Below are 138925 nucleotides of genomic sequence, written 5' to 3' on the forward strand. Positions count from 1 at the left end.
GTCCGGCGGCCGCTGTCTACATTTGTTTAAACAACTAAGCGCCAAATGAGTACTAATTGAAGGTTGTACGGTGATGATTTTCGCGCGCGCACCCGCAAATGTCAGATTGAACATGTTTCGAAAGGGACGAGCAACTCGCCGCGTGTCGTGGGACGAGGAACTTGGACCCGCGCACGCCGCACGGCGCACGGCGGCCTTTCCCAAGCCCTAGACTAGCGTCCGCCGGGAGGATTAGCCAACCGAGCGAGCGAGTTCAGGGCCGCGTTTTAGGTTCACGAAATCATGACCGCCTAGGACGAGGTGCAATAATTACTCTTTATGGGACTCCATATATCACCTCCAGGGTCTGGGCTGTGAGCTGTTCCGTGGACCGTTTTCCGTAACAATCGACGCCAGGGGTTGGGAGTCAGGCTCACACACTCGACTTCAGCGGACCGGGCGCCGATTAGCATGCAGATTAAGACCTGCCAGACCTGGCTGCCTGGTTGCACTTTTATCGTTCATTCACCGTCACGCGACACAGCCACGGTTCATTCACAAAACCGCCAACCACGGCGAAGATGGTCATCATGTTTCGGTGATTAAGACACGGCACACGGCTTTAATCGATCCACGGCACGAACTTCGTGTTGGGGACGCTCAATTCGAGCTATAATTGTGGTAATTAATTTAACTGCTCGTACGAATCGGGGGTTGACGGAATTGGGAGAGAAAACCCCCTTAACATAACCTTAATTGGGAGAGTTTGGAGGATTCAGTGAGTGACGCTTTTCTTTTGTGGAATCTGATTTAAATTCGACTTCACGGTTCGGTTTACTTCAATTCCTGCAGAAGAGTATCCTTTTTAAATTGTATTTTCTATCGGTGCTCATTTCTATGGTAATAGATGTTCTTGGCATCGTTGGGAATTCATTAACATTATGCACAATTGGACTAAAGTTATCTACTGGCCCACTGCAATATTCTTGGAGTGACCCAATGAGCTTTGTTACATCAACAACGATCATTTGTCAAATATTTTAAGTTAAAAAAAGGAAGAGAGAAAAACAGATTAAACATACATACATTATGTAGTTGTACATAATAAAACTAAACTGTATTAGTCCCAATGAAAAAAGAACAAAAGACTAAATGAAGGAGAATTAGTAATTAGAATGAATAACGAAAATATTTGGTCTACATGTAACGAACACTGAGATGCTTGAAAGGAAAAAGGCACAGTAAATTATAGAAAGAATCAAACACAATGCTGAAAATAAAACAAATATTGACAAACAGTATTAGATCGATTCATTACGCAGCATAACAAAGGCGACAACGAAAAAGAAGACCCATAAGCACCTAGGCCACTAAAGCAGCATCGAGGACACCAACGGAGGAGGCCGCAGAAAGGAACAACAAAAAAGGCACATTTACATCCCACTTCAGCGTGATGATCGTGACATTTAAACTGTCCTCCCCCATCAGCAATTATCGTGCATCGCTTACCTTGCACTGGTCGCCCGAAAAAAAACCCTCGGACCATTCCATTCAAATTCGAAACATTCCGTTTCACTAATCGGGAGCAATTTGCATCGCACCCACCAAGTGACCACTCGGTTCTTTGGACCTCGCTAGAGAGCGATGGCAGCGTGGTGCTTCGGGCGCTGCCTAAGAAAACTCTAAAAATACCATCGAATTTCCGTTCACCGGCGCGCAGCTTTAAGAAACGGCGAACAGGGCCGGCCGGTGTGGTCGGTTTAATGAAAATGCATGAAGAGCCGTTCACTGGCCAGCGATGCGCTCATTTAGTTGTTGTGCTAATAGTGCCTTAAAATTTTGCACTATTTCCAGTGTCCGCCGCCAGATGGATTGTTAGAGATTTTACGACTACTCTTTCTACACCCACGTGGGAGTGAAGCGCTTGCGTTTGATCTTGCCACCGGCCACAAGCGGGCTTTCCCGATCCCGAGCTCGTGAGCTTGCGCGAAGCGACCCCTCATCCACGCCCGGGCTCTGCAGACGTTCTCTGCGGCTGCCCAGATGGAAGCATCCTTCAAAGTATCATTATGTGGCTCAATCAGATTAATGATTTGGACAAGCGTGTTGCAGTCGGCCGCCGTCGGCGGCTCACTATCGCGATCCTGCAACGAGGTCTCGTCAGGCACACAAAGCTCCGCAACGGCACCGAGCTCTGACATTGGTCGCGCTGCGTGGCCTGCGATTGCGACGGGGCTCCACATACTCCAGATTCTGCAAGCCATTTCTGGGGCTCGCGCGAGCCGCGCTGCCCAATCGGAAGATCTTGATCGCAGAAGATCGAAAGATCCCCTATCGAAAGGATGATGCTTGCACGGGCGGCCGTTCGTATGTCACATCACTCTTACCACCCCTGTGGGGCTGTGGCTCGTGTTTGGCTCGCGTGCATCCAGATGATGGATAATGGAGCACCGGGAGACCCGTCCGTGGAACCTGGGGCTGATCAGATTAGCATATTTGTCCAGTGTCGCGCGATCGCTCCCCGGCTCTCCGGTGGTTCCTACACAAAAAATGGGTTCTTTTGTTTTGTCGCGAGTTGTCACGTCGCCATCGCCGCAAATTTCGTCACCGACGGATAAGACCTTGATTGAGGTAAAAATGAAAGTACATGAGCCATCTTTTCGACCATCGCAGCCCTTGGGAAAAATGATTCATTGACGGGGTTAGCACCGAGCCGTCGCGGCAAGCTGTTAAGTCTGAATAAGGCGAGCGAAAGGAATGTGCAAGCGATGTAATTACATCCGTAGGAATGTGACAAATGTTCCAAGCCAAGTGCCAAGGATGCCTAGGATTAGCTCTGTGGAGCTGCATTACTACTTCTGGACTTGAGAAATATCCTTTTTACGGTTTGTAAATCAATTCATAACAAGTTATGGCGTTCCATTCCCGTCAAGACCTTGAGTTAGTCTTCGCCTCAAAACGTGATTCCAGTGAGTGTATTATAACCGAATCTTAATATCTTAAATCGATGCGGTTTTCATTTGGGCGATTGATTGAGCTTCCCTACGTTGCTAAAAACACGTTTCCTGAAGATGTAAATACTTCGAAGGGTGTACTCGGTAGCGGCCAACTCTTTCACCACGTTTTCACGAAGAAGGTCAGGTGCGGGGTTTTCGCACGATTCGGCCAGGAAGCTGATCGGCCTATTATTAGCGGATCGATTGATCTGATCAACCGCAACCCGATCACCCGTACGCCTACGCCACAGCCACATGCCCGTGCCAGACCCTTAAATTAGCCGTGCCACTCCGTGCCCGGTGCCGAGCCAGCTGGTGAGGATCGGTTACAATTAGCTCACGAGCCAGACCAGAAACCAGCCAAAAAGCGTCGTGTCTGACGCGCTCGCTTCAACCGTCCAGGAAGTACCACTTAACGCTCTGGCGTCTCGCTGACTCCAACGAAGTCCGACTTTTTGTAACCAGAGCATCAGAGCGACACCGACCAGTGAGGCCCCTTCGTGGAGGCGAAGAAAATCAAGGGACTTCGGTGCTTCGGGCTGATGCTAATTAATGGTGTTTAAAGACGCCGAGTTCGCCGAGGTCGCCCTCAGGCAACCTTCGATTCTTCAGCTGAACGATGGACTCTGCTCTGCTGCAAGTACAGGAAGTAAACGGACGCGCGAAGGTAAAGGACACCGGCCCCTAGGAGAAGGAGAAGGCAGACCAAAACGGGGGCCATTCGAACATCATATCTGAGTTCCTCAAGTTGTACGAGAAACAAAAGCTGCCGTCACTCCTCAATATCTTGAGAAATGTAGGTTTTTTCGTTTTGACATATCGTTATTTGACATTAAGTTACGATATTAGCATTGCAAAGTGAGAGAACGGGAACGGGCAAGGCTGTCAAAATGAGGATGAGGATCCAACTTGTGTGTCTCCGTTGCCGATTCCGTTCCACTGCGAGATCCGCAATGAGGTCGCACGCCACAATATTGGACCCATCGGACAGAAAAGGTACTCGACGCCGCGCGTCCCGCGTCCCATTAACAGACCGAATCATCCGAATGGTATAAATTTATGTGGCTTGGCCTATCATACCTTTTTTCCGCCCTCTCTCTCTCGACTTCTCTTGTGACTGGGAAGGTTACGATCAGCCAGCAGACCCAGAGAGCTGTGGATTCCGTCCGCCTAATAATTGAACCCGACCCGAGCTGGAGACGTTCCAGCCGGACTTTGCCGTATCGATACGGTTGGATTGACCGTCGGCTGGCCTCATGCCAGGCGTACGAAGATTGTTTTACACAATTAGACCTGCCAAAGCCATAAGTTTGGTGTTTTTATGTGCGACTGCGTGATTGGGAGCTGCCATTTAATATCCCCCACGGCGGACAGGGCGTCTGGCGCTTCTCGTGCGGTGGCTGGCGGTCGGGTTAAGGAAAGGTCGCAAGGGTAGGCGGCTACCCCCTACCAGAAAGGTCAGATTCGGACGAAATTTTTCGGCTGCCATCGCGAAAAAGAATCCTCCCGTAACCTATCGAAACAATACACTTTAATTGCGTAATCGCGCCACACAATGGGTGGTAGAATTATAGTCCCAATTATTGTGCCATTAGCAAGCCGTGATCGTGATGACTTAGCGTACGTCTGGGTCTTGTTCTACTTTCGTTGGGCATCTTCTACATATCCGCGTGGCTCTGGCCGAGATACTCACCTTACTTGCGCGGACCGCAACCGGATGTACCGATCGTGGATCCATTGAAGGAGCCCTCTCGGGAGTCATTGATGGGCGCGATGTTGGCGATCGACTTGACTTTCGTTTCACGGTTGATTGCCCATAAGTTGTTAATTGCTGTGACGGGCCCGAAGAGCAGCGTCCCATCCGGAGCCACTCGAACACTTGATCAGCGCACCTCAAGAAACAGCACCTCTTGAAGAAAGTACCTTCACGTAGCACACTCCTGAGCAGTTGTTGGCGCTTCTTCGTTGGAGGTATAACAGGCGTCTTCAGGCAGGCGGCTTCGCCAGTCCGCACGCTAACGATCACAATCGCAACCATCAGCTGCACCAATCAAATCAATAATCCCCGTGATTATCAGGGACCGCACACGAAAAAATTCGCAGAATATGCCACGGCGAAGGCTTACGAATGACAAACCGGGGTCTCCATTAGTTGCCAATTAGCGATTAGTTTTGCCCTAGGCGCCTTTTATAGTTTGGACCTCTGGACGCCGTTTGGCTAGTTTAATTTACGGACCATGACCGGAACGTCACGAAGCACGACGAGCAATCGGCCAGTTGATTGCCTAGAATTGCCTGGTCAGTGACACCTGGGAAGCGATATTCGGAGGTACTCTTCTCCAACTCTTCCTTGGACCCAATAGTCTCAGAAATAGACGTTGCCGTAGCCTTCTTCGTAGAGGTCCACAAAGACATTCCTAGTACAACGAGCGAATTCTTCGTCTGGCGTAGGCAAACATAACCTTAACAAAACCCCATGAAAACGCAGACGATCTTCGCCAAAACCAACGCACAAACTACAACAAACAACCGCGCGAACCGAGAAACACTTCGGAAGGAAATTTGTCAAAGGTTTATCGATCCCTCTGCATCACGCGCGCACGTTCGTGTCATCGTGACGAGCGACATCCTCCGGTCCCGAAAAGGCACAGTGCAACGTGTGAACTTGATGTCACTTCGGCCGTAAACGATCCAATCGGGCTTTGATCTACATCCGTCGCTTCGAATGCCGCCAGGTCAGAGTAGCCTAGAGTAAGTAAAAGGAGCCGTGTTTACACGCGCCACTTAACACTTACCGCTCACCCCCAGGAGACCCCCACGGCACATTGGGCGATTAGCGATCTTCGGCGCCAAGGCACGATCGGTTCAAGTTCACCAGTCTCACCAGTCTTCCACAGACGGCGACCGAGGCCAGCACGTTCTACGCCAGAGCCAAGTTCCCCTGAGGTCTTCGGTCTGGGTCTTTTCCAAGAGCGGCAAACATGTGGTCACATGATGCCGTGCAGCCCACACCATCCTTGCGCAGCGGCAGCGCGACAAAACTCGCTGCTGCTTTGATTAATCGATTTGATCGCGCCAAACCGCGCGCGCGCCAATCGTCAGCAACCGCGGCGAAACCTGGCTGCCGTGGTCCCGATCGTCCGGCACACTGAACGCGATCCACATGTGACTCAATGAGGCCCTGAACGGTCCATCCCGCCAAGTACGCGCCTTTGTCGCCGATCTCCCGGAGGGCCCATCGAGTGCCATTCACAAACGATGCTCTTCCGTTGAGCCCCGAGGTGGGTTGTGGGAGGAAAGGTTGCCAAATCGGCACTGGCACACACACACACACACACAGATCGGAGAGCACCTAACAGGGGCATGAGTTGAGAAGGTAGAAGAATTTGAAACAATCACTAATTGTTACTGGCAGAGTGCTGCCCAAGGCTGCGCGCCATTCGTCACCACTCGGGAGAGGACGAGCCGCCGCCGCCGCCGCCGCCGCCGCCACCGAGTGATGGGTAGGATCGACCCTTCAAACCCCGAAGGATGCTGACGTGGCTCAACGATGCGGGTTCAGACGTTGAGTACAGCATTTGCCTTAGGGAACCGTTTTTCGCGGGTCTCTTAGCGTCTGGCTCCAAAATCCGAACCACAGTCTGTTGATCCATATCAAACACAACGTTGATGAACCCTTTTTCGCAAGATGCGTCGCGACCTCCGTCGCTCTGAAGCCACTGATACAGATTTGCACTGCTCTATGCTCCGGGTTTAGTACACCTCGGACCGATGACGAGAGGGAGTTCGAGTTGCACAATCCATTCTTTGGCCGGCTTATGTCACGACGACTCAGAGTTATGGTTCGCCGATCAGCCGAAGATTGACGAGCGCTAAACGTCCCCCCGCGGGAACGGTGCAGATGATGGACGATCCGGACGGGGACGGAGATGAAAGCAGCGATTGGACACAGCGCTGCTATGCAGGACACAGGCAGACGTTCTAACCTGCACACTGCTTTCATCGCATAGACTTTCATGGTATCTTCTTCTTGTTAAATAAACTACAACATATGAAGAAATTAGCTTTAAAATTAAATAAATAAAACGAAACGACTTAAACAAACTACGGCTGTACTTTGTTCCAAACGGATTAACTCAGTTCCTCAAAAGGCCGTCAGAATCCCAGATCGTTTATGACCCATTCCAAGCGCAACCTGGATAACGAACAAAACATAAGTGGCACCCAAGTTCTCACGACCCACAAGTCGACAGGGCACGAACGACAGGGCAACGATTGTTTGAAGAATCATTATGCTCTGACAGACGTCTTTTAACGCTTCAACTGATTGTTTCGAACCGACTTCGTTTTGGACGCCGGAACCCCAATCGGAATCGCTTATTTGGTGTTTGAAGCAATAAACCGAAACGAGTTAATTTATCCGTAGCATCAACTTTATAAATAATGATTATTTATTTATTTATTACAACAAAATACAGTTAACGGGCAAAATGTAACCTTGATGACAATAGACAACTTAACATAATTTAGAACTAGAACTAACACTAACTCTAAAGACAACTGGCGAAACGAACGCGGAACCGATGTTAACGTACACGAATTAAAGAATAGATCATGACACTAAAAACCACGACGTAAAAAACATAACAACCTAAATAAAACCAATTTAACTATGACTGCTTCATAAATTACTATACGACATGGAATAGGTCTGCTATCTAAGGAACTGATAAAAATCATTTTTAATTTGTTTTCACTTCACTTCACTTCACATTCATCATATCGAGGGATCATTTGGTCTTACATTCACATTTATTTCATCGTTTTATACCCAAATCCTTGAGCTTTGCCTTGGGTTGTGTTCCCAGGAGTTTTGCACATCTTCGCTACTTATTTCGAATTTTTATTTATTTTCTTTCGATTTTCTAACGTTTTGCTTCCGGGTTTGGACCAATATCTCTCAAACACACGTCAATACGCTGTTAAGCATTCTCCCCAACTTCTGAGCTTCGTTAAATCAGAACAACAATGAATATTTGTACTTTTAGATAAAATGCAGTCCTCGTTCTTGTAGAGATTCTTAAACGAAAAGTTAATGAGTCTTCCGGTCCTGCCATATTCTATAACCTATTCGTAGTGTAATATTTATAAATTAGAAAACAATTCGTGAAGATGGTACGGTACGGTACGGTACGAGCGGTACGAGCGGTAGTCCGCCAATCCGTTCCAATACGGCCGACCTTCGGTGTCGTACACTGTTTTCGAAGGTCTGCCCAACATCGCCCAGATATCCTCCGACATCCGATGCCCTTGAGTGTAATCAACCCGCTCGTACCGTTCATCTCTCACGCAGCCACAGCAACATCTATCGCGTACGATCGGTGCGCATCATTACCAAATAAGCAGCGGTACTGATTTTGTTTCACGCACGCGCACATCCGATTAGCTACACCCCGTCACATTGGGCAGTAATTAATGGCGTCTAAACTGGAGCAGCGTGCGCCGGATCGTCCCGAGGTCCCATCTTCGCCCTGGTGATCGATTGGTGTCCCTGGGACCCGTTCTGCCGGCCGCCGAGTTTTGACCGATTGCCGGACGCGAAGACGGACCAACCTATCGGACGGCCAGTCAGGGTCAGAATTCCTTAAATAGTGGTGGCATTTGTTCCGAAAGGCCCCGGTCTCCGGTCCGGAGTCTTACTCGAAATGAAAGTACCACTCGAGCACGGCACGTCACGGCGGTTCGCCCAGACGAAAGTCCCCCATTTTCACCTCGACCATCAGAATTAGCCACACGCCGCCATCGGCGTTCGTTGTTTTTGCGAAACGCTCACGCAATGCTGCCGCCTGTCCCCCAATCGGCTCCATCGTAACCTTGAGCGGCCATCCCGAAAGTCGGCACTCGGCGCATCCGGCCCGGCCCGTGCTCGACAGTGACCTACTCGATCGTCGGAGCTCGGAGCCGGACCCCTAGCCGGTGCCGATCGGGCCATTTTCGGGAGCGCAACAACAGCATCGCGCGCGCGGCACTTAAAGCACCCAATTAAGAGGTCGCGGTGGTGAACGGTGTGTGGCGCGGGTCGCACCCCGTCGGGGGGCCGCGCTACCGGAACGTGGTGGTCGTAAAATTAAAACGGTTTACCAGCCCCGCTTTTATAAGTGATGAATTGTTTCTCTTTCGCTGGCTGGCCATTTGCGTCGCAAAACGCGCATTCTCATCGAAGTGCATTCCGCGCATTCGCGACTACCAGGCGCGAAACGTCCGCAAACCCTTCGATAGGTCATCGAAGTCACTCTCCATCGAGCCAGGCAGCGAGAGGCCATCATGGTGGACGGCCGTTCGATCGCGCGATCGATCGATCGCTCGCCGTAATGGTTATGATATTTTCAACAATTTTATTTTTAGTTTGTTCATTTTCAATTTGTTTAATGGTATCATAACGCTGACCCCCATTCGCAGCCGTCCGGGTTGCCCAACGGAGTGCCAACGGGTGGCGCAATGTAGCGTCTTCACGTCTAGCGGGAGGAATCGGCTGTTGGCAGTAGTAGCCTCTCCTCGATCTCCGATCGTTTCGGAGGCCAATCAACTAGTGGCAACGCGCTACGGTGCAAAATCCAGAGCGCTTCTTCGACCGTTAGACGTCCACCGAGGGCATCTTGGGGCCCTTGGGGCCTTCAGCCGGGAAGAAGTGTGCGAATTAGTGGGGTCCACTGGGGTCTGGAGGACGGCCCGCGAGTCGCGCAGTGCCAAATTAATTCCCCATTCTTTGACAACGAACCGACGACCGGGAGGGTCTACACTTGGCGCAACCTCCAGCGCAGCGCTCTGGGAAGCTTGCTTGCGGTTGAGAAATTATGATCTCGTTCCCTGTTAATGGTGTGGCACGTGTGATGTGATGGCCGCAGCGCTGCACTGGTCCATCTTCCAACACCTTCAGGTTCTTCAGGCAGGACGCCAAATGGCCATTTAGATCGGCCCACTGTGTGTGTGTGTGTTGCCGAGTGGCTTAATTGCGTTTTGCCGCTATCTAGATGCGTTTGTTGTTGCGACGGGACGGTGTTGGTCGGTTGGTTTATGTTTCGGTCGCACCGTTTGCATCATCGGCCAGGCCGCTTTTCGCAGCGCCGACGAGCAGTGCAGATAGCCGCGTAGGGAGATGAGCACATTCGGAGCGGAGCACACAGGCCAAAAGCCCTTCCGTGGTGCGAAAAATGGACGCCGAAAGCGAAGACGATTTGTTTATTGGATGCACCTTGCCGGCTAATTAGCGCGGCGGTATGCAAATAGTATTACTAGAGGATCGATGATTCGAAATCACTGCAAGTTTTAGCGAGTGCTCGTTTCGCTGGGATGTGCTCTAGACTGGACGCTGCAAGAAACCACTTCAAAGCTTCATGCATCTTGTGGACCAATCAGAGTGGATTAGAGAGACTGTGAAGTAAGGAACCGAACGCCGTCTCGACAAGAATTTTAAAAAATCGTTATGTTATAAAGTATAAAGAAAATATTACCGATATCGATCATTTCTGTCATGAAAATATCCTGAAAGAACTAACTCGAATACATTACCACATCAGGCATCAGCCATCAAGTTACAAGCCCAACAAATAATTAAGTATAGTAAAATAAATACAATACTGTGACTAAATAGTAAGGGGAATTTTGACTTTGAACTAGTTTTTGATTCCGATTCCGAACAAATGTTTTCATTTCTAAGTTGTAAAACACTTTTTCTAAGTAAACCACTAATTAGTGTTTGCGATACGGGTCCTTTTGTAAACAGTAACTAAATGGCTAAAGGGCCTCGGTGAGCAAGCTCTGTCGAAAACAAGAGTTTAAAAATGCTGTAAAGCGTTAAAGACGAGGCACGCGTACCATCATCATCAACTGCTGAGCTACAACATCAATAAAATCAAAGAATTGGTGCTCCAATTGGTTGAAACCTTGGCCTTGGTTGAACCTTGTTGAAATGTCGAAAGGATCAGTGGAAACTATTTTGTGTGATTATTTCGGTCTCAGAAAAGTTAATTGTGGTGCCAAAAACGTGATGGTTTTGCATCACAGTTTCGGGATCATTTCGTCACAAACTCGACCCATATCGTTCTGGTATCCACCGTATTCGCCTGACCTACCACCATGAGCATTAACAAGACTTTAGTCAACGTTTTTGGGAGTAGGTAGAGGACAACTAAGAAATGTAGATCTATTTATGATGTCTACTAGGTACACTTTCCGGAAATCAGTAGTCGATTGATTGAACGGTGGTTGAGTCAGTTAAATGATTTCCGCGACTGGCACCAATTTTGTGGCCATTTGTTTTACTCGATAATTTTCGAAACCTGGACTAAAAGTGAAGAGATGTCGTGACTGCATAACTCTTCGAGGAGACTACGTCGATTTTGCCTATAACCAGCCTTGAAATCGATCGATGCTTTTTATGTTTGTGGTTTGAGTTACCTTTACGCGCCAACAGTATGTAGCCTCGCTAACGAAGCCAATGAGCAGTAACTTGCCCTGCTGTTCTGCCCATGGTACGCACAACCTTTGGCGCTTTTGCGTGGTCCCCATAACAGCTTGTCTCGTGGAGATCGGAAAATCTTTGATTTCCAAATCGATCTTCAACTCCGTGGTAAAATGCCACAACGCATCGCTCCTAAATAGTTCGCTCAACAGGTTCATGCCCCGGCGGTCAAGTGTGAGAACACTTGTCAAAATAATAAAAACACCACAAAGGACACAAACCCTCATGCCTGGCCACGGTTTCGTCGCCCGCCACCTGCTTCCAGAGCTTCCCAGCCGCAGTGCGATCGCGGGACGCCGATCGATAGCATCGGCGCGTCCGGAGCATTTCGTGAGCATTCCTTGTTGCACCACTTTTGATTGGCAGCTGGGAGCAAGTAATCCTGACCTAGGTTCAGGCCGCGCGCCCCATCATCTCGCCCGGGCGTCGTGCTGGTGGCGGCCGCGCGCGCAGTCAGCTGACCAGCCAGCGAACCCATCGTCTGGTCCAGTTTCCTAACGCAACTTTCCATAAATCAAGCCCCGAAAAACCAACACGCGGCGCCGGCGCCGGCAGAAAGGTCAACTGTAAAACTCGTGAGTTGGACCTGGCTGTTGGTATTGTTAACCGTTTGGGAATTTATGGCTCATGCGCGCATCATTCTCGAGAATTCCAAGTCTATTTTGAAAATTCAATAAGGCAACTAATTAGGGGAAGGTATTGCAGTATTGCAGGTATTGTTGAAACTAAACCATCCTTGCCTTTGGCCATCCAAATTTATCCATCCTGTTTTGAGCTACAATTTGAAGTTCGTATTTCTACTGGAATGCGTGTTTTAAGTCACTATCCGCCCTGTTGGAATATACAATAAAACCAAGTTTACACATTTTTCACACTGCTCTATATTATCCACTTTCGGAATGGCCCATCTTAAGTTGCAAGCGCCCTGCCAAAGTGAAAACCGAAATCAATTGCTGCACTTTCACGATGCTGCACCGCCGGTCGGCACGTACTGCATTTTCCATCGGCCACCTGCTTTTCTTTCGCAATCCGGCCCTTCTCCACGGGGGGAGGACCGTGCCTGCGAAGACCTGACTCAGCTGCGACTCGGGCGCGGACTCGGAGTGCCGCGTGCCGAGCTAATCTATCATAAGCATTTCATAATCGGCGTGCAAATTACAAACGAGGAAGCCACGGACCGATGCAGTTTTTCCTCAATTTAGCGGACTTTATCTTTCTTTCTCTCGAACGCTCAGGCCTCAGTCCGAACGAAACCTCCGTACGCCACCGTGTGTGGGAGGCTGTGGGATCTTCGCCCAAGCCAGTATGTCATTGGAAGACCGCCAGAGGCTCGGGGGCCACGCAGAGAAAGAGAAGCCCCACGGTGACCGATGTTTTGCGACGATACCGTAAATCATGACAAGCGCAGGGCAACATCAGAAGACACCACTCCTCGCGCTCGGGCGCGTGGTGCTTGGATACGCGAAGGAAATGATTCGAAGATGAAGGCACACGGTCCCCGGGGATCCAGTTTTCGCTGCAGCGACCACACCGACACGACCCAGATTGCGAGAACGGGCAATCCCGGTCCGAGTGTTTTTCTCTCCTGCAGATGCATAATAGAATGGTTGGTTAGAAAGGCGTTGCTGGTGCTGGCTCAACGGGGAAAGCAACGTGTATGCTAGTGAACGGCGAGGGCGTCACCCGTTCCTTCAGAGCCGGGTTCAAGCACGCTACGTGGAGTGCTCTTCGAGCCGACGAAGCGTTCTTCAATGGGGGGCCAGCGATCTTCTCGTGCACCGATGGTACACTTATAATAGCTTCGTGATGTCGAAAGGCCCTTCGTAACTCGGATTTGCAATGATATTACTAATCTGCGAGCCGCGCGATGACAAGCGGAGCGTTATTCTTAACTCATTACAGATTTTACACAACATTTTACAGTGCCTTCAGTCGAATCCTCATTCTTTTTGCCTAGTTTTTTATACTCTCGAGTTTTATTACTCTCTTTTGAGTGAAACATTCGGCTACAATTTCTATGTTTTAGCTATTTTGTGAAACGATATTACAAAGTATGCTTGTTCATTTCAAATGTTTTTTTCCTAGTCTGATGTCTGGTATTTTCTCTCCTCGACATTCATTAAGTCATCTGCCCACCGATCAATATTATGTTCAGAGTTTATTTTAGTTATTCAGTTTGTATTAAGACCCAATTCCCAATTGCAAATCATTTTGAATTAATTTTTAGTTGTTTACTCTTGTGTATCACTTTTTATGCATTTTATACGCCTTATTCTTAACTTCTTTCAATGTCTTGATGCGATTGAATATGACTCCAAACCAATCTGTCTCCTCGCATCAGGGATCAAGGATTTTCTGCTTTTTCTCCTCCAGTCGTCCAGGCCAGTGACAGGATATGATTGAGTTCTCGTGTAAACGGCGATTTATCGTAATGTTTACATTATGTTAATGATTTTATTTTCACGCCACACACACAACCCACACCGTAAGTATTTATATTTAACGGCCCGTGCCCACTTACCCATTAACCACACATAATGCGGCTCGCGCATCCTTGAGTGACAACAACGTCATCACCCCGGCTGCCAATCCGTCAACGGCCGCCGCCGCCGCCGTCGCGACCGTTACTTCGACGGCTGGTGGCCTTCGCTGCGCGGTAAGCGTCTGTCCCTTGAGCATGGAACGCCACGGAATGTGTCATCGTTTGGCGCACTGCAATCACCCGTCGATTGCCGCAGCCACGGCGAACCGAAGCAAAAATATTAATTTGACCCGGCAATTAGCGAGCCTCCTAGGGCCCCTAGGACGTGGACCACTTTCGGGCCAGCACTTTTGGAGCAGCATCATGGCGATTGATCACGCGAATCTTCGCCATCTCCTGGGTCCGGTCCGATGGGGCATCCCTTCGAGCAGGTTAGCAGCTGCTCAAGGGACGATGCAACTGCAGTCAAACGATGATATGCGCCGTGCTCGCCATCCTGCAGCGATTCCGTCGCATCATAAGCATGTGTTATTACGGATTCTCTCTGCTTCTTCGACGTTCGTTTTTTTTTTTTCGTCGCTAATTATGTGCAATCTCTTCTACTGCCCCCGATGCGAAGAGGAGAATGCTGGGGGCTGGCTGGGCTGCGTGGTCGCACCGCGAAACGTTCGTGACGCTTCGCCAAGTCCGAGACGACGATGTCGTCAGAGAGACGGTCGCCGGGTGCTACCTGTTACCGGCCACTCGCAGATCACAAGCCCCCATCCGATCCTATCACTCTCCCATGGCTACCGGCTGTGGGCCGCAGCACCGAATCTTCCCGCAAATCTGACCTCCTTCGTCAAACGAGCGGCCAAAGTGAATTGAATCGCGTTAATTATGTTTTACGCCCACCCCTCCCCCGAGAAAAGGTATCATCTTCTCCTCCGTAACGAGATGCATTTTTCAGCGCTTCTACTGGCCAACAGCCACGACGGCGGCGATATCAGCAGCAGCCGATTGCGGTGACAAACCGTGTTAGACCAAACAGTACGCAATTTTCGGGTGCGGAATTCACTGCGGAGAGCGCCTAGATTGGGATGAGAACCGGTGAAAGGCATCAGCCGTATCAGCTGACCGGTGCGTAATCGAGCCGATGTCGTGGTACAACCGTAAACGGCAACGAGCAACATTCCAAACGATCAACTAAATCCGAAAGAAAATTACACCCAATTTGTTAGCCCAGCGGTCAACCGTGAGATAAGAAGGGCAGTCGTTGTCACGATGTTGCTGGTTGTTGAAAACCTGCCACTGACCATCGGCAACGGGCACCAAAAAGCGCATATGAAGTGAAAAATGCTGCAGAACGAATTGTGTAGGAAAAATAAAGAGAATTGGAAGAGAAATAGTTGAGAAAAACCAATATTGTATATTCAGTAATATTGTAAAACACTAGATTGGTGGTCCATCTAGTGATTGTCGATCATATTGTCGATATTGATCGACATTGAACGTCGTCCAATTTATCAGCTTCAATTTCGCCGAAGAACCAATCAGTCAACATTTCTCGGTAGCGTACGCCAACATCGACGATAACAGCGGCTCCTTTTTTATTTTCGAAGAAAAATGGGCCGATGATGCCGCCAGACCACCAAATCCGCACCACTCGTCCACCAAACAGTCACTCGTTGTCGATGCATTGGCTTCTCTTGTACGACGTGTTTATTTTCCGAGCCCAAAAAACGACAAATCTGCTTATTAACGTAAGAACCGAGGAGAAAAAGTGCTTAAATGAAATGAACTTTGAAAATGTCGTACACTTTGAGTTGAAGACTTGCCACTTTGGAACTAAGTTTTTCATATTTTCCAAGTTTCTGCAAGCAAATTTCACAACTGTCAATGTTTTTACTAAATGTTTCACTAAATTTCCATAATGAAGTTTGACGTTTTAAAAGTCAAGTAATCGATAGTTTAAAATCCAAACACTTGGTGGATCACCCTATGGAAACTGAAATAATAATAATCTATATATATAAAATTCAAGTTCTGTCTGTATGTCTCAAGTAAACTCCGAAACTACCGGACCGATTGACTCGAAATTTGGTATACAGGGGTTTTAGGGGCCGGGGAGTGTCGTTATCATGGTTAGAAACCCCTCACCCCCCTCTTTCTTTGCCCTCCCATACAACTAACTGTTAAAAACATCAATTACTCCACAAGTTATGAATCGAATTTCATCAAAATTTGCACAATAGTTGATGGTCACCTGAGAAACCATGTGACAAAATTTGGTACTTGCAGGGCGAGGGGAAGGGGGGGTCCCCATACAACCCCAATCCTTAACATACGTCCTACGGCAATATGGGTATCGTTTCTTAGGTTTTGGTGGTCTGTAAATCGACTGGTTTCACTTAAAAGCCTTTTCCTTCCTTCTTCCACCTATCACCACCCCTCATTCCATCCATCTTGAAGTAGTGTGATGTTTGGGGGGAACTGCGTAGTTTGCGTTTAATTTTGAAAGAAGGTGAGAAAGAGAGGAAGAGAGTGATAGAGAGGGAAAGAGAGATAGAAAGAGAGAGGGGGAGAGAGGGAGATGGAGAGGGAGAGAGAGAGAGGGAGATGGAGAGAGAGAGAGAGATAGAGAGAGAGAAAGAGAGAGAGAGAGGGAGAGAGAGGGAGATGGAGAGAGATGGAGAGAGAGGTAGAAAGAGATAGATAAATAGATAGAGGGAGAAAGAGAGAGATAGCAACGTACTGCTACAGCCTTCTAGATTGCAATTAGGATCATATAGTAGAAAAAGTACATTTCACACCTCCCGGGAGAGGGGCTCCCATACAAACATAACATAAAATTCAGCATAATTCGGGTTATTTTCGAACAAATCGAACCAAATTCTGCAGGTGGGAGTTTTTGGGAAGGGGAAATGTTCTGGTGAATGTTTGAAACCTCTCGCCACTTTACAAAGGGTGGCTCCCATACAAAATTTTGGTAAATTTTAATCAAAACTCGAAAAGTGTTCAAACAATTTGAGTCAAATTTAGCTGGTGCGAGTTTTGCCATATATCCACCGGGAAGCGGGAAGGAAAGCCAATCGAATACATCACAGGGAAGCCCTATCATTCGGAACAGAGTAACGGGAGGAGGAAAGGGAAACTGAACAAATACGTCACCGGGAAGCCCAATCGTCTGAAAAGTAGAGGTAATGGGAAATGCAAAGGGAAGCTGATCGGATACGCCACCAGGAAGTCCTTTGAAACGTCGGATAATCGAGAAATGAGGATGAAATGAGGCGTGGCAACGCGCGCCGGGATCAGCTAGTACGTTATAAAACCGTAGGAATAATTCTATGAAAGTAAAACAGAACATTGTTGTGTACATCAAACCAACTTCCATTGCTCGAAACCACATAACCAACTTGTTACACTTTTACCCAAATAAACAAACAAACAAAGAAACAAACAAACAAACAAACAAACAAACAAACAAACAAACAAACAAACAAATGTTAATGGTGCATTGCTCATTGTAAGCCAAAATTGGAATACTCAAAGTTGTTAATAAAAAATAAACGAACACGCAATAACTACAGTAAAAAAAAGAAATTCTGAACTAAAATAAAGAAACACGTTGTATCAGAATTTAACATTAAAAGACTAACCAAAATAGTAAAATCGAATACTAAACTAAACAGAAAAAAAGCTACATAAATAAAAACTATATGCTTTGAATGGTGAAGAATGAAAACATGACACATCTACCTGTTACACTTTTAACGTCTAAAACCCTCCCACGGCACGAACATGCTGGTCACAGTTGCGGGCTTACGTTTTAATGTTTGCATCTTTCTTAACACATCCTTTCTAATTTTATGCAAAACTGGCGAAAATGAACCGACATGACATTCTCACATAAATATCATCAAGCCCGCGTTTGGCTAATTCCGAAAGTTGTTCAATCAAAGACCAGACAGTTTATCAGTGAAACCAATTGCTGATGTTAGAGCTGCGAGTTTACGCTTCGATATTTGGCATCTTGCCCAACGGGGATCTCGGAGCGGCTTATCGGTTTTTATGGCTTTTGCACATCGTTACACTATTATTATTATTAGTGCTTTGCTCAAACATTCACCACCGGAGTGCCGAGCGGCTGAATGAGCGATAATGAAGAAGCTCCAACACCGGGGGCATATCTAATCGACTTAATCATCGCCAGCCTAGCAGAGGTATGCAAATGAAGCTGGCCGACTGGCCCCGGTGAGACCCAGCTACTACTACCCATCCATCCCTGATCTCGGGCGGTAGCATGGCAGCGTGAAAATCGCCTCATGCCAAACCGCATAATCTGCATTCGTTCCAGAGTGCAGCATAATGGCCGCCATTGCAGCGCCAACGGTAGAACAAACGCTGGCCGGTAAACGGTACCAGCGCGCCGTGGTGGCCGGTGACAGGCGCGAAGGCGCGTGAAAATGAAACGAACCCGACAGCGAAGCTTCTGCCGCCCAGACTTGCAACAGACGTCCGGGCCAGACGTCCGGAGGGCGCCGTGCGTTGAGAATGTGCTGCGAAAGGTGTGACGTGCGCGAGCGCCGCGGACGGGTTGAGATCTTCCCGTTTACTTTTGGTCTTTTTATGGCGCTTTTCTAACCGCACCGCCAGCGAACAGCGGTTACAAAGTAGTTGTCAAGTAGTGGGCCTCCCCTGCGGCCCCGAGGCTCGAGTATGTGAACCAATTTTTTTTTCCCTGCCCTCGTCGGCATACCGTGAACGGCGCTCCGTTTCACTTTCCGTTCGAAGCTGGGGAGTTGAGTTGGAGAGGATGGTACCGCTCTGTCGGTGTTCTGTCAGAATGCGGTGGCCCCGCGGCACTAGACGTCTACGGCGGGCGGCTTTCGGCCCGAACTCGGGCTCCCTTCCCAAGCGCCACACCGAGGGCTCCCTTCCTTTGGCGGCGAAGAAGCGTCCGCCGGGCGATGGCCCATTCTCTTTCGATCTTCTTTACTTCCCCGAGCACCGCCGCCGCCACCGATCTCGTTCTCCTAGCACGGCGCCTCCAAAAGATGCGTCTCGGACGGACAGACCCGATGCTCGGTGGTTCGAGGCTCTCCTACTCACGGAGCTCATCATCAGATTTGGGAGCCTTTCGCTCGCAGACGCAGCCTCCACAGACAATGCCGACCGAAGGCGGCTGCCTGACCCCTGGCGTTGGCGAACAAGAGATGGCACCAGGTGCGTTGGCTCTTCTTAGTATATTCTCTCGGCCGAGCGACCCACCGACCCGACCCGACCGAAGGTACTAGCTCTGCCTAGTATCTGGCCCGCCGACTCCGGAGCCCGCCAGCCGTGGAGCTTCGTGTATAAATACCGCCGACATGATTGTATCAAATCATAAACAAATTAACCATCATCAGGAGTACAAAGCCGTTGGCGCAGCGCAATCCAGTTGCAGTTACACGGTACTACTGCGGGTTTCGCGGGTTTTCGCGCTCTGTGGATTCCGTGTCCGTGGATGTTCTAGTTCAGTTGCTCGGTTTTCTGCACAGCTCTAGTTCTCTAGTTCGCTTCTCCAAGCGCCCGTTCTATAGCATTCTACTTCTATATTTTTCAGTGTGAAGTGAAGTTCTTTCTTCAGTGGTGCAGCCCGCTTAGGTAGTGATTGTCCGTTGTCCGTGTACCAAAAGTCTCAACATCTTTACCAAAATGAAGGTACGCGAGTTTTAAGTCAATACTTTTAGCTCTAAGCGAACAACTAACAGTGTACGGAGTGGTTCGAGAACTGGAACATTTGCTAGTACAGAATGAAGAACGAAGAATGCCGGATTCTTGGGCCGGATTCTATTGCATCCGTGAGTGGTACTTGCTGTGGCTACAAACAAGAACGCGGATTTAATTGTAAACTTCATAGTAATATTAACAGTAACAGTTCAATAGTAATACAAAATAATATAACACATTCATTTAGAAACTAAAAAGCTTCAATAAGAAGACAAGCAGGAAAGCAACAGCAAAGTGACTGTTAGAAAACAGTATTCTAATGCAATGGTTTTTTAGAGTAAAACCATGCGCATTCAGCAGAATTGAAAACCTTTGCTAGCATACAACCGAAAGGCATTTTTTAATGGTTTAATTAAAGCAATTTGAAAGTGGATTCAATTTTGGTAACGGTCCAAAAACACCCCAACAAGCAATCTAGCGTTGCTACTTCGCGATTACTGTGTCTCTCTAACTTCCATCATCTTTTGGGGGCTCTACCACTTTCACTTGGCATTCTGGACGCTGCGGGTCTTGAGCAGAGTCTTGTGGGTCTCCATATCCATATCCAGGATCTCCATATCGTATGCAAATTGCAACGTAATTATCCAGTAGACCCGACCACCCTTTCACCACAGAAGGCTAAACGTTGGCGACGTATTCGGCATTAGTACATCGATCAACACACGTGCTGCTGCTGTTGATTGATTGTTTCATTCGCTAACCACGTTGGGCAACCACGTTGCGTGCGAAGCTCCCAAAATGCGGCGTTTTGCTCTAGCCCTCGACACAACCCTGTCACAGCTGAAGCGAGCGTTCCGAAGCGCGACGTTGGTTCGGCGCTGACGTAAATCGTCCAAATATTGGATCGCAACAAAAACGGAAAACACCTAACACAACGACAACGACAAAAGATAGGCCCGGGTAAAAAATAAGCGACGCAACAAGATCTTCCGCCAAGCGAACCTCACCGAAGCGTAAAGTAAATCTCAGCGCGCGCGTAACGAGCCACTCGAAGGTGACCCGTCAGTTCGATTTCGACTGCACATTAGCTCGCAGCCATCCTCCGACGGGGAAGTTGTTGTGCTTTGGTGTTCGGAGGTCTCGTCCGGAGAATTGAAAGCGCTTCCAGAGCTCCAGCGTAGGGTACGATTTTGGTGTCACCCGTTCTTGACGGCGATTGCCAATTGCAGGTCTTCGCCGCCGTCGCCGTCCTCCTGCTGGTCGCCCTGGCCACGGCCGAACCGCCGGCCCCACGGAACGGGTTCTCCGCCCCGTCGAGCAACTACCTGCCCCCGAACCAGTCGTTCAACAATGGGAATAACGGTTACAACTATAACGCAAACGACAATGGTTACAACTACCCCTCGGGCTCCAACGGCAACGGAGGAGGCAACTACCCGGCGGCCGCCCCGCCGCAGCAGCAGTACGGACCGCCGTCCGGAAACGGGGGCAACGGTGGAGGGTACAACTACGAGGACGCTAACGCTCAACCGGCCAAGTACTCGTTCGAGTACAACGTGCAGGACTTTGCCTCCGGCAACGACTTCGGCCACATGGAGTCCCGCGACGGAGACCGAACGGTGGGACGCTACTACGTTCTGCTTCCCGACGGTCGCAAGCAAGTGCGTTTTGGTTGCAAGGGGTGTGGAACGGGGCCTAGCCCAGTGTCCGATGAGTGCGTAACGAGATTTCATGTTCCGTCCCCACAGGTTGTGAACTATGAAGCCGACCAGAACGGATACCGTCCGACGATCACGTACGAGGACGTCGGCACTGGCAACGGTGCTAACGGTGGCAACAACGGTGGTGGCTACCCCGGAAACGGCCAGTTCAACGGATACCAGTAGGAGAGGTCCATCTCCATCCGGAACTGACGATTGGCGATTTCAGCGAGGTATCAGCGCCCGATCGGGCGGGGCGCAATATCCCATTATCCCAAGCGCTAGTGTATCGTTACTCTCCTAATGCCCCGTATCACCTTAGCCACCACCCCCCCTTAGTATACCCCGTAAGCATTCGGCGGGCTCCCCATTTGGGCTCCAGTCACGCCCGTCCGAGACCGCTCCACTTCAGGGCCAGTAACAAAACCGCCGCAACCGATTCGATCTGACCTCTGCCACGGACTAAAGGACAGTTCTTCGATTTTACGCACAACCGAACTTAGTATGGTAAGGAAACGAGAAGTAGCCCCCAGGATACCGCGCACCGAACGCTCGGCTGCATTTCTCCGATCGAATGCAGTGGCACAGTACAGCGTGACGGTGCCGGCGGCGCAGGGAACAAACAGTACGTTTAGTACGGAGTGCAGCAAGAAGTAGTAGTAGTAGTGGTAGAAGGAGCAAACACCTTATTAATGTTAATCGCAAAATAAGCAACTGCTTAGCAAAAATACCCCCTTTTTGTGAGGAAAAGAGGAAAACGATGAAAACACGCACTGCCATAGGGAAGCCGAGGACAGCAGTCGAAGAGCGCGCGCCAGCGTCGGGTACACTTCTTGCCCACGACCAGCAGAAGGGAACCGAAGTCCTAGTTTTGTTTTTTTTGTTTCTTTATGTAAATGATGTAAATGATGTTCTATACTATTGTTATCGCATCGCTCGTTGCCGGCGGTCGTAGAATCGTAGAGTCTGTTGAAACGTTGAAGGAAACACGTGTAATGAGTTGCGTATGTTCAAATAAAGTTTCCGAAACAGTCCCAGAGCAGCCCGCCGCAGGCAAGCGGATCGGGCCTTTGTGGATTGTTTTTGAAAATTCAAACTTCATGGTTCCGCAAGCGGTCACAGTATATCACACAAGGGCATCTCTATTTAGGGGCGACGGTTCTGTCCTTTGAACCATAAAGTAGGCCTAGGTTAACTGATCTAAAACTGATCTACCAACACTTTTCCACATAATCTACAAACTTTTCTCGATTTTTCACATCCTCTCGAAACAAACCGCTTCGGCCATCGATTCGTAAAGTAGTAGACCATTCGCGTTCGGTAGCCCCGGAATCGGAACCCGCGAATTAGAGCACTTCCCCTAACCGGATCTATTAAATTAAGTTGTTTCCAGCACCATTAGCGGGAAATGTATTTTTACGTGGTGCGCGCATCTGACCTTACCCGGCCGGTGGTTGAGTAAATTATCCGAGACCGAGCGTTCCACTCCGCTCGTGTCGGCGCTTTCCGTCGGAGTCGGAAATCATTGAACAGTGGTGATCGTGCGGTAACTTCCTCGAAGACCCGCCATTCACTTACGCTGCGCGGACCAGGTCGTCGAAACAACCCACTGTTAGCGGCCATATTTTGCAGTCGGGGATCGAGCATCGCGATGGTTCGACGCAAAATATCATAATTAGGCCGTTTTCATCCTCCCCCGAGATGCCCGGGTGACATACGGACGGGCGATAAATCACGGTCCGATGGTTTACGATTGGAAAGCGCCTCTTAGTAAATATCACAGCAGGAGCCTAAGGCCAACGGTCGCATCTCTGACGAGCCGATTCCTTGCTGAAGTGCTTTTGGGAAGCTTCCTGCCGCAACAATCGCAGCGCAGTTATTCTAATACCGATCTGCTTACCCGATGCGCGGTCCAACCGCTAACCGGTCACCTGGTGGCAAACCGAAAACAAAGTACGAATTCGGTTACTTTCGCGGGCTGCACCGTCACCGTCGATTGTTGGGTTAATGGTGCCGAATGGGTGACTCAGAAGCGAATGGTAAACGTTTCCGTCCAAGTCACACCAGTTTGTGCAAAGCTCCTTCCAACCCACTCACGTGCGCCGCGGAACGATGATCGGCACAAAAATCGATCTAAAACAATCGACTCTCGTGAGGAAGTTGCGAGGAGCGAAGGAAAATTAGCCGCTTTTGGGCCCGAGTTCGGGTTCTTTCAAGGACTTTCAGCAGCGGCGCGATGGCACCGTCAAACGGCGCTGTACCGAAATTACAACCAAGCTCAGTCACCACCAAGTGCCACTGTCAGTCAATCGATTTGTGCAACGATCGTGATTTATCTATTTCGATACAGTGAACGGGGTGTAATGAAGCGCCATTCGTTTTCGCGCAACAATCATGCCGCATTTGTTTCAATTAGAAACACTTTTCTTCTACCGTTTCCAGTACCGTCGAAATACCGCTACATTCGATCAATGTTTCGATATTCCCGTCAATTTGTTTCCAATTTTTGTTCTGTAAACATGCAGAAAGGACATAATGCAAGAATAACAAATCAAAGACTTGTAATCGGTCATGAAGCATTCGTTAAGCAAGTTAATGTTGTTGCCAATTCGATACGATCGAAATCATAAACTAAATCATAAAACGAAACAAGCGCATAATCATATTCTTCAACGAAACTACACCGAAATACTACTCCCAATTGAATTTTTTTTATTTAATTCATTGTTTGTGACTTCTGTATAAACTTTTATTCGTTAAAATGTTACTCAAGGATTTTAAATTTAACCATTGTTTCCGTTAATGTTAATAGCAAAACGAAACAAATAACGAAATACCTGGCGAGTAGAACAAGAAATGCACAGTTTAGAACAACACTGTTTAGTACTACGCATCCAAGTTGCGAACCTCCGTTGGATCTGCTCCATCTGTTGGACGATTGTGGCAACACGTTTATAGCACATTATGGCAAACGACCGTTCCGCAATCGAGTTGACTGTTTGCGTTGGGTATTGTTAATTTCTAGTTTTCTTTCTGAAATCTACAGCTGAAATATGAATTATCATTTTACCCTAATTTTAAATTTCTATTACACACGTGTTTTGCATTTTTGTGTGTTTGAAAGTTAACGGTAATCTAACAGCGCATCAGCTGCTTTACGTTTGTGAGGCTTCGGCTTCACTTACATCAATCCACTCCAACCACTCCGGCCACTTCCTTCCATCCTAAAGAAAAGCGCTCAGCATGTACTCTCTCTCTCTCTCTTTCTCTTTCTCTCTCTCTAGCTCTGTTGTGAAAGCAGCTATTCGGTAGCCGTAGGATGGCCTCTCTCTCTCTCGCTCTGAATCCCGACCATTCTCAATCGATTTTCCCACGGAATTATGGCACCCGGAATGATGCAGTGATTCGGAGCCGCCGAACCGGAAACCTTCGAGGGTCCGCTGCTTGTGACAGACTCTCGCTGTTTTCATACATGGCATGTTCACCTCGCGCAAATACTGCAAACTGACGTTCCGCCTGGCCGTTGTAAGTGCCGCCGCGTCGTAACCGCCAAATCTAGCTCCCGGTAGTAGCTGGCAGCTCTCTCACGCCCGCCCGTTATCCCTTTTCTCACCGACGACAGAGCGGGAGAGAGAGCGTGGTCGCAAGGAGAGAGTTTCCTGCGCTCACAGCAGAGGCAACAAACCGGACCGACAACACGGCCGAGGTGACAGGCTGGCCTCGAAGCGCTCACACTTTTCACCATCGTCGCACAGTGAAAAGTGCGACAAACGCCAGAGCGCCAGAGCGCTGGTCGTGGCCGTGGTCGTCGTCGTCGTTGTGCACCGGAAGTCCTCCAGTATCCTTAGTGTCAGGTGCCGTCGGATCGAGGTGTTCGCAGCAGGTTTTCGCGCAGTGAACAGAGGTTGGGAATTCGTCGGGAGCCTGGCCATTGGTTCCGGGAATGGTGTCCTCGCCGAGTGTGTGTTCTCCGCGTGACCTCCGCTTGGGCTGGCCTGTCAGAACGGTCCGCTTTTTTCCCCGGGGGCCATCTTCTAGTCAGCTGCTGCTGTAACGTACCCACGTACTCGCTCGATATCCTACACACGAGTCGTTCTAGAGTGGATTGAAAGGAAGTTTGGGGGATTTCAGCACTCCACCAGGATGTAGTAGGATTACTGGTGGGCAGTTGAGTACGGTCACCGTTCGTGCTGCGGTGACAGGTTGTGTGTTGTTTGGGTGCAAATCATCGAAGAATCTCAAAGTGTCCAAGGCGCTGCAAGTTAACATAAAATGTTATTATCATTCTCTTCTTTGCTTTTGTTGATGTGAAAAGAGGTGACAAAATTGCTGTGTATCGACTAGTAATGTAGACGAGAAATCGTCAGTGTTGCGTTCAGTTTGGATCTGCTGGTGCAGCAGCGACAACAACTGCATGTGCAACCGATGGCACACCGCACACCACAGGTGCACCGTGAGTGTTTGTGAGAGGTGCCATGTGCAAGATTGTCGTGGTCGTCGTTGCGCCCCGGAAGGATCTCTGTGCGACAGCAGCGCGGCCACCGCGCTGAACGAGTGTTGGCGTTCGTGCGCGCCACCAGCACCACTACAGGCAACCCCGTACTACTACGGCACGCGTCGATACTAGCCGCACACGGAGGCGGCGTCGAATGTGCAATTATGTGGGTTAATGGAAAGGGCTGCAGTAATCATAATTATAGCCTCGTACAACCGGCCGCCGCTGTCGTCGTCGAGCATTCAAATCAGCGCTAACTGCTACGCGGGCCTTAACCAGCCAGCCAGCCAGCCCGTCGCCAGGCATCACCGTGACTCACTTGCCAGCGAATCAATATGCCCGAGCGCGGTGAACGGTGAAAACCCGCAACAGTCCGGCAGCAGGTAAGCAGACCGACGAGCAGGCCACTCGCCGAAGGGCCAGTCCCTCAGAGCCGCAGTTCACATCGCTTCTTAAGTGCCAACACTTGGAGCACCAGTGTGCCCGGGCCTATAGTAATGCTGCGTGCATTGAGTGCGACGGTGTACGGCGGTGAAGTGAAGTATTTTGCATTCGACGCTCTATGATTTTATGGTTCACTCGCACGCTTCGGAAAGGAGCTGCTTCAACCATCTTACGCGTTGCGTATAGTAAGGATTTGACAAATGAACGGTAGAACGCTAGAGGATTCAGAAGCCGCATCCAGCTTTGAGTAACTAAGGGACAATCGATAAATGTGCCATCAATTCTTCTTTATTACCATTTTGTCCTTTTTAATTAAACTCCTTAACAGTGCTCGAAAAATGCATCACATTTTATGTTGAATAATAATCTGCAACTTTGTTTTGCTGTTTCAAATGGTTCATGGGGTTGGAAAGCAAGGCAACCGCCTTGACTGGGCGGTGTTACTGTCGTGTCCCTTTTCATTGCTCACTTTGTTTAGATTTGCACATCAATCCATCCGGAAACGGTGAATCAATATTCGATTTCCAACCACGCTCCGCTTTCCACGTGGCCATTGTTCGGTATGTAACCACCGGAGCGTGACGGGGACGGCCACAATTTACAGTGCGTCCCGAGCAGAACCGATGTGAGACCGAGTATCGCACGACGGGCGGAGCATAAATAGAAGATTATGCATGACTCGACTTTATTCTGCCTGGCCGCGTACGCGTTATCAATGGCGACAAAGATGAGGATCGATTTATATCGGTTCGAACGGTTTCGTTCTTTTCTTTCACTTCTTTCATTCGTCTACAGGGACACTATAACTGTCAAGCAGTTGACATTTCTCTAGATTGTAGGAGAAATTTACGGTAAAAAGGCGAATCATTACGATGTGCAAAAACTTCGCGCCTTTGAATGGCCAGAAGAAGCACGGTAATGACTTGGCGATGACCTTAATTCTTCTAGCACCGTTGTATGTAAACTGTGAATAAATTATAATCTGCCTTGATGACTAAATTTAATACCAATAAAAACTAGACAACAAAACGAGGGAACCATGCCCGTTGGGGTTCGTGTAACCAAGTGAATCGTTCAGTCACTCGTAAACCTCCTATGGAACTTCGATGCCTAATGTTCTCGAAACAGACTAGACTTGTAGTTAAATCGATACGATTTATCGAAACGATCGATAGTGCCACCAAGCGTTCATGATTATGTTTCAAACGCGCGGAATTGCAGCTGAATAAAAAATGAGGCATCTTTAGCTAGTCACTAATGACGGCCACAGTCATGTGTGTAAAAAATAGTTTATTAGTTCCGTAAATAAATTTAAAAAAGGCAAAAATAGAAAATAATCAGATTGACCTGAATTAATGGATAATTCTTCTCATAGTTAAATTTAGATCTTTTAGACCGGAATAATTTACGACTAACATACACCATTCAACATATCGTTGTTTGTTACGTTTTGAAGCAGTTTAAAAATATATACATTAAATTATTATTATCATAACCGGACGCAGCACCAAGCGCTATGGTTTAATTTATTGGCTTTCTGCTAGATGTTTGGAAGGTACAGGCATATTGTCGTATCACCGCACATCCATACAGGTTGCGGTACACCGAGCAGGAGCCAGTATCATTTGACTCATTTTGGCACCACTTCCGGCATCGGCGAACCCAAAGCACATGCATTAGCTGGCAGGACACATTCCGCACAGACTAACGCAACATTTTTCGATCATAAATTATAAAAAGTCCACCCAGTGATCGGTACAACAGACCGACGCGGCCCGTAAAGCATTGCCCCATCGGGTCGGGTCGGGCAAAAAGCCGGAATGTGTTTGACCCATAAAACGTGAGAAAAGGGCTGATAGTCAGCAAAGCGTATCGGTGGCCCCTGCTGCAAGCCTGCAGTTTCCGCCCACATCGCGGGTGTTGTTGTTTGGCAGCCACCGGCTGCCGAGTATCAGATTTGGCTAGCCATCGGCCGCGGGCTACGTCGATTTCGACTTTCGGCAGACAATAGATAAAAATCGTTCGCTTGTTTGAAGATTTTTATGTTTTAATAACAACAACAACATTGCGGCTCGGCCATAAGCTTTCGAACCGGTTTCGAATGTGGTCCATCCCAGCGGGGTGTTCTGCTGACAATGCGGTACTATACTTGCCAAACACCACCGGGCGGCTCCATCAAAAGGGGCGGTCACCGGGCACCATGCGTCTCCATTTGGGTATCCTTTTTGTGTTTAATCGCCACTGTCGAATAATCACGATAATCATCGACGGAACAGTCTATAAATTTAAGGTTATAAAACCAGGTGCGGCGAAATTAATAGCGTGTTTTTTTTTGTTTTTCCTAATTTGCTGCAACTGTTACCAAATGGGAAAGCGATCATCCAAAGGTGTGATTAGAAAAATCAATACAAAAGTTGCTTTAACGCAACCCCGTTCGGCGGCCCGCTCCGAAATAATGATTAATGTGCATTCGGGCGAGGCCCATTCATCATCGGAGGTAGTTGACAGAACATGGCGTTCTCGGTGGACAGATTGACCCACTCATTAGTCAAGCTAGCTAATTTTAAGCACACTTTTTCTGCAATTTGGATAGACAGCCGGTAGCCGGTGTGTCGGTCGACGTCGGAACGAAAGAGTGTCGCGTGTAGGAAAAACAGCATAAAGAATACACTCTCTCACTCTCTGTCCGTCGAAGTACGTTCTTTATGAACATGTCGCCCCCCTTGTGTTGTTATTGTGTTGCCAGCAGCAGCTGTCTTGAAGGGAATTTGCATTTTATTTGCACAACTATGCCCCGCTCAACTGTTATCGATCTTCCGCTTTTTGGCGGCGGACTGCTTTGCCAACCCCAGTCCGACTTTCAAGCTTCACTTTCGCGATGGGCAAATGTCCGACCTACGGCTACGGCAAGGGACATTTGTCGTGCCGGCTCTAGCAGCACTGCCTCGTGAGCCCTCGTTGTGGAGCACCGCACGGAACCAAAACAGGTTAGCATTTGTGAGCAACACTTTTTGCTGCCGCAATTATTTTAAAGGTCACCCTAAAGTGCAGTTGAAGGCAAATACTTTTGAGTTTGATTCTGAGTTGTAACAGTAACGATGTTTTTGGTTTTCGGACGTTAACTAGGCTAACCGATGTATTATAAAATGTCTTGCCCGGCGAACGACTGTTAGGTGAACGGACAAGACCACAATTCGGCTACTTTAGTGGCTGCACGCGACACACGACACATTCATTCACAGCTCCTGCTGGCTGTCACGTGTTTGGGCGGCGTAATTACTACTGTTACTATCATTCTTGGCTATTGGTCTGGCATTTACTTGATGATCCATTGATAACCACAGGATTCCTCCACGCCGTCGAATACTGTGCTTTACGGATATCGATTTTTAGTAACACTTGCTGTCGTTCACACTGTTAGGTCATCGTGGTTATTACGGATCGCGGACATCATTAATTGGCCGCAGCTCTACTTGAATGTTTACTGAAACGATCATTTTCTTTGTGGCACTCTAAGAAAGTCCAGCAAAAGCCGTCTAGCGACCGAGTAAATAAATTGTGTTGACTGTTTATTGTACTCATAACGGCGGAATCTAGCGACTTCCCAGAGCTCGGAGTGGCGCAAATATACAACGACAAAACAGAGTTGACCAAACAAATCTCTGGGAAACCAAAATAGACTCCGGCTTTGAACGCGGCGGCCAAGTTTGATTTGAAGGCCTCTCTTACTGCTTTGAATGGCTTTCCGCAACGCCAACACTGGGAGGGGCCATGGGAGCCATCCAAGTGTCTTTGAGAACGGCGGCAGGCAGTAGGGCTGCCGGATGGAGCACACACTTCAAAATACGATGCCCTTTCCGAGCCGATCGAGCAAACAATGTCGCGCTGCCTCCGTCGGAGCGCACAGATCGTTTGTGTTTTTTGTGTGTGTGTCTTCGAAGGAGCAACCAACTCCTTCGAAGTTCGCCTGCCGTACAAACGCGCCACGCCGCTGAAGACGTCAAAGTTCAAACGCACAACACACACACACACATCTACACGACCGGTTCTCGGCGGAGAGCGAGAGAGTGTCGGCCGTGGACACGTGGGCACTGAACACACGCGACACGTGCTACCGGTCGTCCCGACCTGTCAGGTGTCTAGTTCACTTGACCTGTTTGTCGTAAAAAAAAATCCCTAATAAGCTTCATTAGATCTCTAAAGCCCTGGGTCCCAGCTGACCTCCAGCTGTGACATGGTGGAGACAAGTACATGGAAGTAAAAGATGGGATTTGAAGGAAGCACACCGACCAAATGGTTACCACAAGATTATAAATGTTTTTACTACCATCTTTGGGGCTTACTTGAATACTAATGGCTCAGCACTAAACGCGAGTATCGTGCTGAAAGCTTTCTGAGATACTAGGACTTTGAATTAATTCATTCGGTTTTAGAATAGATGGCATTACTTATTAAATGTCGCAATTTTTTATGAAGTATGTGTTTTTGTCAGCTACTGTCATTACGCATCTAACGCAGTATAAGGTTTTGGGTTATTGTGTAAACAACACCCTTTTTAAGCATCTGAAAATGTCGGGTTTTGTTTCTTATAAAGTGTTTTTACGGGAAGCACTTCTTCATTACTTCAATATGAACAAAAGTGCTACCGAAAGTCATCGTATTTTAATGGATGTTATGGTTTACGACCAGAATGTAATAAGAGACATAATAAACTGATTTTTCAACATGAGAACGGCTGACCACACATCGTGAAACCGGTTCAAACCTATCCCGAAAATGTCGGGTGGGAACTGTTACCTCACCCGCCGTATTCACCAGATCAGCTCCTTCGGACTACTACTTTTTCCGTTGCATGAGTAACAGCGGTTCACTTCTTATAAAAATATTGAAAAATAGGTCTCTAATTGGATCGCTTCTAAAGACTATGAATTCTATCGCCACGAAACCCGTTAATTACCTGAAAGATGGGAGAAAGTAACAACGACAGAGAGGGAGACGACATACAATACTTTCATTAAAGACCATTATTTTGATTTACTAAATTAATTTCCATTAGTTAGAAACTTTCGCAGGCATTCGCAGTAGTTTGGTCCCCAGAACTTTTTGTATAGTAAATTGTTGATCTTTCACTGAGACCATTTCCTGATGCTTCCTGTTGTCTGGTGTTGGTTCAAGTCCTTCTTACTACTCTATTGGGCCCTTCAAAGGACGGCAACATTGTGTCATTGTTTCAGACCTAGAACCATCACACAATTCTGCTCTGCTCTCCGCTGGTTCGCGTTGTTCCAACACTTTGCCCCGTCGGCTGACACTGTTATTCTGACTCACGCCGCGTGCTGACGAAGACGGACTTCTTTTGGGTCATGTCGCCGAGATGACGACTGCCGGTTTCGAAGAGGGTCGAGGAGTCACATTTTCCACACACTACAACCAAGCACACCCGGTTGGTCTTTGTTACAGCCGCGCCACAAAAAACTGTGTCACACTTTGTGCGCTGCGCTGGAACGGCGGCGTTATAAATGAACAAGGAAGAGCTTCCCAATGTCCAGGTTTCCAGGGCCAGGTGGATAAATTATTGAAACCTGGAAGACCTCACACCCTGGCTGTACATCTGGCCGTGTGACACCCTCGAAACGCAGCTCAAGTACCGCAGAAGGCGGAGCCGGAAGAGGCAACGTTATTTACCACACCAAATCCTGCCCGCTTCAGTAACGAAACGCCCGCCGTGACGTATGCACGCATCGAGAGTGCCGCCGCTCGGGATCTACTGTGAACTACTGCGTTGGCCACCGCGATTACCAGGTCACGGCCACACGCGTGTAATACTGCTACGTAGATTATACTGGCAAATTGTAGTGCCGCGATTCTGCGCCTCTCGTAATCGCACCAGACCAGACTGCAAACCTGATTCGCTTGGTAATCATCTTTGTTTGGCGACGTACGATGGCGACGTGCCTAGGGTTAGCAGTGATCGGCGTGGGTCAGTCCGAAGCAAACGGATGTGTATCATCGTCTTCTAGTACGAGTTTACTCTTTCTCCGTCGGCGTCGTGAGCGTCATATCTGTAGAGATTAGCGACGAGTTTGAAACAGGTCAAAGTCAGTCTTCGATAGTTCTAAATCACAGCCACACCGGCAGCGGATACGGTTCCTATGCCAGAAAGAAAGAAGGCCTTCTCATTTTGCTTACCGAAGGGTTACGGTTGCTGTGGTGTAGAGTGGTGAAGTGGATTTTTTGCGATTGAAGTACGTGTACTTAAGGTAATGTTCTCCTTTAGGGCGCATCGGAGGCCTGAAGATCCGTAACACTTCAAGTGCATTTTTACTAGGTTTTGGAGAATGATGGAAACATCGGCAATATTACGAGAGTGTCGATGCTTATCGGAGGTTGATAATCAGTCTGTACTGTGCAACGACCCACTATCACTTGGGTTAAGAAGTAGTGAAACTGTGCTAAAACATTTGGAAGTTATTAGTTATGCTCGTATTTTTTATGGTGGTGCCTTATCAAGAACACGAGTAACAAAAAGGGTATAAAGTGGACGAAGTGTCGAGGTCGGGTCGAGAAAAGGATGTAGTCACAGAGTGTCATGGACGACCAACCTCCAGCAACCGCTGGGCAACTAATGAAAGAATCAGTGCCCGGAAATCGACCATTGATTGCTAGAGATCTTACTAGTTTTGTTAGGCAGTCAGCTATGAGAATTTTTTGAGTCAAGAACTAATTCCCGGTTTAGGTTGTAGAGATATTGGATATCATCTAAACATAAAATTGTAACTATATTTTAGTGCTGCCTCAGAGCAAACACTACATGATTGTGAAGATCCTAACAAAGGTTCGAGGTTTGAAACTACATACGCCTGGATTGTACTGCTATAGAAAAAAGGTAACATGTACGTATAGCTTTATTTTATACCTTGTTCAAGGGTCTGATGAATGACATGTTACTTTAGTTACTTTATTCAATTAATTATTCTATTGATATTGTGGAATTTTCTTCAGATCAAAATAGGAATTTCACTTTGTGTTTTGCCTTTCTCAACTATATGTTCATTTGCACTGCAAACATAGTAAGAAGGATGCATAATTGGCAACAAATAACTTCCGCCATCGTGCTATTGTGTTGTTAGAGATAAAAATAGGACTATAAATCGAATTTTACAGTGTGAGATAATTCATGTTCATGACAGTTCCCTGCATTTACTTCTCTGATAGTTTTCTGATAATACCTTTTAGTATATCCTGTTTCAAATACGCTCCAAGCCTTATGCGAAACTCTAAACCATTCTCCCGAAATTCATCGACAAACTAAACACCAGCTCGTAGTACTTTTGCTGTCACAGAATGCAACTATAAATTACGAAAGGTTGTACAGTATGCACGGCCACCGGATAAAGGGCCAGCATGGTTGCCTATCGGCCCACGACCAATTTTGTAGCGTTTACTCATGTGGCTTCACAACATTACTTCACAAACCTTTACCGAGGGCTGATGCTCTGATGCGGAGTGACACACATTCTCCAGGTGTGGCGGCAATAATCGATACTAATCTAATTTGTACCGAAACGCCCCGGTTGCGGTCGGCCGAACATGCCCCCGGGGGCGGCACATCTAATTCAATTTTACGACTTGCACTTGATATCCCGACAAATTCTGACCCGAGGTGTGTTGACGTTCTTCTCGTTTGGCTTCCGCAGACGCCAGAAGTGCCGTAGCCAGCAGCAGTAGTAACCAACCAGTAGCAAGTGCGCCAATTTGCCATCGACAGTGTCGGCCGTGTCTCCGGCCGAGAACTAAATCCCGCCCGGAGAGGCGGCTGCTCGAATCGTGGTTCCCGATGCTGGACAGAATGCAATTTGGCTGGGCGTACGATGGCGTCAACGGTTCCGTGCCCCGCAATACCGGTCCGGAGTGTGCGGAGTTCCTGTCGGCCGGCCGGAGGTTGATCGAGTCCGTCATCACGATACCGCTCTGTCTGCTGGCGATCAAGTGGTCGGTGAACCGGCTGAAGCCGATCACGTACCGCCAGCTGCAGGCGGATCGCACCGTCACCCGACCGCTCAGTGGCAGCAATCACAATCTGCACCATCTGCACCATTACCAGGCGAGGCACGCGGATCCGGAACCGCGGGATCTGCTGCTGCCCCACCACCGGGAGCGATCGTTCTCGTCGGCCTCGATTGCCAGCGGGACGGCGGATGAGTACTGCTGCCACCGGTGCTGCCAGACACCGGCCGGCTCGGTGCGGGGCTTCGGACCGACGGGGGACGGGGCACTCGCCCCCAGCTGGGGAAAACAGTTGCTGCTCGTCACCATGTCACTGACGCTGGGCGTCGAGATAGGCTTTAAGTTCGCCACTAGGACCGTTATCTACATTCTAAATCCCTGTCACATCACCACCGTCATACAGGTACGTCAGGTTGAACCTTGTCGACGACACCCATGAAGGTTAATCAACCTCCACGGCTTTTTACTCTTCTGCAGATTTACCTGCTGGCGTGTAACAAGCCGACCAAGAGCTCGACGGTGCTCTTCCGGATCCAGATGAACTATCTGAACGGTCCGCTGCTGGCGTTCATGTTCCCGGAAACGGACAGCCGACAGCTGGCGCTCGAGGAGTCCATCTACTGGATCCAGCACGCCCTCATGTGCATCATACCGATATATCTACTCAAGACAGGCGGTAAGACGGTGGCAACCAGCAGCCAGCAAGGTGGACACTAACCTTCGCTTGCGTTTTAGGTGTCTACAACATGGAAGCTTTAAACGACTTTACCTGGAACGTGATCGGATACGCCGCACTCATCATCTACCATTTTGCAGTTCTACAAGTTGTGGCCATCGTAAGTAGTCCTGAGAGTAGTCCCGCCGAGGACCGCAGACACTAACCTAACCTACCTGTAACCTTTTGCAGCCCGCACAGGTGAACCTCAACCACATGCTCTGCCCAGCGTTGAAGGACCCGTTCGAGGGGCCCAACTACCGCATCTGGGCGGTGTTCCACGAGGCCCTCCTTTGTACGCTGCTGTGCAAGGCCGTCACGGCGCTGTTCAACCCGAGGGGCCCGCCGCTCGTTACCAATCCACCGTTCATCAAGAACGGCACGCCGGGCGATGCCACCCCGAACATTCCCGCGGCCAGCCTGGCCTCGTCTACCTCGCTTCCGCCGCATCTGATCTCGTCGTCCCGTCCATCGTCGCGCTCCTCGTCGCCCGCCAAGTCGGTTTCGATGCTGCAGGAGAACAACATCATCATCAAGACGAGCAAGATCGACTAGTGGTTCCCACGGGCGTTCGTGCGCACGCTGAGTCTCCTTCTTTACCGGCGCAGGGCAGTAGTGGTTGGCAGTAGCTGAAACTGCTCCGGAAGAGAGTACGGTGATGTGTGGAACTCTTCCGGTGAGCTTTCGTTTCGAATCAAACCTACGATGTCGATCAGTTCGATGACTGGTTGCGTGTACATCATCAGGTCCTAGTTCTGGTGGCTTCAGTAAACCGGAAACGGAGAAGACGCTCCCGTTGCGCTTAAAGTGAACTTATCATGGAAATTATTACGCTTTCCAACCAGACCAAGGTCTTCGAGGGGTTCAAGTTTCTTTCGCTGTGACAAATTGGTTAACGAGACAGTACCCACTGGTCACCTCTTCACTTCAGCCCGGTCCGGTCCGAGTGGCCCAGCAATCATATCATTCATCGAAGCAGCTAGGTCCATGGAAACGTATCCGTTTGCCCACGGGATATATCATTGGTAGTGGTCGTTGATGCAGTACTGTGGCAGCGGCAGGTGAAAACCGACTATGAGGTTCTCTATATTCTAACGAAGCGGTACAGAAAAAAAAACACAGAATCGAAATGATGTAATAACTCATCGATTGCCTTTCGTATTAAAATACACACTTACTCTAGAGCAGGAATCAAGTTATTTAAAAACGCCAGCATAAAAAGCAAAGGCATAGTATCTTTAAACGACAGCAAAAATTAATATTTAACCTTTGCTTTTAAAAAGTTAACGATTAAACTAATCAACCGAGATCAAAGATTGTTAACCATTCGGTTCATTCGGTTTACGTTAGGAGCGTTACGAAGGATGGGCGCGTTAAAAACAAGGGTAGCCAGCAAATGGCACACCACCAGGCTTGTAGTAGTGAATCTTCTAAATCTCGTTCTAAAAGCTAGTAGGAAACGCTAAGGATGCAATTAGTATAAAACTTTGAAAATGGGCAAAAATGTAGACAAAGGCGGTGCTCATCACCCTGCCAGGTGAACGAAAGTAGTGATACAGTTAGAACAATATTAGCGGGCCGAGGGCGAAGCTAGGTGGAGTGCTAGTAGCAATCGTAGTTACTGTTAGTGAGTAAACAATAACGGAAAACCCGGCACCGGAGGTGGCGCACATGTTAACTGTAAAACTGTTTTAATTTGCGGCACGTACCGGGCGCGAAAGGCGACGACCGTTAGGGGTGAAGGTTGGCTGACCGTTGTGATATAACCTGATCTGCCTGCATTTTCATCAAGACAAGAATTGAATTGGTTACATAGCCACATAGCTCACGGCGTCACATACCAGGCATAACCCCCGCCAAGGGCACCTAATCATTGCACCAGTTAGTAAGGTCCGGAAGAAGTTCTGGAGAGTTTGTTGTGGGTGCGAAAAGCACTATTCTTCACGACCTGCGTCCATAGAATGTGCGCATGTCGGGAGTCCTGATACGCTGACCGGACCGTGTAAAAAGGCAGACCTGAACCCCTAGACACCTGACATCAGACAATACCTTTACCAGACCGCCGTAGATCGATCAGTAATGTTGCCGCAAACGCAAACAAAGGCTAAGGCTAATTTTAATACCTCATTCCTTAGTGGGCCCGTCGCGGGCCGAATACTACGTTCCCGTCATTTGAAGCGTTACTAATCATAGCAAAAATCACAAGCGAGCATAAGCACAGAAAGGGAGATGCATTGGGCGTCAACGCGTCAAGTCAAGCGTCAACATTTAATCAATTTTTTCCAACGCAAGAGTGAGATTTAGTAGATACGGGCGGCAGCAACAGTAGGAGGGCGAACACTGGTCCGCGACTAAAACGACTTCTATTTGCAGTTCTTTAAGAAAAAACCAACTAATTAAATACAATCATATTATCGTGATAGCCACCCGCAGACCGCGGGCGTTCGCTAACTTCTTGTGTAGGTTTAGAGGGGCGATTGGGGGTCAAGCGACCGCAAATCGCTTTACAAATTGACTTTGGCTGATCATTGGTTCAAGTACCGTTCAAATTAAGGTATCATTAGTTGAGACGCCAAACAGGAGCACAGGACGGTGGAGATTGTTGATCAATTCGTATGTATGACAGACACGCGCATCTAGGCAAAGGACCACAAACCAGTCCGGTGACACTACCCGGATACCCGGTTTCCTTAACATCTCTCGTAGATTTCTCATAACGTTAAGCGTAGGTAACGTCAGAGCGTCAAAATTCGGTTCGAATCTTGTGTGCAAAGAGTCGCCTGCCGGAAGGAAACTACTCGTATCAATTCGGTGTGCCTTCGAATCAGACGTACAGCGAAGTTTGAGAAAATCAAAGGATAGGCCAAGGACAGTGTTATTCGTTTACCGATTGCCCCGGAAGTGACCTCGGCGGCATCCGGCGTTCTAGAATTCATCAGTACATTCCCTCCTTTCTTCGCAGTGATTCACTCTCTCCCCGTGTCTCTCTGTTTATGATTTGCATAACCTAGTTAGAGGGTAGTTTACCAAACTGTAACATAAAAAGTCCACAAAAGTAGCAACCAATGGCAACATCCTTGACTCACAGGTACATGCTGAACGAAATACTCTATCATAGGTCTACTACAGAATCGCGGGAACGGCCGGAAGGGGTTACGGTTGCGCTTCGGAAACTAAGTCAATATGCAATAAAATTAGAAAAACGTTAAATCTAAAGTATTAAAAACGATCATATCGCTTGCAAACCAATTTCCAGCCAAAGGCCAGCGAAGGAAGGTGTAGTTTCTCCCCTCCCAGAGCCGGTAGGACGGTGTCGTCGTTCCACGAAGCGGAACTTTGGGATGTGATTTTTCGGCTGCTGACTGCTAAAGTAAAAACGACGTGAATTAAAAGGAACAAAACAAACACAGAAACACGCCCATTATATACTCCCTCGAGCTGCCTCTGCAAGCCCTCATCAGATAGTATCATTAGTCGCCCTCGCGAAGAACTGGCACACACGCATGTTCCCTTCTACCGAATTCGATTTACATCAGCCTAAAACGCGTTCAAATCACTTTTGCACATCACTGGAACGGAATGTAAAATTATTTAGCATTTTAATCAAACACACACGACAATGTACTAAACTAATTTCTACTAAACGCTAGACTCGGTGAGAAATATACACAAACACACACAGACACATACACGCGCTCTCTCTTAACAAAACGAAGGTTCAATTGAATTGAATTAATAAACTTAGTCCTGTTGGCAAACCTGGTATGCCTAGTTAAGTAAAGTAGACAAAACAAAAAAGGAAAAACGGGAGCAGTAAAACCAACCTCTAGCGTAAGCAACCAAACCAACATCCAACCAAACTAGTCACCAAGAGAAGAAAAACCAGCACTCACCTTCCTGTGAAGTGAGCAAAAATAATACAATAAAATGAAAAGAGTTACTGAAGCCTGATTCCTCCTTCCGATCTTTCCCTTTTGAAGAACTAGAAACTGTAGAGTTTAAGGTGTCCGAACTCGCATCTCTGGTGCATCGTGTCTTGCCGAGTTTTATGATTGATGCACCTAATGCAAGTCTTCCGCTTCACTATTTCCCAATTCCGAATGGGATTAATGGCTTCAAGCCTGGTCTATAGAGCACTAGTGAAAATAATGTTATTTGTTAGTTTTATTGCAAATAGTTCGCCATAATTTAGCCAGCAAAATTCGATTTCATTTTGCTACATGCTTTCTTTAAAAGTGAGTAGAGCTTTGCTACCTTCTCTATACAGAATGAAGAGACAGCTATAGACATCGATCGTCGATCATGTTCGATCGTTCGATCGATGTTGTTTCGGATTGTTGTTTTCGGCTTTTTGGTCGATATAACCTCCTCACTTGGACGATCTTCGATTGTCCTTGCTCGACCTCTGCACAAAACAGAGTCCTTTTTATGAATGTTCAGTAATTTCTTCGCTAGAGTAACACTTTTTTTCAACAAAAGTAAATTAATCAAGTGACAATTGTTTGTAAGTAGTCCATCCGTTGTTTGTAAGTATGTGCTACCTCCGAGAATTAATAACCTATGTGATGGAAGTGCAACAATCCACACCAACAATGAGTTGTTACTTTCTTGAACCTAACGTTCCCTATAGTAGTTTCTGTTGACCCTCTCGCTTAGGTGAGTAAGATTGTGTGTAGCTCAAATCTAACATTGATACAATGTGGTGAGCCCTGTTCCATCACCGTCTACCATCCATTTAAATTCAATGTTTCTAATGTTTGGCTCGCATAGACCAACCGATTTAGACCGCGGCTGCGGTAAGGTTTCCGTGTGCCCTTTTGAGTTTTCGCTCACTCTATTTATTGATTGATCCCAGCGTTATCCGTCCAAAATTCGAAGCTTTAGTCGAGTTACCTCCCTCCGGGTGGACGGGTTTATGTGTGAGAAAAGCAATCCATTACCGCACTGTCACAGCCTCGAGCTGCTCGACGTGTCTGGGGGGAGAACCTTGCTGTAGGGTTGAAGTTTCCGTTATTGTAGGTGGGAATTTTCTAACACCCCTTACACGCAGCCGGTTTACGTACAGCACGTTCCGCTTCCGTTAACCTCTTCCGATAGTTACGAGACGAGAAGCGACTGACAAATGGGTGGCGGTGGCGCGATGGCGACTAAATCACAAGTACCGTCACAAGTGCAAGTGATCGCGGAGTCGTCATAATTGCGCTACGATAAAAACTAGCGACGCACATAAAGAGACATAAAGGGGCGGAAAAAAACATCCCTCCAGGCCAACCAGGTCGAAGGCAATCGAATGCAAGTGGTGCGACTAATTACAGTCCAGATTGCAGCTTTTCTCGTCGCCGCCGCCGCCGTGCACCTATTGCGATCTATTGCACCACCTCATGGCTCGTACAAGATGTGGCCCCGGGGGGCAAGACAGTGAAACAAAAACAACAGAAAGAATAGAACCCTGTGAGGAAAAACAAGGGCTGCGGCCCGTCCCGGCGACCTAGCTCGAGTCTGAGGCCGACCGTTTCCGCAAGCGATATGCAATTGATTAGCGGAGCCAATAAATGGAGCAAATTCGCCAAACCGCGGCGCACACGGAACGGTTGGGCAACGGTTGGTCTATTAGACCAGTAAAAGTCAATAAAGGGCTGATAAATGAATGGATACGTTTGTGCTTTACACCTCAGTCGCCAGCGGGCGCCGGGGCCCCGGGGCCCAGGGGAATGTGCGTTAAGAATGCACGCGCGCCCTGTACTTGTGTAATTGTGGTCGCACATTAGAGGCGATCAGATGCGATCGGACCCGGAGTCAGACGGCTACGACGATGGCGGCGGGCAGATCATCATATCTCTATCGCGTGTATCGGGAACACGGCCTACGGCCAATTGCGCGGCTGCTGCTGCTCCCGTGGGCTCGTCGGTTCAGCCGTCTCGTGTGACGTACCAGCGCACGCCGAGGCCGAGGATGAGACTGGAGACGGTGGGTTGGCTGGGAAACCGCGACCGCGGTACGATACTGGTCGGTCGCAGTGCAGTTAGTCAGAGCGCAGTGGCACTCCAGTGCGGAAGCATGGCAAAGTACGGCGTACTGTAAGTCGTGTCGTGCGTTGTTGGGCGCGTGCGCTTCCACAGGTCTGACAGGTCGAGATCCTCATCCTTTTTCTCCTTCGTCGCGAAAGGATACTCCTGGTTTCTGGGGCAACGCTGCTGGGGCTCGCCCGGGCCCGCTACAGCCACGTCTCCTGCCAGGTGGTGGAGAACAAATGGTGCACCGTTCAGCGGCTGCGGATAACCGCACGGACGGACGTGCGTGGACTGGTGTTTCCGGATGACCGGTACGAGAAGATCCGGATCGGGCAGTACTACGATTTCGTCAACACCGACAGCACGATAGTGATTTTTTCCGCCGAGCTGTTCCACCGGATGCGGCGGGCCCGCTACCTGCAGATGAACGGGGTCCGCATGGTGGGGCTGGACATGCCCGAGACGGTGCTTGAGCTGGACGTGGCCAACAACTGGCTGTCGCGCGTGTACGTCGACCCGGACCGGAGCTACGCGCTGCGGAAGCTGAACATGCGCAACAACCTTTTGACCAGCATCAGCAGCTTCAAGTACCTCAACTCGATCGAAGATCTCGATCTTAGCGACAACATGTTACATACGGTCAACTTTGACGTTTTTTCGTTCATGCCGTACATCCGCGTGCTAAACCTGGCGCGCAATCGCATTTTCAGCGCAACCGCCGGTGACGGCGTCATCTCGCTCGGCTATCTGGAGGAGGCGAACCTGGCCGAGAACCAGCTGACCAAGCTGGACGTCGGCGTGTGGCTGTTCCCGTCGCTGCGCACGCTGAACCTCACCGGGAACGCCATCAAGCGCCTGAACCTCTCGAGCCAGCAGTCCTTCCCGCGCCTCAAGAGTGTTCTGCTGTAAGGCGTAAGCTAAACCGAGGTTAGGTCGCCGGGGGCCGGGTTTTGGCCGGGTGTGTATGACCAGTGAAGTGTAACTCGCATTGCCGTTGTACGAAGTCGCCAGTCGATCGCGCTGGCGAGATCGTCATAGATTTAATAAACGTACGTTCAACAGATCCGACAGTCGGTTGCGTTTTGTGTGCCTCAGATGGCCCAAGGGCCCCTCCTACGGAGCGAACTGTGTAGAGGATGTTCTCAAACGCAACTGGCGCAAGTGTTCTGCGATTATTCCACTGTTCTGTAGCCTGTGAAACTGGCGTTCTGCACGCGGAACATTCTGTATTGGAGAAAACAATACTCGACACGAAACTTCACACGGCTGCTAATTGTGGCTTCGTTTCGCTTGTGTGCGGTAATAAGGTAAGTTATTATATAGGATTGACTGTCTGACTGATTGCTGGCACGTCCACAGTGTACAGTGCGTAATTCTCGGTCCTAGGTGCGGCACTGCCGGCACTAAAGTACATCCTGAATCCCGACTTTCGAGCCGAGCTGCTGGCGGAATGATTTCACCCGTCAATCGGTGGTTCGACACCACAGCCCGGTGTAAAGTCAAAGGCTCAACAAATTAGCATATTTATTACCTGCTGCACTTTGTTGCCGCCAATTTCTGATCAATGCCCAAGTTTGCTGGTACACTTTTTTGTCTCCCTTTGGCAAGGAAAAAATCGTTCGAGACGCTTCTCATAGCTATTTGCTATTAAATGCGCTGCGCCCCGTGTTGCCACGGCGAGCGCAATGCATCGATGACTTCATGCACGTGTGGAGAGAGCAAATTGTATGTGTGGGCCATCCACTTGAAGCTGTGATTTCACCGGAAATTTCTTAAAACATTATTAAAATATGATTCCACTATTCCACTGTGAAACGGTGCCCATAATCGAATCATCGAGCGGGACACTCGGGCAATATCACCCTTCGGACGGACACGATGGCTACAAATAAGTGGAGTCCCCATAAGCGCCAGACTGTCGCCCATCGGGCACGCTGCGGCGAGAAGTAATCTAATTCAAATTTAATAATTCAATTAACAATCCTAAGGATCAGTTTGACCGAATCTCGTCGATTATGCTGAATGCTTGGGACACAGAAACCGGAGAAACCGCACACCCGGGCCACACAAAACAACCCCCGCAGGCTGGGAAAACCTTCCATTGCGATGCCTTGCGGCATGTGAGGGAGCGAGAGAGCGAAAGAAAGAGAGAGAGAGAAAGATAAACCGGATGTAGATGTGGATGCGCGGGAAATTCAAAAAGTCCCTCTTGAAGGCGAGGATGACGTCACGGTCTCGACTCTCCGTGCCGGGTGTGCGAATCGTGCCGCGATAAGAGCGTTGGCCGCGTGGATCATTTTGGGTACAAATTTCATGTATAAATACCGTTGGAAATCCGTTCCGAAGGCGTAGTGTCTGGCCAACTCCGCTGAACGGCGCAACAGGTATCCGACCGGATAGCAAGGCGGAACTAGTGTAACGGTTTACTTGGTTTAAAATGGGTGCTAGTAAATAAAAAGTGTGTCACTGTGAGTAACTGGCAACTCCACAAAGGATAACTGCGGTGTTAGTTTAAAATACCTTGTCCGACTAGTTCGCAATCGATTGCATTTGAGTGTTCCTGACTGGGTTTAATTTAGTATTTTTTAAATACTAAACCACAAGTGTATCACCATGAATTCTGCGGCGTACGTTTCGATCATACTAGGCTGTAAGTATAAGAGCGCCTAGCACTTTATAATACTATTTTTATAATATGAAACACTTTTGAACGATACTCTTCGACACTTGATGCAGTTGGAATGAAAACTATATTTATATTATATTCTTCAAGTTAAGTTCAAAAGATACGGTAGAGTTTATCTTTTGAACTGTTGTCATAGTGTTATGATAACGCTTACGTTAATGAAACTTAAACAATATATATGAACAATTTCATTCATACTGTACAAAACCAGATCAATGAAATTGCATGCCTATCAGATTTGCTCATAGATGTATTATTTGACTCTGATGGAATGGTGTAAATAAAGAAAAGGTTCCTCTTTTTTTCATTCCATAAGGTGCCTTTTGTTTGTCAATCATTCAAAGTTATTTTCGACGATTCTAGGAACTTGTAAAGGGTTTCTCTCTTGCGCATTGCTAATGATTCCGTTTGATCCTTCGCTGCCGTTTAATTATAACCAAGCGCGCAACCTGTCAAGACCACGCCGTTAACGAACTACGACGGTCAACCGACGGTCGGCCGTCAATTGGTCCTCCAAACCGATATAATGTTTTTTGTCTCCGTATTCCCAAATCAATTAAAGGCACCATAAACCCGTATTAGCTTATCGGGCGTAGAAACCGTCTTCGTTTTATCATCGTATTTGCTGGTCATAAATTACTGGCGACAATTTAACACCGGCTTTGTACACTTTCCCCGCAGGTTGCGTGCTGTGGGTGGCCTGCTCGTTTCCAGTGGCATTGTCGTGCGATTCTTGTGGCCGCGAATGTGCGTCGGCATGCGGGACACGTCACTTCCGCACCTGCTGCTTCAACTATCTTCGCAAGCGCAGCTCTACTCCACCGGTGGCACCGCCCGGAAGTGACAGACACCTCGAGCTGTGGTATGCGGCGAAAGCGGCACAGAAATCACGACCGAACCAACGCCGGCTGGCCGACCTGCTGCTGAACGGAGCCGCGAACGATATTGACTACGAGTTTGTCCCCATGATGGCGTCGAACCGTCAGACACTGAGCGAAGGCCAACCACGTAGCGGGTCACTAGGGCAACCATCGGTCAGTTCGCCGGAACCGGACGACAGCCGTAGCGGTGAGCGAAGTGTGGAAAAAGCCTCCTCCGAAGAATCGGAACCCGGACGTTTGCAGTTATTGTATGAAGCTTAAGCAGCACCTCGACGAAAGACTCCCAAGCGAATGATCGCTCGTACGTCACATTAGGTTTTAGTTATTCAGTTTGGTTAGTTGAAAGCAGTGTCCTTTCGAAAGTTAATCGCACTGATCGACCAGAGGCTTTCATTTAGGCTGGGCAAATGGAAGATTCCGGTCGATCCTGTTCCACCCCATCGTTTAAGTATGTATCATCAGCATTTTCCCCCTAAGCATCCTTCCTCCTCATTGGTTTCATTTTAATAGCGAAACCCCCCCGAAAGTTCACCATCACCGATCCATTCCGCACCACACCATTTTGGGCGCAAAGAGATTCCCAAAACTAAGGATACCGTTCCCCCGCCATATTTCTAACCATATGTGCACCCCGAATCTGTGGTTCCGCTCGGTGATCGATTGCGGGGCTTCACAGCCGCAGCATAACGTGCGGCTACAATCTCCAATTAGGATACTTCAAAGCACCCACCACAGGTGCAGAGAAACGGCAATAGGGCTTTGATTAGTTTCGTGAGAAAACAATTAAGAAAACGAAGGCCACCAAAGGAAAGCATCACCAGTAGCATGACGATTAACGGCAGCTCCCAAATCGTTCCATCCGGCGTACGTGACGTGTTGAAATTTGTAAAACAATTGTAGTATGGAATTTCTGTTGTACAATAAAAGCAGCATACCGAGCCTGTGGCAGGAAAAGGCATACGACAGCAAACTGTACGTGGAAAATGTTTTATAACCAAAGAAAATGTACAAGCGCTTGGCATAATTAACTAAATTTAAATAGGAAAATGGTTTGAAGAAAACCATAAAAATCGTTTACATTGATGATTAAATGATTCATAAATAATTTCGTTTCATTTTATCTTGAATCGTGTATTTTGTCTAAAAAGGACACACAAGCATGTGGTTAACTTTCGTTCACTGCATTTCATGAGACAAAACAGTGCCACATATCTCCACGATCAACAAAAATACAAAGCCTTTTTTCGGATATCTACTAACGCGAATAAACCAAGCCATTTCCTTATAAAACCAAATGAATGGCAATGATCAGTGAATCAGCTTGATCGCTATATTCATTTACTTTTGTCACGGTCGCTTCCATTGAACTAATTTCATTTGCACGCTTCGTCCATGGAATGAGTAAGATGAGTAAATCAAACACATATAACGATAACGCTTATATGTCCTACGTTAAATACTTGGCTGGAATGTCACTGTAGAAATAAATAATTAACTAACCTTAGGCAAAAAAAAAATACCCCCAATACCCATGATGCGTGAATTGGCAAAATCAAGACTAGATAGACGCGCCTCCGGAGGCAATGGCTTTGGTCTACAGACAGGTTCCATTGGCATTTGCACACCGTTCCGGCCTTCTGTTCGTTCCTCCTATCCTACGGTACCAATAAAAATGCACATTTGACTAGACAGCGAAGATAAAATCATACCTAACAAAAAGATAAACAACATATTGCCACGACGCATACGCATAATATAGAGTCGCATAATAGTTTGGTGACCGTTTGGCCACCAAAAGGGCTCGGCTTTTGCCTGCGCGTTAGGGTGTGCTCTTGTACGAAAGTGAGATAAACGTTGGGCGAGTGTGTACTGTGAGTATTTCGGTTCCTGCATACTTTGCATTTGCACTTGCACTTGTGTTCCGGCTGCTGCGCGGTGGATAAAAGCTACGCACCTCCGCCCGTCAACCGCTCCGAGCCCGCCCCCTTTACCCATCCAAAGGCGGGCCGAGGTATACCATTGAGATTTCTGTATTGCCATACACTGCGGCGACGGTTGGATAGAATATCTTATCGGGTAAGTCTGCGAAGGATCGAAAGAAAAGAACAAGGAACGTACAACGTTTGTGGTGTGACATCACAGCTTGATCGGTAAATCGTGACGCTCGTTACCTGTAAAAGCTACACCTAGGAATTCATAGTTTTTCTCGAACGACAACGTATTGTCGTCGCAGTCTAGTATCACTCGTATTCTTTCGCCAACCTAAAACAATGGATTGAGAGTGAAGAAGCTCAATATGATATTAATATTAATTTAATACTGTACCTTATACTTTGGTGCATTGTTTAGCAAAGGATAAATCCCGTGTGCATCGCCATTGTGAAGCAGCAAGTTATCGACCAGATTCCATCCCCAGCTCTGATCGTCTGCTCCTGCAAAAAACCAATCAATTGTGTACAGTTAAAACATGCGATTCACATAGATCGGACGATACAACTTACCAAGCAGAGCATAGTATCCGTGGCATTGGATAGCGGCATCTTTGGTTGCGATTCCTACGACAGCTACCGTCCCTAGAGGACCTTCCCATCTCACTTCCCAGGCGTGTCTACCATGCTTAAATCCTATTTTACCGCGCGATCCGTCCGTACTTTGCGCCACGGGATTGCTGCAAGTAATGGAACATCATTAGCATCCACAACAAACGTTGCCACAGTGGCCGATGCGCCCCTACCGGTGAAGCGTAAAGCCGTTCGGTTTGATGTAAACATGACGGCTGCAGTCGAAAGGATTCCATGCGTGATAGTAGGCTCGCAGCTTCGCTTTGTAGGTCGGCACTACCGAGAGCAGGTCGTTTTTAAACGCTTCCGGCGGCACCTTCTGTAAGCACTGTGCCCTCCACACCTCGTTGTTCTCATCGCACAAGAACCGGTACCAGCTTTTGCACACCAGGGCACTGTTCCGCAGGTCCTGCAGCTTCAGGTAGGAGAAAATTAGCTCCAACACATTGTCCGGAATGTTCGGCGCGTATTCGATCAGATCGTCATCCATCGCATGCGGCTGCCGGGCCGGAGATCTGGCCAACACCTGGGTTTCCTCCGGAGCTAGTGAGCCGCTCGCCCGGTACGTCGGTGCTGCGACACGGTACAACCCGCACGGAACCTGCTTGCTCCTAACCACTCGGCACACGCTTTACCGAAACATTCGATCGGCCTTCAAGAGATTCGTTCAACAAACTTTTCTGCCCTGTTTTGACAGTAGAAAGGTTTTCAGTTTGACACAGAAAAATTGGCAGGACCTCGTAACTGTCAAAATGCGCATTCGAAACGAACCATTTCGCCGATGCAGTAAATTTCGAAAACGAGCGCCAAATCCTTTTGCTGCACGGCGCCCAGGTGAAGAGAAACCACGAAATTGTTTATTGAATTTTATAAAATTAACGAGTTGATGGTTAATGTTGGCTCTAGCTGGTTTCGATCGAACAAACGTTCTCCGTGTTCTACCATCGTTGGTGACATTCTCGCGATGACCATAAGGTGTGCCAAAAGTCGTTGTACTTTTTTAAATACATTAAAAATTTTGGTATTAAACATGTCAAGGATATTTTTTCTAGGACAGATTTTAATGTCCGTTAAAGTGATCGAACCAGTCAGCAAATAGCGCCTCGGCGTAGGAAAACGACGGGCGATCGTTCCTTTAAGAATTGATTCAAAGTTGTTTCCACTGCGGCCGAGCATCACAACAAACCCGAGCTGTCACTGTCAGCGGCGTCGCTTGGCAGCTGTCAACAAACGGTGCCATTTTCGAACATCCCCACACCCTCCCGAGCCCATCGTTCGCACGAAGTCCGCCAAAGACGGCCGAAAACGCGACGGTGAAACATCGACACTGAAACAGTAAAAGACCCGCCGAACCTGGCTGAAGTCGGTACCGCTGGCATCGTTGTGCGGACATTTTTGCATAAAAAGGTGAATCTTTGTGGCGTCCTAGCCGGCGACCGGGAATCGGGATTGGCCTCGGGAAACCGACGTTCGATCGGCGCGGGCCTCCTCTTTCTAGTGGCGTTAAATTGACAAGAATCGTGCGTGGTTGCTCGCCCCCAGACGTCGGACAAACAACGGCCCGCAGTGCGCCGAGCGAGACCGTGGTGCGGATCGCCATTTTGAAGTGTCGATGTCGAACGCCGTCGAGGCGCATATTTGAGGGGAGAAAATTTTAGCGGAAAAACGAACTTACCGGCCACGGGGCTGCCTAGGGTGGTTCGCGTAGGACGCTGGGGTGCTTAGTGCAGTGGACCGACACTAAAACCGTACTTTTTCCGAGGTCCGCCGGGCTTCTCAGAGGAGGACCCCGTGGGTCACAGAATGGCGCACCAAACCAAACCGGTTAACTTCGTCATCCAGGATACGACGAAACAAGGTGAGTTTTCACAGGTAGTGCGCCAAGTTGCCGCCCTGCAAGTGCAATCTGGGTCTTAAAATCGTGGGGCCCTGGCCACCGCCACCGGGGCTTCGTAGCGCGCGGCGCAATATCAGCGAGAGAATGGAGGTCCGTGCACACCGGACGCAATGTATGTGCCTTTGGCAACACCCGCCGCCGCTTCGGAATCACTGCTGCCTTGCCTCGTGGTGGTGGTGGTGGTGCTGATTCGCAGCGCAGCAGTAGGCGGCACAAAACGGCCGACCGGCGCCATCTAACGCCATTTTCACGTATGTAATGTAATGGCCTTGAACCTATCGCTCGCGCCGGGCCTTTTTCGTTCTCCCGGCGGATCCCGGGGGCCTCCGGTTTGGGAGTGGGGGGGTGGGCTGGAAAAAGAAAGTGCCGCCCCGGAACCCGCAAGCTGCTGCGCTCCTCGGGTTCCGCCGGCTCGCCCACCACGCACTTTGCAGCGGTGGTGCAACCTGCGATTAGGGTTTGATGATCGAAGCGGGACGCAAAATTAGCGCCACATCGCCGCCGCAGGCGTGCCGCCGAGCCAGCCCACCCGATGGCAAGTGTGATAAATTGATAACGAATCGCAGGAGGCGGCGTTGCGGAGCCGTACCGAAAAGTGATGGGCTCGATTACGGTGCATGCTGCTGTATGGAAAACAGGCGTAAAGGAGCATAATAATTATGAAGGAAAAAGACATCGGCGATTGCACACTGGACGCTACGAACCTTGCTACGAACCAGACGGACACCGCTTCGATCCTTCTCGTATGCGTGTCTGTGTGTGTTTGTGTGGGTCTCACGGAAGAGCCACACAAATTTCACTTTCATTCTACGCCCCGGAACACACCGGATAAGACAACGTCGGCTTCCGCACCCGGAAGCGAGAGCCACGGAAACTAGTTTAGATGAACGAAAGCGGCGCAACGGTATCCATCCATCCCGCACATGGGGGGTAGGCCTAGGTGGAGAGCTACATGAGACCCGACCGGGGGTGGGCGGTGTTCGATAGGCAAAACACATCACGGATTTTTGACGAGCCTCGCGTGAGATGTGGTGCTGCGAGTTTCCTCTGCGCAAAGTGGTGACGCAAAATCGCGAATGGCGCGCCTGTATCCCGTTCAGTTTTCCTATCGGCGGGCCTCCTACCCCGCGCCACAATCCAGGGCCCCGCCGGAGAGGGGTCAGCGTGCGCTTGCGATGGGATTTACCGCGGAGCTGCTGAGGATATATTTTTGGTGGTGTTTTTTTGTGTTTTTGTCTTCTAGCACCACCACCTTCCCATAATAAATCGGGTGGCGCGGCTCGCGAGCCTCTAATTCGTGTGCGTATTTGTGATGACGATAACAGTGGCCGCGCGCGCGATGCTGACTTTGGTTTGTTTCTTTATTATTGGTGGCACACATTACTCTGCTGACAGCTTCGGTTTTTCGTTCGTCGCTCGCCGTTTTGGACCTGCTCCCGGCCTACTCGCGGTTTCGAAGAATGCGAAGTAAACAGCCTATCGTCGGTCTGGGGGTGTCGTCATCGGGTTTTTTTGGTCGCTTTGGTGAAGTACTCCGGTTAGTAGTGCACATGATGCGCGGCTTCGTATCACGGCTCCGGCTACTTCCGGCTCAATTGGATTGTTTTTATTGATGCCCCCGAACCAGATCATAAACCACTGTAATTAAGCGATTCGACGAGTGCTTTGATCTACAAAAGTGAGTCACCAACCTAGGTTGCAAGGTATCCTAGCAATCCTTCTTTGCGACACGACAATATGAGCAATCCCGGAGAGTAGGCTGTTAGTACTGTGGGCCGACCGACCCAAAAGAGAACCAAAATTGCTGCCAGAACACACAGCTAGACGCCGCCCCACACACGGTCGGAACGAAGCCCTTGAAATATCAGTGGAATGCTGTATGGGGCGTGTTGAAAGGGTTGGTCCAGAAAATCAACAGCCCACAAAATATGAAGATGGGTGCAATGGAATAAATTAATCACGTTGCCTGTGTCCTGCACGGGCGGTGGGCGACAGTTTCCAAAGCGCAAAGGAAGAACATAATAAAATAATGCACATTATTCAATACACAAACACAAGCGGAGGAGGCACGCTTGCATGCACTGTCAAGCACATTTTCCTGGCACACCCGGCAGTGGCGGGCACGGATTTTTGGCGGTGTGGTATGTGGTGCGAAGGTGCCGACCAAGAGACACACACCGATCGCCACCGCCGCCACGGTGTGGTGATGATACGCGCAAACAGGAAACCTCAAGAAAAATGGTCCAGAAGAAGAGCAGCAGAGGGAGAGTGAGAGGGCCAAGATGTGTCGATAGAAAACACCACGCCGGGACGGCCACTGGCGAGACTGTAAAGCAAAAGTCTGCAGCAGAAAGAGAGAGAGAGAGAGAGAGCGCTGGATGTAGCATAAGCATAAGAACATCATCGGCCCCGAATCAGAGCAAACGGCAGAAGAACACATACCACGCCGCGCCGTCGAAAACGCTGGCTGACTGGCCGGCCTGGCCTGGCCTGGCCTGGATGGATGGCGCGCGCGAAGCTCCCGAGGTCGTCGAGGTATGCCCTCGGTAGGGAAAAGGTATGCGTTGGAGATATGCTCTTGCCGGTGCCACCACATCAACACAACACACGCGGCCCCGGCCCGGCCGCGGTGGTGGAAACAAGCGCAAGAGCGAAACAAACGACCGAACGAGCGCGTTTGTGTGAGAATTAAGCTAACCAACGCAACCGCGCGCAGCGGGACCGGCGCCCCTTCGTCAAACATAGCTGTGCCACCACCGAGCGCGTGGTGGACCAAGGGAAAGATTGAACGCGACACCACCACCACCACCGGAGCCGCCAAGTGGACGGCAGACGGTGACGTGCGGCGGAGCTTCAAATATTTAAAAAAGGAATCCCGAAAGGAGGAACCACACGCAGGAGGAGAACCGAGAGAGCGAAAGCACCACGCGAATGCAAAAGAATGATAAGTTGTGTCGTGCCGCGCGCTGGGCGGGAACATCGCCGACGGATGGAAGAGCACCTCCCGCGTCAGTACCTCTGCTGCCGAGGAGCCCTTCGAGGACATGGTCGGTAACTGCTGGAGGCACACAACGCTCAATGGGCACTCGGTCGTGCATATCCTTCACACTGACTTCATGTGCGGCTTCCCCGATAAACGCTTTGCGCGGTATGTTTACATTTTTCGGGCCAACCTCCAGAGAGCCTAGATTTGGACTTAGATCAAAGCAAGCGTCGATTAATTGTAATCCTCATTCGGAGCAGGATGTCCCATTGAAGAATCCAGACTGTTCCCACGATTCGAACCCGGGTCGTGGGCTGGTTACGTTCTACACTTGAAGCACACGCACTTGAGGTAGTCGGCTACTGTGGCCGTCCTTACGGGGACAACATTCCGGTGAAAATTTGTCATCAACTGTGAACGCTTGATTGTTGTCGCTTTCACACAGTCAGAGTCCCACTTGATGGAAGCATAACATAATGCCGGCGCGTTGTTGTCTGGTGGCTCCCGAAATTATGCTCCGGATCCGTCCTCCACCGGAGCACCGGAAATCATCAATGCACAAGTCCCCGTCCCCGTAGTACTACTATAAGCAGAAGTGTTTGATACGGGTTTATACACTGACTGCGAGTCCCCCTTTCAAGACCCCACCGACAGCGAAGAAGTCTCGCTGATGTTGTGTGTGCGCATTCGGAAGCGGCCGAAAAGCGATAGCGTCGTCGGATGGATGGATGGATGGATGGATGGATGTGTTTCGGTGCAATGGCAGTAAAATGCACATGTTTACCCCATCGTTGCACGTTTCATTCACTTTCCGGTGCCCATTACACATCCGTGCGCCGCGGTTGTCGCGCGCCGTGACCGTCGTTATCGTCGTCTGCCCGTCGTCGTCGTCGGTACTTCTGATTGTTCCCTCCATGTTTTTCCTTTTCATTTCAATTTCGCGCCATGTTCCGTCGGCGTGTTTGCTATGGCTCCGCCACCACATGCGGTGCATCCGAAAGATAAGCTGTGAAAATTATGTTTTGTGTCCGGTTTTTGGGCTGGAAGTAGAGCCATGACATGATCACACGTCGCGCCCACACGATTATAGGTCACAATGGCTTTCATTCGTAATCGCATAAAATTCAATTAATTTAAGTTCTGCTCCAAATTTAGATTAGTTTAATAGAATATTTAATCCCACACTCGATAATTGGGACGTGAATGATGCTTCCGTGGTTGGGTTTGAATAAATGGTTTGAGATTTCATTCTAAAAACAACCCTTCGATGACTCCATGCTCTAGTTTTGGTCACTTTCACCTCGCCTACTTTGCCTACCATGGCTTTGGGCACGAATTAGTTTGAGCGTCGCCGAATGCTGCTTCCGATTAACCTAATTACAGGCATGACCTTCGCCGTCGTTGCTTTTGTTATTCTAAATCAACCGTCGTCGTGGTGTTAGTTTGATGACATCCGCGCAACGGTTAACGGCACGCGCTTAACCCTACGATCAAGATATTCATTTGTTTTATGCAATTTTTTCCTCTTTTCCGTTCATTCCGTAGGCCAGCAACATATTTTCCATGTCCTGAACACGGCCACCGGCACCCGGACTACGCTGCCCGCCACCAATGTTACGGCGGTAAAGACGATCGTCACGAAGGACTTGAGCACTTGCGGCACCACTACCGCCAACCACGGCCAGGACACGATGAACCTGATGGGTGGAACGGTCGTCACAGGCGGTGGGCTCGCAGCCGTTACGGCGACAACCAGCACCAACGTCCCTACCGCTTCCACCGTTATCGGTGGCCAGGTAAGCCGCCGCGAGCTGCGATCACGAAAGGGCAACCAAATCTCCGTCACCAAAGGCGAAGAGAGTATCATATAAAGAAATCATCTCACGCTTGTCACCGTCTTTCAGCAGTTCCCATTATAATGTTGTTGATCGCCAAACCGGGAGGTAACTTTACGGAAGTCGTTCACTGATTTTTTTGTTGCTTTTGCAAGAAATGGCAAATTTGCCAAAACCGCGTCGCCAGGCGACAGGTTCATCGCGATAGGGAGAGAAAGAGAGTGCGAAAATGGGGAGGTCACAGAGGATCCCCACAACAAGACCAAAAGTGTGCAACTTGATGTTGCTAAATAAAGCGCAAATCTACAGCGCGCGCACCCAACATATTCCGGTTGTCGTCGCCCGCGGTAACGCGAATTCCCGGGCTCTGGTGCAGACCGACTGCGCTCAGCCATCTCGCCACACGCATATCAATGATCTTCTCCGGCCTCTGGAGTGTATACCACCAACTTAGGGCCGAACGATTTTCAATCAATTAATTACTAGTGCCACAAAACAGGTCGGCCGACGGCGACGGGCACGACCACAACAAGATTCCTGCTGCCACTTCCCTCGCGGGCACCGTCTTCCGTCGCTCGCGGAAGCTTAAAACTGTCCCGTGTCGCGTCGCGTTAGCCTGTGTTTTCACGTGCCGTGCGAAGGTTGTGGGTTTGATGGAAGAGTCGGTAACGTAGCTGCGGCTGCAGTAGCCTCGCCATTTTATAAACCCGTTAATAGCGCTGTACTAAACGATCGCGCTTCGGCCTGTCTGGCTGCCTGCGCCTACCCGTAAGCGCAAGCAGTAACGCATAATTGGCGCACTAGCCGACCCAGGGGCGGCAACAGCACACCAGTAATGTTTTGATTGGGAGCCACAGTTTGCCCCATGAAAAGGTATTGTCAACTTCAACGATCCTCACTTGATACGAGCCTTTTTTCTGAACGGCTTGTTAATTGTTATCTAGAATGGGTTCAAATGATTATTCGGCGATCGTTTTATTATCTTGCGCCACATTCTAGCTGGACTATTGTTCTTCCAAAAGTTTCTGATGCGGCCTTGGGATGTCCTGCATGGATTTTGGGTGCAAAACTTTATGTTGATCAACTCAAGTGTTTCCTCAATGAAAATGTCCTCTTTGGGACTCCAAAAACCATACTAATCGCAATCGCGCATCGGGATTGGGAATTCACGTATTCCGGAACCCGAAAGCTTGCTAAACCGTATTCAAATCAATTTCGAATGATGTGCTCGTAATGATTTGCTTGGCCCCGCACACCACACCACTTGCGGAGACAAAACGCACAGAAATAATGATTGTGTTGGACGTGCGCGCCCGTTTTTGTGTGTAGTGGTGAAGAACCAGGCCCCCCGGGCCCCCTCGATTCATAGCGATCGATTCCACCCCGCCGCTGGTTCGTTACAGCACCAACCCACCACCACCACCGAGCGTATCGTCGTGTCCGGCGCCTAATGTATCCAGAAAATAAAATATCACGCTTCACGGGATCATCATCCGGTGTTACGTTCAGGAATTTCCATTTTAAAGGGCATTTAAAGGGTTAGACAAACGCGTTGCGCGCCAGCAGCAGCAGCAGCGACACGGTCGGCCAGACTCTGCGGGAAGAGTCGTTGGTCTTCGGATGCGATGAACAGTGCTTCCGGCGGTCGTATTTATTTGTTTCAACTTGTCTTACTGTTTCACTAGTCGTGCTAATGCAAAGTCCGGTTGGCCGGCTTTCCTGTCCCCTAGAGCGCGAAGACTGTCCGCGATTTTTGTTTGTAGGGCTGGCTGGTCGCAGCCAGCAAGCCAGCCACCCAACCACCAGCAGCAGCGAGGAGGTCAGGAAGGGAGTGCCGCCCGTCAGTTGGTTTTGTTGTGCTCTAGTCATACGTATCCGAGAGGAGGGTGCCTCAGTGTTTGTGGCGCGCATCTTTCTCGAGCGTCGTGTGGCCGTTCGCGTCACAGTGACAGGAGTGGCATGATGTGCCCCGCGTAAAGTCAGCAGAGCGTGAGGCAAGCAAAACATACACAACATCAGCATAGACCAGTTCGAATAACCCACTGAACTGTGGACGGGGCGCTAGACGTGATGTGGTGGCTTATCAAAATATAGGCACGCCAATTACAAGGATCGGATGCGAAAGGAATAAAAAATATATTATTCCAAAAAGAGAGAGTACCGTGAGGATCATTAAACTGCGTTTGGTGTCAAGGATGGACCAAAGAAATTGCACGCTAGATACCTTATCTAGCGACTAGCGAGATCCGTGACTTTCTGTCGGTTGTCTGCCACAGGAGCATATCTCTCGATGACGTTGATGTCGATGCGTTCCGATTGTCGATGCGTTGATGTGAAGCCTCTTCGGAACGCACACACACCCTCACATGAAGTTCACCTAATTCCCAGTGATGAAGGCCTCCAAACCGCGCCCAAAAAGAGCCCTTTCGTTCTCCTTTGCAGGTCGTGGAAAATGTCAAGAGCGCCTTTCAACGGCGTTACTTCGCGTCATTCGACATTGAACCTCTAACACACACAAATGCACATCAACTCCCTGTTTCCTGACATCCACCAGGGACAGGAGCCCACAGACCCGCATCGTTGACCAGCGCGTGCTTTCGTTACGCCGAGGGGTCCGGCCTGTAGTGGTCTGCGCGAGCCACCGCACTTGTGTTTTGCTGTGTCCTCGAGCGTACCACTCTAGTCTCGTTTGCATCCTTCATCCCTTTTGCATCCTTCAAGAACACCCCATTGAGAACCCATCTACCGCCGAGCAGCGCCTATCGTATCCGCGACAGGTCGCGACAGGCCCCCTATGTTAAGGAGGAAATAATGGTATGGATCGCGCGCAGCATAATTGGATGTTTCACAACCTGTTTTCACACACAAAATGTGCGCAATTGAGTCGGAGTCTAAGAGAGCGCCAATTCACAGCTAAATATGGAATTATTCTACACGCTAGATACGTTTGCTCGTGTCACTTGTTCCTAGTCGGCCATGGCGATCATCATTCGTTCGGGTGGTGATCGTTTGATCTCGACAGAAGCCTTCAATTTGCATTTGCAAAAATGTGCATTTTCGTCCACCAAAGGTCGTGCGGTGTCCTGGTTCGGGGTTCCTTTTTGTTGTGTCCCTTGCCACGCACTTTGCTTGTTTGCCTCGGTGTCTCTCGGTTCATTGTGAGGTGTTATTTTCGATTATGCTGCCCGAAGATCTATAATTACTGCGCTTCATTGCGCCCCATTGAATTCGGTGTGTGTTTTCGGTGGTAGCTCATTGATATGCAGGAATTTAAGGTTGTTTTTTATGTTAGATAGGACTCGTCCGCAAACTTTCTTAAACATTTGGCGCTCGTGACTCTTTAGTGCGCTGCGTAAGTCGTGCCGTTCTCACCGCCGAAGGGTCACGCCCTCGTACTGCGAATTGTACGGGTAGCCTTTGTTTCGAGGTTTTATTATTCTTTTAGTATTTATCCAACGATTTTCTACACATATATTTTCAGAGCTTTACAATGCCGATGATGCGAAAGCTGCCCCCGGAAGTCGCCAAGAAGTTGATCACCGTTCCCAAGCATAGTACGTTCAACGGCGATCCAAATTATCTTGTTGGCAGCTATTAATGTCATCCTCATTTAATGTATCTTGCTTCGTTCGACAGAATTGATTCTTCCTCCATCCACCCAGAAGACCGTCAATGGTAAAACAGTGGTCCATCTTTCGCCCAAACTGGTGAGTGTTTTGCACTATCCGAATGTGTGTGTGCTCCGTACCGTTGTGGACAGCGCAACATTTCTCGACACACAGGATGTCCTAGTGGCACCGAACTGCAGTGTTTATGCTCACACCCGATCGTGCGTTCCATTCTCGTGTTTTAGTATAAGGTAATTTCGGCGTCCTCCCCGCAGTCCGCTAGCCGCAACCTGACGTTTGCTGCCCCTGCAAACCTAACAAACCTGCAGGGCGCGGCTTCGACCAGTTCCTCGTCGATGCACGGCAACAACGGAACCACGATCGCTATCCCATCCACGTCGGCGGCGATGTCACAATCGTCCTTCGGGTACAGTACCGGAACACCGGTGATGACGTCCGTCGGTGCTGGTAATCGAGTGATCATCGGCGGCAGTTCCGGTGTTGGTGGTGACGCTGGGGACGAAGCTAATGACATTGCTAAGGCCCCACCACCGGCCAAAGTAGTGGGACCGAAGAAAGCCGTGTACCAGAAGACGGTTAGTGACCAACCTCTACCGCCGCATCAGGTGCAGCAACATTCGTACAGCAAAAAGGCTTTCCCGCGTCAAACGATACAGACGCCTTCGCGGCGCCGAAAGACGGACAAGGCCGGCCGGGGCCTGCGCCACTTCTCGATGAAAGTGTGCGAGAAGGTGCGGGCAAAGGGCACGACCACGTACAACGAGGTAGCGAACGAGCTGGTGGCAGAGGAGACGCAAAACAACAACAATCCGGGTGCCGATCCGGCCACGTACGATCAGAAGAACATTCGGCGGCGCGTGTACGATGCGCTCAACGTGCTGATGGCCATGAAGATCATTTCGAAGGAGAAAAAGGAAATCCGCTGGCACGGATTGCCGACCAGCACCACCATCACGGAGTACGACGATCTGGAGAAGGAAAACGAGAAGGCTCGGCGGCGCATCGAAGAGAAGCAGCAGCAGTTCCGCGATCTGGTGCAGCAGCACGTCGCCCTCAAGTCGCTGATCGCTCGGAACCAGGCGAACGAGGAGCGGGGCTTGGTGCCGAATCCCGGCTCGGCCGTTCAGCTGCCATTTATCATCGTAAACACCGACCTCAAGAACAACATCAATTGTAGCATGTCTAACGATAAGTAAGTACGCGCACGCACCGTACAGCGACTCTGGTTTTGCGTGACACGACGGAGTCGGCCACACAACATGCTCTCACTTCGTATTTCCTTTTGCAGATCGGAGTATTCGTTTAAATTCGAAGACACTTTCGAGATTCACGATGATCTGGAAATTTTGAAACGCATGGGTCTGTCACTAGGTACGTTGCATGCGTCTCGTTGTGCTCGAAACTGTGCTCTCACAAAACACTCCATTTTTAGGTTTGGAAAGCGGACAGTGCTCGGAGGCGGATCTGAAAAAAATCAAATCCATGGTTCCGAAATCGGTCGAGAAGTACATTGAAAGTAAGATTCATTTGAGTTTCTTCCCTCGCCCCAAGGTGCGGTTCTTTTGAGATCATGCTGTTTATTTTCTTCTCGCCCTCATACAGCATACGGACTCGGGTTGGATGGGGAGGACGGTGAGAACTGGGAGATGAGCTCGATCTACAACGGGCAGGACAACGATGACAGTTTATCTACCCACGACATGCTCGGATACCACGACAACACAAACGACATGCTGGACGATGACATGAAATACGAGGATGACGAAGATGATTAATTCTACTTTTACCCTCTTTTTTTTTTTTGGTCAACGAAAACCGAAAGTGAGAGAGGCAGACACGTTTAACGGAGCGATCGGGAGGGAAGGGAGGACAAGTCGTGGTTGTGGCCATCTACTTTTGTTTGTTTTTTTATTCCCATCTACGCACTTTACTCGCTACGCTCTTGCGGCTCCATTCGCTAGCGCTAGCGAGCCGATTCCTTCCCAATTGGCTCCCCGATCTGTGGCCCCACAGTGTCTGGGTTTAAGTTTTGTTTCTCATCCTGTTAATTTGGTAGTTTGTGTTGTGCAGGGGAGCGGACGGTACGGTACGCGGGCAAGTGACGCGTATCGACAGGGGAAGTGCAAATCCGCAAGCGATTGGTATGATTGTACATACAGACACTGAGCCGCGTGTTGTGGGTGCTACGCCCAGTCCCAGGAGAATCGTAGTGGACAACTTGTAGACATTGCTGGGAATAGATACAAAGTGTGCCGCGCAATGGAAGGAAACAGGATCAGCAGCAATTCGCGTTCTCCGCGCGAAACGGTAGAGGAAAGCACATAATTTAGGTAGCCATTTTATGAATGCACCAGAAAGTACAGAAAACAGTTAAATTTTACTTTCGTAATGAATGTTACTATTGATCCTGTGTGAGCTTACGGCGGCGGCGTCGACAGACCACGACCGGAGTAAGCTACTTATTTGTGAGCTAAGGGAACAGAAATATAGATGAGCCGCGAATGCTCTCTGCTCGTCCTTCGGTGCAAACGTGTTTCTTTGTGTTCCCGAATCGCCGTCTTCGGGCAAACACCAGAGCATATGAATCCCATTAAACGCCAACGTGTCATAGATGGTCCACTTTTAGGTTGGGAAAAGTGCTTCCGGTTCAGTGACCGCGCGGACGGTTCCGTAAACGCGCGCATCTCGTTGAGATTTCAGGATTATTTGTTATGTTGCAACTACTGGAACCAATCGGTCGACTGCGAACGGTTCGATCATTACTTATACGAAGCTTAGGTGTGTTTTTTGTTCGTTAGTTTTTTTCTGCTCATCGCTTACGATAACGTGTGTTACACATATTTTTACGATACTTTGTTTACTCCATTATGATAATAGGCAGGAGCAGTTCGCATCGGAACCCCGTAATGCATAGGTTGTTAGAGGGACTGTAGTTTTTGGAACCGAACCTACCACAAACAAAATCAGAAGGCAACCAAACAAAGAAGTAAACTTCTGATTAGAAAATCAGGGAAACGAAATATGTATGCTAACACATGATGCTCTTTCCGAAGCAAGAAAATCTGCATCACGTGAGGCCATGCAGCTTTTGGCAGGGTGGTTGAACGTTTGTTGCAGTAGATGTAAGCTTCTGTTCATTGCGGCGACCCCCGTAGAGTAGACAGTAAGCTTAAGATTGGAGTTTCAATTGAGCTCCTCTTACGCATGCAGTTTAATGCAGTAGCATGATGGGTGCGCGCACGATAAACACAAAACAATTCATGCTCGCCACTAAACCAAGCTCAGTTGATATACACCATTTGATCGGGAATGCTACACACAAGTAATTGCATAATAGACAGTGTAAATAGTAAGTGTAAATGATCACCAAAAGCCAGTCGCTGCTGGATTATTTACTGATTACTCTTGGAGGCGTATCACAGTTTTGCTTCTTACGAGCAAGCTGCAGATGGTGCGGGCAGCTGGGCAACCCGGGAAAGGTGACGGAGGTTTGTACAAACGCAACACTTATGACGTTCAATTTGAAACAGGTAGCAAGAAGTTGTTGAGGTCCATATTTGGGTTTACGTAGCTGCTGCAAAGAACCGACGTTCAATTTTGAGAGTGTGAACACGCAAAGGTTGTACATATTTTTCATCCTTCTTGGTAGGACTTTAGCGACACAAGGCGCGTCAAGCCTAGTGGATATCATTTTTCCTGTCCCAAGTAACTGCGCGTGCAACTAGAAATTGCGTGGCATGCTAAGGCAATTGGTACCGAGCATGCCGTCAAACTCATGCCGCCGGTACCTTATCACTCTCGTCGAAGGTCGCAAAGCACATTGCATGAGTGAATGTAGTGTCGTACACAAACTGCATATTGCATACTTAAATTCCAAGTCCAACCTCGGATTGCACTTGTTGAACGTGAATATATTGATTAGTAATAGGCCAATGAGCTTTGTTGAATTGATTTTCCTAAGTCAAGCCCGTCTCTCCTTCCGTTGCTGCTCGTCCGTGTGCTTAAAATAACTGGAAAGCAATTCAATTTTGTACCCGGAAAGTGTCTAATAGCAGGTCAAGGTGAAACAGTATGTGTGCTCCTGACATGCAACATAAGCCGCGCCGCATAATTGGGGGGAAACTGTCCAAGGTGTGGGGCAGATAAAACTTCCGAAAGGGAATGAATATCGATAATATGTTCTGATGATTTAAGAATTTTAAATTTTACTTTTGTAAACGAATAAAACTTTGCGGCCGAAGATATGGCCGAACTAATTGTAATCCCGTAATTGTTTACCGAATGCTATTCCGTGCCATCCGAAACGAGGGCTTTGAACGATGGTCATCGAATCTTGGTACTGCTATGATGCTTAGTTCTTGTTTCTTGCATTAGCGCTCGATTTCCGTTAAGTGGAATTGTGGTACTGATTGTTGCCGGAAGTCGTCACCAGGAAAAAAAAACAATAGAATACATTCACCAGATCTTGTTTATTTTCGTTTTAGTCTTCAATGTAACGATTACTAAGGAACGCCCCTACGTTACACCTGTGCATCCTCATCTTCGTCGAAGAGATCTTCAAAATCTGCCGAACGAGAACGAAGCATTACCATTAACAAAGGCATAGCGAAAAGAGGTTTCCCCCAGATCCTTTCCACAACAGGCTTCCAGGCTTACCGTTGAAAAAGTCGGCATGAACGTCCTTCTCGTTGGCAGCCAAATCCATCAGCAACCCTGTGGATCCCCCGGCCTAGAGGTAGGAGTGAACGACTGTATCGAGCGCAGAGCCGCATGATGCGATGCGGTACTCACCTCTTCCAGGTCCATGAAAGGGCCGGGACCTTCCGGAAACATTTCATCCGCCACTACGTTCGGTTTCATGTTGCTGCTTTGGTCGCCCGTACTTGCGCCGTTCGTTGTAACTTTGCCCAAACACTTCTGCTGCTTCACCGCAAGAGTCAGTGGCAACTGATCCGGTGAAAAGCGTAAGAATCGTACGGCCAAATCTGCGTTTCTTCTCCAACCCGGGTTCCTCTCGGTTCACGCGGCGCAATGTTATTGTACGCACTTCGAGACTTGACAGTAAGTTGCGCTGCAGAGGGCCAACAGAGACGGCAAACGCACGGACAGAGACAGACGAGCTTTGACAGCTGTTTGGCGCTAGCGAGCGTTTGTTTTGGTTTTGCTCGTTCGCGTCTCGTCCCCAACGAACGTTTCGTAAACAACGCGCGCGTCTCGCGCTCCCCCACCCCGGAATTGGCGCGCTTTTTCTGCGGCACGCGCGCCCATGCAGCAAAAGCCATTTTCGGGATCGTACAGCAAAACTAATTTCTTTACCAGAAAACTTTTTATTAATTCGATTCCTCGCGACTAAATTTAGTCCGCACAAGAAGCGACAAATACAGAAACGGAAAATCACCTAATTATAATTAATTATTTAATCATCTTTCGACAGTAAATCTAATTTTAATCCCTGGCGCCGGTTATCGAGGTGGGACTGAAAGGGTAAGATGAAGATCGCGTGTTACCGTGTAAAAATCGGGTATTCAAATCCGCAAACTTACCTTTATGATGGCGATGTACTGTGGACGTTTTACCATCGAATAGCCGGTGAAGAACAGGGGTTTCATAACTTCGTGCAAATTAGTTGTGCCGTGGCAGAAAAGGTCCAGCGCCAGTTCCAGTGCGGTGCCAAAGTCACACTCGTCTACCGCGATGTTGGCGGCCGTTATCAACGCTTGCAGTTCCATCATGAGGTCTTGAAATTTTGCCTTCTCCTTCGCCCGGTCAATGTTGTTGAACTTCGTGAGCATCTTGCGCAGGTTGGCGTCACTTTCCAGCAGTGGGCGATAGCCGATTTCGCATTTTCTATCGTAGGGTACGACCAGCCCGGCCTTGTGAAACGTTTTGCACACGACCAGTTTGTCGCGAGCCTTTATTTTGTCACCACCCTTCAACGGAATGCCTTTCGCGGTCGTCCACTCTACGATGCGCTTTTTTAGGTTATCCATTGGCGCTTTATTGAACGGAGTAACGGTGGCATTTTCGTTCATGAAATGGCTGAAAGAGAAAATGTTCGTTAACCACACGATCAGATACGGCTTCTAGAATGCGGCTCTTACATGACGGCATCGAACACGTTCTGGCCAATGATTTTAAACTCGCATCCCTTGCCGACGTCGTTACACGCCACCAGTCCATCGGTGTTGTCTGGCTCATCACGCCAGTAGCCGTAGTGCAGGCCGCTACCCTTCTTCACCAGAACCGTCTGGAACTCGGGAGGATCGAAGTAGAATCGCCAATGGCGCAGATAGTCGCCCGGTTCGTGAATCTTCACATCTTTGAACTTTCCCGCCAACACATCAAACGGGCCCACCAGACGAAGGCCAATCTTGTCGAAAACATCCTCCGGCTTGCCGTTGGCCTGTCCGGCCACTTGCTCCCCACAAAACTCCCACAGCGCGTCGAAGCACGGCGGCATCACGACTAGAAACTTGTGCCTGATAAACTCTTTCGGATCGTCGCACAGCTCTTTGTACTCGGCCCGCTTCGAATACTCAATCTGAGGGTCGTACAAATCGCTCATCATGCCGACATCCATCGGAACTTCCGGCAATTTGTAGCGCTGCCTTCCCATGCCGTGGTATTGTCGGCCAGTTTCCGCTTCTTCCGCATTGTTATCGTCCTTTTCCGGTGTCGGTGGACGTTTGCAGCGCTTCAGGTCCTCGTCGAGCTGCTCTTCGTTGAACAACCGTTTTGCGGAGCCACTTCCAGCATCCTCATCTTCGGTAGCAGTTCCGGCCGGTGGTCCCTCGGATGTGGTTGGTTGTTCTCCGACCGCGGCCGCCTCTTGCTTAGGCGGATGCGCATACTTTTCCTTATGCGCCGGATTTTTCTGATAACAGTCGGCACCGTATTTGCAGTCTGGCTTATCCATTTTCACAAATAACGCGCCACTTTCAAGAACAAACACGAAAACGGGTTGCCTCGATGTTCTTGACAGCTGGTGCGCCAGCTTCGTTTCTACCTTCAAACTATGGGATAATTGGCAAAATTAGGAGGTCAAAAAAAGTTGCACAAAATCTGCACAAAATGGGGTTAAAAAACGACAGAAAGTTGTTCAGTGAGCAAAGTTACATTGACTATAAGAGGTTAGCAAATGATATCACTGATTTCGCACAGCTTAACACAAACACACCGAATTCATCGGGAAGGAATTGATGTTTTTATTACGTTGTTAGATTTAAAACATGCAGTTTAGTTTGCGCTGTAATCGTAAGAACTATCGTTTTCCCGCTCTAGTTCCATCGGCTTCGTTTTTTACGCGAACCCGCGTCATCGTTGGCCTCTTCGAATGACGGTTGTGCGGGTTCACTGGCATCCTCATGCTCATCGAAACCAGGAAGCGTAGGTTTCACAAACACGCCTCCTTCGGGGACAGTGTTTTCCCAGGTGCGGTCGGTGGAAGCCTTGAACTGTGCGTTGTAGTGTGCACGGAACGTTTCCCGCATCGCCGACAGCCGATCCGTTGCCGGTCCTTTGGACGACCCTGGAACCGGTCCCGCCGAATCGGCTGCCGTCCCACCCGCCACTCCCACTCCCGGCTGCCCATTGGGACGACTGAGAGGCCCGCGGTGTACTGGCCGCTGCCGGAAACCTAATCCTGCTCCCCCCACGTTCAAGTTCTTGCCCTTGTTGTTCTCCTTGAAGCGGCTGTTGCGAAACCACGAGCTTTGCATGGCCAGCTTGAGCAGTTCTTCGGGCACCTCCTGACTGGCACCCTCCAGGTTGCGCACCAGATGACCGGAGAACTCTTTGTCCTTCTCCGTGATCAGCGTGTAGGCCGTGCCTTTTTCGCCCGCTCGGCCCGTGCGACCGATTCGGTGCGTGTGCGTGTCGATGTCGCGTGCAATATCGTAGTTGACCACCGTGCGAATGTGTGGAATGTCCAGACCTCGGGCGGCCACGTCTGTCGCCACCATGATGTCCACTTCCCTTCGCTTGAAGCGCGTAATCACGGAGTTACGTTCCGATTGGTCCATGTCACCGTGCAACAGCACTACGTCGTTCTCCTTCAACCGTAAGCTGCTCGCCACTTGTTCCGCGTCCGCTTTTTTCGTAACGAACACCAACACGCTCCCTTCGGAGAGCATCTGGACCAGGTTCGCCAGCAGCCAGGTCCACTTTGCCTGCACGTTAGGCAGCAGCAAAATGCGTTGCGTAACGTCCGCGTTCGCTTCGCCCAGATCGCCGTGAATGATGCGCACCGGATCGGTCAGCACGTCGCGGGCCAGCTTCTCCACGCGCTTCTTGAACGTCGCACTGAAGAGCAGCGTCTGCCGGTCGGGGCGGATGTGGTTGCAGATCGAGCGCACTTGCGGCTCGAAGCCCATGTTGAACATCTTGTCCGCCTCGTCCAACACGAGGTAGGTGACGCGCCGCAGGTTGGTGGCTTTCAGTTTCACCATGTCGATCATGCGCCCCGGGGTCGCGACCACGATTTCCGCGCCCTGCTCGAGCGCTTTGCTCTGTTCCCATTTGGAGCCGCCACCGTAGCAGCAGCACACACTGATGTTGTACACTTTGCCGAACTTTTTCGCCTCCCCGTAGATTTGCAGCGACAGTTCGCGGGTCGGGGCCAGTATCAGCCCGATCGGACCGTCGCCCGGACCGAGCTCACGCTGATCCATAATGTGCACCAGCATCGGCCATAGGAAGGCGGCCGTTTTACCGCTTCCAGTTTTTGCGATACCAATGATGTCGCGCCCCCCGAGCGCCGCTGGGATCGCTTGGGCCTGAATCGGTGTTGGCTGGCTGTACTCCGATTTGCGGATCGCTTTCATGAGCGACTCGTCGAAGCCGAAATGTGCAAAGCTGGTTACCGGGTACGGTGGTAACGGGCCGCTCACCTTCACCCCAAGCGTGTGGCGCAGCTCTTGGACCTTCGTGTGCGACAGACCCACGATATCCTCGTGGGGGATGTAGAAATTTTTCTCAAACTTCCCGTACTCAATGTCCGAATGGTCGATCGCGGGAAGCGGATCGATTTCACGTCGCTTTGGTGGTGGTATGGGATTGCCATCCTCGTCGTACTCGAGTTCCGCGTCGGATCCTTCATCCATCACTCCTGCGTTGGGGTTTTCTTGCATGTACCTGTACCAGAATGGGACCGTCACGAAACCGTTCTCAATTCCGACACTCGTTATCGCACCGATTTCGCTTACCGATAGTAACTTTCCTCGTCGTCCTCATCGTCTATGTCGCCCCTGGTCCCCTTCTTGGGGTCCACGTTCGGTTGGGGAATTTTCTTCTTCTCCATCTTCACCTGCTCTTCAATGCCGGCCATGAACGCGTCCAGCGGATCCTCCTCATCTTCCTCGTCCGAAGATCCCTTCTTTTGGTCCTACGTGATGGGTCCAAAACACACACACACACGCACATTTCTTTTGCTCGCAACCATGAGGGAAGGTATTGGGGAACGTTTTTTTTTGGTTTATGTGGAAGAGTTAGGGTGGAGCCTCTAGACTTACGCTCGATTCGCCCGCCGACGGCGACCCGGGAGCCGGAATGTACTCCAGCTGGCCGGCCGGTTCATCCTCCTCGTCGAAGTATCTGCGCATAAATTGTAGAGCATATTGACCCCGTGGCCTGAAAGACGAGCTTCGTCGACGAAAACTTACTCATCCTCGGTCCGGCCGCGCCGTTTACCGACGGTATATTGGGACGGAGTGTTGGAGTATTGGTACATGGATTCGATTGTGTGGTAACCATGCTTCGATATGCCCGGGCCCTGATTGTACGACTTTGGTGGTGGCACGCCCGTCGATCTGCCACACAGTGAACTCGGTGGTGGGACGGCATTGAGCGAATAGCTGCGGTTCTGATCTTTCGGGTCTTGCGACTGCTGCTGCTGCTGCGGCTGATTGGGACGCTGGTGGCCAGGACGGCGCATCTGAAAGCTAAAGTTTCCGCGATTCCGATTCATGGCGGGCTACGATTCGTGACCGACAGTCACACGGCTTAAAATGGATTCCCTGGTGGGTTCGCTTTCAGAATATCAAATCACTGGAAGAAAATACTTTACTGCGAACGGTGTTTTGAAAGCAAATCGATTGACGGCTTGTTTTTTTTCACTCCCGCAGAGCAGTGACAGCAGGGACAGGATCTGCCAGTGGTGCCAAACTGCACGAATACCAGTCTCTGTACGTTGAAACATCCGTATGCGGTTTGCATTCACTGCATTTGTAATTATTTCGCCAGAGTAATCTACTTTAATGACAAATAATTCATAAGTCTTGAAAATATATTACACTTTATCCAATTATTTACAAAAGTAACCGCTGATTTTTTTTTAACAAGGGAAACATACTACATAACCTTTTCACCGGACTTATTGAGCGTTGGCACGCGAACCTTCAGTTGAAAGGAATTTTTCCCAGCAATTGACATTTATTTCGCGCCAAAGGAGGCTATGCTCACTTGGCCATCATTGTGTATTGCTCTGATTCGGGTAGCTGTTTTAACTGCAATCTGCCTTTAAACTTTCTTGTAAGCGTGTCGATTTAACGAAGCAAACAGCGGAACAGCATGTGTGTTTGAATTAGGAAGTACTAGGGTTTGTTTTACGTGTGTAGACAGACGGAACGAACGGTTTAGTGATGTTGCGTGTGCCTCCCAAATGTCGCATTTATCGGTACCCAAATAAACCACGAAACGGTGTGGCGTGATAGTGCAGTTGTGGTTTACACGAAGCACCCGAACGAGAAGTTTTAATTGGACGATAGACTCAGCTGGAACATAACTATTTCTTGCCTTATTTGCCCGACTGGCTTGCGTCGATCGGACTGAGTAACAATTGAAGTGCACTGTTACTTGCGAGAACGGGACACAAATAAAGGTGGTAAGTATTGGCTTCTCGCTTGTGTCCAGCTTAGGTCGGTTGCAAGAAGGCTCAGCAATGTGACGAACGACGATTGATGGCCACGAAGATCTAATGTGAAACAATTTTGTTTTTTTTAGCATTTCCCGATACGTATGGCCAACAATAAGATGACGGCATCATGGAATCCTCCTGGACCGGCAACGTATGAGGTGCTCCGTGAGGCACTGAAAAACGACGATTATGAATCGTTGAATCAAATATTGGGAGAATTGGAGAACTTATTCCGAGGCTTCCCGGTCGATTCGAACGGAAATGGCACCACAGCGACCGCAGCGATCGGCACGGCCGAGCTCAAGCTATGGATCGATGGAGTGGGCCGCCTAATGTTTCAACAAAACTCGATCCCCATCAAACGGCTGGCGATCGACACGTTCGAGGCAGCGATGCCGTACTTTGAAACACTGGCTTACATCGAGCTTCCGGCGTGGCCGACGCTCCGGGCGATCGTTAGTAGCCACTACACATCGTTGCTTGATAAGGCGCGCAACGAAAACGACCCGGACTGGCACCGGATCTGGTCGATCCTGGTACGGCTGCTGCACCGCGATGTGTGCCAAGGTTCCACCATCATCAACATGTTTCTCTCGATCGTGGAGGCCGGGTTCCGGGCGGCGGAGTTTTCCGTCCGCGAACAGGCCTTCGATTGCTGGCGACTGTTGGTGGAGGTGTTCGCTAGGCACCGACAGATCAACTTCCCGAAGCGCATGCGGTTGATCTGTATTCCGCTCAAGAGCTCCAAATCGAAAACGGAACTGATTGCGTTAAAGAAGTTCGACATCTGGTGGTTTCTGTTGACGCAGTTACACGATCAGTTAGACACCTGCGTCGACACCATCTTCGAGCCGTTCATCTACTTTTGCTTCGGTCCATCGTTCAGAACGCCCCTCTGCTACTATTTCGACGAATCCTTCAAGGAAATTGGAGCTCCGGGCAAAATGTAAGTGTGCGTTTCTCTGCGATCAAACCAACTTGGCTAACGCAAAAATGTGCTGTTTCCTTAGCTACCAATCGGTCAAACAGCTCTCTGCTATTGCGTTGATAAATCTGCTTGGCCCGGCACCGGAAGTGACCAAACAATTGCTGATGCTAAAGCGTGACAAAACCTTGTCAGCGTTACCGTTTTGTTGCCCCGAGCAAGGAATGTCTATTTCGGCGCAACTGTTTGCCACCAAAGCGAAGCTGCTGATCGATTCGTGCACCGAATGTACGGTTCTTTTGGCGCAGATGACGCACCTAGACTATCTGGAGCTAAACCGGTGCCTGTGGCGGAACTTGTTGAGCCGCGCCGTAAACTTTGACTCGAAATGGGAGTTGCTTCTGTGGTTTCGGGACGATATGACCGCCCTGGTCAGTCTGGTGAGTTTAATGGATACCCGATTAATGTCTTACAGAACCAATAAAAACGAATCTTCTGTAAATATAGTGTTTAAAGCAGAGCGAAGATTTGGCCTTACGGGAGCTACTGTACGAAACACTGTTGATAGTGGCTCAGAGTGAGCTCCTGACCGTCACCGTTGGCTACGATTCACCGGAGCAGCTAATGCTGAACTACAAGTGTGTTATGGCTGCCGTTCTGCACCCAGACTTACCGTGTCCGGAGAGGTAAATTCAAGTCCGTACGCTGAATGGCGTATTTTTTATGCTGGGGCCGTGCTAAAGTCAAATAATCTGTTTCACTGTTTTTCCCCCGCGTCTCTTCGCGTAGCAAATCCAAACAAATCGTAGAACATGTGTTCGACTTGCAACGCTACACCCAACAGCAGGGTTACTGGGAGATGCTGCAGAAAACGGTCCAATATTTGTGCACTGCGGCCGAAGTCAATCACTCCCAGAGTGCGGAGTTCCGGGAGATCCGTACACAGATCTACCTTTACCTTGCGGACTATCTGATCGAGCGCATCCGAGATGATCCGAATGGCTTCGATGCCCATCGTGCGGTGGTAATGAACTTTTTATTGTACCCTCTGGAATTTGATCAGCTGGTGCTGACGGAAAAGGTGCAGACAAAATGGCTTGCGGTGTACCGACCGATCGCGCAGCGCGAACTCACGACGTGCGATTTTGCCAACGGCTTCTGTGAAACGATCAAAGCTATGACGGTCGCAAAATATTCTTTCAACCTCGGAGTAGTGGCCGCTTTCTTGTGCCACATCCTCGAATCCGTGACGGGCGATTTCGATCTGGCAAGGCCGCCACTCAAAGTAATTGAGCTGTTCAAAGATCTCACTCGGAAGGCGTTGGCGTACAAAGCGAGCATGGATCGTCTCGATACGATGGCACGCTGCTTCCGCGAGCTGCTAGGACGGATGAGCCACAAGGCAGTGTTGTCGGTGATCATGCCGCTTCGAACCACGGTCGCCGAGATGGTAGCCAACGAGCATGGGCTCGCTGTGATCGAGATCAAACGAATATTGAATGTGCTGGCGGGGAAGATGATTTCTTCGGCGATGATGAGTGAATTGAAGCGCCAACCGAACGAGGTGCGCTGGAACTGCAAACTGATGCTCCAGAATATGCTCCAGCTGCCGGCGACGGTGCGCCGTAACTGGAAGGAGGCCGACATTAAGAAGTGTATCCAACTTTGTGACAGCGACATCCGAGAATCGGCAGAGAAATCTGCGAAGCCCAAAGCGGACCATGATGAGTTTGTCGTTATCGAGTCGAATTGGAGATTTAAACCGGATCAATTGACCGAGCATCAGCTGGAAAAGATGAAGGAGAAGCGAACCGACATTCCGGCACTGTACAATGATATGAGCCAGTCGCAGGACAGTTTCATCATCAAACCGTGGACACCGAGCAAACCACTTGCCTCCAAGCCAGCGGAACGGCCACCCGGCCCGGCAGATGTAACTGCCAGCGCAGACAATACGAATCCGGCCACCGTCCCGTTGGAGGACGGAAAAAGCTCACTGTTGAGTACGGCCGAGAAGAACGAACCGTCGAACGGCAAGAATGATTCCATCGTATCAACGAGCGAAAGCAGCAATGGAAAGAAGCCGGACAAGGAGAATAACTATGCCAACATGGTGAGTGATCGAGCAACCGTCAACGATGAACCGACAGGCTCGGGGAGCGAAGGCACGGAACAAAAGGTTACCTCGGATCCGACGCAGGAACGAACCCGCTTGGTCCTTAAGCAACTGCGTATCGACACGGTGGCTGGGAAGAGCCTCGATGTAATGAGCCTGCCGCGAACGCGACGCTCGGAGTTGCCGGATGCCAGGGAATCGCGCCGAAAAAGCACCGATCCCAAGCGTAAGGTAGAGAGTGAGAAGAAGTTGAAACGAACGGCGGTAGTAACCAGAAGCGATATTGCTTCTGCGTCGAAAGTTGCTGCCGCAGGAACAGTTCACGACAACCAGAGGATCACGCGGACGTCGAGGAAGAATTTGAATTTTGAAAACCTAGGCAGCCACGGCAGTGGTGGTGACTCGACCACTGAAGACGAAAACATCGTTGAATCTTCTCAGGGGGCTGAAAATTCCCAGAGCGCTTTAGGGCGGAAGCTGTCAGGACGGCGCCGCTCCAGGGTTGGTAGGTCCACTGGCGATCTTACGCCAGCGACGGATACGAAATCATCCGGAAAACAGTTAGATGATGTGCCGGCGTCGACTAATCCACCATCTACATCGTCTCAAAGTGAATCAATGGAAATTGAACAGACGCCATCAAAAGATCGTGCAAACGAACCACCGATGGTCAATCCGGAGCAGACATCCGGTTTGAGCGAACCGCCTGCGGCCATAGCTGATGCAAAGGATGACACAATGATGGTCAGTTTAAGACCAGACACCAGTGCCTCGAAAAACTTGTCACCCGAACCGGAACGAGAAATAAAGACTAATCTTGTCCGAAGCCCGAAACGTATCACACGATCCTCACTGGACGACGATCGGAAAGAGGAATCGATCCGGCAAGCAACACAATCACACAGTCCCAGACATCGGTCCGACTGTTCCGAGCCGGTGCCGGCTAAGGAGATTCAAAGTCCCAGCCGGCGAGTGACTCGGTTGAGTATAGATGAGAGCGACGCCACCATCGCCCGTACGGGCAGCCCGTCAAAGGGCAGCGATCTAAACCATAACCTGTCCAAGCGACCCAGAAGTCTTTCGACATCCCCATCCAAATCACGGGTTGCGGACGGCGCGCAACAAGCGTCCTGTAGCGCAATGGTCAGTATCATAGCTGCTGCTATTTGCAGCCCGAAGAAAATGTCCCCTACCAGCCCGGTCGTTATGGTTGAGCCAATAAATAGTGCCCTACTGGCGAACGTGAAGAAAACACTCGCTGACCCCATCAACTCGGGGATGATGATGCCTGCGGAAGCAACAGATACAGCGAAAGAGTCTCCGAAGCCGACAACTTCGTCCGCCTGTAAGCAACCGGATGTGGATGGTGTGCTACGTGAGACGGAGGCGCTATCACCCGTAAAGAACCTGGATGAAACGATGGAGCCGATGAACCGATCTCAAAACTGCACCATCGTGTCTTCTCCCGACATAGAGAATGCCGAGGAACGGGCTGCGGATTTGCTTAACAGTACACTGAATATTTCGCCGATACCGGACGAGAAGAGTTCCTCGGCGAGGGGTCCTGCAGATAATGGGGTTCTTGCGGGCTCGACGAGCGCAGATCGACGTGCTCCGAGTAGCATCATGGACAAGGAGCGGGAACCTAGCGCCACTTCCGGCCATGTCTCAGCCCTAATGTCGAGACGATCGAAAGCAAGCCCCCAGGGCTTCTCGATGCCCACTGCCGGCGGAGCACCATCTAGCGCGGGAGGGTTGAGGACTCGCAACCAGCAACACCCAATGGCCGCCAGTGGATCGACATCGCGCAGCCCGTCCACGGGGCTCATCGGTTTGGGAGGGCGTGGTGCGCACTTCATCAGCTTGATTCGCGGACACCAGAACGATCTTTCGCCAGGTAGCAAAACACCGCTCCCACAGTGCTCTTCCACGCCCACTGCTGGTCAGTCGTCGGCCTACTTGGCTAACCGTGCGACGATGCGAAAACGGGCGATCGTGGCCAGCGCCACGTCGGCAACTCATGAAGGTACCGCGTCACCGGACACGGGAACAATGCCACTGCCGGACGATGACGGGATGGCAAATAGAAAGGAGTATTTGGTCTTTTCGAAGGTGCTACCGTCACCGCACTCTTCGCCCGCGGTCAGTATACTGAAGCGGCGTCACAACATTCTCGAGGACAGTGTCGATGACGGAGAGTCGCCAGCTTACAAGCGAAAGCGCGTCAGCTTCCACGATCCACCCGTATCGGTGACAAAGGAATACATTCGCCACGACGAGGAGTGCCGATCACCGTCGATTAGCCGCTGTCTGCAGCTGACCCACGCCATATCGCCCGCCGACAAGGCCAAGTTTATGATGCGTCGCAAGAGCCGCTGGGACAGTATTTCGGAGCTGGAAAGATTCACTCGGAAGCAAGCCGGCTTCGGCGGCAGCTGCGGTGGTCAGCAGCAGCAGCAATCGGAGATGGAGGGTATCGAAACCGCCTTAGATGGGCAGCGGGCGCCTGGGGACGAAGAGGAGGAAGAAGAGGAGCTGACGTCGTCACCCGAGTCGTTGGACGATTCGCAGTTCATCATTCACGATGGCACGGATACGTCGATCGCTGCGTTACAGGTGTCACCGGCAAACACGACCTCAGCGGAACCGAACTCAGCAGCGTCCCAAAGACCGACCCCGCTGGCAGAGAAAGAAACACCGTCCGCCGCAGTCGCATCCGGTGAAACGATGGGTACAGCGGTGGACAGCGGTTTGAATTTTGCATCGGAAGAAGCCCTGCTTCAGCACGTCATGCAGCGTTACACTTTGGACGATATGCTAGCGCGTTACGTGGCGGACGGCCGAGCGCTCGAGCAAAGCAAAATGGTTCGCATCCTAACCCGCGAGCTATCGGTGGCCATGGCAAAGGATCAGAAAACGCTGCACACCGTGCTGGACCAGCTGTCGGAGCGCTACTCGGCCGAGTTTTTGGATCACGCCATACAGGAGAACTCCAGTGCCATGGTATGCGAGCGCGTATCGGCGACGGCCATGTTGGACCATATTTTCAAAAGCCTGCGCCGGCCTGCCGGTGCCAGCAGCTCGGAGCCGATGCTGGATACCGAGCGTTTGCGGTTGGTGCAGAGCATGTTCGAGGGTCTGTCCACCGTGCCGGACATCGCCGAGCCCGACGGGCAGACCACGGTGGCTCAGATTCGCGAGCGTTTCTTGCGCCAGCAAGTTGCACGTAAAGAGCGTCTCGAAATGATGACCCTGATCGAAGACTACTTCAAAATGTCGAACGCGTTATAGTGCCCCGAACGTGGTTCGCGCGTGGGTCTACAATTGTTAAATATCTTGTCTCATTTTACCAACCGGTCGTTCTACATAAACACGATCGTACATTAGTTGGATAGCATTAGTCCATGAAATTGCGCCATTTTATTGCGGCTTGACCAATGACGGATGAGAAAAGTTCAAAAATAGTGTCTAACGAAATCTGAAATGTGTTTAGGAATTAGTTTTTATATCTCCCACCATCAAGCATTGCGTCATTAACTTGCGTCGAGTATTTTTCATTGTCAATATTTATTTTATATTCCCGCGTCCGTTCGAACTGTTCTCATCATTTCTTTGGCCAAACCTTTAACTAGCGACCTACTGAACAGTCGACGATCGACGACACAAGTTAACGGACTGAAAATGCACTGGGCGCCGCCGATGCAAGCCATATATAAGGGACACCGAGTAGGTTTAGACTATCGATAAAATATACGCATTTAATCATTGTAGCGTTTGTGGAGTTCGGTGTGCGAAGAAAGATTGGCGAAAGAAATTGTTCGGTAAGATTATTTTATTCACTTCTAGTACCTATAAGCCGGGAGCCGGTGCAAGCCGTGTGGCCCGTAGTGTGGTCCACAAAGAACCACAACACCACGCCAACATGCCTCGCGCCAATCAGTTCGATACCAGATTCGTCGTAATAGAAAATATCTTAAGCATACCCCAGGAAGTCCCATCCTTGCGCGCGGCGCGTAAAGTAAAAAGAGAAGTGCATTAGGTAGCACGCGCTTCGCACAACTGAATGTTGAGGTGTTTACGCTCATTAGGTATCCTAGCCCTTCAATCCGTTTACCGTAATATCCACCTGGCTCCGTTTAACATGTTTATACATCGCCGCCGTATTATCAAATCTAATGCTGCGCCACTTTACATTACATCACTAGTCCTTCCTGTTGTCCTTTTTTGGAGATGGTTTAGTGTCGGGAGCTCTAGGCCTGCAGCACAGCGCCGCGCGCCACAAGCACACCCAGATCTGCTCGTGAGCGTCATGAGGATAGCGTCGGAAGTTACACATTTTTACACATCAAATCAAACATTATTGGTCTCCACTGTGCGCTACAGTACCTGTACCTATATAGCCGTCGTACGATAGCGAACAAATTGCGTTTAATACAAGATAAACTAAAAACATACTAAAATAGGGCTACTAACTCTGCCAGCTCGGTACACTAAGCTACATTTTACGTTACGTTTACGTGGTGATTGTTTGAGTGAGATTGTCGTTGCGGGATGATGCGGAGAGGATGGAATGGGCTGGATGGGGTGGATGAGGTGTCCTGTGGTGCACACCGAAGAAGTGACGACGAGTATGTGACCCTACAGCTAACCGCGGCCGTTGCCGCCAGATAGGATTTATATTAAGATACTAAACGCATGCGCTCGCTATATGTACTTGGTTTAATACTTTCACACACACACACGCACACAAACACACAAACATCACGCACTCACGCGCTTCCTATACAAGCCCCCGACGTTCTCCGACCGCGACCGCGCGTCACCGAGAATCAGCAGTCCCACGGCCACGGTGTTCAAGGAAATCTCATGTCGCCCATGTGTCGCAGCTGGTGCAGGCTGCTCTGGGAGGCGGTCCGTTGCGGTGGCTGCCGGGGGTAGTACAGGTTGTGCTGGGAGGACGAGCGGTGCGGGTTCTGCTTGTAGATGCCCTCGGGCGGCGAGAACTTCCTCGGCCGTCTTTCGTCGCTGTGCCGGCGCCGCTTGTCGCTTTCGTCCGAAAACTTTCGCCGCTGGTTCGTGGTGCCACTGGTATGCGGCTCGCCGATCGTGGCGTTGCCGGGAGCGTGGCTGCTACTTTCGCCGCCGCCGTTGCCGGGTGCCGCCAGACGCTTCACGTGGCTGGTGTCGTAGACGTAGTAACGGCTGTTCGTGTGCTGATACTCCGTGTCGTCCAGCATTTCGTCGTCCTCGAACGTCCGGTTGTCGGACTCGTAGCGCGATTTGTAGCGCTCCTCCGTCTCGGACTTCCGGCGATCGCGCCGATCGTCGACCGCGCGGTCGACCTCGAACTCGGTCGCGCGCTGCTTCTTGGTCGTGCTCGTTTGGCCCTGCGCCATGTTGAGCAGCATGTCGTCGTAGCCGTAGCGCCCGTTGGCCACCTTCAGCGGGACCACCTTGCCGGTCGTTTTCGTCCACAGCGCTTCCTGGCCGTACAGGTCCAGCATGGGCTGGAACTGGCTCGGGCCGGTCAGGTTGTGGGACGAGCGGCGCCACCCTTCCTCGTACCGGCGCCGCGTGTTCTCGTCCTCGAGCGCCTGCCGACGCTGCGACTTGCTGCTGGAGCTTTCGCTCGAATCCTCGCCCGACGTCCCGATGCCCAGGTCCTTGTCCTCGCCGTACGCCTTGTACGGGGCACCGAGGAAGTTCTTGCTACCGAAGGCACCGGTCAGCGCGAGCTGCGGGTGCGAGATGCAGTACGGGTGCGGGTACGATTTCTCGACCGCCGACAACTTGTGGTCATCGTCCGGCAGGTAGCGCGCTTCGCACGAACCCGGCCCGAACAGCGACAGCAGCACCGGCAGCAGGAACAGCCCGTGCATCGCGCCGAAGAAGATCACCAGGAACACCATCTTGAAGAACACCAGGAAGATGTAGCTGTCGGCGAGCAGCAGCGCAATCACGCCCAGGATCGTGCTTGTGCTGCCCTGCAGGATCGGCATGCCGAGACTGTAGAGAGCCTCGCTGACGCGCTCGTTCGGCGTGCGCGCCTTCGAGGACATGTACGTGTAGCAGATGTGCGCCGTAAAGTCGACCGAGAAGCCGATGCACATGATCAGGTTGATCATGGAGATCGAGTCCAGGTTCACGTCCCACAGCGCCATGTAGCCGGCCACACCGAGCTCGATCGAGACGATCGAGAACGCGACCCAGAGCGAGCAGAGGATGTTCGGGATGAAGATGAACGAGATCAGCATCATGATGAGCGCACCGACGATCATCGACTGGATCGAGGTCGGCCGGACGAGCTCGAACTGATCGAAGAACACAAAGTACGGATGGAAGACGGTGGCGTTCAGCGGTGATTCCTTGCAGATCTGCCGCAAGTCCCGCACCATCTCCTTCTCGTGGTTCGTGTCGGTAATGTTGACCGCCTGGATCATGAACCGGGACGCGAGTATCTTCGTATTGTTGTCGTCGAACTTGACGTCTAGCGAGAATGGATTCGCTGGGAAGAGCCAAATCTGCAAGTTAGGGTTGGGTTGAAAGATTGGGGATCGTTAATAAAAACACTGGCTGGCAAGGGACGGGGCCTTTGCTGACTCACCTCTCGTAGCGCGTCGATAAAGCTTTGCTCACTGTCCAGCGTGAGGTTGAGGTAGTCGTTGTTCCGGTCTACGTACGAAACGAACGAACGCAGCCAGGACTCGCTGTAGAGCGGCGACGTGACGTAGGAAGTGTTCTCGAGTGACTGCATCAGCTCCTCGATCTGCATCTGCGTGTGCGGATCGGAGTAGTTCAGGTCACCGGTCACGATCACCTGTATCCGGTACGGAAACTCGCGGTAGTAGTCATCCTCCAGGTCGAAGAACTTCACCGAGTACGAGTCGGCCTTGGAGAGCTTGCGGCGCTCCAGGCCCTCCTTGATCTTCGTCAGCCCGAAGCATGCCCCGCCGAGGTACGCCGCGAAGATCAGCAGAATGATCGCCTTCGTCCAGCCCTTGTTCAGCACGCGCGCCACACGGTCGCGGAAGAACGCCATCAGTGCGTGCTCCCGGTTGTCGATCGGGTTGTCCGGATCGTCCCGATCGATTCCGCCCGTGTTCAGCTTCCGATACAGCCATGATCGTTTTTCTACGACGAAAGAGAAGACGTTTTAGAGACGGCACGCGAGGGTCGGCCATTATCGTTGTTGACGAGTTGGAGCAGTAACACGCGGATCACCTTTTTCCCTGTTCGTCAGGTCAGTTCTACAGGTTAGCTGTGGCCCAGTTTTTTGTGTGCCTTTTCGTTCGTTCTTAAGCACCCTCCCGCTTCCAACCCAGAAACTATGCTCTGCCCCGACTGCACGACTCACGAGTCATTGTGCCCGGGTTGTCGGGTCAAAAAGGTTTCTGCGGTTTCATTAATTACCGTCCACTTTTTGTGCTAAAGATGTTTTTTGCGCTACACCTAGCAACTCAAGTTCCATAATTAGCACCACATTGGGTAGCACCGTTTTTGTGTACACCTCAGATTGAGTTACAATCGTTTTAGGTTCATCGCCGGACTGGGCTCTTATGTAGCTAAAGACCTGCTGACTGCTGGCAAAGAACCACCAGAGACATCGCACGAGACAGTGATCGTAGACAGTGTCGTGATCTTCGCGACGCCATTTGACAACACCTTTTTCGATGCACGACTGACATTGAACGGACGGCGCTTCCAATATTCGCGTTCGCTTTTCGTTGGAATGTGGTCAACGAAACCGGGGTGCGTGTCGGCACGTCACCTCTTCCTTCGCCACTGGAAACGAGAAGAAATTCGAAATGCCGAAGCGTCGGAGGACAGGGAATCGAAAAGCGAAACTCTCGTCAACCGCAAACCGCCGTCCCGCGATGTCGTCGTCCAGGTTCACACAAGTGACACACTTTCATTTGCGTCGGCCGGCCGCGCTGCTGTTCGTCCCGGACCGAGTTGAGTGTCAGCTGAGATATCCCCATCGAATCGCAAGAGCCGTGGGCCGTTGGTCGTTGTAGAATGTCATTTTCGGGACCACGGTGGGCCAGGTCAATGCTTCCCGACCACTTTTTGACGCCTCGGGCGTTTTTGCGTCGATCAAAGATGAGCGCCGGTCCGCGTGCGTGTGTGTGTGTGTGTGTCAGGTACGTCGTTTTCACTTTTCTGTTTCCATCGCCTGCAGGTCCGAAACATGGCCATACGGGGCCATAAATTGTGGAACGGTACAGCGGGGAAAGCACCGGAAGTACCGGAACAAAGTTTCGGACTTGATTTGATTTGTGCCGATACCGTCCGTGTCCGTCAGTCGAGCAGGTGTTGAGACGATATGGCCACAAGAGATCGAGAGTTCGCGTAAGCTTCTGATAGTTCGTCAGCCTTACGCCCGGAAACGCTAAGGCGTTGGCTTCTCTCACGATTTCTAAAATCAGCCCATAATCAAGCTCCGAAGCCGGCGCGGACCGAGTCCATCCACACGCCACACACGGAGCAGTACAACAGCAGCGTGCCAAATGTGCCAACCCACCACCACCACCACCGGACCTGTCCACTCTATGGTCGCCCGGTCCCGGTTTTGAGGCAGTCCGGTTGGCGCTGGTACATCATCCAACAAGACCGGACGGACCACTACCGGTACCATTTTGCGCGCGATGTTGACAATTTCCTGCATGCCGCTGCGAGTGGCGCGCAGAAACGGTATTTAGTGCGGCCAGTCCGTGGTCGAGTGGATCAATGAATGCTGCACGCCGCCGATGTCAATGAATCGTCCGTGGTCCGAAGCGTGTTCCGTGGCGTGGTAATGGACACCGTGAGCTACCCCTTCACATGGAGTCGTTCGCCACGTTCGATGTTTGTTGTCCCAGTGCCGGCCCGCTCGAGTCCGACCATCTAGAGTGTCCGGAATCACTCCTCTCGCCGGTGAGTAATTGCTCAGGTTGCCAACTAGACAACCGCTAACTGGTCTCCTCCACTTGGACGTCGGTAAGGGGATCTGGCGAACCGTAACCACCTCCACAAACACACTTAACCCGGGGGTGGTGATGCCCGACTGTGTTCACCCACCAAAAACCCGAAAGGTCACCTAATTACCGGAGCGCTGGCTAGAAAGCCGATCATTAATATTTCATGTGCCAGCAGGTACAATGGCTGGCTGCAGATGGTGCACTACGCTTTCCCATTGGCCCAGGGGATCAGTCACCCGACACAGTGGGTCGGACCCTAGCTATCTATCTGATTGGCCTTTCGACCGCAACCGATTCCTATGTTTTCCTCGTCGGGTTTCGCTTTCTTCGTGGGACCGGTTCGGTGTCCATCACGAAATTCGATTTCAACTGTCTCTTCAACTCCGCCAACGGGTGATGCACCGCGTGACCTTCTCCGGGCTTTCGTTTCCACGGGAATACCACGGGAGTCTGCGAGGCGGAATGCCGTTCGGAAGCGGGTAGCTCATTGGCTGGTCTAATCGGCAGGTCTGAAGAATTCGGACTACGTGTTCTTCCGCCACCAGACGGCAGCTGTCCGGTGCATTATTCAATCGACAGCAAGCCACCGCGTGGAATTAGGAGAATGTCCCCGACGACATCAGACATCCGACATCTCTCCAGCCACCGCCGAATGAGCGGAAGCAGAGCAAGCATCAACATAGGACCAAAAAAGGGCTGGCCAAACACTTACGCAACCAACGCGCCAACTGTCCGAATATGTATCCGCGCGATTGCGCGATAGTCGCCCGGTTAGATCATAACTCGCTGGAGTCGGCTTGGAGAATGGGATTTGCTGCGGAGCTCCAAAGGTTTCCTACGAGCGACGGAGTGGCCTTTACGAAAGATGGATGTCACCATGCGGTGTGTTTGGGATTCGTTACGATTGGGTCGCGTGTAATGTCTCCGACCCCCCCGGGGGAGCTCAGGAAGCGCGGTCCCGGGTCCGGGTGTCGCTTCTTCACGGCCATGTCCGTTCCCATTCAGTGGTGCCCATAATTACCGGAGCCAAATGTGTGTTTTGTCGGCCAAGTCGGCCGTGGCCATAAGGCAGGTCGCACGAAAGCATAAAGCAAGCATACTTGGACCGACTTGCGGCGCTACCTGCGGCGGTGACAGAAACAATTTGCCCGACCGAATAGCCGGATGGCGAAACGGCACGTGCACGGGGTATGGCCGGTGGCTTCTTCGCTCCAGGGTCCGTTAGCATGCAGCTGGGGCCGAGGAGCCGTGGATTCTAGTACACGCTAGTAGCTGATGTCGTCAAACGGCTGTCGGTGCTTTACCCGCCCCGAACGATGTCCTCAATGTCTTGGGCCACTTGGCACACGTTGCAACTGCACCTTGCAGCGCTTGCGGCCCAACGTGGTGTGCACGCAGTTCACAGTTTTGTCCGAAGTACAGGCAGGTTAACTGAGCGACTCCACCGGTCGGCCGAGCGAACCAGTTCGCGTAACTGGCCGCTGCTGCTTTGCAAACCCGAACCTCTGGCACACACGCAGAACATAGAATGATGTAATGTCGAATGCCCCACCGCCGTCGCCTCGTCTATTGGTCCACCCGTCCGGTCCGGTCCGGTCCGGTCCGTGGGGGGGTATCAACCTGTCGGAGCTGGGGTTGCAGAAAATCAAAGACCGATTTGGAGGCTCAGTTTTGGGGCTGGGTAGAACCTTATGTAACGGAGCCTGGCCATTATTGGCGCGCGCAAAATGTGACCGCATGGCGCACGGTGCTGTGTTGTGTGTGTGTGTGTGTGTCCACCGCCGTTTAATCCAGTCTTGAGCATGTGTGGGTCTAATCACCGGCCGGCCGAGTCCGGCGATGTTTCGAGAGATTTCTGAAGAAAATGGTTTTACTTATCGCGGGTCTCTCATGCAGTTGGTGCAATGTTTCTAGGCAAACAAGACGCTAGAGTAAGAATGGAACCTGTCTGCGTTTCTAATGGAGTTGATTTGTACAAAATGGAGCACTTAATTGCTGACGTGATAATCGAGGTAATAATTTATGGAAACGTATTTATTTTGCCGCAATTGGCCCTAAGCGTTTCAGTCATTAGATTTTAAACTTTAAACACGCTTGGACTAAAGTTTGGAGTTTAAAACGAGTTTTTGGCAAACTTCCTGTAGAATTTAGTCTTTCAGATTATATTAGACTGAACTCAAGATTCAAATATTTAAACTTCACTGCATACTTCTGGGTTCTTCGCTCGCTTCCCGGAGAGTGGCGATATACGACAGATATAGTTCATACGAATTATGAACTCTAAGGACAGCTCCAGCTGCTCATTCGATAGGAAAAGAGCATAATTTCGAAGCCCAAGTATTTATGTCAGAAAATTAAATAAACTTGCTGATCAATGGTATTGTAGGAATAAGACGAACCATCTAATCGGCCTCTTGGATTTTCTGGACAATTAATAAAATTCCAGTGCCTTATTTGCAATACTTCAAGTTAAATTACTATTATTGAGAATCCAAACGGAGTTCGTAACAAGTTAAACACGGAAACGGCAAACAACTTATTTAATGGCCGTTGCAATCATTCTTACCATTAACGTAAGTGTTCGTAACCTGCCGATTTGTCATTTTAACCAAATTAAAGATCACTTGCAGCCGCCGTTACGCTTTTTACCACAAAATGACACTCGCCCGAAAAGCGTTTCCCTTTTCGCTGGCGTAGCGTTAGGGACATGGCCAGCCGACTTGGCTAGCTGCCCGACATAATACGCATAATCGCGTAAATTACCCGTTCGGACGCCAAAGCCAAAACGCACCGGCACTGATGAGCCGGTAAATGGTAGTGACGCCCGCCAAAAGACCACCTGCCGAAGTTAGGCCCGAAACGGCCCTTTCGCCTGAACGGGCGCGCGGTGAAGCGGGAGCGGATTGGGTAAGGACGGATTGTTCCAACAAATTGAATGATCGATTCGATTAATTTACAACTACAACGTTATACAAGAGTCGACCCTGTAACGACCGCTCGATCTGGGTTGGGCCAGGCTCTTACGGAGGTAAGAAATTAAGAGTTGCGTACTTTGTAGCGCGGTGATTACTCCGTTATCTGGACACTCACTTGTGGCCCGTGTGCCGCACAGTGATGGTGGCGACCCCTACCCGAAAATTATACTTGACCTAGTGGTCGACAAACAGCGGGCGTGAAAGTGAAAACAAAAACGAGGTCCACGATACATCCAGGATGAGGTCGGTTCATTGTTGGCTCGTCTGCCTCTTCTTGGCTGGCCGCTTGTGTTACATCTTCGTGCGCTCAAACCCTGCGTCGTCACAGTGACATAACGTCGAGCAATTTCAACACCTCGCGGTCCGCAACCGTTCCCGTTGTCGGCGCAGCTGGATATAGGCCCCGGACGGAGGCGCCTACAGGACCGCCGCGCAGTGATCGACCGTTTTGTTGCTTTTTGCGCGATCGGTGACCGTGGCGTCTGCAGTGACATTCGTCGGCTGTTTGCGCGGCAGACGGCGATCCTACATATGTTTGTTCCTCTCCCAGACTGGTCCGACTGACCATTTCCTCTATTCGGCCATTCACGCTGGGATTCCCGAGATTGCCGTTGGGGCAGCCTACGCACAGGCTGGCCCGTGATATGGGCAGTGAGAGGCCTTCAAGACCGTGATGCTGAGGTCTGAGGTTCGGTCAGGAAAGTATGCGCTTGGCAATGGTTTCATAACTCCTGGTGGGGTAAATGTTAGAGGGGTCTTATGCCACGTGCCATCTCAAACACATTATCCTCCATCCTTATGTTGTGTTTACTGGATTCAGGCCAATGTCTGGACAGACCCTATTAGGTGGAACGTATCATCCGGTACGTGTCACCGCACAATGAAGAGCAAAAGTACGAGTTCAATTCTCGATCACAATCAACTTTTCTGAACTGTCAACTCAAGTGGCAAGCAGCACGCCACCGCCATGGAGCAAACTCTTGATTACTCAGTGGGGCGTGATCTGCCGCACTTTGTTCTTCCCTTCATCGTCAATATCTTCATCGCCTCCACTTTCCAGGAGTTGCGTTACTAAGTGAGTACCAAGAAAGAGAGAGGCGCGTGCGCTTAGCACAAGCGTAACACTTCCGTGATCGTATCAGATGCGCGCATCGCGCTCTACACGAGTTGTACAGTTTCTCAGTGCCGCCGCATCGCAATGCGCGGATCGCCAAGACGCGAACCGGCGATCGTCAGTTTAAAGCTAATTATATCGTTTATTGGATTATTACAGTGCGGCGTGCCGGGACCGGGTGTAGGATTCTGTTTTTAGCCGACTCCGGCCGGCCGTAGACCGTATCATCTCCAATTTGGTCGTGTCTCGGCCTGCATCACCGGTCTTCGGAAAAAAGAAAAGAACATTTCGGAGCTACGGCTGCGATATGTCGCCCGAACGCGTCTCGTATCGCCTTGTAAATAATCAGATTTATTCACTCTAATGACTCGTTTCCGTTGGCTCGCGGTTCGTTCGCTGCGCCTGGTGATGAGCGATAACGGTGTCGCGTGTTAAGCGCACCAAAGTCTAGAGAGAGCGAGCGTGTCTCGAGAGGTTCTAGAATGGTCCAAACGACTCACCACGTTCAACAGATGATGGATGGTGGTGAGTGAGCAGGAATTGCTCTCGTTTGACCGAGTTCTGTTACCGCATCCTAATCACCTTGGATGCTAGCGAAAGGTGAACCACCGGTCGTCATGCCGCGGCGTCGCAGTACTTCCTCATGCCGGGTACCCGGCGACCTTTCGCTAACGGATCTCCTAACCTGTCCGGTGAGCTGCTAACGGACACCTGATTTCGCGGGCCACAAGGACTATAGTGCATGCTCGGTAATGCACGGCTCAGAGAACTAAGGTAGCAAAGTTTACTGACCTCAAATTGGTGCCCACACGCACACACACGCACGCGGCGGACTTGATCGGGCAGGGATGCGGCCAGCTCAGCGATCAACGATCCGTGGCGTGTGAAATCGAGGGCAGTAGAGTGCTGCACGCCACTACACACCCAGCTGATGATGTTTTTTAATGTGCATTTTAATATATCTTAGCCTTTCCCGGCCCGGCCCGGTGCTTGGACCCCCTTCGAACCTGGATCTTGGATCTTGCAGACGCTGGAGAAAACGGTCGGCCTATAAATAATGCTTGACCGAGCGCTTGGCGATAAAATAAGCCATCGAGTTAGACCTCCGGGAATGACTCCCTGAGGACCGGTGCAGCAGGATTCGTCGATTGCAAGTTGCAAACCCGTTCTGCGAGCGGGCGAGTCACCGAGCAAGACCTGCCTGCCTACAGCCTTGAGAGAGCGATCGTGTCCGAAATTCGGCCGAATAAAGTGAAAGTTACCGAGCTCGGTCTGAGTTCGGGTCTCTGTTTGGCTGCGACTTTTAAGAATAGGTCTTCCCGGGCGGCTCTGCGCTTTTTCGAGAATTGGGCCACCAGAATTGCGAAAGGCCACCAAGAGAAAAAGAGACCGCGTTGAGATCGAAACTCTTTCATTGTCACGTACAAGGTCTTCCCCGTCCCGGCCTGTGGAACTTCGTCACACCTGACAGGCACTTTAATTAAAGGCTAGACCGACCGAGGCTTAATGAGCTGGGCGAAGCCTGTGCCTGATCGCGTCGATCGATCGATTCGTCGATCGCAGAACTTCACTTTGGAGTGTCGGTTATGTAACTTTACCCTCCCCAAAAAACCATCCGACTTGTGTGAAGACAAAGACTGAGGCTCATCTCAGGAGCCGCGGGTGCGCACGCGCGGTGCAAAACGGTGGCACAGCAGGTTGCCTCGATGGTACTGACCGTTACTTTCGTCGGTGAACCCCAAGAGTGACATAACCCGCAGAAGGTGTGCAGGATGCTGCTGCGCGGGCACGCGGACTTTTATGAGTGGGTCATGCGTTGGAAATTCCACGGTAAACAATATGCCCCCGAAAAGTCGCGGCACCGGGTTAGGGGACAATGCACGGAAGATTACGAAGGAGCTCCACTTGGGGCTGATTGCTTTTGTGAAGCAAAACCTCTCACTCGCTGGATGAGCTTCGAGATCTTCGAGGGTTCGAGGGTTTAGCTGGTTGCTGATGATAATAATGTGACTTTCTTTACGAAAGGTTATTTGAAAGCGTACTATACTCGGTGTCAATGAGTGCGCTTTCAGGGATTCTGCGTGCGTTTCTATTGTTTCTTCGCACTCGTTAGAGGTCTTAAAGTCTTGCTCCTACCAGAAACACTCGTCTTTCAGGCCTTCAGGGCCTATGATAGTGATTTCAGGGCACTTAACGCGAAAATACGAGGGTTGTTCAAAAGTTTCTGCCTAATGTCGAAAAGTTTGGCCATTTTGAATGATCATTTGACAGCTTGGACGCGTTTCGGCTCATCGTCGATTGTTGTCTATTTCAAAATATGGATGGCACAGAATCTGAAAGGGAAGGTTTTTTTTACAGTCGTGCATTATCGATACTTTTTTACCCCTGCGCTAACCACGGTTCCCTTTACGTTAAACCAAAGGCAGATAATAGAGTGTTTATAAATTAAAAAATATTGATGTAAAAATTCTTGAAAATTGAATATAAACTCAGAAATTTGTGAAAGGAACACCATAAAAACCTTCGTATAATGGATTACCCTACAGCGTATAAGAATTGGAAAGGATTGGTCCATCTTAAGAAAATATTACTTGGTTAGTCTTAGTCTTGGTCTTAGTTGGAAAGATTCGATGTCTCATCGTATTGCTTAAGATATTTCTATATCTTGATTGATCGTTATCGATCATCATGGTATCTACTTACAACAATTCTTAATTGTAATAAAAAAAAACCCTATTCAAAACATGACCAAAAAGCATATTCAGGTCTGTACGCCAACTGTCAATTTGAATCGTCGAATCAGAACGGACACCGAGCTCGGACTGCGTCGGATAAGATCACCTCAATATTGATAGAGCCGTGTAGCCGCGAACCGCGAGCGATCAATAGCGGAAGGCAGTAGAATCCGTTCGAGAGAACCCCTGATCGACCCCAAACGGTGCACTACAATGTAACACCTCATCTCGTGTCAGAGCACCCCCTTTTCAATCGCTCCAAACCCCGGAATGGCCCTTGCCCGAGCTGCATGCGTGACGGAGGATCGGACGAACATAACTTAGTTTAAAATTCTCCGATAACTCTCCGAAACCGAGGCTTCAGGCTTTATCAGGCCCGAGGAGCCCGTCGCCACCGCCACCGAAGGTACTCTCTTAATAAAGGAAACACCCAGGCCCTATCCGGTGCCGCAAACGGTAAAAGGGCCGCGCACAAATTCCTGTGGGAGGGAAGCCACACCGCTCGCTGGCTCGGCTGAGCCTGTTAGCATCGGGGCTGGATATCGGGCCAACAAATCTTCGCCCTTAGCTGGAGGTTCCCTCCCTAATGCCCTGTCATCTCTCTGCCGTCCTGCCGTCCTGTCGAGACGCGAAACGTTGGCCACGCCACTCCGCGCGTGGGACGGGACTTGTGCAATGTGGTCGGATCATTAACCGGCCATCTAATTGATGTGGACAAGGTCATCTAACAGAACGGCCACGTTCCGCCGGCACCGACCGGCTATTCTAATGCTCCGCCAGCCGAGACCTCTGACGATTTATGCACGGTGCACAGCCTTTCAACGGCCGCGCAACTCTCTCACTCCGCGAGGCCCTTGAGCAGCGCGCGGAGGGCGTGTTTGGCCATTCAAACTTGATTCATGATTTAGGGAAAAACGCCGCAACGCGCCGAAGGGGGCGAACCGAAAGGCGTTGCGCTGGCTACGCCGTTGCAAGCGGTACGACCTGACGAAGATGACAATAAATTGGTTCGGAATATAAATTGATAAAAAGAAATTTTGCGTGGGCCACCGCGTGCGATCCGTATCCGATCGCCGCTGCCGAGGTGTCCGAGGAGTCCCGTTAGGGAACCTCACATGGCACGGGAGAGGTCGCCAGAGGAACAACAGTTACTTCGGGCGCCAGAATGGAATCTGCATCGGTGTGGCGACTTGGGCGACTCCCAGAAATCCCAGGCCGGCACTGACAGTGACAATAATCTTGACACCTCCCGCGGGGGCTGGTGAAGTTCCTCAAGCGGGAAGTAGGCTAGTGTGACCTAATCGGATTAAGTTCACACGCGAGTTTGCAATCGGGCTTCGGAAGCGCATCAGCTGCCGGGTTAACTGTGGTGCGCCCCGTGTAGTCTTGCGTGTTTGCCCTGCGTGCCTTGGGTCAGATAATGGACGGTTGTTCCGTATCTCGCTGTAGGAAGTCCCACCCGCCGCAAAATTGATTTCGTATCCCAACCGAGCATTAAGAGCCTTGCGTAAGTGGGAACACCAAATCCACGTGAGTTGCAGTCCCTTGGAGTCCCACCTAACGGTACTCCGACACCTAACCTACCTTTGATAGCAACCGATTCCGGCAGAACCTTGTATCCGAAGGTGGCGTGCAGATTCTTGGCCTCGCAGTGTCCGGACACGGCCATGCAGCCGGCGAAGAACGTGATGTGCCAGAGGTAGGTGAAGCAGACGGCGAACCCGCTGTACGCGCAGAAGATCTGCACCGACGGGAACGGGCTCAGGATGCCGATCCAGAACGAGATCATGTCGGTGAGCGAGGTGATGGTGATGGACACGGCCGCCTCGGACATCATGTGACCCATGCGCTCCGGGGTCGACAGTTTCACCGACGTGCGCCGCCACGCGGCCAGCATCACAAACGTGTCGTCGATACCGATACCTGCGGCGAGAAGAGAATGAGCGAACGATCAGTTCAGTAGCGAGTAACCTCAGCAGCATAGCAGAAAGGGATCCGATTAATTGATTAGTAGCCGCGGTTGATGCCGTAGTCGCAATTCACCAGCCATTGCCGTTGCCCATACGTGTTTTACACACTCCACCCTTAAAGGGATTTCGGTGGGAGGTGACATAATCTCCGGTGCGGCCGTAGCCACCTAGCAGCAGCAGCAGTCAGTTCGTGTGTCACGTGGGACACTACGTGACCGTGTGGCGGTGGTGGTTGGAACTGGTTGGAACCGAAAACATTCACAACACCTCTCACCGGCCGCAGATCGGATGTGGCCGGCTGGGGGAGCCCCTCCGGCGACAACATTTCACCACCATCCCACTCGTTCTCGTCCCTTCGTAATCACCTCCGTTTGGCAAAATTCAGCAATCGGCCCATGGCTCCGCGAGAAGTTGGAGGCCGACTGAGGAAGGCCGGAATATTTCCGGAGGTTCTCGGTCGTCGTCAGACGCACGATCAATAATTAGCGTCGGTCACTGGCCCACTGCCAGTGGGCTATGCGGGGCTTGCGAAACGTAGACGTAGAAAATTGTCCGCCGGCCCCTCTTGAAGCCCGCGACCGTGTTCTTGCGAAAGACACAGGGATGCAGGTTGAACTGCTTTGAGGCTTTGGTTTCGGCGAGTCTGGCGAATCGTGATCGCCTTGCTGGGCTACCCTACCGAGTACCGAGCTGCCATATTTCACGCCCTATTAAAAGCTCAACCTCATTCACTGGCCACTCTGGGATGGCTCAGAGTAGCTCTCCTGCAGCTCACCAAACACACACACATACACTGTCCAGGGGCCAGCGAGGGGGACAGCGAACGGCAACCGGAAACTCGGCGGAACCTCCATCGAACTACCATTTCATGCGGAAGCCAATCAGACCATGATGGCGGCCGGCTGCGCCAATTCAGGGCAACCTTATGGGATATAGTTAATCGTTCCGCGGGTGGAGGGATGGGGGAGTTAACAGTAACCTTCAAACGGCGGCGCGGCGTTATCGATAAACAGACCTAGCAGCAGGAGTAGTATGCGTGTGTCGGCGCTCTGGCGTATTGGTGGCGTTTACTACCCACTGAAGGTTGTCCGCCTCGGCTGAAGACGTTCCGTGTGGCGGGCATGGTGGTGCATGGTGGTGAACGGGTGTGATGTGCATTTAAATTTTAGCGATCGAGGTGATTACGACACTTGGAACTAGGGCACGTCCCGATTTTGGAAACTCCCGGGCTCTCTTCTTTATTGTTTGCACTCAGACCAAACGAGACACAAAAAACCGCTCACCGGTGATGATGGCACGGAGATTGTACAAGAAACACTATCGCGGTTGTTAAAAAAAGCACACTTTATTTGCACGCGATCGAGCTGACAAGGTGATCTTTGATAGTACACCGCACGGGCAAAACTATTCGCGGACGGAACCGTCAATGCGACCTTGAGAGATCTTCTTTAGGTGTTCGCAAGTTCGAGTATCGGACGTACCGGGGTACCAGTTCCCTAAATCCTGGTTCTAAGGAATCCACTGTCTCGCGAATTCAGCGACCTGGCTTAAACTTTCACCTTCACCAAAAAAAACTGTAAAATCTACCGAATTTTCTCTTTGGTCACTTACACTGTCGACACCCTCTAAGTCACAAACGAATAGAACAAACAAAAAACAGTGAAAGAATTTTTTATCAGTATCAGCTTATCAAGTATCAGCTTAAAAACGAGCCTAAACTTAAAACTGTGCGATCGATACTTCAAGAGATATCGATCACTAAAGGCATCTACCGAGAAAATAATGGATTACTTTTTAGCCAACCTTATAGTTGAACGTTTGAATACATAAAACAGTTGGCATCTATCACTTATAGGCGACATTTCAATGATTTCGAAGCGAGTGAAACAATCGTGCGAGTCTTTAGTAAGCACAAATAACTGAAGGTTGTGAGCGCAAAATATATGGCCGTCGTCCGGAAGCGAATAGCGGCCTTAAGTTCCTGCCCTAGCGCAGCCCAGCTTGTTCGAGAAACAAGCAGACCTCGCAAACCTTGTTCCGCCCAAAAGTGGAATTTTGAAACAAAATGTGCATTAGAGCCAACATGCAACATGCTATGCTGGCAGCCTTTTTGTTCCGTTTATGCTGTAAGATCTGAGCCTATTATTAGTTATTTTTAAGAAAATTAAAGTGCGTTTATTGTCACCTCTTAGTCGTTCTAAACATTTTTACTAAGCCTGAAAGTGAAGAACAGACTGACAAACAATACGCATCTAGGGTTCGCGATATTGCTGCTGCTTTCGTACTCCGTGACCCAAATATCCTCGAACCGCGCAGAAGAACTGAGCGCGCTGACCAACTGGCCTTAACTGGACATAAATCACGCTAGCCGACGATCGTAATTGTCGGCTTCATTCACCGACGGCCAATCAAACCGCCACCACAACAACAGAGTTACAGAAAACTTCTCCTCCAGTCTTTCGGCCCGGGTTTGGATCGCAGCCCGGGCATTACGCACCCCGAACAAATCACAGTTTTATTGTACCGATGACACGATCGGGCTCAGGCTTTCAGGGGTTGTGACATCGTACTCGAAACAACAAACAAAATCGAGTTGTGTCGAACCGGAGAGAGATCGGCATTATGCGATCCAAGACGCTCTCAATTCCGGGGCGCGCACCGGTGCGTCAATGTCCATTTTCTACGCGACTTTCTTTCTACCGTTCAGCGGCCGCACGCTATGTGTGTGATCTATTGGTTCGATTGCACGATTGTTGGTCCACCGCCCACCGTGCGCCGGGCACCGTAAATTGCCGGCAATTGAGTGCAGCGGTCATGTTGATTGTTGAACCGACCGCCCGCCACCCAATATTGCATGCCCGCGCTCGCATGACTGCTCTTTCGATCGACATCTTTCTATTGCTTTTCCCTCGCATAGTACCTTTTTTGCTCCTGCTCCGCCGGCTCCGTGGTGCACTTATCGTTTGGGGCGCCGTTTGGCGCAAGCAAACGGCGGCCAATGTTTGGAAATATGCTGCGCAGACACACACACACAGATTTTGCTTTCCCAACTCGCAACTATATTGGGTTATGCAACTTATGCTTCTCACTCAGGTCGGCTAATTCGCGCATGAGGATTGGCTTCACTTCGGTTCATTTCACTACCACGGATCGGCGGCGATCTTTTCTGAGGCCCCGAGTATTGTCTTGGCCGTCTGCGAACGGGGTGGGGGGGGGGGGGGGCCTTCGGAGGCTCGCACGCCACGTGCGTGTTGTGTCATTTTCTTCTACCTTTTGATAATGTGGTTTCGGAAGACGTCGCAAAAAAAAAACGACCAAATGAAATATTTATCTAATTTTCTCCATTTCCCGCAGACGAAGAGGTTCGTGAACCCGCCGGGCGAGCGAGCACTTCCGAGGCACTTCCGTGATGAGCTCGGAACGATTGATATGCAGTTTGCAGATCGAGTGTGAAAATGTGATCGTTATGAGACGCTCGATCGTTACCCAACACCAGCTAAGCCTAATGATATCATTTCGAGCAGGTAACCACAACTACGGTCGGCTGTCAGTCGTTGAACCACCGCGTGGAGTCGAGGTGAAAATCCCAGTTTAAGTCGTGCACTTAAATCAAGGCATCGGAAGTTTATTTTTAAACTTTCTTGTTTACCGACACTGACAGAGAGAGAGAGAGAAAAGAGGAAGTACTTTGTTCGGTCCGCGCGCAATCCGTAGGGGCCATCGAACAATTACCCTCGCTCAATTAAACCATCAACACCCGCAGGAAGCGTGAACACCGGTGACTAAGTCTCCGGGCGGTGCCATCTTCATTCGGGACCCCGACTCGACTTCGCGCCGATAATGTTGACCGCCGATGCCGATGCCGTGAACCTGCTGCTGCTGCTGCTGTTAAGGTGACAATTAATATTCTAGCCACAACACATCGCCATCGTCAGCAACACAATCGAAGAACTGCACTCGGCAGCAAGCGACGAACCCGAGTGTCGTAAATATACATCGCCGCCGCGCGGGTGTGTGACATTGTTCCGAGGAATAGCTCCGAGCCATTGTTTGCGAGGGTCCCCGAGACCGACCCCAGGGTGGGGCGTAAGGCGCTGGCCATGGACGCATCACCATAATCGTGCAATCGCGGCGAAGAAGACCACCAAACGGTGACCCTGTTAATGCGTCTCTGCGTCTGTTTTGGTGCGCCCGGAGTTTCGATTCCTCAACGACTTCTAGCCTATGGAGCCTGCGTATTACGTACGCTCGCTGCCAGATCTTTCGCCGATGATCTACGATTGTCCCAATCCTCCGTTTTCGAGTGTGTGTGTGTGTGCGGAGGACGGCAATCAACACGGGCGCGGGCGGTACGTGACGCCCGCGTGCAATTAGAGTAGGTGAGGTAATATACACACACACGGACACACGGACACTTACCAATCATTAGAAACGGTGCCGCCAGGTTGATTCCGATGAACTCGATCCCCAGGTACATGGCGAGTCCGAAGGCGGCGCATGTCGCCATCACGGCCGACACGTTGCCCATCAGGCCGAGCCAGGGCTTCGAGCGGACCACGTCGCCCATCATGCAGGTCACCACGCTGTTGGGTGGGAAAAAACAGGGGGGGGGTGTCCTAGGCGTTAGTATCAGGCTGCCGCGTATCTAATCGCCGTACCCGCAACGTACCTAAACAGGATCATCAGCAGGAAGGTGGAGCCAAAGTACGGCACGACGGTACGCGTGTTGCGCTCCAGCTCGTGGTCGAGGGTGCGCGAGGCGAAGCGTGCGACCGAGATGTACTGGAACAGCCCGTTGTCCTCGGCGTAGCCGACCGCATCGAGGAATGCTTCCTCCCAGGCGGCCCCGCGACCATCCTGGCGCTTCGAGTCCGCCGTCACGAAGTAGACCAGATGGAGCGACGGCACCGAGATGATGATGTTGTCCTCCGACACCTGCGTGCCGCCGAAGAACACGGGAAACACGTGCGCATCCCACGTTACCGGGTTAAACATTACCGGGAAGGTGAGATTCAGATCGCCGGCCTCAACCTACAGCAACAGGAGGAGAGCGGTGGGTTAATTACGTGCGTTAATACGTGTGGGAAGGCGGGGGATCGTACCTCGTCGATGATCTTATCCAGGTTGAGAATATCGTTCGCGAAGCACTCGTTCTCCCACCGGGCGCACGCCTCCCGGTACGTGAACGTTTCGCCCTCGAAGTGGGCCGTCGCGTTCTGGATGATGCCGTCCAACAGCCGCAGCTCCTGCCACACATCGCGTCGCAGGAGGTTCTTGTTGTTTTCGTCCTTCGAGATCACAATCACCCGGCCGAAGCGTCCTGTTGTGTGTGTGTGTGTGTGTGAGAGACCGGAGCGGAACTTTGATTAAGTTTTGGGTCGGTTTTGCGACGGATCGATTACGTCCCTCGCTGTCCAAGGTTGAGACAAGGTTTGGTTAATTTTACGCCCGTTTGTGTTCGGCGCTCGGGGGTTGGTCCCGTTCACTCGAACGCCACTCAAGGATGCTCGAGATCGGCGGCTGGGTTGGATTGGCAAAAATCCAATCCAGTGGCCGAGGAATGTAGTTTTCGGGCGGACATAATGGCAAGGATAATGAGGTTTTCGCGGTTCGTGAACTTGATTGAAACCTGAACTAAAAATAGATGATGTAATGCGGCGATTATTTAACAGAAACGCGGCATCACGCTGCGTCCTCGCACGAACACGGGACTGATATTAGAATGCATCGGTTGTACACCACGGACCACGGACATCAACAGTCATGGTACATGCCAATTCTTTTCATTTCTTAATTGACACCGGGTCTGCGAATAGCGATAATCTGTGATCTGTAACGGAACACCGAGTGCAACCATCAAGCCAAGCCAGCTGGTTTTAATTAGGAAGCAGTGCAGCCGTTAAATAAAAAGAGCCATAAGGAAGGTGAACCGTTAGTGAAGGTCACCGATTGTTAATTGCGCAAGCCCTGAACTGCTCGGTGCGTGTGCTCTTGAGTGGGCCACAGGAAAGCGGGCCGACCCCGGTCTGATGCATTGGGATCTTTTGACGCCAATCGGAGCACTGTATATAATGATCTGTTTTACTATCTGTTACTAACAGACTAAGACCTATTATCAGCAATTCAAATGTTAAAATGCAAACTGACGTCTTTGATATCGAAATCGTACAAAAATGTCGGGTTCGTTGCTTTAGGTTGGGTGTTGATGTCTTTTGTTTCAAATACGGAATATTAGTTATTTCGATGGTGAAAAAAGCGGCAACAGGCGCGGATTACGCTGTAGCAATTCGAACGGCAGCAGAAAAGTTCACCAAACATCTGTTATTCCTCGTTATCAGTTATATAATGATCTAATCCATTACCGCATCATTCATTTATCGTCATATGTTTATCATTTCTTGTTTGCCCGTTCGTCAATATTTAACTTAAAACAAGTCATTATAAAAATTGCTCACGATCAACAGCGCCTGATGCTCCTCAACACCTTCGCTAAACTAAAAGCCCGAACCCGCACAACAAATAGAAATTGAATCAATTTGAACGCAAATTGGACAAACGAATGTCGAAAGCGGGATAGAAATGCACGCTTCACGAGCGGGGATCGGGTGTTACGTTTATCGATCAAAGGCTTCGATCGATTATGCGTGGAGATGAGCCCCCGGACACGTGATCGATTACTCGGCACCGGCGCTCCGTACACTTCGATGGCCAATTAAATACCGTTGCGGGCGGGCGGACGGACCCGAACAATGCGATGCGATGCGCCGCGATTTAAGCGGAATGCCACGCTCCAACGCAACCCGAGCCCGGCGGTGGCGGTGACCGCTAGATCCGCAGGATATTTCATCTGCCTGGCTTTTTTATGACGATAACGATAATTCCTCAATTACCGCGAGGCGTCTATCGTCGGGATCGATCATGTTTTACACCTTTCCAATTTACGTCACTCGCGCGGGTGCGCACGTGCCGCTTGCTCGGGGGCCGATCGAACACCACTTTCGTTCTTCACACACCGAAAAAAAAAATTGTTCGGCTGCCAAACAATGCTTCAAAGGGAGCAGCTACCGACCGCCGAGTGGCACGTGCAGCATATGCATCAAAGCTTATTGGGAGCGTGCGAATTTAGTCGCCGCCAGTAGCGATGCTAGTTATCGCAGCAGCAACACCGACCAGCAACCGTTTTCGATAACAATTCCTGGCCGTTGCCTATTAACGCTGCGCTGTGTGCGTTGCGTATGGTCGTGGTTGAATGTTGTTGTCGTTCGCCGACACCCAGAGTGTGTGAAGGTTGCGCGTGGCAGTGGTGGTGGTGATGGTGGGACACTAGTAGTCTCGATTAACCTAGAGCAGTATTTATAGTAGTGTGTATTACACACGCACACTCGCATGCGAACTGCGCTTTGGGTTGAAAGAAGCCAAATCCGAATAATAGAAACAAAAGACATCAACATCCAGGCGACGAACCTTACTTCAAGTACACAGAAACACGGACGGACAGTCCGTAGATCGCTATCGTTTATCTGGCACTAAGAACCAACCGCTAGCGTCACGGAAAAATAACAAAACTTTTGTGATAACGCCCGACGCCAACGTTCTGGGTGCTTTGTGTCCTTGACCGTACGTACGACTCTATCGCGGGCATTTTCTTGCGCCGAGCCGAGTGAGGAAAACTGCGAGTTTATGTTAATACACAGCTGTCCGGTGGCCAGTGTGCCCCGGTAAGCTTTCGCAGCAGCTGTAATTGCCCAGGCCGGGGTACATGAAGCCGGTTTTTGAAGCTTGCCACTCGCGGTGAATGGAATAGAAAGTCAACTCAACGGAGCTACAGGGCGAGGGGTCGCAGGCGCCCTACACACGTTCTATCGTTGGCCACGGTGATGAAGAAAACTGGTGCACCCGATCCGGTTACGCGGCAGCCCCAGCCAGAGTCATTTGCTTTGCTGCCGGATCACAAAGTGGCACTTTGTGATCCCAAGAGCTCCCACCGATGATCCGAACCTACCCGGTCTGGTGATTCTGCCGACGTTGAAACGGTGCGTATAGTTGACCTTGAAGTAGTTCTCGACGATGGCACGTTCCGATTTGCCCTCCCCGCTGATCGGCGAGAACAGATACTCGGGGTCGATTTCGTACTTGATCTGTTGATAGCTGTAAAGAGAGTTACGAAGCGACACCATTAGAGAGAGAGAGAGAGAGAGAGAGATTACACACGGCCCCGGCCAGGCGCCAGGAATTCCAGGAATAGGGCCGCCAGGGCTCCGATTGGCCATAAAATCGCCCGTGTGGTTGCGCGGTACCGCGGGGTGCTAAATTTAAACGCAGATGTCACAGATTAATGAACGATCGTAAAGTTTGTGGTCACGTCGCACCGTAAGAACCCATCCCGGCCGATCGGCAAATGCCACACGGCCGGTAATAAAACGCTTCTACGCCGCGGCGGGTGGATTAAAGTGCGCCCAAAAAGGTTAAACAATTATTTGATGTGACGAGGCAAAAGGTTCCCGATCTAAGGCTAGCTAAAACTTTTGCATTTTATGGAAACGATCCAAGGGAGACGTCTGAGGTTATAAAACGAAAATTTCTACAACAATTTCAGGCAATTTGAAACTATGAAACTGGCCGGCTTCTCGTAAGCGAACCTACTCGAAATGGCGCCAGACAAAAAAAACTATAAATCAGATCGAAAGTGGGCCAAATATTTATGGTTACGGAGTGCTGTTTAGTAGTTTCTCCGAAAATTCGCCGTCACACCGGACCACGAACCTCTTCCATGTTGATTAAATTTTCCCAAAGAAAGGCCTAGCTTTCCCCCGCCTTGGAGAGGGTGGCTCCGGGTCGGTTGCTCTCTACTACGCACGGCGAACACCGCCGCTTTAGCTTCAGGGCCGTTTGCAGGGCTTCTGGCCAGCAGCTCTGATTGGTTAATTAATGAACCCGTCGGAGTCGTCGGAGTGCAGTGCAGGAGCCCGGCCCATGCTAATCCTGTGCTGCGCGCGCGATAAGTGCAGGACTGGCCCGGCGGCCCGGTCCGTCCCGGGACCTGTTTCGCGCCGATGCATTCCGACCCCACGGTGCCGTACTTACCCGGTCATGCAGAGCAGAGCCAGCAGGACTGGCACGATCAGAAAGTAGCCCGGATGCTTGGCGATGAAGAACCCGAGCTTGTAGAAGGATTTGTTTAACGCATTGTCCACACACGAGATACCGCAAGTCATCTGGAAAGAGGGAAGAGAAAAAGCCGGACGGCACTGTGTGAAACTAACGGCGGTGAAAATGGTACGCAAAGCGCCCGTAAATGAGTGAACATATTTAATTGGACTCATCAATCATCATCTCGGGCTTCCACGAATCCTGCTGGCCAGCGGCTAATGGGGCGATCCCGCAACAACCGCGGTTCGCGTGTCGGACGCGAGGTGGACGAGCATTAACTATGCGAAAGTGGTCAGGATTTTCTCGTGCCTCGTGTAAAGGCCTTCGCATCGTACAATGAAACAGACAGAGAGAGAAAGAGCCAGAGGGCGATCAAATACTGAACCCGAACCCGTAAATGAACCAAATCGAAACACTTTCCATTTCTTTCCCACCCGTGGCACCCGTGGCACCGGTCGGGTTGGTTAGGTTTGTAAAAAACGCGTTACACATGTCATGTGTGTGAATTTAATGACTGCATTTCTCCTTTGCAAACGGTACGTCAATGGCTGTATGTTGCGTTGACTGAAGTTCTTCGAAGTTGACTGCCAAGGAGCTGCGGCTCCAAGTGTTTGGCCAGTACATGAACCGCAATGGTGTACATCATGTTACATGTTGTAGTACATGTAGAATAATATTTTGTACCAGGCTGTTCAATAAGTTTTTCGGTTCGATAACAATAGTACAGTTTTATGGTTCGAAATACACTTTATTATTCAGCACTCAGCATTTATACTTTCAGCATTCGTTCATAAATATCCTTCGCTTTAAAAACCTTCTAAAACTAAAAATTCATTCACTCCATGATACTTGACTTTTTTCATTGTAAAAGTACTATGATACGTCGATACTAATTGGTTTGTAAACAAATAATGAAGTGACAAATTGGAATGAAACTTCTTATTCGTTCATGTGAAGAGTGTACCAACATAACAAAATTAATTAAGGCCTGAAGCAACGCCCTCGTTTATTTAACCACTCAAAACTTATTGAACAACTCAGTATAAGGACATTATGCCTTGACATTTATTTTTCTGTTCTTCTAAGGGTGCCTTTCGTGCCAACACAACACAAAGCAAAATGGTTTCAGAATGTTGTTTCGCATTGTGTGAAATATTTTATTCCTTTCAGAGAAAATTAAAGTTAAAGCGTAACCAACCTTGACACATTCCGCAACACGCACGACCTGCATGGGTGCAGTGAGGATGTTCCTATGACCATACTTACATTTTAAAAAGGGCGTAAAATCTTCATGTTTGACGTCAATTTAGTGTCGCTTCGTACCTCGCTTAAACCATTGCCCCCGAAAAGCCTATGTTTGCGCAGCGCGCACATAAAACGCACGTACGCCGAAGGTGCATTGCATAAAGCCGAGCAGATTGGGATCGACATTGACCCACATCGAGGCCCCGAAGATAATCTGACCACGGGGGAAAGCTAAATGTCATGTGACCGAGCCAAACCACCCATCCCGTCGGCGCGTGTGGTTAGATACTTTAATTACGCGCGTGCGACGAAGTGATTAAATTCACCGCATGTCACTCTGTGCGATTAACCCGGGTCCCCCGGGGGCCTGAGAAAGCTCGCCGTTGACACTGTTTCCACCCAGCAGCAGGTGCGCCCTATGCGGCGGGCCGGGAAGCACCGATCAGCATATCCGATTCACTTTCTATCGGAAATCGATAGCCGGTTTTCGATGCGAAAATTCACCTCACGACATTGGGTGGCTGAAAGCAGCCGACGCCGGTTGGTGCAAAGTGCAACACCGACAGAGACAGGGAGAGAGCGGGCGTGGACACCGAAAGGTTAACGGCCGGCGCAATGATTTATGCTGCGCTTCATCCATCCGCTTAGGCGCGCTGCACATGATGCTGCGCGGCGATGTTTTCACCCGTCCAATTAGAGCGCTTCGACGCAAAGGTTGTGGTTTGACTGCAATTTGCTCTTTTGATTATTTGTTTTTTGCGTCATTATCACACATCTCGGGCCACTTTTGGGCCCCGAGCCCGGGATTATCATTGCATTAGAAAGTTCAAACATCATGCGCCGCGCGCGATTTGTGGGCGCATCGAACTGGCTGGCTCGTGCGGCTTGCGTAACTTAGTTATGTTACCTTTTCTTGCTTTTAGATCCAAGTTGAGTAACATCGAAGTAACGCCGGCGGGCCCGAAGCTTTGCTTCATTTGAGCGCTAATGTTTGATTTCAACGGAACCAGTGCCACCCCCGGCGAGAGTGTCCAATAAAGATTGATACCCGGCCAACCAGGGGTTCGATGGACAGTAAATCATCTGCAGCATGTGTTTGCCTCCGATGCCGAATGCCGGATGTTGCCCTTTTTCACGAGGGGAGCACTCCGGGGGGTGGCGAACAAACACATGCTACCCGCGGTTTGATTGATGTGTGTGTGGGGGCGCTCATTGTGGGTCGTTTCTTGTGTTATCATATCGCTCCAGAGGGTGCGCTTCCTTGGTGCGCTTGATAATAGAGAGTTTGCAAATAGAAAGACGCAAGATTCGGTTCGGTTGGACTTGAATGTGTGCACTCTCAACTTCGTCAACAAACTAGATTTGGCGTGGCGTCCTAATTGATCCTTGCTAACCCAACCCGGCACCGGCACGAGCGCGATAGAGTCCCAAGCAGCCGGCCTTTTCAGCGGCCGACGTACAGATTTTTGTCTAAGGCAAATGTGTGTTTCTTTTTACATTCCTCACATTACTTCTTTTTACTTCAATCATTTCGTTTCGAGAGATCATTGGCCTTCGGTGCTGGTGTTGGTTATGTGATTTATGAGCGAGAAAGTAAAAGCAGTCGTTAAAGTGGGCACCACCAACGGCCAAAAGACATAAGGCTGCTCAATAATGGCGCTTGTTAATGTATTGTACTAAATATGCTCTATTTGGACCGCATACATTTGAAGGCGCAGAGATGCAGAGAATATCATAGCAGTGCTGCCAACAGCCCATAAATAGGTACATAACATTTAAGGCTAAACACTTTTTTTATAAATTTGGTGGGACAACATAAACCTGAATTGAAACACAGAAAACTTCACACATTGTCGTTGCTCAATGGTTGCTGGTTAATCCATGCAACTTTACACACTCAGTAAAAATTTCTCTCACATCGTCAAATAACTTTGGCATTGGCCGTAACGTGTTAATCGCATTCAACAATAAGTTGAATACTTTTTTTAACCTATGAACTCAATGCATTTATAATATGATACTATGAACAATCTGAAAAATACATATGAATGAGAAAAAATGCTTAGACCGTCTTACCACTTCTTAATTATCATCAGCTAACCAAGTAATTAGAACAACAAAATTTTAAGAAAAGGGATCATTTAGTAACATTTGCATCATCGGTTCGTGTTTCTGAAAAGGATAAAAGATTTTTCGTGCTCCTTTCTGCTTCAGGCAATCAGGCAAAACGAAACCCGAGAAACTTTTAAACCGAATCTCTGAAATCCTTCAAAATCCAGCTCTAAACTTGACACAGTAGATATTCATGTAATATGTAACCTTCATTTTTAGTTATGTTTACAGTGTGCCAGAGGAATCCTGTAAGTTCCTGCTAATTTTTCCAGCATGTAACTATTTAGAGTCTACCAAATTAAAGTTATTTCCAGACGATGAGAATGGTCAACGCCCTCTCTCTTAAGATATTTATCCCCAAAGCGCGAGTTTCGCCAAACATTTAGCACATAATAATTTAAAGACCTAAGCTTTGCGCGATATTCGCGTGGCTCGTGCCTGTTTTACGACTCCGCCGACTAATGGCGGCCGGTCGGCGGCGGCAGCGACTCCGATTATCTCATTCCCGGTGCGTTTTGTGCGGTGAGTAGTTTGCCAACCGCCGGCTGGGGTAGTTCTAATGAAAAAAGTTTTCATGTTAATTCCATGTTGAAACGCGATACGCGCGTGTACAAATAAACCTGAGAAAAGTGGCATTGTTTGCTGATAGCGACGTGACCGCGGGGTCTGGGCCGGCCCCTGGCCCCGTCGGTGATGGATCTATTCTGCGGGAGCTTCTTAACTATCCCGCCGCTATCGCATAATGCCGAAAAAGGGCCGCCGGGTTGAGGTCTGGCCGCGATCTCGCAGCCAATGCGTCATTGTTAGCGTGACGATAGCCGTCGTCGTCACCACTTCTCGTCAGGTAGCAGCCGGCCAGTTGAGCGGTTGGGTGGGAAACTAGTCGACTCAGCGCGATGAATAAACATTCACGCGGTGTGAAGAAACTGGCTGCCTTCGCTGCAGCTTCGCCTTCTCTCGGAAGCAACCGGTATCGGTTGCCGCAGGAGCAGTTCACCTGCTGTTTTCTCTACACCTTATCTTCGAAAACTCCGGCCGGCTCGTGACTCGACGGAGCCCTGCGAAAGAAGGTCGACCTATTTCCACCATGGGCGAGTGGGCCGGCGCAGTGATAGCGTCCGCCGGAGTGTGCCACATCTACCCCCAATACACCGGTCCGTATGGTTCGGCTCCACAGGAGCGATGCCTTTCTCTGGCTTTGACTGCGATATTTTACGCCCTGTTACGCCACGGCCAGCCGTCACGTGCATGAGGGGAAAATGCAGTTCAATAGAGAGAGAGAGAGGCCACAGTGGGTTCCCTATAGGGCCGCCTCCTGCCGTCAGTTCGTGACTTCTTCACAGCCCGATTGAGCCTGCCGAACAATTACCACTCATTATCATTGATTATGGTAAAACGGGCACGATTTGGGGAGTTGATGGACTTCTCACATTCGATGGCCTCCATTGGGTGTGATCGATGATCTTCTTGGAAAAGGGTCCGTGGGTCCGAAGAACCGTAATTCCCCCGGTCCGGGAACGTTAGCGTGTCGTGGAAGAGAAAGGCACTTCTTCTCATTTAGAACAGCAGTAGACCGAGTCATCACTCATCCACATTTCACCGATCATCCGCCCGCGGTGGACGATCATTTGGTTAAAAATTCCATTTTTTTACGTTCTAAAATCTAGATTAAAAGATGCCCGGCGATGCGTTACCTTCGGGGGAAGGTTAACAACCTTTCGAGTAGGGGAATAAAAACAATACAACATTCTCGTCAGTGTCGTTTACGTCAGACGATCCCATAATTAATTTTGCCGCCCCGAAAACCGATCCGTCTCGATCCGGACCCGACAGTCCCGAATAATATTCATAAATTCATTAGAAGCACATTGAACCTCCCGTGAACGCGCATGTCGCCGCCCTGCGCTAGCCGATGGGACGAGTTCATTAGGAAGCCAGGCCTAAGCGGTATGCGGGCCAATGCGCCAAGAGGGAGTCAATTACCATTGATTGATGGTATCCCGGTCCGGTTTCGAAGGTCCGTGACGGATCTCGGTATCTTAGGCCCCCACCATCAGGCGAGTAAGTACTTTTTAATGACATCACCGAAAAGCGTGTTTGACTACTTTTCTTACAAAAGATGCCACAGAGAGTTAGTGACGCTGGCTTTGAGGTCAGAAATTGCACCCCAAATCGCCCTCCAACCCTCCCGGTAACAGGGGAATGTTGGTTGTTGGTTGAACCAATTCCAGTGATGGAGCATTAATAAATAAATTTGACGCCACCACGCCATTTACATGATTTCCCATCGCATTGACCTTGCAGCCCCGGGTGGAAAAGAAAGCTCAGCTCCGGTAGCCACCGGTCCTCTGCCCACCCGCGCGTCCCGGTGGATATTTGGAGCAAATTGTTGTCATTCAGCGGAACCACGCTGGGGTCACGCTCGCTGATACCGATCTCGAAAGGATGGGAACGCGATTGTTGGCCGCGCCGCAGTCCTCGGTGGCGCCTGTTCAACAAACTATTTACTTCGGTTATGCTTCCCTTGAACTTGCTGCTTTCACCGTGCCCCACACACACATTTCTTATCGACTGCCGGCTAATAAGGCGTACCGTATTTTCCAAACACCTAATAATGTGCGTGGTTAACGTCTGTTTTATCCTTATCGAACCTCGGCGTCGGTTGTGCTTCATAAACTACTTTTACTGCCACCGAGACCTTCCCAGGCGCACCCCCAGAAGGGGACCAGATAGGGACGTTGTGTGTCCACGGATCAGGGTCAGCATTATTTACATAATCGACATGCTGGATGTTTGGTGGAATTAGCGAAACCCACCGGGAAAGTAGGGAAAGAAAACGTGTGTGTCTGCAATCAAACGAAAGTATTTCCAATTGGGCGCGATCCGGTGCCGTTGCCGGAACGGGAGCGGAACCGAACGGTACACCGGACCGATCGCCGGTTCGGTGCCGCGTCCGACGCATCGGCAACCAAACGGGTCGTGGCTCGACCCGATTTGAATCGATCGCATAAATCGCGCTCTCGCACTGCTAATTGAATTGCTGCCCTGCTCCGAGTAACCTTTCTCCTAATCACCGATTCCTAATCGCTACTGGTGCGGCCCAGACACCTGCGCAGGTGTCGGCTTAAAAAACGGTGGCGCATTTGATGGACCCTCCACGCCACAGTCCCGCGCCTACTTGATTAACTGGTTACTGTGGTTGTGTAACTGCCAGCCAGTGGAGTCCACCAACGTAGCGAGCAACCGAAATGGCCGTTGACCATTTGGAACCAAGATTCCCAAGCCGGGAGAAGATTGCAGCGGTCTCGTTGCGGTGCATTCACCCGGCAGCTGCAGTCTGGCAAACTGCCAGTGTGCGATACGCTGTGTTGGGTTCCTTTAGTACCGTGCCTTGGACCGTTGTTGGGTGTGAAATGGTCCAAAATATGGCGAAAAATATGACGGGGAACGGGATCCTCCGTAGCTAATTGATCGTAAACTTTTACTTCCATCAGGCCCTCGCAGGGGGATCCAGGAACCAGGCGCTTTATCGCTCACTTGCGGGACAGTAACATCTTAATACAGCGTCCGTGAATTACTCAACAGAATACTCCACGCCCGAGGCAAACAAGAGAAACTCCACAATCTCTGGGATTGCAATTTTCGCTATCGATTCGTAGCACGGGCCTCCCAAGGCTCCCAGGGTGACGTGTGAAGCAGCTGGTGGAGAAAATATACATTAATGATCACCTTCGGGATCGCACTCGTGCTCCGCGCGCGCTATCATCATAATCTTCTTGGCGGCTGACCTAAAGGCCCGCCTTCGAGGAGAATCAAAACTTTCGCTTAGCTTCGATTTCCGGTCAAACCTTTTCAAACACGCATGCACAACGTCCGACGGCGTCCGACAGTGATAATACCACTACCGCTCCGAGATCCGGAGCTAGCGGAAGTGAGAGCGCGGTGATTCGCGAGGCGCGCGAGGTGTATAATTTCGTGTAATGTCTTGCCCAGTTCGCGGCCGATTAGGTGCCATTACAGCGCTCTCCAACGGCATTCCGAACATTCCGGCGCGCTCAACCCTATTACTAGAGAGTCATTAATAGTTTTGTTTAATAACATTTAAAGGTATCATTGATTGTACGGTTCGAATCTCAAAACTCCGCCGCCGACGAGTGGGTCAGTGGAGATTAATCCCAAGAGGTTACCCCACGGGGGCTGTAGCGTAATCTCGGTTAGATCAGAGCACCGAATTCTCCTGTTCGTTCGCTCACCCAACTCAAGAGACCCAAACCAAAACCCCGGGTATCTTCCGACGAATTCGCAATCCGCGGCTTACTGACGGTCAAATTTAATGGCCAGTTAGTCGCGGGCGAACAACGAAAAATCATCGAGCCACACCGTTCCCCGGGAGTCGTAAGCTGATTTCCTGCTCCAGTCGCCCGATCGAATCCCGGTCCAGCGAGACGCTTCACGGTGCTTCAGATCGGTGTGTCGACATGGCCTCGTTTACCTAGTTAGTCCAGTCCCGCGCTCGCAAAACCATTAGATAACCTCCAGCTGGCAGGCTCGGTGGGCCCGGATCGGTAGAAAACAAATTTTTCAGAGTTTCGTGAAATAATTAAATCTATGCACATGATTAGATAACACACTAGACTAGGCCTGACGCGCGTTGCTGATCTCGGTCTCAATTAGTGTGCGGGAGCGAGACCAAGATGCTGGGTTTTTGCGGGCCCAAGAAGTTGTGTGCCAGCACCAGCGATGCAGCAGCATGGCCCGGTACCGTTCGCCGGTGATGCTGCTGGTTTTTGTGTTTGTATGTTAAGTACCGCTACTACCGCCGAGGTAGCCGACGTAACTCGCCTCCGATTCCGAGTGGTGCCCGAACCCATCGACTCCGTTTTTCGAGGTGGAACGCCACCGATCTCGACTATTGGGGGTCCGTTGTTGATTATGGTTTTGGATTATTTTTTCCGGCGTTATTACAGGGCGAAACGGCCCGCTAGAATAGTTTCGATCGCTTTGAAGTTGGCGAAAAGCGGCCAAAAAAATCTTACAAAGCAGCATGGCCGGTAGGTGGCGGTCAGGAAACTGTTTTGTAGCCCTTACGCAATGGCGCACGGCGCAAGGCGTTTCATTAGATACGCAATGTCACCGCAAAAACGGCCGCGTAAGCAGTCCGGGACAGCGGCAAGGTCGCTGCGAACCCGGGCCCGGTGATGAGGTTCCGTGGCATCTCGTTAGTAGGTCAGGAAATGTGTCGAATCGCGATGACGTGGCGCCGAGAACACACTGCGCCCACTGCCGTGTAATTATTCTTACCTATGATCGGGCCGGATTGACGGCGCAAGGCGAAAGTGGTCATTTTGATGATGTCGGCAAGGTTTTGCTGCGTTCGGGGATTGATTAAAATTGATTGTAACTTTCCGTTGGGAGACGCACACGCAGCGAAAGTGGAAGAGCAATCGGAACTGATACGGAACATTGCCGATGGCCGAAAAGTGGCATAAACATGCATGTATGTAAGGTGTTAGGGTCACACTGCGTTCGTCGCTTGTTGGGGAGTTGAAGTCTTTTGATTCGAAACGGAATCAAACGCTGCTTCATGAACGTGGATTGCTAGGCACGTGAATTCAGGGAATCGAAACGGATTTATTGCACGCAACATAGCTGAACATACAACATAGTATGTTGTAAATAATGAGGTAAATTGAATTTTAAATTTAAATCTGTTAAAATACAGGGAAAACATATCTACGCACCTTCATTTCTAATACATTGTGTTTAGTTGAAACCCACAAATCGAAACTAATATCCTAATTTTGCTTCCGGTAGACGGCAATGCTTGTGGCCCTACTCGGAAGGAAGCATGGACGTGAAGTTTGAAGCTACTCTTATTTTACTTTCTTCGTTTTTGCAATATGCCACCTGCTTAGGGGCTAATGAATAGATGATCGAACATTTCGATCGGCTACACACCGGAAGTGTGGTCACAGCAGAGCACAAAAGAAAACAAACACTCGCGAAAGTGCATCGCCCAATCCGTGGCGCACATCATGATCTGCCTCATTTCGTGGGCAAATTGCCGGTGGGGCTCAGGCGAACGGTGCAGGAAATTTGAAGGCTTCGGGGCCCAATATCGGGACATCCGGTTACGGTCTTCCGGTTGCGGCGTGGCGATCGATCGATCGAAGAAGCCTGAGCCCATTTCGCTATATCGCCAGTGCTGTAATTAAGCTCGTTCAGGGCGTACCCTGGTTAATGATGTTGTTTGCTGACTTTTTGGCTCTACTGCTCGGTCACGAAGACCTCGTCAGTTTCTTGTTTCGCTGTGATCTTGTGCGTTCATGAAGCTAGAAGGTAAACCGTTCGTGTTCTGCGCACCCAAAACCTGCGCCGGTCGGTTATCGCTGGCTAGTTTCTGCGCGGCATTGGATTGCAATGTCTTAACGTGCGTGGCCGAACCATGTACAAATGCAACGAACCATTGCAACGGCGGGGGCACTACGCATGCGCTGGAGGTTTCGGGTCCAAACTCAAAGGTCTCACAACGCACAACTCGGTCATGCATTGCGCATGGGCCAGCACATGCTGCTGCCGTCGGCGGTGCACTTGGCTTAAGGCACTGGCGCCGCCAATGCCTCAAATCATCGTTAGGCTGAACTTCGCCACCCCGCGCCAAGCATATCAACGGTTAGAGTGGTTAAAGATCGCACTGGCACAGGCAAGCATGATAGTGCCGGTGGCCGATGGCTCAGAAACAAAACAAAAACTGGGTTTTGCCAACCAATTGCGCAACCGTCGCCGTAGGTTGGCTTCGTGGTGACGTTTTTTTTTTCGAAGAGGCAAGAAACCTCTTGCAAATTATCGTCAGTGTTGCGATGCGATAAATTATGGTTTGGTGGTGTTTGGCGATAAAAGCGTAACTTGATTACTATATTGATAAACTTAATTTTCTTGCGCAAAACATTCACCAGGTTACATGGCGTCTGTGGACCAAAAAGTGGTGGAGCTAATTTTATTGGAAACTATCTAATCGCAACGGTTTCCACATCCAATTTGATTTATTCTAGTTTTGACCCGTTTATTCACAAAAACAATTGAATTAAAATTTTAAAATATGCTTTTGTTTGTTTCAATACGGTATATTATTCCAATCTAAAGAATGCATTAAGTAAAAAATTCAAAAATTATATGAAATCCTTTAGAAAATGTTGACGGTCCAGGAAAGAATCTGAAGTCAATAATTGTGAAAACTAAAGAAAACTGTAAAAGTAGATTGAACATATTCCGGGCCATTTTGTTCAATATGTAAACTTAAGTAGCTATTCTCTCTTTCATCTAGAAATCGTTACGTAGCTCTACAAACAAGCTTACAGTTATGCAATACTTTCGTATTCGCTCATCAAGCGGTGGATGGCAGATAGTTCTTTCTTCTCCAAGAGTTCTGCCCATCGGGATCTGCTTAACGAAAGCAGATTAATGGTGCCGGGTGCGCATCGGCCAGTGCTTTAAATAATCCAAATTTAATTATTAACGGTTACAGAGTTAGCAATCAGCATTGCACGTGTGCAGTTGTTTGCCATTTTTGCTCCCCGGAATCGCCGCGAATCAATCGACGTGGAAAACACAAGAGAACAAGATAATATAAATCGATTTGCTCCGTATTGAAGCTCGCGCGCACCGAAACAGCCGGAACCATGTTCCATTTAATGACGCCAACAACATTTTCCCCTGCACACTGGCGCCACCCAAGAACCCACCGAGCACCAAAACGTACGTGTGCAAACACACATAAATGCCGCGGCACGGAGGGCGGCTTTTAAAAAGCACCTGCGTGCAATAGTTTTTCCCCGATTTCGGCTCCCCATTGTGCGGCTGCCTCCGTCTTGTGTGGGAAACTTTTGTCTGCTCCGATCTACTGTTACTTCTTCACTTCACCGAGAGAGGCGGGCGTTTTCACAAGCCTTGGGCGATGATTAAACCAAATTGTACGGTAATGCGGTATGTGTTTGCGTTTTCCGCCGGAGCAACAGACCCGATGCCGGCTGCACTTATGCTGCGCTGCGGCAAACACTAGCAAATTTCGCCAAATCTGTGGCGCTATGGGATCACAAGCGAGAAGGGCATGGGCTGGGCATGGGCACACGAGAGCGCACTGACCTTTTGCCGAGCACATATGGCCGCGGATATCGTGTTACGAGAGTGTGGCAGGGGCCTGTGGCAATGGAACTGCTCTACAAAGGGATGTAACCGAGGTTCCCCATAGCGTAACTTCGCCTTAATTCATAACGGGTTCGAAGCTGTGTTTCGAATGTTCCCCTGTTACTTGTTCCCATCCCCTGAGCGTTGAGCCCGAATATGTGTAAGGTAATGTTGATCGGATTGGTAGTCCCATCGACGGCTTCAGATATTAAAACGGTAGTTTAGTCGGCACGTCGGTCGTCGGCGCTGACCCGGGGTTTGAACGCGCGCGGATCAAGGGATTGATGTTGACGCAAGATAATCATCTCAATTCCAAGGACCAAGGTTCCGGGTAGACTCGGGTCTGGTCCCGTTTCCTCGTCGCAACGCAACGCGGGGCGGGCCAGGTCGTTGTCGGTGGTCCCTACCGCGCCGGCGTGCATAATCACGACTGTCGTTGGATCGACGCCAAATCAATGCTATGTTTATTTATGCGCTCGATGAACCATGACGCGGTGCCACTGGTTTCGAATGGAGCAAAAACACACGGGAGGCCATTTCTCGCCAACGCCGCCTCGAAGGCCAAGATGACGATCGCTTGGCCCGAGTCGGGCCGAGCCAAGAAAGTGGAAAATAGTGGCGGTTCGCTGAATGGAGCGCGGCTAGAGCGTTCATAAAATATCGTCAAACAAGTTGTCAACCGGCGGCCCGTTAGCTGCCGTGCTTAGCCTCAGAACGCTCGGCCGTTGCATCGGAGCAAACTCCGACGAAGACGACGACGACGACGGCGATGCTAGGGCTCATCTAACAGGAATTGCAGCGAGCTGTCTTCGGCGGGATGCTTATCGAGCCTCATTATTCGGGACGGTTGATGCATTACCGGTACGATGCCGCGGGATATTATGTGCCTTTAATCAAACGATTCCATAACAGTGCCGTCACGGCGTCATATAAATAATTACCGCTCGGCCTGTTGCGGTGATCCTGAATCTCAGGTGGTGGCCTGAGGTACATTCACACGGTTCAACATTGGTAATTAGAGAGAACAGAATTGGGGTCCACACAAACTGGGCTTCAATTGATTTCTTTAAGCACCATTTCTATAACTCTTTTGCACACTCCAACCAAGACGATTCCCTTAACCGAGATAAAATAGGTACACCTAATTCTAGTCAGCTTAAAGTGTGCGGAAATCGGTCTAAAGGTCTAAGGTAATTAGTTCTTAACCGTTTTTACATTTCCGACCTCGGTTTGGGAACATTTAAGTGGCTCATTGGTCCTTCACTCGTTTGCTTAAAATGATATCCAGAATTGTGAAGTGTCACATAAATATAAGGAAGACAGTCTGACCTAACCTATGGTTCAACTGGAAGATGCAGTGGCACGAAAAGAGGATTATTTTACAAAAACACGATATAAACATCACCAAAACGATGCCAAAAAGTCCCATAACACGAAGCCAAGAGTACCTAAAATGATTAAATCAAGTCGACTCAGCGTACGAAAAATGTATATAGCCGTGTCTGTAAAAAAATGAAGCGAACTTCCGGTACTGAATTGAAACAAAGTCAAACATAAAAACTATAATACTACAGTGGGGCTCCGAAAAAAACACTCATATTTGTTGGCCTAATCCTGGAAAGTTCACAAAAACTGAATGCTAATGTCTAACCGTTAGCTCGCTCGGCTTCCAAACTGGGCAGCAGCTGATCGAACGGTCGTCCGCTTCCAGAAAAACGAAACAAAAAACACACCTCTTGTCTGATTCTCCAGCAATTTCCAGCTCTTGCCGGAGAGTAGGCCATAGGGGACCGCCTGGAACGGAACGGAGCTTTGAAGTGAAGTTTCTCCCGTGTCCCGAAAAGAGGCAACACCTCCTGTCTGGTCCGGAATGTGTAAATGGTCTATCGGCCGGGACGGAGAGGACAACGACGAAAAATGGTGTCACGAATGGGGCATGAGTGTCAGCATATAGGGATCGAGAGATCAGACCTTCCACCGGAGTCCGATTTGTACTCGTAGTGTGATCAAGGGCGGTGCCCGTTGATGAAACACTGATTTAAAGCCTCTGGTGATCGCACTTTAAACTCTGACTCTCTGACCAACGCGCCCAACTGCAACATTTGAGGGTCAAACCTCGCAATGCCTGGGAAGCTCGGGGGAAGAGAAAGTGAATTCGTCACGAACGTTCCCGAATCAACCTGACGCGCAGGCTGGCTGGACGTTTCCTGCAAAGAAGGGTGCCTCTCTCGTACGGAACAGGTTTTTATCCGCTCCACTCCATTTTGGAGCCCTCCGCTGTTTAATGGCGGTCCCTCGGGGTCAGGGGTCCGAAAACAACGGAAGATCGAGACCAGGAGGGGTCGGCTCACTGACCTGCCCAAGAATGGACCGGTTGACACATATCCTGCGTGCGAACCGGACACACACACACCGGCACCGCAGCGGGGTGCCACACACCAACCTGTCACATTCGGTGGTCATTAGGATCAAACATTGGTCGGTCGGTCGGTCGGAATGTCGGCTTCCCAGTCATGCTTCCCCGAAGGTACCTGGTTCCGTGGAAGTGGCAGGAAGTTTTCCCGGAGGCCCTTCCCAGCTGCAAACCCACCACGCACCACGCCGGTGTGACCCTTTTTCGGGCATTCCTTCATTCTTGGTCCCTTCTCGGTCGTCATTAATCCCGGTGTTCCAGTGTCGAGAGAACTTTGGACTTTCGGCGTAAGAATGCACCGAAGGTTAATTACGGCCCCTGGGGCAGAACCCAGAACCAAGAAAGCGCGCAGGACCGGATCACGGACCGAGCACTGGAAAGTTCCCGTTCACTAATCTGTTAGCACATCGCCATCGATGCCTACCTTGATCGATTGCTGCTGACTCCTGCTTCGCGAGTAGCGTTGGGTTGGTCCGAAAGTTACTGTCGTTGCTGCTGCTGCTGCTGCCGCTGCCGCCTGTCGTTGCACACGCTACCTTTCACAACACGCTCTCTCTCGCTCTCTCTCTCTGTGCTGGGAGTTGGTTTTGCGAAAGGTGCACCGAAATCGACACCTATTGCGCCGAAGCCTGCACACTGACGCCTCGCACGTGAGCCAACTGCATTTGGGGCCGCGTGCGTGCGTGCTTGACTCCGATCCGAGCCGGGGGTCCGATCCACCACCTTCGCAGGACTAGGTCGCTCACAGACCAAACTTAGGCCGCGGGCAGGCAGGGGCCACTAAAATCGCCAATAAAGGCAGCCACTTTCGTTGCGCTGATCGTGCCACTACACACCAAGTGCACACCAAATTTTTCGATACAAACACAGACACACACTGACATACACACACCGTGTACCAGAGCTGCACTTGCCGCGCGTACCGAGCGGTGGTTGTTGCGGGTTGCTGCAATAAAGCGGCGAATGACGAAAAATGGATCGCAACTACAGTTCCAGCGAGCGAGTGGCCCACAAGCAACCAATTGGCCCCCCGGCGACCAAATTGACGGTTTATGCCACTTACTGCACCGATTCCACGGGCTGGTTCCACTATCGAAGAGTAACGCCAGCAACTGTTAGTGCCTTTTAGTGGTCAGCGACGACGACGACGACGACGACGATCACTCTCTTCCAACGACCACCATTCTGGAGGGTTGAACCTTACGGCGAAGACCGGGGAGCAGCGCAACCATTAGGATATTAGGACACCTTCCTGAGGACCGCAACCGTGTCACGAGCACGCGTGCGCACACAACAACCGTCGAATCGAAACTGATCCTGCGATCGTGATCGTGAACGGTCTGATCGTGCGTTTCGAGGCACTCACTCTCACTGCGGTCACTCGCGGTTCACCCCGAGCGCGCCGAAAGTTCACGTGAATTCATTCAGGCGAATTTCGGGCACGTTTTCACTTTATTTGTTTACCGACCCGATCGCTACATAAAATATGCTATGTTGCGCAGGTATTTGGCATGGTTGAATGTGCGATAAGCATGGAGAGCGCCGAGCTGATTGCGGTGGGTTTACTTTCTCCGGCGGTGGCCAGTGGTGTTGCTCTTTTTCAGCTTTTAATTGTTTCTTGCAAACCGATATTCTTCGGGCGATGCTGTACATCGCTTGTTATCTAACCCGAACGGCGCTGTTTGTTCCAATGCTGGATTATGTTGGCTGGAGAAAGTGAATCAGCAGCAGCAGCAGCATCTCTTATCTAAGTCGCTTCATGTCACCAAGTACCACGGTACCGATTTCAGTAACGAGTTGTTTGAAATGACGATCGGCTGGATCAAGGACTATCTGTATGGATGGTAAAAAGCCATAATGTCTTGATAGTTCGAGACACGGTTCTTTAACCAGACTTGCCTAAGCTTTTCAATTGGTATTCAGTTGATCTCAGGCAGTGAGTAAAGAAAAAAAATTTAAGCCCTAAAACTATTTATCAAAATTATATCGATCCCCACGCGCCTAGAGAGAGAACAGCGCACTATAGAGAGCACTAACTCTGATACGTGTTAAGCATAGAATCTGCATGTAAGTCGTTTTGTTTGTACCTGGTTCCTGGCATAGAAAGAAATGAATTGGTGGAACATTTTTTTTGGATACGCATGTTTATCAGTGGTTTTAACATAAGTGAAAAGTGTTGGCACGGCCACGATTGTATGAAAAGTTAAGTCATAAGGTTAATAATAAGCTGATAAGAGTGAAATAAAATTGATTCAAGTTTCGATGGTTTGTTAAAACTTTTTGCATTCTGCTATGAAACAAATCAACAAAATGTATGAAATGCATCAATGCATTTTCTGGAGATAACTGTATCCCAGCTTGTCTATTAATTGGACTCCGACTGAAGTCTGTGCGCATTGGACTTTGGCTATGTGCTCCGAAAGAACCTCGTAAGACTTACTCATCCATGTAAAGTGTACGAGCCGCGTTTCAACTCTAAAGACCATTCTGGATGAAGAGCTCCACAATCGGCACTGGGGAGAACATAGAACCATTTTTCAATTCAGTTCTACCACTGATCTTCTGAGTAATCTTTCTCCCTCTCTCTCTTTATCTCGCTCTTTCTTTCTCTCTCTCTTTCTCATTCAAATCGAAGAACCTAACCAGTGATGGGCGAACGAGAAACAAAACTTTGCCATCTTGCCCCGCTGGTCCGGAACCGCTCCTACGGCCGAGGCGCGTTATGCTCCGCCATCTGCATGCAAATCCGGGACATTGCCGAATTCAATTATATAATAAACCATTCCCAATCGTAAGTAAGTTGTTGGTCGCCGTAGCGTACCGTGTTGGGCCGACAGACCAGGCACAGACCTAGAATTGAAATTGACACAAGTCTCCCACCGGCAGCATCCACTTGCCGGCAACCTCTCGTTTCCAACTCAGCCCATGCCCGGAGGTTTGGTGATTCTTCTCGAAGGAACAGGATGTTTCATTTATGAGCTTCTACACGTTTCGTCTGCTTGTTTCGCACAATTTAGTCCGACGTATCTCGCTCAACTGCGTAAGGAGTGTTTGGTCTTACGTTCCTTATGCAGTCCGAATACAGCTTTTTGGTATCCCAAAACTACTATTGATAGTTAGAAGGACTGATTATTAACATTCTGACATTTTAACTTCCGATTATAGATAGGATGTAAATTTATCCTTACACCAATTGTTTGGTTCTGCTTATGATGACCTTTCCATGTCGCGTGCCTATGTGTAGCCCTCTGGCCAATAGGTCCATGTTCAGTTTAATTGACACTACCCTTCAATAAACGCCTGGTGCAATCACTCTTATCGCCCAGCAAAATGGCCAATGTCTAGTGTTTATCCGTTGTTTAGATGCTCAACTGCCAACGACAACGTTCGGCAGCATCCCAGCTTCGCGATAATTTTCACTTTATGTTCCCAGATTTCATCAAACGCCGACCGGCGACGACCATGAATTTTTATTTTAACAAAGCGCTACCGCCAACGCGCGCGCCCGCGACATAAACTTTCTGACCTTGGGGCTTGGCTGACCCTAGACCTAACCTAGTGCCCGTTGTGGTTAACGTAGCAAACTCCCGCGGCTGGACTGTGTCTGGTCTTATGAAGCCAGTAGACTGTCGGGCGCTCGGTCGGTGGGAGAGAAGTGGCGCTGTGTGCAACTACCGCCGTGTCGACGACAGACTAAAAGTTGGCGCTATCTACGCACAGATAGTGTCCCCACTTTAATTGGCTGATCGTGTAATTGCGACAGTTCCGAGATGTTTCCAGAGGATCCTCGCTCTCTCACAGTCTCTCTCTTAATTTGCCCACCCTCTTTGTCACTCTCTCTCACCGGTGCAATGCTTGAATTTCCCCCCCTTTGGACCGGACCGGTGCACTTTACGATCTCGGCCAGTGGTCTCGGATTCGATAACTAATGAGCTACTTAGCAGCAATGACAACACAGTTCTAATTCGAGACACTGCGGAGCCTTTGGCAAGTGTTTCGTAATCTACCTATAAATCCTGCGCCCGCAAGAATGTCACCATTGAGTTTTTAGTGTTTCGGAAAAAGTACCATTGAGTAGCATTGCGAGCGCCAGAGCTTAATTGTTAGGTTATCTTTTTTGCTACCGTCAAGTGTCTTTGATCTTCCATTAGACGCTCCTAACAATGCTCGTACAGCACGTCTTGTTAATCGCCCGTTTTACGAGATCAGTTACATGCTAACACACATGCAAGAATTGCAAACATGCTACTGTATCTAAACAACTAAACGATGCCATGAAATAAAATAATTCAAATTACAAAGTTTCAATTACATGTTTGAGGGAATTAGGAACATCTTAATATTTGTGAAACAATTACTGTTAACATCACACAAGTTTTATACGAGAATATTACAATCTTTCGGTGGATTTTAGATAGCGTAGGAATTGCACAGTTGGTCTGTTTAATTTTCTCGAGCGCTTCGAATGTTCGAAATGTTTTAGAATTGATGTAACAGTCATTCGTTCATCAGCTTCCCCTAGTTCTTGCTCCATTAGTTCCTTCGCCTTGTCTTAATCCTTCTGTCGCTAGGGCATTTTCGGACACTCGGCCATCCTCATAGTATTTTGACGAACAAAGCAGCCCCATAAAAGGTATTGCTCCGACTTAAAACAAACCGGCTTCAGTCGGGGAGTGTTAAAACTTCCAATTCGAACGATTCAACAAAAGCTGCCGCAACGTAGGATCTAAGATCGAGACCGTCGAAGAAAATACGAATCTAATCCCTGTGATAAGCGAGAAATGCGCTCGGCCGAGCTATCGGGACCTACAAATCTAATACCCGTAGCCTTATCCGTAAAATATCTCCGCGTTTGCATCACACCGATTTAGGTTTCCGTTGCGCAGTTTTTAATTGCTTTGTAACGAATCCGGCATTAGCGTTCATTTGCTTCACTCGTCTTTTATACAGAGTGTTTGATATAAAGTGTGACAACAGTTCACTTGGTAAACAAACAACAATTCATCCGTCAAATGAATGACAGTAGATTACAGGAGTTTGTTTCCATCAAATGAGGTATTAACCGGGAATTTAGAAAGCGTTTTTAGTAAAAATAATCAAAAGTTAATCGCGCTCATGTTAGCCGGTTCGCAGATGTTAATGTTTCGGCTCAATGCGAGTGTAAAAACCATAATACGCTTTCCGGTCCGCCGCTATTCGGAGCGTAATATTTTAAAACTACGAGACCGTGGCTTCATACAGGATGTGTTTCCGGCGGAATCGATGTAAGTTGTGATGGCGGAACTACAACAGTATTTAAACACCTGCGATAATGGCCATGATTTGATTTTCTTAGTCAGAAGGCCGGCACGATGCTCGGCTCAGCCACGCAGTCCGTGTACGCTGGATTCGACCCGACGGCCAACAGCTTGCACGTGGGAAACTTGCTGGTGCTGATTGGACTGCTGCACGCACAACGGGCTGGCCATCGACCGATCGCGCTAGTCGGTGGCGCAACTGGGCTGATTGGCGATCCTTCTGGTCGCAAAACAGAACGCCAACAGCTGGAAGTGCAAACGGTACAGCATAACGTGGACTGCCTAACGAAACAAATTTTGCGTATTTTCGACCACCACGAACGCTTCTGCTGGCACAAATCGACCGCCTTGCCGCCAGTGCTCGTGGTGAACAATGCTGACTGGTACCGACAGTACAACTTCGTCGAGTTTATGGCCAACGTTGGTCGGCACTTTCGCATGGGAGCTATGCTGTCCCGGTCCTCCGTCCAGAGCCGCTTGCAAGGCGAATCGGGGATGAGCTTCACCGAGTTTTCCTACCAACTGTTCCAGGCGTACGATTGGCTGCATCTGCTACGGCACCACGGCTGCCGCTTTCAACTCGGTGGCTCGGATCAGATGGGTAACATCATGTCGGGCCAGGAGTTGATAAGTCGTACTGAGCCGAAGGAGGAAGTGTTTGGGTTGACCCTGCCACTGATTACCAACGAGGAGGGCGACAAGTTTGGCAAATCGGCTGGTAACGCCGTGTGGTTGTCGCAGGATCGTACCTCCCCGTACGCAATGTACCAGTTCTTCGTGCGCACACCGGATTCCGAGGTGGAGAAGCTGCTTAAGTTACTAACATTTCTGCCGCTGCCCACGATAGAACAAACGATGGCCAAACACCGTCGCACACCGGAACTGTGGGAAGCACAAACGTTGTTGGCCGATGAGCTGACCCGGCTGGTGCACGGCGACGAGGGTTTGCAGATGGCGAAATCCATTAGTCGGGCACTATACAGCGGTGACCTAACGGCACTAGAACAGCTCGAGGTGCGAGACGTTTCGCAAATCTTTGACGGCGCATCGTTGCATGAAGTAGTGCCAGAACCTGGCATGACCGTGCTCGACATTGCTATGCGAGCGAAATGTTTTCCAACGGAAAAAGACGCCGTGCGTATCATTGGTGCAGGAGGTTTTAGTATAAACCTTAAAAAGGTCAAAAACGTTACCGAAGTTCTAGTCCCATCGGTGCACATGATTTCCAATAAGCTTTCGCTGCTCCGTGTCGGCAAGCGGAATTATTACATTGTAAAGTGGCTTATGTAAAGCGGTCACCTCTCAATGCAACAACGGACGCATTGTAACAACGCAATCAATCAATCCTGAAGTATAGTAAATAATATGTTTTCACTACTATGCTTTGTAAACCGAACATTTTACAATGCCATTGGCGTTTTTGAATCCTTGGCGTTTTGGCGTTGGCGTTTTTGAATGACGACCTTGTAGATGGGATATCTCAAGTTCTGGGAAAATTATTTCAGCAACTAAGGAAAGAATTTCACTAGAGATTTGGCTCAGATTTGCATTAGTCCAACAGTTTGCCGAAAGTCCGTACAATTTTATAAATTCCGACAACGGACAAAATAGTTATGCAAACGCGTTTTCCTTATAGTGCATGTATCATTGCCACCGATGAACGCTAATCCTTGCTCTGTGTAAGGAAAAATTCATGAATTCCCATGCAAGAAGTTTGTTTTAAATTAAACCTATGGTTGCAAACAGCTGTACTGGTACACGAGATTATACCAAAAAGACATTTATTCGTAACAATTTTGCTCCTAGAACATTAAACTAATATTCGACACCTTGAAAGAGCGATTTAAAAAAATATATACTCATATTTTCACAAATTATTCAAACGTTTAGCTGCTGTACTTTTGCCGGGCATTTTTGCTGTGCCTGATCTATCCCACTCTGTTCCTCTACGATTAAAAAAAGCAATTATTTTAAGATAGTTCAATTTTGAAATTCGTATTTCGATTTCCCATTCAAATAAAACAAATTAAGAACAGTTACACGTTCGACAGAACGCCCGAACCGGAACGTCAAAACGATGTTACAGAGTGGAGTGCAGTGTAAGTTTGTTTTCGTCGTGGCGGTCGTGAGTGATGGTGTGCATTCGCAACGTCAAAGCTCGGCGTTAATCTCTTAGAGTAGCCAAGAAATACTTATATTTTGTTCTCTCGAAATAATACGATCTTTTCCGTCCCTTAGCAATATTCGGTGACGAACGAACTCGCGCGAACTTGAAGTCTAAATTGCACAAAATGTTGCGGCGTGTACCAGGAGCAGTTTTCTCGGTACTGCTGCTCATTGTGCTGACTACGGTGCCGTGTACAGATGGTATTATGTTTCGCTTAACACCGAACACACAAAAATGTCTCCGCGACGAAATGCAGGGCAATCAGATCGTTGCCGGCGAATACGAAATCACGAACGCGCCGGGTCAAAAGATTGATTTCGTGGTAAGTGAGCACCTTTCGAAGTGTACTTGGGTGATGAAACGCACGCAACCGTTCCCTTAGGACACTTTCGTCGTGCTGGAGGAAATGCTTCCTTTTTAGAAAATGGAGCGATTCTGACTAAGGCTTTTTATATTCGTTTTGTTTGCAGGTACGTGACACGAAGGGCCATATACTAGCACAGAAGGAAGATGTCTCCAAAGGGAAATTTTCGTTCACATCCGAAGTGTACGACACGTTCGAGATATGCTTCATTTCACATGTGCCACCAAGTGAGTAACAATCACGATCGTAATTATGAATTCTGTTTTATGAGTCACACAGAATTAATTCATTCGTGGGCATTTCGGCCACATCCCTTCCCTCACTTCTTTTAACAGCACACCGAGGCGTTGATCAGGAGGTATCGCTGGACGTGAAAAAGGGAATTGAAACCAAAAGCTACGAAGGGGTGAGTAATAAGTGGCACATAACTAATAAGTGTCGAATTTCGGTGTACTTCAAGCTATTCCTTTTATTTCCTAGTTTGAACTATTGCGATCTATTAAATACTATAAACTCAATTTACTTATTCTATATTCGTCAATTCTTTCAGTTAATGAATGTTGTAAGTTGCGGATTGGGCTAGTTTTAGATTCCGTTTTCGTTTCGTTGGCTTTCTATTTACTAACGACTTGAGTTTCTGTTTATTAACGAGCCACTTTAAATGAGACCAAACCGCTCTTGAACTGTTCGGTTAAAGTACATAAACGTTTGTTGCTTCATATTTAACAATTCATAAGCATTCTAGAACAATTTCGAATGTACAGACTCTAAAACTCACGCTACATGGCATGACTAGTTATTGACTCGCTTTTTGTGTGTTAAATGCGAATGTTTTTTTTCTTTTCATTGTTACTAGAAGATGCTGTCGCAAAAAATAATATGTATTTTTTCTTTAATGTTCATTTCAATGTGCTTTTACCTACCAAGATTGGAGAAGCGGCCAAGTTGAAGCCTCTGGAGGTGGATCTGAAACGTTTAGAAGATTTATCGGATGCTATCGTACAAGACTTTGCGTTGATGAGAAAGCGTGAGGAAGAAATGCGTGACACTAACGGTAAGTGTAAAACCATTTGTATATGAATGCATTCCAAACATCAATGCTTTACCATTTTCGTTTGCTTTTCGTTTACCATTCTAGAGTCCACCAACAGCCGGGTGCTGTTCTTTAGCATCTTCAGTATGAGCTGCTTACTGGGACTGGCCACATGGCAAGTGCTTTATTTAAGAAGGTACTTCATTGCAAAGAAACTAATTTAACCACACGTTTGTCAGACATAAAACGGTGCAATGTGAACTTTGTCTCATCGGCGCAATAAATCGTCATTTCCATAGAAACTCTTGTCCTTTTTTGTTTCATTATTACTAGCCGATCCGGGCGTGCGACGCCCGGATCGGCGAGGCCACGCCTCATTTCATTCTCATTCCTCGATTATCCGGCGTTTCAGGCTTCCCGGTGTCGTATTGGACCGGCTTTCCTTCTCGCTTCCCGTTGGATATATGCCAATATATGCCATATTCAGCAAAATTCGATCGAATAAAATTCTACAAATGGTTTTTCGGATCGTCTGGCCGAAACGGCGAAGTTCTGAAAAATTTGTAGAGTGGATTTTTCTGATTAAAAAAAAATTACCACACGCTGGCAGCTTGTTACGGAAACCGCCCAAGACTCTGGAATGGCTAACAAGTGGCGCAGCATACGAAAACCTCTGCGCCATTTTGAATTATTTTGAATTCATTTTCTCCATTTATTAATTTGAATATTCAAACTGTAAAAAGAGTTAGATGAGAATAAAACAATTCAGAAAGAAAACATGTTTAATCTATCCCGGCATTGTCACGGCATATAATTTTAATTCTACTCGAACGAGGTAGAAGAAAAACATGGGCACATTTCGGTTTACATGTATCCAGTCATATTTATAGACAAAATTTTAGCAAATCGTAGGCTCATGTAATCTACGAAACATAGACTTTGCGTAGCTTTTACATTTCTCATATACGCCTGGAGACAGAGAAGAATTGCGACCCTCGTGTTCGGTTCTTCTCCTGGTACTTTCCCACAAGTTGATACTCGTTGCATATTCACCGCTTATCTGTTTAATATAATTTATTTACAAATTTCATTACAACAACTGCACCGAATACTATTTGCCATATGTGATAATACCTACTAGGAGGACGGAAAGGTTCCCTTCGCTTCCGGTACCTCCAAGAACAGTTCAGAACTGATCGAATACGGGCTACAACATCTAAGTGTGCCAAGCCCGTGAACGGTATAGTATTTTACAGTAAAGGTCAGGCTGCTTAAATGACTACCAGTTATCTGTTAACACTTAACCACTATTGAGCTTATTTGCATAGATGGTAGATTGTTTCCAGTGACGCGTGGGACGGTTTACTTCCGCGCTCTCCCTCGTCTGTGTCATGGCTTTCGTGGGTGATGTGCGGAGGGAGAACATATGCTGCCAATAGGTGCCAGTGCTCTGACATCACCTACAGCGCGCGCCGCTGGCGGTGCCACCCGTTAAAAGCTATGTAATACATTTTACGTTATGAGGTCTGCGCCGCTCGCTCAGCACATGAAGACGGACTTGATCCACTGCAAAGATCGGCATAGGTTAGACACTGGCTGAAGTAAAACTTACAGTGGCTCCCGGGGATGTACCACACCCTACCTCGGTCATTCCCATGCTGATCACCCCATCCTGGTTCGTGTCCTTGGCCTTGAACAACTCGAACGCCATGGTGAGATGCAGAATGGCCGATATAAAGTCGGCCAACCGGAGCGTTCCATCCCGTCGCATGTACCTGGAGAAGAAGGGAACGCGAGATTAGGAAAAGAACGCTAGTAGGTCCCGCGTGACCCCACCCCGTCACGGATCGCACCTTAAGATAAGGATGGAAATGTTGTCGGTGCTCAGCTGGAAGCCCACATCGAACAGCGCGTCCCGCAACCGCTCCGCCTTCAGGATGCCGGACTTTTCCTTCGTGTGCATCTTGAACACTCCCCACCAAGTTTTCAGGTTGATCATGAATTTGTTGAAATCGTTGAAATTGATACGGCCCCGGTTGGATTTCTACAGGACGGGGATAGACGGAAGAAAGACGTGAACATGAGCGGGTCGAATACGCCAAAGGCTACGGAAGGCAGACGTACATCCATCAGGCAGACGACCTGCCGGCAAACGTCTATACTGGCACAGCTGCGAATGTAGTCATTCGGGAGGCACGCTTCGAGCAGCTCCTGCAGGTCGAAACAGTTCAGTGTCCTGTCCGGTGCGAGAAAAAGAGTGGAGTTCGCCGTTAGTGGTTGAACAGCGTTGCGAACCGCCCAGGCTGGTACCTACCGCTGGTCGTCGGCCAGCTGCATGAAGACCGGCTCGTACTGGGCCGTACTGCAGGCCACTCCGTTGTTGTTGTTGTTGTTATTGTTGTTGTTCGCCGAGTCGATCGTCACCTTCGTGTTGGAGTTGAGCAGCGGGAACGGATCGAGCAGCAGCATCGTTTGGGTTTCGAGCAGCGCCAGCCGGATGGTGCTGCCGAGGACGCGCACACTGAACGACGCCTCCTCGGCCGGCTCGAACGTGGTGGCCATGATGAGGTAGCGGCCCGGATCGAGCGAACACCGGTGGCTGATCTGCCGCGAGTTGGTGTACTGCGAGTTGACTAAGCTTTTGTGCTTCTTGAAGAAGTTCTTCGACAGACATCCGTTGATAGTTTGCACTAAAGAAAGGTAAGTATAAAATGGGGCGGACTGGTTACAGAAACAGTTTTACCGAATGGTCCCGTTCCTTACCACTGTTGAGATTGTACACCGTGAAGCCGATCACCTTCGGCTCGAGCACACTGTGCTGGTTGACCGAGATGATGACGTCCTCCTTTTCGCTCAGAAACAGTTGCAGCTGCGGGTTGATGTGGAACGAGTCCGGGTTGTTGCGGCAACCGCCCGCCGTGACGCCACGCTTCCACGTGCCCTGGTACAGTCGCATCAGCCAGCGGCGGCTCTTGTCCGCCAGCTGCGGCTCGTCCCGGGCCGTGTCCGAGTCGAGGTGGACACATTCGAGGTGGGTGAACGTTTGCGTCATATCGAAGAACGACATCCAGAACTCGCCCTGGTCAAGCTGCTCGATCAGACGGTTCCGCTCGTTTATCGTGACGCGCTCCCAGGAGCCGGAAAAGGACGACCAGTCGCCGTTGAAATTGGCCGCCTTGCTGAGCGTTTGTGCCAGCGGATTCCGCAGCCGCACCAGCTGCACCGTATCGCCCATAATGGTTTCTGCCTGCAGCGCGGGGAGAGAGAATAGACCAACGGTTAGGTGTGCTCGATCCATAGCCCCCCAGGGTCCCCGTACCTTGTCCATCGAGCAGAGCCGATAGTTGATGCCGATGTGGATGCCGTTTGGCTGGGCCTCGGTTTGGTTGCGTATCTGGGACACGATCCCATTGTTGATCGTGCACGTGAGGATGCTGGTCGTGTCGAGCAGATTGTGTAGCAGCGGTGGCCTTATCAGTATGTTGCTGTCCGCCTTGATCGATATCGACTCGGTGATGCCCCCTGTCAGATCGGCCAGCCCGTCGAGCAGGGTGCCATACTTCAACGCTTCGTACGATCCGTGCAGCCTGCGGCGGAAGGGAAGGAGGGAGGACAAGAAGTAAAGGGCTCCAATCGATCGCCACCTGGTACTTACTTGGCGTACGCCTTCTCCAGCAGGCCGGGCCAGAAGGAGTTGGAGTTCTGGGCTTGCAGGAACGCCAGCTTCCCGTTGATGGTCGGCAACCGGTCGTCGACCAGCACCTCCAGCCACTCGCCGCACCACCACAGCCGGAAGCGGAACACGCCGTAGTACGGCTTGTCAAAGTTCTGGTCGGCCGGTACCACGCGGTAGAACAGCCCTTTGGACAGGTATAGCACGCCCAGGCAGGACACAAGCCACCGGTCGCCCATCTTGCCCGGCACGATATCGAACTGGGCCGTCGAGTCGTTCACGAACACCGGGTTCGAGACAATCTCGTGCGGTCGCTTCCACGCGAACGTGAACGGAGGCGTCTGGTGGTAGAACACGGACGACTGGGTCGCCGGGAAGTCCTCATCCTCCCACAGGACGGCCTTCTGCTTGCACTCCGACTTGATGCGCTCGTACGAGGAAGTCATCGTGTTGGTAGCTGTGGCCGCGCCTTGTTCCGGAGCTGCTCCGGTCCGGAAGCTTCGCTGGCGGCTTCCTCTCTCTCTCTCTCTCTCTGGTGTTCCTCAAGAAGCGGTCTAACAGAATCCAGACTCAAAACATCCAGCCGGTCCGGCGGTAACTCATTTCGTGCGTCGTTCGAATCGCGGCGTCAACCTATGGATCGGAAACAGGAAAACAGGCGAGGTCTTAGCAATTAAGAACTGAAGGGGCGCACCAGGGCGAATCGAGGTTTTCGGTAGTTAGAGTCGCGAGTGTGTATCGGTGTACCGCTTCGGTTTGTAATCGCGTAATTGACACCACAGCTGGGTTTATGCTTTCTTCGCGTGTCGTCGAGCGGCTTTTCTTTCACGCGAGGAACGGCATCTACGCATGAGGAGCCTTTGAGTGCAAGTGCCATTTTTGTGCCTCAAACTGTCGTTTGAGAGCCGAGATACGATCAATTAATTGCACTCCCCACCTGGCGCCCCTCGGCAAATAAAACATTTGCTCAGCCACTCAACCCGACTATGACGTTGGTACGTTTTTAAATGGCAACCACTTTTCCGACCGTTGTGTCAACGGGCTTGTGTTGTGTGCAAAGCCATGCAGATTGCGGCCGGCGTTACGACTGATGGTTCCGCGGACGGAGTCATTTTGCCCCCCGAAGAGACTCAAACGCGGGAGGAAAGACGAACGGTGCATTGTTTGGTCACCGCAGAAAAAGATGGGAACCACACGCTCGTTACGGCAAGTGCTCCAACACCCAACGGGGTGAACGTCTTTATTTCTAACTCACCGGTAGCCGCCAGGGCCCGTGTTAACACTGCTTTCTTTATCACTTGCAGCTCCCTCCCAACTATGGGAACTAAAGCTGGAGGGCGGATCCGCGTTGAAAAAACAATGTCTCTCTTGGGGATTGATAAATATTGTATAACGACCGCAAAATTAGTGATCTATTATGATATAACCACCGTGCGCGTCCTTGCAGCCCGCGTTCCCTTTTGTTTAGCCGTGGTACCAACAGACAATTCGTTTTTGATTAAATATGGAACAATCAAACTAGATAAGCGAACCGAGCGAGCCAGTTTCTTTTGCGCTTGCAATAGAAAGGCACAATGGGTGGCACAACGATGTTTGTTGCAAAAAAGAGGCAAAAAATTATGTAAATGAAATTTTGCCTACATTCGGCGACCATTTATACAATAAAAAAGTTTAGCTAAAAGGATTTAGAACACCTGTTTATAGAGCTAATTTTGTGGCCGTTACAACCGTTATGAGAAGCCGTTACAACAACAAGTATACGTCTCGCCAGGCTGCGGTGAGCTGCTCATGTCATGAGAATGGCAGACGAGCCCGTAATGCCTCCTTAGTCTTCGTCCTATTTTGGTGGATAGTCCAGTAATGAAATTCTATTTTTCATTTGTTGACAACTGTGTTCCAAACCAAAAATTGACAATTGACAAAAGGATCCAGCATTTAGCAAATGCCTCGAACGAAACGGAAACGCCTCAATTACGTACGTCCGAATTTTTCCAACCTATCAGAGTGGACGAGCCTCCAGTTTTCACCTGACGTCACCGAAGTTCCTGATCGCTCCGCTCTCTTATGCACTTGCTAATGGTAGGCATCCATATTTCAAACGCTTCCATTGTTGCACTGCTGCGGTTAGCGCACGCGGTGAACGAGCAATCGAAGCATAATTTATGATCCAACCAACCAATGTTGCCGCCGCTGCTAATGTTCGTCCATCTCGCAGTGGTGTGTGTCTGTGTGTGTGTTACCCAATTAGCCACCTTTCGGTTGCACAACCGCACAAACCGCACGTGGGCGCGTGCCCGCCCAGCCCGAACCGCGGAAGCCATCCCACCATCACACGGCCGTTGTAAAAAGTGTAACAAATGTGTCCATTGTGACGGCAGCAGAGAGGTTCGTAATCGGCTACTGAACTCGAGAATCGGCCGTCCGTTTTCACTGTTCGGCCCAAGGAAGTGATAGATAGTGATCTACGGTAATGGTGGGGACGTATACGTCTTTGATTTACTGAGTGAAAATCTTGAAACGACAACTACAACGACTTGTGTTTGTATTGTTAAAAATTCCACTTTCTATTGCATTACCATTGCTTGGATTCTCTACCGTTGTGTAAAGTGTACACGAAAAAAAGATAGCTGACTGGCTACCTTTTCATTGGCTTTGTTTTATAACGTTCTACTCCAGGAGTAGTAAACTCTAACCACCCCGCTGTTAGCTATTATCAGCAGTTCCTGATTTAGGTCCTGGTTTATAGGGTACAAACAGGGTAAAGCGTAACATAGAGTATTTGATAATAAAAAATAAATGAACTTTAAATAAGCAATAGTAAAAGGCGCCAAATAAAACAAATCAACAGATATTAAGCAGTAAGCTTATTAACCATATTTGTTTGAGTGTTTGTTTGTATGCCACGTAGTTGAATTATGCCGGTGCTAAACACATCTCAGTCAGTCTTGTCTGTTGATGGACTTCACAAATTTTTATGTACTACCCAATCGTAAGTGACGCGAAAAATCAACAACCACCGGTACTAATTTTAGGCTGAAGATTGACCTGACAAACGTTTAAAAAATTCCGTGTTCCGCATTATGCCGCAAAGCTTTCAATATTTGTAAGAAAAATCATTTGGAATTGCATCCTAGCTACACTGAAAATAAGGTAGCTCATCTGTATTCAACAAGCGACTAAATGTGTGGCAAAGCTTAGTGTTCGGTTTGGTTTTTGTAAAAGTTTACTGAATCGTAGAGTCATACAATTTCACGGGTACGGGTTTGGTTTTCGCTACTGGCAGAGTTTTGCTCAATCTATTGCCCGTCATCCATCCTTGACGACCCAATTTCGGTGTCGGCCTTCAGACCTAGTGGAGTATCACCGAGCCAAGGCAGCCCAAGCCCGCGGTGGTCGGTGGCCATCGATTACGCGAGCGTCGATCCGCAACAAACCAGCAAGACATCGCGCGTCCGATGCCCCAATGGCCAATATGTTTTCCTTTTCTCTCCTTTTTTTGTTTCTACTCTCGAAGCTTACGAAGAGAACCGGGCGGCTTACAGGGGTGAACCTGTAAAGTTCCTCAACACACGATCCATCAATTGAAATGGGTTGGAATTGTTTATAATACCATTGCCAAATGGTCCGTCGAACGGGGCCGCACGCTCGGGATGCGCTGCCCGAAAAGTTACCACGCCGGCAACGGGAACGCACTCCGGTCCGGGTCGGATGTCGGAGCGGGGCCGCATACTAATGATGCACCAAAACTGCCACTTATGAAGACTACGGCCACTGCGGCCACCTAACGGGTCGCCACCTGCAGCCCGGCCCGGCGAGAAGGTGCATAGAAGCGCACGCACCTCGCCTTACTCTGGGATATACGTTGCGTTGCGATGATGATTGATGATAAGTGGAGTGCATTTGATTAACCCATTTCTCGCGGAGTGAACGCGAGCATAAGCTACGGACGGGGTGGCCCGCGGCCAGAAACCAGTCCCGCTAGCGGATCGTGCTGACCTGCCGTCGGAGTTTCAACACCACACGTCCGTTTGTTTAGATAACCCGCCGCCGGGGGTACGAAGTAGGTCAGGTTTTTAAATATCTCACGCAAATGTGGGGGGCCCGTGTTTCTCCCCCAAACGAGTCTTGTAAGATTCATGAAGCATTCCTTCGGCGCGTGCTCCACCGAAACAATCGGTTCCTTTATTTTGCACTCCCATCTGAAGCCGGAATGTTCCAAAACTGAACGGAAATGCTGCGTTAGCACATGCAGCATATGCGAAAGACACCACAGGTTGCAGAATAAAGGTGGTGCAGTGTCTAGTTTCTCCAACCCAAATACTTGACACTCCTTCTAAAAAAGGGGTCTTTGGGACCGTCAGCCCGTGGTACCGGTACTCGACCTCGATATTGGCCAGCCATCGTCGCCAGCTGGCTGGATCACACACTATATGATTGACAATTGTTTTATAACACGTCCGCAGCACCATCCGTCCGCAGATTGCCGCGTAGGTACGTGGCAGGAAGAGCCAACCGAATGTAACGTTTTATAACAGTTAATTGCTTTATTTACATTTTCCACCGCCCAAAGTCTGGGAAGGCGGATCGACTGCAGGCGGATGGATCGCGTGCGATCGCGCGGATTGCTGCGCGGTTAAGTGGCCTGAAGTGATGGGTTGGGTTGCCACGCGCGGGAACGCGGGAATTGAGCGCGAACTGGAGGAGGTAAATCGAAACGATTGTGTAAGCACACGCAGCAGGCTACCGTAGGGGCTGTGAGCGAAATCCACAAGAAATCGGCCATTACCATCCGTACCAAGTAGCGCTGCAATGTCAGCGGCCAGGAGCGGAGGCATCGACCGCGTGCGTGTTAGATCGTTAGACTGAGACGCGCCGGTAAGCGACGAACCCCCCACGGAATGATGAAGTTTCTGTTGTTTATGTTTCTTTCTCCCTCTCTTTCACTCTCTAGGTCTGTTTCTCGTTAAAACTGCGTATGTAAACACACAACATCACTGAAGGGAGGAACTGTGTCAGCCCCAATCTCCCGCGGTTGCCACACGTACAGGTGTTAGGGTGGCTAGCTGTTATGTAAAATACGGCTACCCAATCGATCGTCACCGGACAGTGATTGGAAGTGATACACGCGGAAAAAACCCCCCGAGCAGGTGGAACCCCTGCCAGCAGGATGGAAGGCATTCTAAGCAGAATCGGAACCATTAAAATACCTGCGTAATGTTCGTGGAATTTTTATAGCGACCAGTAGCTGGACTGGACTGCCAGTTATTAGCTAATGAAACAGTCCAGTAGCACTTAGTAACCGTGGTGAACGGCGGTGTGCATGTGAAGGGCTCGTCATTGAGCAAGATCTGACCAGAGCAGAAGTGAGTCTCTTAGCCCGTGGTTTGATGGAACTTCCATCGAAGTTATATCCACGTGAGTGTGCAGCCTTTCTGGGGATAATTTCTGGCTAATTTCTTGTAAATAACATATTCGTACTTCAGACTTCTGCAATAAGTGAAAGCCGACTTCTGCTTGTTGAAATTCTTTCCAAAAGATCAGTAGTAAAATCTCACCAGAGCCAACCACAAAGTGATACGAAAAAGAGACAAATAAAGCTCATAAAAATAAAAATTTAAGGACCTCAAAAGAAAGCGCCCTCAGGCGGTCCATCCACGTCGAAGGCCAGCACATCCATTCACTCAAAACTGGCCAATGGGAGGCCAATGTGCCCAACAGGCTGCCCCACAAACGATGTAGGCCCGCCAGCCAGGAAAGGCTACACCCAACCCGGCCGATAGTTAAAGATATTACCGGAGGCCCTTCGAGACCGTGGCTGGGCAGGTGGCTTCAACTTTCACTTCGATGAAAACGGGTGACGGGTTCGTCGAGTGGTGGCCGAAAGCTTTACACACGCTCGCACGCACGTATGCACGCAAAGGAACGCGATTTCGGTAACTCCCATATGGCTTTTCGCTGTCCCAAGGTGTTATTACCAAACGACCAACCCGGCCTGTTGACTTGCGTAGATTTAAAACAAAGAAAGGTCATGCTTTTCATGAACCCTAACTTCGAATGATGGCTAACCATAGCTGTTAAATTCAATCTGTTTGGAACTGTTGTAGACTCTAGATAGCAGCGCTTCGTAAGTGAAAAGATAAATGCTCTTAAGTGCGTGACGCATCAAGCCCACCGCCCGGCGGCTGCGAAAGCGAAAGTGATCACACTTCCTGACCATCACAGCAACATCAAACGTACGGCGGCCTCGGGGCCAGTAAATCGGGTTCGGACGGAGTTTACAGCAAATGTTTGCAATTATACCCTTTCGCGCCACACCGCAGGGTGTGATTTACTCCGTCTGCGAGCGCGATCGTTGTGCTATAAGAGAGAAAGAGAGAAGGAGAGAGAGAGACATGAAGCTCATAAGGAATGCCGATATCAGTTAAACTAACATGGTGGTCAGCGTAACGCAATTATCACCGTTATAAAAAAAGGTGCGAATGATGAAAATCTATAAGAAATGTGGCGAATGTGACGCAGACACGCCAACTCGGAATCGGAAGGAAATCGTTGCCTGTCAAGAAATCGGGCGGTATTAAATTGTCTCATCGCAATCCGGTTATAGTACCACTCTTAGTAGATTCGGTTTTTCTTCGATGAATCTGTTTACTACATAATTGCCTACAAAATGGGCATCAGTTGCCGGAACACTTGGCTTGACCGATGAGAGTTACACGAGATCACCAGCAGTTATTTTAGTCGTATGACGGAACAGCGTATGTAGCCAAAAGGGAGGCTCCGATTTCTATTCCCGAAAAATGAGACTGTTTCGAGTAGCAAAAAGGTTTCGGGCTGCTCCAAATCCAAGTACCTGATTCAAGTATATTATAAATCCTTGAGATCTTGAAGCTTCTCGCCTCAAGACCTATACGTGCTCTTGAGATTTCCCGCCATCCACATTTTACAACAGCACGTCATGTGCCGTTGCAGACATATATCCAACCTGAAGTGTGACGACCACATACCGGCGTGCGTGGCGTGAAACAATTCGAATCTTCTCTTCTGAACCGTCTGCTAGCACTTCCGGGGGGTGGCAGCGTCAAACTGCCGGTAGCCTTAATCTAGATTCTATCGACCGGGGAAACCACGACTGCGAAGGCCATCGTCATGCAACGGCTTGCATATTCAGCACGCTGCTCTACTTATGCCATCTGATTACTGCTACGGCGTACAGGCTTCTGGGCCGAATGTCGTCCGCCGAAGGGGGCACTCCCAGTGTGTCTGTGGAGTCTTCCCGTGCCCGTAATTACACCAAGGCCCCCGTCAACGGCAAGGGTCGGTGTACGGATGCGTACGATCCACACCGAAGCCGTGGCGCGCGATCAAGCAATTAGACCTTAGACACCTTACTACTCTGCGCCAGGGCGCATCGGTAAGTGCGTACGGAGGCACTACTAGGTCACCACCAACGAGCGGCAGTCTGAGCTGAACTTGAAGAGCCGATTATTCCACGAACCAGGGCTGGGGCTCGCACATTCTCACGACTAGCTCGGTTCAACTAGTTGGGCCCTCTTCTAGTTGGCCCAGGGATTAATGTTTTCAAATTAATACAATTGCGGTGCTCACGGTGGTCCGGCGAAGACGGTTTTCATCCGTAAGCCGCGGAGTATGACTGGTGCATTTTGAAGCATACCTTCGGCTGGAGGTTCGTGATACGATCTAAAGTGTCGTGCACTAACGACGGCACATCTGTCGCACATTTTTATCATCCCCTAGTAGCGGTAACCTTGCACAATGCCATTAGAAACCCACTTCTTGTAATGCATTTTATATCACATTTGACACATCGTTGACTGTAATTCTTCGCACGCGCACCCAACTCCTAGTTCCACCCCGAAACTGAAGATGGCGGTGAAAGTCAGATCTAGATCTAGGAATTAATGTTTCCACGTGTGTATGCCCGGCAGGAAACAGAGACATCGTCCAACCGAGTGTCGGGATGCTGAACAGCGAACCAAATGATTAGCATCACGCCGATCGCTGATCGAATAGGCATCGCTTGGGCGGCGATCGTAGAGCTAATACGGTACACGATCGGATCCGAGCGGACGATTTCACCGGGAGGAATCGAATGGGCTCCGACCGCTTTCGCTTTCGGCCGAGCAAACACACCAAACTCGCTCGCAAGTTGTGAAAGTGTCCGATGCCACCACTATTCGGAACAAATTTGATCGCCACCATAAATCGCTTTGTTTGCGCTGCGGAATCGATTTGCCAGAAGCAGAACGAAGGCAGAATCCCGGCACATAAATCATCGCGGGCATTAAGCGCGTCAGGCCTCAAAAGTTTATGGTTCAAAAAAATTGAGTAAAGTCAGTATCTCACGGGCCAGTCGCTGCGCGCGCGCGTACCAGAGATTGATGGGATGGCCTGGACGTGACGTGCCAGGAACGACTGGGGATTGGGCTCTGTTCTTCGCCAGTTCTTTCTTTCGCCAATTCTATCCTCTCTCTCTCTCTCTGTGTCTCGGTGACGGTAGCGAGCTATTTCGATCGCTACCTGGGCACGCCGCCAGTTCTTGCTGTTTTATGTGTGCCTAGACGTGAAGCGAACGAAGAAATATCGGGAACAAGTGGTATATTATAACTGTTTTCCCGGTTTGTGCTACATCATCATGCGCGCCCGCGGGCTACATCGTTGTTCCTCTCGGAACAACACACATTGTGGAACCGGGCAGGTCGGCCGTGTGTGCGTGTGTGGCACGGGTTCTTGTGGCAAGTGGGTGAATACTTGGAAAATACTTCCAGCCCGGCCCCGCTGGATCGCCGTACATGGCGCCGTCAGCGGTCAGGATGTTGTTTTCCTCCGCTTTTCTAACGTTTTTTCCCCATTTTCCTCCTCAAAACGGCTGGTAATGTTGCCACTTAATTTCAAACGCGTTTTTGTTTTTCTTCTTATCTCTCCCCCCCCCCCCTCCTTTTCTGCCCGTTCCTGGGGCCTGGGCGCTTGGTTGGAAGATTCCGTTCTTGGGTCTTCATCTCTAGCAAAAGATATCGAAGCCGGTGCGGATGCGGATCCATCTATAATACCTGTGGTACACAACAGTGCGAACAGCGGCGTTTATAGGGCGCATAGTCCACGGGGAACCCCCTGACGGGGGGCTAGGAAAACTAATTAAACCCTCGGGGGAGAGAGAGCGCACAGTCCAATCAAAGCCGAACCACACACGCCTCCAAGTCGGGGACCCCTTGAAAGCTGCGTTGATAATAAAATGGACACACGATGTTTGAGGCTCAATTCCAACGTTGACGTATCCATAAACTGTACTGTATAATGTCGCCCGGCCTAAAATGTGGGCAACTTGTAAATTATTCTTTCAATGCTCGTCCTCGCCTTCGACGTCGACGGTCGACGAAACTGGAAATTGAGCATTGAGCTTCGTAGTTTTCGAAAATAGAAACTGGAAGAGAAATTTTCCGAACATCTCAACCCGCTCTGTCAGCCGCAAAATGTCCGATGGGACGATTTAGGACCGCCAACGGCGGGGGGCCTGGCCCCTGTCCGAGGCAGTGGACCCACACCCAGTTTCACATTCTTCGGAGGAAGCGCGACCCCCGCCCGAGAGCCTGCTCCACCAGTTTTGGTCATAGCGCGCGCGCTATCTTTCAGCGAGGCCGATGCCGATGAAGGATTTCACTTTTACGAAATCCAACGGTCGTCGCCGGAACAGCTGGTATGTGTGTCAAAGACCTCCGGGGGGAGACCCGTTTGTGGCGGCCGATTTGTTTTTCCTCTGCCAAACTTGACACTCGCTGGTCACGCGAAGGGTCATTAACGGGCCATCGATCACAGTTTGTCACACACTCACACTGGCGGTTCCTCGGTGATGTCGTTTTTCATATTTCACGAACTTTTGATAAACGGTCGAATTGGTGGCTACTAATTTATAGGGTTTGGGCTGGGCTGGATCGCTTTTGACCCAACAGCAAGAAGGTACAAATTTATGCGAACCAATTAAAACAAAATAACAGCAAAAATGTATAGTGTTGACTTTGGAACCACTCGGTATCTATCGCTGCCCGGGTCCGGGGTCCGAAGGTGTACCTACACCGCAATCAACATTCCATGTCTGGAAATGTGGCCCCTAGGGTTTCGGGTTCTGGCTCGGGACTTTTGTGGTGAATATAAAGCGCACGTCATGGGGACCCATCTTCGGCGAAAGTATTCACTAAATGGCGACCGGTTGGGCAGGTCGATTAGGTTTTAATTAATTGCGGGCGGTCCGGTTCCGAATGGTTGATCTAGAGGGGGTGTTGCTGGTATGAAACCCTTTCAAGATCTTCATAAATTTATTTCGAGTCATTTTTACGTAAATTAGTGATGCATAAAGTAAGAATAACTTAGTACTAAGAGCTTAAAAATATTTTCAAGGACTCCTCTTCGGAACAACGTAAATAAATACTTCCTTTAAATGAACAGCTGCTGCTCAGCAACCAAATGGCACAAAGCCACAAGCGAATCTTTATGATCGACCATAGTCTTGAAGGCGTGACAACATCACGCCCTCTGACTAGCTGCGCAGTCGTGACCGTCAGTTCCGATGAAGAGAAAACTCTTTCGGAAGCGAGTGCGAGAGACTACGGACTTGCAACTATGCTGCCAGAGCGTGGCGCATGCGAAAGCCGTTATTGATGACGACGCGCGAGGCTGACGCTCAAGGTTATTGGTCTCTCGAGGAGCACAAATTTATGCCTTTTTTTAATGCAAATATCGGAAGATTTGGAAATGATCTTCTTACTCCCTGAATTGAAGAATTGAAGAAAGTGAAGTCTGGACTTCATTCAAGTTCTAGCACAACGTAGTCTTGTTCCTGGACTTCTTACGTTGATTTGTGTGTATAGTATGTGGAGCCCACATGAATCGGACAGATCATATGTTGGCGATCACTCTGACCGAACGCGTAGTAGCGATTGCCGCCCATCGCCCAGAACACCACGCACAGGTCTAGAAAATCGAAACCACCGCTCGAAACGCTAACCTGTTTCCCTGGAAAGGAATGCTGTGGTTCGCCGAGGTTCGCCGCCGGTTTCGTGTGGGATGTCTGCGACACGGTACTCTGGGTGGGTTCAGTTCAGCAGAGGGGTACTTTGTAATTTCGCTTGTGTTTCGCGGTAGGTAGACCCGGTTTGCCCACTTGGCAGATTGAAGTTGCACCTGAATTTTGCATATGTGGCCGGTGGTTGCCGGTGGCCATTAGGGGCCTACGCCGCTGCATCGTGGGCGTGCGCACTCCATCGCAACAATGATTATTCGATTGAAGTGGTTCGATTTCGGAAGTTGGCCAACGCTACGCTACGATCGAATCGATCGAGTAGGCTTCAGAAAGCTATACATCTCGAAGTGACAGCATCGTGTGCCTCGACGTTTTTGGAATATTGTGTTCTTCGCGTGTTGGGACTAAGCAATAAGTAACGGCGTTAGGTGCGTTCTGTGCGATTGTTTGTGAGTGAATTCACAAGTCGTAGGACGATTGCACAAAATCGCCTTCTTTTCGCGAATTACGTGCCCTCTACGAAGCCGAGGCCTCTGAACGTCGCGGGCCCTGTGGGACTTCAGCCCACAGGCTTTGGCCAGGCGGCCAACAACAATGCGTCGTATTGGGGCGATGATTTAAGACACCGCCCTCAAAGAGGGGGGGGCGAAAATCACTTGATCGTAGCGCAGATGGTGGTTGCCCTTGCATAGTCGTTGGTCCGATGGGTCTTTCAACCGGAGCGTGTGTTCCGCAAACGACCTACAATAATTATGGGCAATTGTTTGGTTTGCATCTGGCCCCAGAAGAATCCCAACCGGGTGCGAGCCTGGCCCCAACTTTAACAGCCACTGTCTAGTTTCGTCACTTCACTGGGCCACGCGTGTCTCAACAACATCTGACACCCTACGTGTTGGCGTAATGTTGGTACGCCTGGAGCATGTTCAATGTTGTGATCCATCTTATGGTGACTTTGAAATCTTCCCAAAACACAATTAAAACACGCACAGCACAAAAAGTCAAACAAACATAAAAAATCAAACAAGAAGATGAAAGATGCGAAGCTAACCTCCAGGGGCTATTATTTTGGCGTGGTTTAACGACTACACCTGATGGCTAAATCGGACAAGGAAAATGATTAACGCGGCGCGGTACGGAGCACAAAATTAATCCGTACTTCTTCCGTTCCGTTGTTTATACGCGGTTAGGAGGCAGTGTACGGTGCTCTCGTCGCCGGTCGCCGGCCACCTCCGTGTCCGCCTCATCCGACCGGGGAGGGTTGAAGGGTTCAACGACACTCGGCACCGTGTGTGATGGCTGAGGGGCGCTGAGAGCATGGGCAAAAATTGGGAGACGCGAACCCCCGGCGTGTGCGTGTGTGGGATCGTGCGGCTCATTTGGCTCCAAGGAACATCGGCGAGCTTGGCTGAGGAATGTGCACTTGGGGCCCAACTATACTATGTATATGGTAGTTTGGTGTACGTTTGGCGTTATGGCGTTTGTCGCCAGGCATTTTACATTTCCATTTCTTGCTTGTCCATTTCTGGTTGTTTCGTGTGTTGGCTCACGTTTATCGAATTTCTTTTTGAAGAACGATTCTCTTCTCTGTTCGGGCGGATGGCCACGCCACATTTATTTTTTCCAATTTACCTTCAACCCTTTTTCGGTGCGCATCGCAATCGGGCCAGCGCACATTGGTTTTGGTAAAACAATCACGTTTGATAATTGGCTGACTGATTCATTCGGTACGCTCCGTTTCGCACCGCATTGGCTTCATTGCGTATGCTAGACATGCTAGAGCTCACGGCCCAGCAGGAGTCGGGCCCAGCAGGAGGACAGTGCCGTTTCGATGATCAATGATCGCAGCGCAGGGCACATATTCTTGGCTGCATTATTCGCATATTTCAAAAAGTGGGAAATATTGGGTTTACCGAAAAACTCTGTCAGTTAGATCAACTCTCACCATTGTTATTTCATATTGTTTGACGCATATCGTTTTACTGTTTCTGCTTTTATACAAGTTCATGAGTATTTATAATCAAATAAAAACATAAACATAGAGGCACGTAAAAATGTATGAAAAATGTTTCGAAAAATTTAAATTTTAATATGAAAAAGACTCAAATGTTATCCTTCATAATATAAAACAGCTAATAAAGTCTATTTCTTATTTTATAACCAGTTGCAAAAAACATTCGTTAACCGATAAAAAAACTGATTGATTAAGGCACGGTATGCAGTTGTGTGATCGTTGCAGATGATTAAACTGGATGGTAAGCAAAGTCGAATCGTTGATTAGCCAAATACATTATTAAGCAAAGGGCAAAAGCTGCACAAAATAGACTAAACGCGACTGCATTGAAGTACGAAAGTCGCAGGGCTTGGCTTAGATTTTCTTTCGCATCCTGCAGGCTGGCAATGAACACTTGTTCTTGATGTTGTGCCGGTATTCGAGGATGTAAAAAGTGATATTTAAAATGGCAGAAATGGGGTCAAATTGGTATTGTATAGGTACAAAGCCCATAATAAAACTGTGACATGACATAACATGAAACATAGGAAATTGCGTTGTTTTTCTTGACTTCCGACAGAATTTTCCAGTTGACCTTAAAAAGAAGTTACATCTAAAACATAAAATGCATACGAAATTCAATAATTCAAATTGCAAAATACAGTATATTATTTCCAATGGTCATTTGGACATGTTTTTATAGAAAACTCCACTAATTTATGTGTGAGAAAAAACAACACATTAAGGGCCGAGCCGCTACAAACGTTACGTTTTCTGGCGTCAAACAATATCATCAGTTTCGACATACGCACGCCACGTGGCATGCAACTCGGAAATTAACTCATAGCTTCAACTTTAACAATGTTTAACTTTGAAATGCGCCATTCAAAACACAGGTCCCCGAGTCGGTTTGATCTCAAAACGAGACTGGCGCAAAACGGTAGCTGGTAGTTGTGCAGCAATTGTGTTGTGTAGCTTCACTATTTTGGAGACCAAACATAAATATTCAAAACGTGCCTTCCGCGCGGTGCCTTCCTAAGCGCTCACA

General features: G+C 49.7%; 14 protein-coding genes across 15 annotated transcripts; 8 read left to right on the top strand and 6 right to left on the bottom strand.

Moving 5' to 3' along the window:
- Positions 1-19654: 19654 nt before the first annotated feature.
- On the top strand, positions 19655-21555 carry LOC128278684 (pro-resilin-like). Its single transcript, XM_053017414.1, has 3 exons — positions 19655-19660; positions 20899-21330; positions 21418-21555. The coding sequence occupies exons 1-3, from the start codon at positions 19655-19657 to the stop codon at positions 21553-21555; spliced, it is 576 nt and encodes a 191-aa protein (XP_052873374.1).
- A 12487-nt stretch (positions 21556-34042) lies between these two features.
- Positions 34043-38972, top strand: LOC128269152 (uncharacterized). The gene is made up of 4 exons (XM_053006531.1): positions 34043-34718; positions 34793-34991; positions 35051-35151; positions 35223-38972. The coding sequence occupies exons 1-4, from the start codon at positions 34146-34148 to the stop codon at positions 35583-35585; spliced, it is 1236 nt and encodes a 411-aa protein (XP_052862491.1). The 5' UTR covers positions 34043-34145; the 3' UTR covers positions 35586-38972.
- A 2085-nt stretch (positions 38973-41057) lies between these two features.
- On the top strand, positions 41058-42098 carry LOC128267281 (leucine-rich repeat-containing protein let-4-like). The gene is made up of 2 exons (XM_053004087.1): positions 41058-41107; positions 41197-42098. The coding sequence occupies exons 1-2, from the start codon at positions 41088-41090 to the stop codon at positions 41948-41950; spliced, it is 774 nt and encodes a 257-aa protein (XP_052860047.1). The 5' UTR covers positions 41058-41087; the 3' UTR covers positions 41951-42098.
- A 1461-nt stretch (positions 42099-43559) lies between these two features.
- LOC128267459 (uncharacterized) lies at positions 43560-45566 on the top strand. Its single transcript, XM_053004291.1, has 2 exons — positions 43560-43691; positions 44409-45566. The coding sequence occupies exons 1-2, from the start codon at positions 43655-43657 to the stop codon at positions 44867-44869; spliced, it is 498 nt and encodes a 165-aa protein (XP_052860251.1). The 5' UTR covers positions 43560-43654; the 3' UTR covers positions 44870-45566.
- Positions 45567-46228: 662 nt separating this feature from the next.
- LOC128267891 (F-box/SPRY domain-containing protein 1) lies at positions 46229-47839 on the bottom strand. The gene is made up of 5 exons (XM_053004840.1): positions 47343-47839; positions 47110-47276; positions 46934-47040; positions 46780-46870; positions 46229-46690 (listed from the first exon to the last, which is right to left on the bottom strand). The coding sequence occupies exons 1-5, from the start codon at positions 47657-47659 to the stop codon at positions 46596-46598; spliced, it is 777 nt and encodes a 258-aa protein (XP_052860800.1). The 5' UTR covers positions 47660-47839; the 3' UTR covers positions 46229-46595.
- Positions 47840-48795: 956 nt separating this feature from the next.
- Positions 48796-59288, top strand: LOC128278336 (transcription factor Dp). Its single transcript, XM_053017049.1, has 8 exons — positions 48796-49027; positions 53595-53845; positions 57366-57438; positions 57521-57597; positions 57738-58705; positions 58802-58884; positions 58946-59029; positions 59116-59288. The coding sequence occupies exons 1-8, from the start codon at positions 48973-48975 to the stop codon at positions 59286-59288; spliced, it is 1764 nt and encodes a 587-aa protein (XP_052873009.1). The 5' UTR covers positions 48796-48972.
- Positions 59289-61963: 2675 nt separating this feature from the next.
- On the bottom strand, positions 61964-62557 carry LOC128267403 (COP9 signalosome complex subunit 9). The gene is made up of 3 exons (XM_053004231.1): positions 62305-62557; positions 62170-62242; positions 61964-62077 (listed from the first exon to the last, which is right to left on the bottom strand). Exons 1-3 carry the CDS (start codon positions 62371-62373, stop codon positions 62034-62036), a joined length of 186 nt encoding a protein of 61 aa, XP_052860191.1. The 5' UTR covers positions 62374-62557; the 3' UTR covers positions 61964-62033.
- A 301-nt stretch (positions 62558-62858) lies between these two features.
- LOC128267688 (histone PARylation factor 1-like) lies at positions 62859-64429 on the bottom strand. Its single transcript, XM_053004578.1, has 3 exons — positions 63615-64429; positions 63057-63552; positions 62859-62989 (listed from the first exon to the last, which is right to left on the bottom strand). Exons 1-3 carry the CDS (start codon positions 64427-64429, stop codon positions 62930-62932), a joined length of 1371 nt encoding a protein of 456 aa, XP_052860538.1. The 3' UTR covers positions 62859-62929.
- A 338-nt stretch (positions 64430-64767) lies between these two features.
- Positions 64768-67477, bottom strand: LOC128278198 (ATP-dependent RNA helicase DDX42). Its single transcript, XM_053016872.1, has 4 exons — positions 67173-67477; positions 67023-67104; positions 66717-66895; positions 64768-66645 (listed from the first exon to the last, which is right to left on the bottom strand). Exons 1-4 carry the CDS (start codon positions 67475-67477, stop codon positions 64791-64793), a joined length of 2421 nt encoding a protein of 806 aa, XP_052872832.1. The 3' UTR covers positions 64768-64790.
- Positions 67478-68541: 1064 nt separating this feature from the next.
- LOC128278685 (telomere-associated protein RIF1) lies at positions 68542-75119 on the top strand. The gene is made up of 4 exons (XM_053017415.1): positions 68542-69371; positions 69436-69790; positions 69858-70036; positions 70140-75119. Exons 1-4 carry the CDS (start codon positions 68542-68544, stop codon positions 74755-74757), a joined length of 5982 nt encoding a protein of 1993 aa, XP_052873375.1. The 3' UTR covers positions 74758-75119.
- Positions 75120-76319: 1200 nt separating this feature from the next.
- Positions 76320-98432, bottom strand: LOC128267375 (patched domain-containing protein 3). Its single transcript, XM_053004196.1, has 8 exons — positions 98302-98432; positions 97220-97365; positions 94320-94537; positions 93887-94248; positions 93637-93800; positions 88832-89170; positions 78071-78597; positions 76320-77987 (listed from the first exon to the last, which is right to left on the bottom strand). Exons 1-8 carry the CDS (start codon positions 98430-98432, stop codon positions 76320-76322), a joined length of 3555 nt encoding a protein of 1184 aa, XP_052860156.1.
- An 18984-nt stretch (positions 98433-117416) lies between these two features.
- LOC128267604 (tyrosine--tRNA ligase, mitochondrial) lies at positions 117417-118908 on the top strand. Its single transcript, XM_053004482.1, has 2 exons — positions 117417-117585; positions 117657-118908. The coding sequence occupies exons 1-2, from the start codon at positions 117437-117439 to the stop codon at positions 118906-118908; spliced, it is 1401 nt and encodes a 466-aa protein (XP_052860442.1). The 5' UTR covers positions 117417-117436.
- An 852-nt stretch (positions 118909-119760) lies between these two features.
- Positions 119761-121475, top strand: LOC128277791 (transmembrane emp24 domain-containing protein bai). Of its 2 annotated transcripts, XM_053016316.1 has the most exons (6): positions 119763-119795; positions 119857-120107; positions 120256-120376; positions 120485-120555; positions 121077-121203; positions 121288-121475. In XM_053016316.1, exons 2-6 carry the CDS (start codon positions 119910-119912, stop codon positions 121404-121406), a joined length of 636 nt encoding a protein of 211 aa, XP_052872276.1. In that variant the 5' UTR covers positions 119763-119795; positions 119857-119909; the 3' UTR covers positions 121407-121475. The 2 variants fall into 2 exon arrangements, with proteins under 2 accessions (XP_052872275.1, XP_052872276.1); XM_053016315.1 differs by having other exon boundaries at positions 119761-120107.
- An 837-nt stretch (positions 121476-122312) lies between these two features.
- On the bottom strand, positions 122313-125364 carry LOC128278226 (calpain-C). The gene is made up of 8 exons (XM_053016905.1): positions 124838-125364; positions 124502-124769; positions 123946-124429; positions 123497-123872; positions 123307-123418; positions 123036-123226; positions 122825-122957; positions 122313-122748 (listed from the first exon to the last, which is right to left on the bottom strand). Exons 1-8 carry the CDS (start codon positions 125299-125301, stop codon positions 122722-122724), a joined length of 2055 nt encoding a protein of 684 aa, XP_052872865.1. The 5' UTR covers positions 125302-125364; the 3' UTR covers positions 122313-122721.
- Between the last annotated feature and the right edge of the window lie 13561 nt (positions 125365-138925).

Source organism: Anopheles cruzii, chromosome 2 (genome assembly GCF_943734635.1).
Source record: "Anopheles cruzii chromosome 2, idAnoCruzAS_RS32_06, whole genome shotgun sequence".
Taxonomy (NCBI): Eukaryota; Metazoa; Arthropoda; class Insecta; order Diptera; family Culicidae; genus Anopheles; species Anopheles cruzii.

Bases quoted from the DNA above. Each gene is read 5' to 3' on its own strand.
- LOC128278684 (XM_053017414.1), top strand. The intron at 21,331-21,417 runs GTGCGTTTTGGT...CCGTCCCCACAG, and splicing joins TTCCCGACGGTCGCAAGCAA to GTTGTGAACTATGAAGCCGA.
- LOC128269152 (XM_053006531.1), top strand. From the start codon at position 34,146: ATGCTGGACAGAATGCAATTTGGCTGGGCGTACGATGGCGTCAACGGT. The intron at 34,992-35,050 runs GTAAGACGGTGG...CTTGCGTTTTAG, and splicing joins ATATCTACTCAAGACAGGCG to GTGTCTACAACATGGAAGCT. The intron at 35,152-35,222 runs GTAAGTAGTCCT...AACCTTTTGCAG, and splicing joins TTCTACAAGTTGTGGCCATC to CCCGCACAGGTGAACCTCAA.
- LOC128267281 (XM_053004087.1), top strand. From the start codon at position 41,088: ATGGCAAAGTACGGCGTACT. The intron at 41,108-41,196 runs GTAAGTCGTGTC...TCGTCGCGAAAG, and splicing joins ATGGCAAAGTACGGCGTACT to GATACTCCTGGTTTCTGGGG.
- LOC128267459 (XM_053004291.1), top strand. From the start codon at position 43,655: ATGAATTCTGCGGCGTACGTTTCGATCATACTAGGCT. The intron at 43,692-44,408 runs GTAAGTATAAGA...CTTTCCCCGCAG, and splicing joins CGTTTCGATCATACTAGGCT to GTTGCGTGCTGTGGGTGGCC.
- LOC128267891 (XM_053004840.1), bottom strand. From the start codon at position 47,659: ATGGATGACGATCTGATCGAATACGCGCCGAACATTCCGGACAATGTG. The intron at 47,277-47,342 runs GTAGGGGCGCAT...CATTACTTGCAG, and splicing joins AACGGCTTTACGCTTCACCG to CAATCCCGTGGCGCAAAGTA. The intron at 46,691-46,779 runs GTAACGAGCGTC...GATCCTTCGCAG, and splicing joins CCTAGGTGTAGCTTTTACAG to ACTTACCCGATAAGATATTC.
- LOC128278336 (XM_053017049.1), top strand. From the start codon at position 48,973: ATGGCGCACCAAACCAAACCGGTTAACTTCGTCATCCAGGATACGACG. The intron at 49,028-53,594 runs GTGAGTTTTCAC...TTCATTCCGTAG, and splicing joins CCAGGATACGACGAAACAAG to GCCAGCAACATATTTTCCAT. The intron at 53,846-57,365 runs GTAAGCCGCCGC...ATATATTTTCAG, and splicing joins CCACCGTTATCGGTGGCCAG to AGCTTTACAATGCCGATGAT.
- LOC128267403 (XM_053004231.1), bottom strand. From the start codon at position 62,373: ATGAAACCGAACGTAGTGGCGGATGAAATGTTTCCGGAAGGTCCCGGC. The intron at 62,243-62,304 runs GTGAGTACCGCA...TCCTACCTCTAG, and splicing joins CTTTCATGGACCTGGAAGAG to GCCGGGGGATCCACAGGGTT. The intron at 62,078-62,169 runs GTAAGCCTGGAA...CTCGTTCGGCAG, and splicing joins TCATGCCGACTTTTTCAACG to ATTTTGAAGATCTCTTCGAC.
- LOC128267688 (XM_053004578.1), bottom strand. From the start codon at position 64,429: ATGGATAAGCCAGACTGCAAATACGGTGCCGACTGTTATCAGAAAAAT. The intron at 63,553-63,614 runs GTAAGAGCCGCA...TTTCTCTTTCAG, and splicing joins AACGTGTTCGATGCCGTCAT to CCATTTCATGAACGAAAATG. The intron at 62,990-63,056 runs GTAAGTTTGCGG...TTACCCTTTCAG, and splicing joins AGTACATCGCCATCATAAAG to TCCCACCTCGATAACCGGCG.
- LOC128278198 (XM_053016872.1), bottom strand. From the start codon at position 67,477: ATGAATCGGAATCGCGGAAACTTTAGCTTTCAGATGCGCCGTCCTGGC. The intron at 67,105-67,172 runs GTAAGTTTTCGT...ATTTATGCGCAG, and splicing joins CGCGGCCGGACCGAGGATGA to ATACTTCGACGAGGAGGATG. The intron at 66,896-67,022 runs GTAAGTCTAGAG...CCCATCACGTAG, and splicing joins CGTCGGCGGGCGAATCGAGC to GACCAAAAGAAGGGATCTTC.
- LOC128278685 (XM_053017415.1), top strand. From the start codon at position 68,542: ATGACGGCATCATGGAATCCTCCTGGACCGGCAACGTATGAGGTGCTC. The intron at 69,372-69,435 runs GTAAGTGTGCGT...CTGTTTCCTTAG, and splicing joins ATTGGAGCTCCGGGCAAAAT to CTACCAATCGGTCAAACAGC. The intron at 69,791-69,857 runs GTGAGTTTAATG...CTGTAAATATAG, and splicing joins TGACCGCCCTGGTCAGTCTG to TGTTTAAAGCAGAGCGAAGA.
- LOC128267375 (XM_053004196.1), bottom strand. From the start codon at position 98,432: ATGACTTGCGGTATCTCGTGTGTGGACAATGCGTTAAACAAATCCTTC. The intron at 78,598-88,831 runs GTAGGTTAGGTG...CTTTCGTCGTAG, and splicing joins GGAATCGGTTGCTATCAAAG to AAAAACGATCATGGCTGTAT. The intron at 77,988-78,070 runs GTGAGTCAGCAA...CCTAACTTGCAG, and splicing joins TTATCGACGCGCTACGAGAG to ATTTGGCTCTTCCCAGCGAA.
- LOC128267604 (XM_053004482.1), top strand. From the start codon at position 117,437: ATGTTAGCCGGTTCGCAGATGTTAATGTTTCGGCTCAATGCGAGTGTA. The intron at 117,586-117,656 runs GTAAGTTGTGAT...TGATTTTCTTAG, and splicing joins GTGTTTCCGGCGGAATCGAT to TCAGAAGGCCGGCACGATGC.
- LOC128277791 (XM_053016315.1), top strand. From the start codon at position 119,910: ATGTTGCGGCGTGTACCAGGAGCAGTTTTCTCGGTACTGCTGCTCATT. The intron at 120,377-120,484 runs GTGAGTAACAAT...TTCTTTTAACAG, and splicing joins CATTTCACATGTGCCACCAA to CACACCGAGGCGTTGATCAG. The intron at 121,204-121,287 runs GTAAGTGTAAAA...TTACCATTCTAG, and splicing joins AGAAATGCGTGACACTAACG to AGTCCACCAACAGCCGGGTG.
- LOC128278226 (XM_053016905.1), bottom strand. From the start codon at position 125,301: ATGACTTCCTCGTACGAGCGCATCAAGTCGGAGTGCAAGCAGAAGGCC. The intron at 124,770-124,837 runs GTAAGTACCAGG...CTTCCGCCGCAG, and splicing joins CTGGAGAAGGCGTACGCCAA to GCTGCACGGATCGTACGAAG. The intron at 123,227-123,306 runs GTACGTCTGCCT...CCCGTCCTGTAG, and splicing joins AGGTCGTCTGCCTGATGGAT to AAATCCAACCGGGGCCGTAT.